General features: G+C 37.9%; 3 protein-coding genes across 10 annotated transcripts; 2 read left to right on the top strand and 1 right to left on the bottom strand.

Moving 5' to 3' along the window:
* Nucleotides 1-29,619: 29,619 nt before the first annotated feature.
* Nucleotides 29,620-99,681, bottom strand: AP3S1 (adaptor related protein complex 3 subunit sigma 1). Of its 6 annotated transcripts, XR_009563445.2 has the most exons (8): nt 99,220-99,504; nt 75,051-75,142; nt 71,599-71,710; nt 55,470-55,541; nt 39,740-39,847; nt 36,559-36,599; nt 32,017-32,064; nt 30,202-30,337 (listed from the first exon to the last, which is right to left on the bottom strand). XR_009563445.2 is itself a non-coding variant. In XM_060296137.2 (7 exons), exons 1-7 carry the CDS (start codon nt 99,286-99,288, stop codon nt 30,209-30,211), a joined length of 630 nt encoding a protein of 209 aa, XP_060152120.1. In that variant the 5' UTR covers nt 99,289-99,488; the 3' UTR covers nt 29,620-30,208. The 6 variants fall into 6 exon arrangements, 5 of the variants coding, with proteins under 5 accessions (XP_060152120.1, XP_030725702.1, XP_060152119.1 ...); XM_060296137.2 differs by lacking the exon at nt 36,559-36,599 and having other exon boundaries at nt 29,620-30,337; nt 99,220-99,488; XM_060296135.2 differs by lacking the exon at nt 32,017-32,064 and having other exon boundaries at nt 30,199-30,337; nt 99,220-99,477.
* ATG12 (autophagy related 12) lies at nt 99,578-117,981 on the top strand. Of its 2 annotated transcripts, XM_030869843.3 has the most exons (4): nt 99,578-99,959; nt 108,250-108,386; nt 116,807-116,869; nt 117,531-117,981. In XM_030869843.3, exons 1-4 carry the CDS (start codon nt 99,797-99,799, stop codon nt 117,588-117,590), a joined length of 423 nt encoding a protein of 140 aa, XP_030725703.1. In that variant the 5' UTR covers nt 99,578-99,796; the 3' UTR covers nt 117,591-117,981. The 2 variants fall into 2 exon arrangements, with proteins under 2 accessions (XP_030725703.1, XP_030725704.1); XM_030869844.2 differs by lacking the exons at nt 108,250-108,386; nt 117,531-117,981 and having other exon boundaries at nt 99,652-99,959; nt 116,807-116,868.
* A 7,165-nt stretch (nt 117,982-125,146) lies between these two features.
* CDO1 (cysteine dioxygenase type 1) lies at nt 125,147-137,582 on the top strand. Of its 2 annotated transcripts, XM_060296132.2 has the most exons (6): nt 125,147-125,374; nt 125,512-125,717; nt 128,997-129,074; nt 130,680-130,834; nt 135,812-135,981; nt 136,849-137,582. In XM_060296132.2, the coding sequence occupies exons 2-6, from the start codon at nt 125,548-125,550 to the stop codon at nt 136,876-136,878; spliced, it is 603 nt and encodes a 200-aa protein (XP_060152115.1). In that variant the 5' UTR covers nt 125,147-125,374; nt 125,512-125,547; the 3' UTR covers nt 136,879-137,582. The 2 variants fall into 2 exon arrangements, with proteins under 2 accessions (XP_060152115.1, XP_030725705.1); XM_030869845.3 differs by having other exon boundaries at nt 125,148-125,717.
* The last annotated feature ends 6,597 nt before the right edge of the window (nt 137,583-144,179 follow it).

The raw sequence follows: 144,179 nt of genomic DNA, 5'->3' as shown, positions 1-144,179 counted from the left end.
AGGGGACATTTGAACACAGACACTCACACAGGGAGAACACCATGTGTCACGAGGTAGAGATCAGGGCAACGTGTCTACAAGTCAAGGAACATCAAAGACTGTCAGCAAACTAGCAAACTCCCAATAACTGGGGGAGAGGCCTGGAACAGACCCTTCCCTGAGCACCTTCAGAGAGAGCATAACCCTGCCAACATCTTGATGTCAGAATTTGAATCTAGCCTCCAGAACTGTGAGACAATAAATTTCTGTTGTAGAGGCCACCCAGTCTGTGGTCTTTTTTTTTTTGTGTGGTACGTGGGCCTCTCACCATTGTGGCCTCTCCCCTTGTGGACCACAAGCTCCGGACGCACAGGCTCAGCGGCCACGGCTCACGGGCCCAGCCACTCCGCGGCACGTGGGATCTTCCCGGACCGGGGCACGAACCCATGTCCCCTGCATGGGCAGGTGGACTCTCAACCACTGCGCCACCAGGGAAGCCCCAGTCTGTGGTCTTTTGTTATAGCAGGCCTACCAAACTGATGTGGATGGTGAGAGGGCCTGGGAGCTCCAGGGGCGGAGCCTGGGTGGCAGAGGGAGAACATTTGAAGGCTTGCGGCAGTGCCTATTTTCCAGTGGGTACGGAAGCATTTCAGTATTTGAGCAATCAGTGTGGCTGTGCATCAGTTTACATACAAACTGATTACCAGGCCTGACTAGATGGTGGGGCGCTCACTGTCTGTCACTTCCAGTGATGTGTAAGAGGAAAGAGAACTATTTGTTCAGGAGAGTTAGAGAATGCACCTGCTTTAATAGGGGGCTGGAGAAGAAGATTGTTATTTAGGTCTATCTTAGCTGTGTGAGTACCTCAAGTTCCATTCTGTGTTGGCTACCTACTATGAGTTGCTTAGGTGGCCTAAGCATTGACAGAGGAAAGAGAAGTCTAAGATTCAGTCTCTGACCTACAATTTACAGTCTAGCTGGAAGGACAGGATTATGTCCCTCGAAAGAGAACCTTATATAAAGCAATCAAAACTAGAGTGCAATATGACACATACAAATTGTTTTTCTTATGATTACTAATAATTATTGTTATTTTAAGAACCAGCTCAGATGACTACACTAAATTAAAGATTCCCATCAGTACGAGAGCTCTTCTGTGAGATGAATGGCTATGAAATGCTCAGACTGACAGTTCACATCTTTTCCCCCTGCTCCAGCATACAAGTTGCTCCAAACATTGAGATGTGAGCATCTCTCTTAGATTGTGGGCTCCTTCTAAAAGAATTGGAACAGATCCCCATGCTTTCCACATATAATGTCAATGTTCTCCTCACAATTTTTTTAGTCTCATTCTTGATTTTAATTCATTTTACATTCGGTTTCTGTGTCCATCCTGGTTGTGAAATGTGAGGGTGGTTAATTTGTGTTTCATTAACCTGCCCTCAAGCGTATCGAGATTTCTAGTCTGCTTAGGGCATGTGGATGTGGGCCAGACACACAAATAAGAGCTGTGCACTGACCCTTTCTAGAAAAAGCCCGGGTAAAGTTCTCCGTGTGGTGAGGAAAGCAGGTCTGACTGACAGGAAGAGGGAGGGAATGGGCGAGGCTGATCAGCAACAGGTCTTCCCAGAAGTGGCAGAATTTGCCAAGGGACATCCTGGGGCCCAAGGCCTGCCATGAACACGGTGCCCTTTTTAGCCCCATTTACACCAGGAGAGAGCACAGGCTCAGCATCATCACCTTTGAATGAGAAGGTGTGTGAATGGAGATGACATGGACAAGTTCCCATCTCTCAGAGAACTATGGTTGGAGATTCTAAGGGATATAAGTCTGGCCACGCAATCCAGGAAGAAGCTCCAATACCTGTTCCGTCTCTGGGCCCAGTCTGGAGCCCACGAAGCCAACCGGCAAAATGTGTTATTTCCTCTGGCCAGAAACACAGTATCTTTAGAAATCTAAATTCACCTTGACTTTTTTCCCTTTCCTAAGTTGTTTTTGTTATTGGGCTTTGTTTTTCTTCCAGTCTGATTTTCTTCATAACTACTTCAAACTTTAAACTTGGACACCCACTCAAAAAGAAAAATGCTGTCACTGCAGATTCTGTGAGGCTGGGAGACAGGAGCTGTCGGAAGTGAACTGGGAACAGACGCATTTTGAATATCTGTTATTTAGAAACGTATCTAGGTGTTTTCTAAACATTTGAATTGAATCTCCATGAAACTCCTGTTGGATCTGTCTGGATCCTTCCATTACCATAACTGCCTCAGGGATGACACTGGTGTGGTATAAGTAACGCTTTACTTTTATCATCTCTACCCCAATTATCAACGCTTTACAAATTATAACACTGAGGCGCACACGGCTGTGTCGCTGCTATAAACAAAGGATTAAATTATGTTTCCTTTTCATTTTAGTCCTAGTCCTAGAGTTGTACTATTGGTTAAAAATTCTCCAAGAGCTCTGTCAACCTGTGACTGTCTACAGGCAAATACCTTCTCCAGGGTGGAGCCTACAGAAGAGTGTTGACTGATACTTAGGTAGGCTTTAACACTTCTAGTCAAATCTTAACATACTCCTTCTAAGAAGACAAACAGCAGACTCATGTTTAAACCCAGAATGTATCAACTTCAGTTATCTGGGTGAATTAAAGCACTAAGACACATACCTACCAAAAAGTAGAACTCCAAAATGAAGGCCAACTGAAGAGTAAAAGATTTAGAAGAATTTTAATATTTTCTCCTTTCTAGTTCATTTCTGTGTAGGTTGGTTTATTTCCTCGGAAATCTACCTAAGTAAACACTTGATTTGCTCTAGCCAGATGTTTGTGGGCTCTTGGCCTGGTATACAGAAAGCAGTGATGGGGAGAAAGCTGGGGAGGAAGATGAGGGCACAAGGGAATGGAAGTGAGACTCAGACTGGGGTGGTCGCTGCTTGTCACTGGACTCTGATGATTTCTGAAAAATGTTTCCGTTTTCTGTGTTTACTGAGGAGCGTCAGTTTCCAGGATATATGTTTTCCTCAAGAACTCCTATTACTTCACAGTGGAGCTGGGGTCTGTTGCTACACTGCTTGTGGTGCCTAGCACAGAGCCTTGTACACAGAAGACATTCCAGGACTGTGTATTTGCTAAATTTACATGAATTCCTAAACGTTGTGGGTAAATTCCATTTTTATAAGTTGAATCATACTTTAAGAATATATGGGGAACACATTTAAAGGAATACTGCATTAGATCATTTTGTAAAGTTAGTATCACCTCCTGATTTATTTGTTTCGTAAACAGAATTGTGTTTATCAGGTTTCCTTAAAACTGAGCGTGCAGATCCTCTGTTCCTCATCTGCAACATGAAGGGGTTAGACTCAGTGACTTTGAATATTTTTCTGTTTATTGAATACTTCTTCCAGTGCTAAAATTTTAAGGTTTTAGAACCTACCTCCAAATAACATTAAATTTTAGAAATTGAGAGATTTGGCTGTCTTTTCTGTTTTGGGGGATAGGGAGAAAAAAGTCAAGTGATTCTTCTCAAGTTTTGTCTTCATTTATTCACAATCAACTCCTTATTGCAATTATATTCACCTGAAATAATTATTTGTATGATCCCAGCCCTACCTCTCCTATTAGGCAGAGCTCTACTCTGGATTAAATGCATTGTTCGCTTTTAGATATGCTTTACTTCTTGGCTACAGAAGAAATGAGCTCTACTGGATTGAAGTGGGAACAGTTGAGCATTCCTCCCCCCTGTAGTGGCTGACTGTAAAAGACATGTATCTTAAAAGCAATATCACACAATTAGGATCCTTTCTTTTCTTTTTTTTTTTTTTTTGGTGGGAGTTTCCACAGGAAAAAAATTTAAAACATGCTATTTTTTTTAAGATTATATAACTAACGACATTTAAATGTACTGATGGATTATGGTAATTTAGCAAGCTCTCTCTTGGGCCAAATACCCTGTAAATTCTTACAAAATGAAAACGTATGTTGGTTCCTATCATAACTAGAATATTATCAAGTTCTTGAGGATTGGCACGTCTCTCTCCAACTCCACTTAAAAAAACATAGTGACTTTAATATTTTGATAGGAATAACACGATTATTAAGTAATTCAAGCAGTTCAGAACATCACCACAATTTTCACTAGTCAGATACAATAATCCTTAAAATGTGGTGGACAAACCCTTGTGCACTGTTGGTGAGAATGTAAATTGGTGCAGCCATGATGGAAAACAGTATGGAAGTTCCTCAAAATTTGAAAATAGAAATACCATACAATCCAACAATTCCACTCCTGGGTATTTATCCAGAGAAAATGAAAACACTAATTCAAAAAAAGGTATATGCACTCCCATGTTCATAGAAGCATTATTTGTAATAGGCAAGATATGGAAGCAACCTAAGTGTCTATCAACAGATGAATGGATAAAGAAGTGACATACATATAAACACACACACATATATATATATATATATATATATATACACACATATACATACACACAATGGAATATTACTCAACCAAAAAAAGAACAAAATTTTGCCATTTGTAACAACATGGATGGGCCTGGAAGGTATTATGCTTAGTGAAATAAGTCAGAGAGAGAAATTCAAATACTGTACGTTTTTACTTATGGGGGATCTAAAAAATAAAACAAATGAACAAATACAACAAAACAGAAATAGACTCACAGATACAGAGAATTATATATACAGCCTCATAGATACAGTGGTTTCCAGAGGGAAGAGGGGTGGGGGAGAGGGGCAAAATGGTGAGGGGGGTTAAAAGGTACAAACTACTAGGTATAAAATAGCTATTACAAGGATGTAATGTATAGCACAGGGAGTACAACCAATACTTTATAGCAACTTTTTATATGGAGTGTAATCTATAAAATATCAAATTATTGTGGTGTATACCTGAAACCAATATAATATTGTAAGTCAACTATATTTCAGTTTTTTTAAATGTGGTACACTGGTCAGAATGGCTGTCATCAAAAAGTCTACAAATAATAAATGCTGGAGAGGGTGTGGAGAAAAGGGAACCCTCCTACACTGTTGGTGGGAACGTAAATTGATACAGCCACTATGGAGAACAGTATGGAGGTTCCTTAAAAAACTAAAAATAGAGTCACCATATGATCCAGCAATCCCACTCCTGGGCATACATCTGGGGAAGATGAAAACTCTAATCTGAAAAGATACATGTACCCCAATGTTCATAGCAGCACTGTTTACAATAGCCAAGACATGGAAGCAAACGAAGTGTCCATCGACACTTAGGTTAGATGAATGGATAAAGAAGATGTGGTATATATATATAATGGAATATTACTCAGCCATAAAAAAGAATAACACAAAATAGTGCCATTTGCAGCAACATGGATGGACCTAGAGATTATCATATTAAGTGAAGCAAGTCAGACAAATATCATATGATATCACTTATTGGTGGAATCTAAAAAATGATACAGATTAACTTATTTACAAAACAGAAACAGACTCACAGACATAGAAAACAATCATAGTACCAAAGGGAAAGGAGTGGGGAGGGATAAATAAGGAGTCTGGGATTAACTACTATATATAAAATAGATACACACCACTATACACACTACTATATATAAAATAGATAAACAACAAGGACCTACTGTATAGCACAGGGAACTATATTCAATATCTTGTAATAACTGATAATGAAAAAGAATCTGAAAAAGAATACATATATATGTGTGTGTATGTACACATATACACACAAATATATGTGTGTGTATATATATATACCTGAATCACTTGCTATACACCCAAAACTAACACAACATTGTAAATCAACTTTACTTCAATTTTTTTTTTAAAAAAGGGATCCATACCCTGCAGGAAAAACAAAAATGTGGTGGACAGCATTACAGGCAACACTCTATGTACAAATACAGAGAGAAGAATTGATGGAAGAACAGATGGATATACGGATGGATGGATGGAAAGAAGAAAGGAAGGAAAGAAAATCACACTATACATGCTTTTGGATTTTTTGAATGTATTTTTAAATTTTAGAATAGCTTTAAATTTACAGAAAAGTAGCAACGGTTGTATAGAGGGTTCCCTTATACCCGGCGTCCAGTTGTCCCCACTGCTAATATCCTACATTAGAAGGATACTGTCAGTGAGGGGGAAATCTCCCGCCTACCTCTCTTTTGAGTTCTTTTGGCTGGTCTAGTAATTAAATTGACACAGGACAGATAAAACAGGAGAAAAAAACAATTTAGTTCTTACACATGGAGTTCTTGTAGAAATGGAATCCCCAAAGTGACAAAAGCAAGCTGTTTATATATCATTTTTAGACAAAGAAACAATTATTTGTGAAGGTTTAACAAAACAAAGGGGCTCATGCTTGGGGTAGCAGACTAATGGAGAAGGAACACTGTTTATACAGCTTAGCCTTGAATTCCCTAACTGGTGATAAGGAGGCTTTCTATCCTCCTGATACAGGGAGGATACCTTCACTTGGGAGATTTATTTCCTGCTTTCAGCAGGAAAGAGCAGGGTCAGAGTGGGTTTTTTAAAATATTTTTTTTCACCAGCTGCTTCTCAAGTAACTTTAGTTCAAAACAATCAATATGCCATTGAGGCATATTTTGGGGCAGCCTGCCCTGGGCCCCAACAATACATTGGTCAAAACTAATGAACTAATTTGTCAAGACTAATGAACATTATTATTAACTAAAGTCCATACTTTATTCAAATTTCCTTAGTTTTAAATTCATGTCCTTTTTCTGCCCCAGGATCTCATCTAGGATACCACATTACATTAAGTCATCGCTTCTCCTCAGGCTTCTCTGGCCTGTGACAGTTTCTCAGATTTTTCTTGTTTTTGATGAACTTGAGAGTTCTGAAGAATACAGGTCAGGATACTTTGTAGCCTGGCCCTCAATTTGGGTTTTCTGATGTTGTTCTCGTGATTAGGGTTAGGGTGCTTGGGAGGTAGACTGCAAAGGTAAAGTGCCACTCTCACCGCAACATGTCCAGGGTACATGCTATCAACATGACTCAACGCTGATGATGTTAAACTTGATTGTACACTTGTGGCAGTGTTTGTCAGATTTTTCCACTCCTGTCCTCCTTTCCATACTGTACTCTTTGGATGGAAGTCACTATAGGCAGCCCATACTTAAGGGTTAGAGGGTTATGCTGTATTGATTTCAGAGTATAGCACCTACATAAATTATTTGAAATTCTTTTTTTTTTTTTTGGCTGCACTGTACAGCATGCGGGATCTTAATTTCCCAACCAGGGATCGAACCTGGGCCCCCTGCAGTGGAAGCACGTAGTCCTAACTACTGGACCGCCAAGGAATTCCCTTGAAATTCTTTTGTACAGGAGATTTGTCTGTTCTTATTTATTTACCTACTCATTTATTTGTGTCAATATGGATTCAAAGATATTTATTTTATACTTTGGGTTATAATCCAATACTACATTATTTAGTTTGTTGCTCAAAATGTTTCAGCTTTGGCCATTGAGAGCTCTTTCGGATAGCCCGTGAGTCCCTTTGACATACATCCATTGTCTTGTTTTTTGAGCATTTCCTTGCTTTCTGGCACCACAAGATGCTCCAGGTTCATCTTGTATATTCCCTGTCCCAGCCCTAGGATCAGCCATTTCTCCAGTGAGTCCTGTTCCCCTTTACTGAAGAATGGTATTTAGAATCCAAGATCTGGGTGCTGGGTGTGCTCTTTGCCACTGGGGTTTAGCACTTCTTTCCTTTTCTCTTCTTCTAGACCCTCTCAGAGTAAAGAAATATTTCTGTGTATACTACCCAGTGTATATACATATATCTATATTTCTACATGCATCCATCTGTCTCTATATTACGACAAACATGAGTCCATACTAACGTCTCCAAGTCTAGTCCATTACCATACATTTTTAAAATATTGCAACTACGGAGAAATATAAAGCCAACCTGATTTTTTTCTCTTCTTCTACTTAACTCACTTTTCCTAGCAATTCTGCTTATCTTTGACATTCAGTAACTTTACCAGGCCCTACATTAGATTTGATCATTTTGACTGGACCCTGGCTCCATGAGTGGGACCGAAGTGTTCAGAGGACAAGACAAGGAAGCCACCTTCTCCACAACTTCTAGGCTAAGTCCCATGGTGGTGGCTCCAATCCTAGGACAAAGAGTTCTCTTTGGCTTCTCCTATTGTCCAACTAGGGAAAAAACTCTTCCAGGGCAAGCAGCTCCAAGTAAGGATTTGTAATTTACTTAGTTTAAAAAATTTATGTTTAAATTTGTACAGAGTAAAAGTCACTGTCTGTGATGTGCAGTTCCATGGATTTTGACAAATATATAGAGATGTGTATCTATCACCACAGTCATGATACAGAACAGTTCACTCACCCCGCAAGTTCCCTCCTGTGTCCCTTTATAGTCAACACTCTTCCCTTCTCCCCAATCTTTGTTAACCACTGATCTGTTCGTCATCCCTATAGTTTTGTCTTCTTCAAAATGTCATATAGCAGGCAGCCTTTTGGGTCTGGTTTATTTCACTTAGCAAAAATTCATTTGAGATTCTTCCATAGTATTATATAAAATCACATAATTTTAATATTAATATCCACGTACCATATCAGCATAGTTTATATTTTTGCTCTAGTGAATCCTTTGAATGCCTCTATTAGTTTCCTTTTGCTACATAACAGATCAGTGCCACCTTAGGAAGTTAAAACATCAGTTTATAACTCACAGTTTCCATGGGTCTGGAGTCCAGGCACAGCTTGAAGGAGTCCTCGATTCAGGGTCCCACAAGGCTGCAGTCAACATGTCAGTCTGGGTTGCTATCACATCTGAGGCTCACAATCCTCTTCTAAGCTCACCGCTGGCAGAATTCAGTTCCTTGCAGTTATAGGACTGAAGTTCTTACCCTGCCAACACTTTGACTTTAGTGCTGCGAAACTGATTTCGGATTTCTGACCTCCCAGACTGTAAGAGAATAAACTTGTGTGTTTTAATCCCTTAAGTTGTGGTAATTTGTTACAGCATTAGTGAGACATTAATACACTGCACATTAGGAGAGAAGTGTATGTCCAAGGGATATATTAAATAGAATAGGGATTCTCAAACTCTTTTGACTGCCAACTCTTGGTAAGAAATACATTTTACATTAATATCCAATATGAGCAAGGATTCACAGTTATATATATAATCCAAAGTTTTACAAAGAAATATTTATTCCCTAAAGTATTACCCTGACATTTTCTGTACTATTTTATTCCATTCCATTCTTCTTCTTCCTTTTGTTTTTTTAAATGCTGGTTGGGACCCACTAAATAGATTTCATAATCTCCTAATGAGTATCTTGGAAAACACTGTGGTGTTCAGGGAAGAGACCACCACCTAAGAAGGGTAGACTGGAACTCAACTGAGATGGGCTTTAAAGGTCAACCTCTTGACAGCATATGACAAATGCTTCTTAGTAGCTCATAGTTGGTGCCACTGCCATCAGGGACCTAAACAGACTACAGACAGTGCAAAGTTTTTCTCTGGAACTCTGAACGAATTTCCTACTTCAATGGTTCTCAACTGAGGGTGATTTTGCAGCCCAGGGGACATTGGACAGTGTCTGGAGACATTTTTGCTGTTACAGTTGGGAGAAAGGCAGCTACTGGCACCAAGTGGGTGGAGGCCAGGGGTGATACTGATAATCAGTCTTCAATGCACAGGACAGCCCTCCCAACAATGAATTATCCAGCCCCGCATGTCAATAGTGCTGAGGCTGAGAAACCAAGCTCCGGTTGCATCTTAGTCAGCTGTGTCCAAACCGGCTGTGTCAGTCTCTTTTGAAGCCCCTTCCAGGCCTATTCTCCCTTACCATGTCCTGTGGTCCAAAATTATGCCTTTCCTACCTGGCATAAAACATTCACAAACTCTTGTGAATTACGTTTATGTTTTAGTCCATTTGGGCTGCTGTAACAAATACCACAAACTGGTAGCTTATAAACAACAGTAATGTATTTCTCGCTGTTCTGGAGGCTGGGAGTCTGAATCAAAGTGCCAGTATGGTCAAGTGAGGGGTTCCTCTTCCGGGTTTCAGACTTTCCGTTGTATCCTCCCATGGCGGAAGAGGAGAGCAAGCCCTGCGGAGCCTCCTCTATAAAGGCACTGATCCCACTCCTGAAGGCTCCACCTTTATGATCTAAGTGCCTCTCAAAGGGACCATCTCCCGATAACATCACCTTGCGGGAGATGGCGCGGGGTGGGGTTAGATTTCAACATGTGAGTTTTGCGGGGGACAAATTCAGACCATAGCAGCTTGGGATAAATGACAGCTGCATTTAGAAGAGTTTATTAATGGAAAGCAGTGACTGGTGAAATGTGCACGAGATCTTCTAGGCACACAGCGGCTTGTTCCAGGCTGCTGCTCTCAGTGAATTAAACAGCCACACCTGCAAATTGTTTCAAACTTTCCAAACTACAAAGTACCTCATCTGGTCATCTTTATGCTTTATTAGATTTTACTACAGTCAGAGTTAAAGTACATTTGAAAATCATCTGAATGGGACACAATTAGCATTGTTCTACTGAAAGTTGAAAAGATAATGACTTCCACATTATAAAGCTGTTTAAGAAGTTTTTCACTCTAAACATAATTTAAGTGTCCCTAATTCTATAAGTTCCATGGTGGGGCACCAGAAAGCAGCTTAAGGGTAGAAGGAACAGTCAATAACTACCTTCTGTTGTTTCTACAAGGAACTGGTATAAAATACACCATATATTTAGGAAAGGACATCTAATTAAAGCCAATAGTGGTTAACTTTCTAAGGGAGGCCCAGGCCACATTCACAGGGCCAGCTCATTGGGATAGAGGTCAGTGGTGACACACATAGAGAAGGGAGTGGTTGTGCTTAGTGTAAACGGTGGATTGTGAAAATAATCTATTTTAGCCTTCATATTTGGGGTGGTCTTTAGGGAAAAAAATACCACATGTATTGTTAATTCTAGAACAAATGGTTCCGTGGCTGGAGTATTATTGTCTCTTCTTGTTCCATAGAAACATGAAAGCACTTATAAAAATAAACTCCAGGAAGTGGACGATACATTACAAAGAGGGATTTATACATAATAATTAGAATTCCTGCCTTCTGAAACTAAGATAGCTTTACTGTGGAAAATACTCTGATCTTAATTTCTGTGTTGCAATATGCAGCCTTCACCCAACCCCAGGGGAGGTTGGAATAGTAGCCAGGAGGTCTTAGCAAACCAAAATTCAGGAGCTTGAATAGTTAAGGAAGGTGTCCAAAAGAGAAAGTTCCAGAAGGCAGTGTTCCAAGCAGAACAGACCCTTGAAAGTGAAAAATATTCTTTACTAGCCAGCCAGGCTCCTTCTGTACTTGTAGGTATTTCCTCCACCGGAGCAAAAACATGTTTTTTTTGTGTGTGTGTGCATCTGTGTGTTTTTTGGCTGTGTTGGGTCTTTGTTGCTGCGCACGGGCTTCCTCTAGTTGCTGCGAGTGGGGGCTACTCTACGTTGCGGCGCGCAGGCTTCTCATCGCGGTGGCTTCTCTTGTGGCGGAGCATGGGCTCTAGGCGCACAGGCTTCAGTAGTTGTGTCACGCGGGCTCTAGAGCACAGGCTCAGTAGTTGTGGCGCATGGGCTTAGTTGCCATGAACCACAACTACTGAAACCCGCACGCCTTGAGACCGTGCACCGGTAACCACCATTTTCTCTGTTTTTATGAATTCAGCTTTTTTTAGATTCCATATTCAGGTGATATACCTAGTATTTGTCTTTCTCTGTCTGACCCATCACACTTAGCATAATACCTCAAGATCCATGTAGCTGCAAATGGCAGGGTTTACTTCTTTCTTGTGGCTGAATAATTGTGTGTGTATGTGTATTATTTTTTTCCACACTCTCACCAACACTTAACCTCTTGTCTTCTTGATGACAGCCATTCTAACAGATGTGAGTTGATAACTCATTGTGGTTTTCTTTAACCTCTTTTTTTAATTGAAGTATAGTTAATTTACAATGTTGTGTTAGTTTCAGATGTACAGTAAAGTGATTCAGTTTTATATATATATATCACATGATTCTTGTCTTTGTCTGACTTACTTCACTTAGTATAATAATTTCTAGGTCCATCCATGTTGCTGCAAATGGCATTATTTCATTCATTTCTATGGCCAAGTAATATTCCATTGTGTGTGTGTGTGTGTGTGTACATATGTGTATATATATATGCCACATCTTCTTAATCCATTCATCTGTCAATGGACATTTAGGTTGCTTCCACGTCTTCGCTATTATAAACAGTGCTGCTATGAACATTGGGGAGTATGTATCTTTTTGAATCAGAGTTTTCATCTCTTCTGGATATATGCCCAGGAGTGGGATTGCTGGATCATATGATAACTCTATTTTTTGTTTTTTAAGGAACCTCCATACTGTTTGTTCTCCACAGTGGCTGCATTAATTTGCATGCCCATCAACAGTGTAGGAGGGTTCCCTTGTCTCCACACCCTCTTCAGTATTTATTGTTCATAGATTTTTTGATGATAACCATTCTGGCTGGTGTAAGGTGATATTTCACTGTAGTTTTGATTTGCATTTCTCTAATAATTAGCGATATTGAGCATCTTTTCATGTGCCTGTTGGCCATCTGTATGTCTTCTTTGGAGAAATGTCTGTTTAGGTCTTCTGCCCATTTTTTGATTGAGTTGTTTGTTTTTCTGATATTAAGCTGTATGAGCTGTTTGTATATTTTGGAAATTAATCCCTTGTCAGTAGCATTGTTTGCAAATATTTTCTCCCATTCTATAGGTTGTCTTTTCATTTTATTTATGGTTTCTTTTGTGTGCAGAACTTTTAAGTTTAATTAGGTCCCACTTCTTTATTTTTGTTTTTATTTCCATTACTCTAGGAGACGGATCCAAAAATTATTGCTACAATTTATGTCAAAGAGTGTTCTGCCTATGTTTTCCTCTAGGAGTTTTATTATTTGGTCTTACATTTAGGTCTTTAATCCATTTTGAGTTTGTTTATGTATACGGTGTTAGAGAATGTTCTAATTTCATTCTTTTACATGTGGCTATCCAGTTTTCCCAGCACGACTTATTGAAGAGACTGTCTTTTCTCCAGTGTATATTCTTACCTTCTTCGTTGTAGATTAATTGACCATAAGTGCATGGGTTTATTTCTGGGTTTTCTGTCCTGTTCCACTGATCTATATGTCTCAGGTAGATTGCTTATGTCCATTTCACTTAGTTCTTCTTCTGGGGTTTTATCTTGTTCGTTTGTCTGGAACATACTCCTCCATTGCCTCATTTTGTCTAAATTTCTATTTGTATTTTTATGTACATGGCAGGTTATGTTTCTCTACCTTGGAGAAGTGTCCCTCTGTAGGAGATGTCCTATGCATCCCAGCAGTGCACTCTCCTCTTGTCACCCAAGGGTCAGGGGCCAGCTGGTCCCAGGGTAATGTCTGGCCTGCCTTTCCAGTTTCGGTCTATAGGCTGTTAATTGTTTGGCCTGAGGTGTCCCAGCACTGGAGCCTACAGGCTGTTGGATGGGGCCAGATCTTGGTGCTAGATCCAAGCAAGATGTCAGTCTCGAGGGGAGTTCATGCAGATGAACACTATTGATATATCCGCCACCAGTGCCTGTGCCCACAGGGTGGGCCACAGCCGCCCCCCTGCCTCCCCAGGAGACCCTCCAAGACCACCAGGTAGATCTGGCCCAGATTCCTATGAAATTACTGCTTTTGCCTTTGGTCCTGGTGTGAATGAGATTTTGTGCACGCGTTTTAAGAGTGAAGTCTCTATTTCCCCCAATCCTGTGGAGCTCCTGCAATCAAGCCCTGCTGGCCTTCGAAGCCAAATGCTCTGGGGGATCCTCTTCCAGAGCCCCGGACCCCCGGGCTGGGGGTGGCCTGATGTGGGGCTTAGAACTCTCACTCCTGTGGGAGATCCTCTGAAATATAATTATTCTCCAGTTTGTGGCTGTCCCACTGGGTTGCGGGGTGGGGGTTATATGGGATTTGATTATATTGTTAGTCTGCCCCTCCTACTGGTCTTGCTGTGGTTCCTTCTTTATATCTTTAGTTGTAGATCTTTTCTGGTAGGTTTCAGACTTTTTCATTGATGGTTGTTCTGCAGATTGTTGTGATTTTGGTGAGCTCATGAGAGAAGGTGAGCTTAGGGTCCTTCTACTCTGCCATCTTGGCCACTTTCTCCCTCATTGTGGTTTTGATGATTAGTGATGCTGAGCATCTTTTCATGTACCTGTTGGCTATCTGGATGTCTTCTTTGGAAAAATGTATACTTAATGTTCTTCTACTCATTTTTTAATCAGGTTTTTTTTTGTTGCTATTTAGTTGTATAAATTCTTTATATATTTTGGATATTAACCCCTTACCTGATCTGTAGTTTGAAAATATTTTCTCTTATCCTGTAGGTTGCCTTTTCATTTTGCTGATCGTTTCTTTTGCTGTGCAGAAGCTTTAAAATTTGTTGTAGTCCCACTTGTCAATTATCACTTTTGTTGTTTGTGCTTTTGGTATCAAAAACCATTGCCAAGACCAACACTGAGGAGCTTATTCCCTGTGTTTTCTTCTAGGAATTTTATAATATCAGGTCTTATGTTTAAGTCTTTAAGCCATTTTAATTTTTGTGAGTGGTTGGAAAAAGGTCCAGTTTCATTTTTCTGCATGTGCTTATCCAGTTTTGCCAGCACCATTTGTTGAAGAGACTGTCCTTTCCCCACTGGTTTTTCTTGGCTCCCCTGTCAAATATTAGTTGACTGTACATGCAGGGCTTTATTTATGGGCTCTTGATTCTGTTGCATTGGTCTATGTGTCTATTTTTATGTCAGTACCATACTGTTAATTACTATAGTTTTGTAATACAGTTTGAAATCTGGAAGTGTGATGCCTCTGCTTTTGTTCTTCTTTCTCATGATTGCTTTGGTCTTTTGTGATTCCACTCAACTTTTAGGATTTTTTTTTTCTATTTCTGTGGAAAATGTCATTAGAACTTTAATAGGGATTGAGTTGAATCTGTGAATGGCTTTGGGGTTGGGGGTTGATGTCAGCATCATGGTGGCATGAGTTGTCCCTTTTTTCTTTCCCCTTTTATTTGCAACAAATTAGTTATTCACAACCAAACAAACGTGCTTCTTCACATTACAGCAGAACACAGAGGGTGGGGTGGGGGAGGGGAGGGGAGAGTAGTGAATGCAAAACAAGGCAGACATGCAAGGGAGACAAAGAATTTGTGGAAGTCCAGACAGGCTAGCAGGAGAATCAGGCATGCCGTTGGACCAGGAGAGAGACCAGTTTGGAGGCAGAGGAGAAGGAGAATCTCAAGAAGTCAGCCCTCCTTCCCCAGGGTGACACGACATGCTCTGGGCTTTCCCAGCAGTAGCAATAGTGACTTCCCTCACAGAGGAGGTGGGGAGCAAAAGGGTGTGCGTGACTGACCACTGGGCTGCACAGGTCACAGGAGGATGGATCTGTTTCTCTCCAGCAGCATGGATTTCTGAGGAAAAACCTCTGTGACTGAGGTGGGTGGAGGGGAGGAAAGGAAAAGAGGCAGACAAGTATATCAAAGACCATTAAAGGAACAAGTGCCCTGCTGCCGGCTTCAAGATTTCAGCAGGAGGTTCAACCCCAACTTGAGGAACTTCCTACTGGGCAATGGGCACCCAGAAAGCCCCAGGGGCTAAGCCCACACTACACCCTACTCTGCTGCTAGCTTTTTCCATGCCAGTTTGTTTGTTTTAACCAGGTGCTCCCAAGTGCAACCCCAGAGCTAGTTCAAGTAAAGGGAGCCAAAAGCTTGACCAACGGCGCCACCGTGTGGAAAACAGAAGTTTCTAATTGCCCATCTGTTAAACTGAACAAAGTAAAGAAAGGTATGTGGTATTTCAAATGCAACAGCAGAGGCACATTTCATCACTAAGATAAATCATGGTAATATGGTATAACAAAAAGAACAATAATTCTCTAGCAACTGAACCCAAAGGCACAGAATACTGCAATCTAATTGATAAAAAATTCAAAACAGCTGTTATGAAGAGATTCAATGAGCTACAAGAAAACTCAGAAAGGCAATTAAATGAACTCAGGAGTAAAATGAATGAATAGAAGGAGTTATTTACCAACGAGACGGACATTTTAAAAAAGAACCAGACAAAAATTCTGGAGCTGAAAAAGTCAATGAATCTGATAAAGAATACATTAGAGAATTTAGGAAAAGATGCAGAAAGATCAAAGAGGAATTAGCGACCCACAGGATAGAAACGTAGAAATGAATCAGAAGAGTAAAGACAAACTAAGATTTTTTTAAAGTAAAGAAACCCTATGAGAACTATGAGATATGATGAGAAAAACAAATAAAAGAATAATTGGTCTACCAGAAGGAGAAGAGTGGAAGGAGGGAGCAGAGAGTGTATTTAGAGAAATAAGAGTTGAGAATGTCCAACCCCTGGGGAAGGAATTGGACATACAAGTCCAAGAAGCTAATAGAACACCCTATTATCTCAATGCAAAAATAACTTCCCAAAATACATTATAACGAAATTGTCAAAAATCAACGATAAAGATAGAATCTTAAAGGCAGCCAGGGGGAAAAAAGAAAGTAACCTACAAAGGAACTCCCACTAGGCTATCAGCATATTTCTCAGCAGAAATGCTACAGGACAGGAGAGAGTGAAATACATATTCAAAGAGCTGAAAGGTAAAAATTGCCAGCCAAGAATACTTTATCCAGGGGTTACCCTTCAGATATGAAGGAGAAATACTTTCCCAGACAAACAAAAACTGAGGGAATTCATCACCATTAGACCTGCCTTATAAGAAATGCTGAAAGGATTCTTCAAGTTGAAATGAAAAGATTCTGGGACTTCCCTGGTGGCACAGTGGTTGAGAATCTTCCTGCCAATGCAGGGGACACGGGTTCGTACCCCGGTCCGGGAAGATCCCACATGCCGCAGAGCAACTAAGCCTGTGCGCCACAACTACTGAACCTGCACTCTAGAGCCCGTGAGCCACAACTACTGAAGCCCGTGCGCCTAGAGCCCGTGCTCTGCAACAAGAGAAGCCACTGCGATGAGAAGCCCACGCACCGCAACGAAGAGTAGTCCCCACTTGCCACAACTAGAGAAAAAGCCCACGTGCAGCAACAAAGATCCAACACAGCCAAGAAAAATAAAAAAGATGCTAATTAGTGACATAAAAGTAAATCAAAGTGCACTATACTCTAGCAATGGTGAAAAATAAACAGTCAGAACATAGATGACTTTTTAACAATTTTAATTTTTCCAATCCACAAACTTCCAATTGTTTGTGTCTTCTTCAGTTTCCTTCAACAAAGTCTTGGAGTTTTCATTCTACAAATCTTTGACTTCCTTGATTAAATTTATTCCTAGGCATTTTATTGTTTTTGAAGCTATTGTAAAAGGGACAGTTTTCATTTATTTCTCAGCTCTTTAGATTTTTAGTTTATAGAAATGCACCTGATTTCTGTATGTTAATCTTACATCCTGCAACTTAACTGACTTTGTTGATTAGTCCCAACAATTTTTTCATAGAGTCTCTGTGATTTTCTATATATAAAATCATATAATCTGCAAATAATGTCAATTTTACTTCTTCCTTTCTGATTTGGATGACTTTTCTTTCTTTATCTTGCTTAATTGCTCAGCTAGGACTTCCAGTACTATACTGAACAAGAGAGGTGAGAGTGGATATACTTGTCTTGTTCCTGATCTTAGAAGAAAAGCTTTCAATTTTTCTCCATTGAGTATAATATTATAATGTTACCTGTGGATTTGTCATATAGTCTTGATTCTGCTGAAGTATGTACCTTCTATAACCAATCTGTTGAGGGTTTTTACCATGAAAAGATGTCTTTTGTCAAGTGCTTTCTCTGCATTTATTGAGATGATCATGTGATTTTAATCTTTCATTCTATTAATGTGGTGTAAGACATTTATTGAATTACGTATGTTGAACCATCCTCACATCCTAGGGGGATGAATCTTACTTGGTCATGTGTATAATCCTTTCAGTGTGTTCATGAATTCACTTTGCTAATATTCTGTTGAGAATTTTTGTATTTATATTCATCAGGAATAATGAGCTATAGTTTTCTTTTCTTGTAGTGTCCTTATCTGGCTTTGGTATCAGGGTAATGCTGTCCTCATGTAATGAGTCTGGAAGTGCTCCCTCCTCTTCAATTTTTTGGAATAGTTTGAGAATAGGTGTTAGGACTTCTTTAAATATTTGGTAGAATTCCTCCGTGAAGCCCTCCAGTACTGGAGTTTTGTTTGTTGGGAGGGTTTTTGTTTTGTTTGTTTTATTTTGTTTTGTTTTTACTAACTCAGTTTCATTACTAGTAATTGGGCCATTCAGATTTTCTATTTCTTCCTGATTCAGTCTTGAAAGGCATGTGTTTCTAGGAATTTATCTAGGCTGTCTAATTTGTTGGCATATAATTGTTCATAGTAGTCTCTTATGACCTTTTGTATTTCTGTAGTATCAGTTGTAACATCTGCTCTTGCATTTCTGATTTTAACTTACTTGTGTCTTCTCTCTCTTTTTTTTTTCTTGGTCTAGCTAAAGGTTTCTTTAGTGTAGTTAAAGGTTTGTACATTTTATCTTTTTCAAAAGCCAGCACTTAGTTTCATTGATCTTTCCTATTGTTTTTTTCTGGTGTTTATTTATTTCCACTCTGGTTTTATTATTTCCTTCCTTCTGTTAACTTTAAGATTAATTTGCTTTTTTTTCTAGTTCTTTGAGATGTAAAGTTAGGTTATTTATTTGAGATCTTTCTAATTTCTTAATGTATGCATTTCTTGCTATAAACTTCCCTCTCAGTACTGCTTTTGCAGCATCCCATAGGTTTTGGTATGTTGTGTTTCCTTTTTTGTTTGTTTCAAGATATTTTTTTATTTCCCTTTTGATTTCTCCTTTGACCCATTGGTTGTTCAGAAGTGTGTTGTTTAGTTTCCACATATTTGTAGATTTTCCAGCTTTCCTTTTGTTATTGATTTCTAATTTTATACCACTGTGGTTGGAAAAATAGTTGGTATAGTTTCAATCTTCTTAAATTTGCCAAGACTTGTTTTTGTCCTTTCACATGATTTATCTGGAGAATGTTCTGTGTGAACTTACCAGAATGTATTTTCTGCTGCTGGATGGAATGTTCTATATATGTCTGTTAGGTCCATTTGATCTAAAATATGGTTCAATTCCAACATTTCCTTGTTGATTTTCTGTCTGGATGATCTAGCCACTGCTGAAAGTGGGGTATTGACATCTATTATTGTATTTGTTGTCTCTTTCTCCCTTCAGACCTTTTAGTATTTGGTTAATATATCTAGGTGCTCCAATGTTTGGTGTGTATATTTATGACTGCTATATCTTCTTGATGTATTGACACCCTTATCATTATATAATGACCCTGTCTCTTGTTACAGTTTTTGGCTTAAAGCCTGCTTTGTCTGATATAACTATGGCTATTCTACTTCTTTTGAGTTTCTCCTTGTATCTTCTTCCATCCCTTTACTTTGAGCCTATGTGTGTCCTGAAAGCTGAAGTGAGTCTCCTGTAGGCAGCATAAAGTTGGGTCTTGTGTTTTTATCCATTCAGCTACTCTGTGTCTTTTGCTTGGTGAATTCAATTCATTTACACTTAGCGTAATCAAAGATATGTAAAGACTTACTATTGCCATCCTAATGATTTCTTTCTGGTTGTTTTGTATTTCCACTGTTTCTTTTTTCCTTCTGTTTATGCCTACATTTGTAAATTGGTGATCTACTAGCTTTATGAACATGGATGTCCAAGTCGTTCCCCACATTTGGGAAGTTTCCAGCTATTACTTCTTTAAATAAACTCTGTCCCCTTCTCTATCTCTTCTCCTTCTGAAACACTTACTATTCTAATATTTGCCCTTTGATTGAGTTCCATAGATCATTCAGGCTTTCTTTGCTCTTTTTTATTATATTTCTTTGTTCATTTCCATGTTGTTTCTAAATTCCTACCTTCTAAGTCACTAATTCTATTTTCCATCTAGTCTGCTACCCATGCTCTTTATTGTAATCTTTTCATTCACTCTCCTGCTCCAGAATTTCTGTTTGGTTGTTTTCTATGATTTCTATCTCTTTGGTCAAGATTTCATTTTGTTTGTTCATGTATTTTCCCCCTAATATCACTGAACTATCTGTGTTTTCTTGTAGTTCACTGAATTTCTTCAAACAGCTATTCTGAATTCTTTATCAGCTAGATCAGTTTTCCGTAGCTGTGAGCTCAGTTGTTGGAGAATTATTCATTTTAGGGGTGAAGTATTTTCTTGGTTTTTCAGGTTCCTTATATTTTTGTGTTGCTGTTTTTCCATCTGAAGTAGAAGACAACTCCTTAAATCTTTATTGGTTGCCTTCAGATGGGGCAGTGATCACTGGTGCTGCTATATCTGGGGTTTCCTCAACTTTTGAGGGTAGACCTGCTCAACTCTCCTGTTCCCTCTTGAGGTGGCAGAATTCTTAAGATTTTACATCTTTTCTTACTCTTATAACTCACCAGGCTGACTGTTGGAAACCTCTTATGTCTTCCAGAAGGTGGTGCTACAGCTCTAGTTTGTAGTTTCTCCCTGGTCCATTTTTCTAAGAGCACTCTGATTACTGGACCTGCTCTCTCATCTCTGTACTCTGGAGCACCCATGAGGATCCATCCACAGAATGGTGGGGGGAGGAGGGGCACGGGTAGGAGTGTAGGTTTAGCACTCCAGGTGATGGGGGTGCCCATGGACCCAGTGGTAGGATTTTCCAGTGGGATAATCCCGAAAGCTTGAGGGTGACTTCCTGCTGAAGTGCTGAAGTAGTCAGCAGGAACCTCCTTAATGCCTTTTGATATTCTTATCTGCTTCCTTCCCTTTATCCTCCTCTCCCCAGTCATGGAGGTCCCACCTCAGTACTCTGGGTGCTGCTGGAGAGAAATGGGTTTCTCTGGCTGTAACCCACAAAACTGGGCTAGCTGGGCACTCACTCACAGCTTTCCACCTCCTCCACAGGAGAGGTCACCAATACTTGACAGCTTAGCCCTATGTAGGCATTGCCCTGCATGGGGAAGGGGGCTCTGGGAGAGTCCCTTCCTCTCCACTGTGTACAACTCTTATCCTTCCTATCTTAATGGTGTACTGGTATCTCCCCTCAGGCAGGCTGGACTTGTACAAAATCCTCTTGCTCCTGGGTATCTGAATAGGCCAGTACTCTCCAAGTTTTTCCCCTACTGGAGTGAGCAGGTTGTGGGGCAGGCTCGCTGACTCCCTTAGGTCTGCAGCCCTTACCATGTCTGTTTGTCTATTTTTGGAAGCACAAGTAGGTGAAAGTCCTCCCAGGTCCCTTGGTGTAGGGTAGTAGGTCCCACAGCTCCCCACGAGGCACTTTTGTTCACGGAGAGATGTCTAATTAATTGCTAAAAAGCGGGGAGAGAAAACAGCAACATCTTACGTTGCTATGGTGCTGACGTCACTCCCTATCAATTCTTAGGTATCGATCTATTACAGAGGTAATTCTGACATAGAAATTATGTTCTCCAATTTCTGTGATCTTACATGGGTAGTAACCACACCTCTTCTTCACCTGCAATAACTGGTTACTCTTCAGTTTGATCTCTCTCTCCCTCTCCACACACTATATATATATATATATTTTAACATCTGATTTTGGAATCACACTGAGTGAGCTGTGCTAAGTCAGCAGCTGCAACACCAGCAACAGAGTCCTAATGAAACCTATCTCCCAAATAGCTGTGATTTTCACTACACGAGTCATGACAGCTATTATTTTTGGTGCTCTGAAAGACACTTATTTTGGTCAGACTTCAATAAGCTATGGAGGAATAGAGGATAAGGACTCTTTTCCTTGCCAACAAGATCTTTTGATATGAGCATCTTGAAATGAATGGAGGGCTGCTGTAGATTAAATGTGAATACAACTCTTGTTGCACCCCTGGAGGAAGCATTTCTAGGATCCAAGACCTCTGTACCATAGATCCTAGAGTTTGTGACACAAATTCCCCTGGTGGGTCACTGGGAGTGGTGTAAGTCGGGCCACTCCTACTTCTACCCCTTGGTGCCTGGACCCCTGTGGTCTACTTGTTGGGAACAGAGCACCATATAACGGTTGTCAATTTAGGCACCTAGTGCCTCAGGTACGCCTTTTTAAAAGACCATTACTCTCCCTATCAGTCCAGCAGCTTCAGTTGGGCAGCATATAACAAGGTCAGTTCATCTCATGGTTCTGCATTCATTGCAGCACTTCCTTTACTGGAAGGTAGATTCCTTGGTCCTTTGTGATGTTATGTGGGCTCCCATGTAGGTTATCAAACCCTTCGTAAATCCTTCCATAGCGATGTTGGTTGAGGTCATGCAGCCAAGAAACAAAAGCTCATATCCAGAATATGTGTCAATTCGATCAGGATTAATTCACTCCCCTTTCTAAAATCGAAGGGGCCCCAAATTAAATGCTTGCCACCAAGTGGCTGGTCTCCTCAAGGGAAGGTGCTGTATCAGGGTCTCAGCATTGGTCTCTGTTACTGGTAGTTAGGACATTTGACACAAGCAGTAGCTAAATCAGCCTTGATGAGTAGGAGTTCATGCTGCTGGGCCCACGTGTAGCCCTCAATCCCTGGATACTCCATTCCAGCTCCCATTGTATCAACACTGAGGTCAATAACAGCAGCACAATAACACTGTGCTGAGTCATTCTATTTGGCAGTATAGTGTCTCTTCAGATGATTTCTATAGGTAACACATGATTCAAAAATCTTCATATTTTCATGCTTATTCCTATATAGGTCTATCCACATGCCTCTTCCCCAAACCTTGTCCTTGATCTTCCAATCTTTCTCCTTCCAAGACTTTGGCTAACCAACCAAGTCATTAGGTATTGCCTGTGAGTCCTTGGGCCACTTTTATCTTCACATAGAGTGGATGCCCACGTATATAACCCAAAGTTCTGCCCACTGGATTTCTCCACACTATTATCTTTCCCTGGAGCTGAAGGAGAGGCAGTGGTCAACAGTGGAGAATGAAATTGGAATCAGGAGTTGTGCAGCTTACTTATGCCCTCTGGCTCCATTCTTTCCCATGTTATCACTTGCATCTTACTACAGATTGTTGCTAGTTCTGCCAAACCTTATGATTTTGTGACTCTGACAGAACCCAGCTCAGTTCTGGATGTATGATCACTTCTATGATCAGATGCTTGTCTCAACCAGGGCCCAGGAGTACCCGACGAACTGTTTTTCAAATTACGTGTAGTTTTCCACTACAGGTGGCATTGTCTGACTGCAATGGGGTTTATGTTGTAATTGTTCAACGGGGGCATGCCATAAGCAGCACATGGCATCTTTTGCCATAACTAACAGCTCTGATATCATTGGGTCTGTCAGGGAGTATGGTTCAAGGGGGAGGGACACTTACATTGCAGGCTGGACCTGCTGCAGATCCCTTTCCTGCTCTGGGTCTCACTCAAATCTAGAAGCTGTTTGTATGAATTGGTTGGAATAGTGTTCCCAGTATAAAATAGGCTGCCCCCAGAACCTGAAGACTCCCACCAACCTCTGTGTTTGCTTCTGAGTGGGGGAGCTGTGAAATACAATACTTTGTTTTTTACTTTGAAAGGGATAGGTTGGCATATCCTAGATCATCGGATCCCTAAAAACTTCACTGATGTGGCAGGGCCCTGAATCTTCACAGGGCTTACCATCCACCCATGGAGGGCATGTATCTTACCAAAGGCTTCGATGTGCTTGCAACTCCTTGTTCATCCAGTTCAAGTAACACAATGTTATCAAAATGTGGACCAATGTCATAGTATATCCAGATGACCCAGATCCTTTCTAACTATGTTATGTTCTGAGGGCGAGTTAATATTCATAGTACACTGCTGTGTATCCATAATGTAAACTTTCTGGTCCTCCCACCTAACAGGGATGGAGAAGGCGGCATTTACCAGATCAATGGCCATATACCATCTATCTGAGGCCTTGTTAATCTTCTCTAACAAAGATATCTGGTACAACACCTACAATTAGAGCTACAACTTGGTCCAGTTTGCAGTAGTCCACTGTCATCCTCCAGGATCCACCTGTAGGGAACTGGTCAATAAATGGGTATGTGATGGAGGCCACCATTTTAAAATCTTTTAGGTCTTTAAGTGTCATACTAATCTCTCTCCTCCCCAAGACGCAATATCATTATTTATTTCCTATCTTGGCTGTGAGTATGGGGGCAATTGCAAAGCTTCCACTTAAGTCTTTCTTTCTATAATAGCTCTTATACCACAGATAACTGTCCATGCCAGTTATATTCGGGTATGGGGAAAAATGACCAATAGGTGGATTTGTAGACCTGGCAGACTCACTATGAGCTATATCTGGGCCAGGACTAAATTTATTACCTAGCCCCCATATGCTCCCACTGTAATGGGGGCAGGGATCAAATGATGCTATTTGGTCCCTAGTTAACAGTGTCAGCTTGGAAACTGTGCCCCAAAATCCTCAAAACATTGGGTATTTTCCATTTCCCAGTGTATGGTTATCCAAGTAAATAAGTCCCTTTAAGGAAGTAGTTGAAAAATCATTAATAATATGCACTTGCCATGGTGTGCAGGGTCCTTCCTCCTGGAGATTTGGTCCTTCTGTCAATCTATGAGTTCTGGGTCTGAGAACTGGCTCAGGACCAGAAACTGGAACAAAAGTAATGATTTTATTGTGGTGGCTGCTCTCAACCTCCTGATCATCCATTTTTCACTTCTTTAGATTATCTAGATTGGGCAACGCCCTTACTGGCTGACCATCTACCTTGTATCTACCGAAGCTTCGTTCCATTAACCATCTCTATAGCTCACTGTGGATCAGGATCTTTGGTTGCCACTCTGACCCTGCAGTTCATTAAGATAATTAACCCACTATGCACCTCCTGGTTAAGTGCCACAACCTGGCATCTATTATTTCACGATCTCATCATCCCCACTGTTATCAGGGCACCCAGCTCTGTGGCAGCATTTCCTACTATTAAGTCCTGGCCTTCAGAAGACAGTCACTACTGAGTTCCTAAATGATGCCAGTGTCCCTATAAACAGTGACATATTCCTTACTGCTTTGGTAAATGGAGGAACTTCCAGGCTGTCTTGCCTTACACAGTATATTCACTTTAGCCCACACACTTCTCTAAGGTTTGTAATCTCTTCTTCCCCTTGTCTGCTTGGAGGTTCTGTTATACTTCACTTAGCTGGGCCAAGTGTAGTGGCTCAGCCTTTCTCCAAGCTTCCAAGAACTACCCTAGCAGTGTGTCAGCACTGTCTCCTCAGGTCCCCGCCAGTGTTAAATATTCTCTCATTGGAGAGCTTACATATAAAACACTCTCCCTCATCCAGCTTTATGCTCCTTCCCCCTTAAGCCAGAACCCTCAGGATCCAGGCCCAAATATATTCTCTTGGCTCTTCCAGGTTTATTTTGGCAAGGTTCTGCAACAACTTTGGCAGCCCTAGCACTTCCCTGGCCCAATTATGTTGTGTCTCGACCCGACTGGCTTGGTGATCACAGCAGGGGAGGCAAATCCTGAGGAGGGTGCATGTTAACCTGCAAGGCAGAAGCTTCTGCATCCTCTCCAAGCAAGGAGGAGGAAGGGACTGAGTGAGTGGTAGCTTAACGGGAAGAAGTGGGCTACTTCTATAGGTCCTTATCCAAGATTTTTGCCCTGACCTTGGCTTAGCAGACATGATGAGGCTGGAATCCAATCTTCTCTTGAACTTTGCCAATCTTACAGTTAAGGCCTGGGCCTGATCCTCAGCTTTTTCTGTCCTCCAGCTGCAAGAGATGAAAGTCTTTTTATACGTTGTTAAGAAGCCCTTCTGGTCTTCATACATAGCCTTTAATTGGTAATTAATCACCCTCAGCATTTCTCTAATGGAATGAATGCCTGTAAGAACAGCCATCCAATTCCATACTCTTCATAATTACTAGTTCTCTTATATTTCTCAAATGCCTGAGACACTGTCCCTACCAAGGCATTCCCAGTTCACCATCAGTGAAAGTTTCAACAATTACACTGCTATGGCACGCTAGTGGTGAACCATGCTCCACCTGCCACCAGTAACATGGTCTTCTGTTGCCAGCCTGCCAGTGGATGGTCTAGCTCCAAAATCTCATTTTGGAATCTGCTTCCTCAGACCATTCTTGGCTCTAACTGTTTTAGATGGGCTTCCCTGAAAACCAGACTGAGACAGTGATTTGGATGCAAGCTAATCACTGTGATATGCCATTGGGCTCAAAGCCTGAAATCTAAAGGAAGTAGGATGAGGCAGAGGGAAGAGTTAAACTGCAATGCAGTCATGACAAAGGCTTTAGCTGATCCCATGGGTAGCACTGGAGCTGGGATGGCCTTTCCGAGTTGTCCTGCCTCAGCCAAGTGGGCTGGGCTTTTATAACTTGGATGTAGGATGTCTTTGTTGAGGAGTCATGACTTCAGGCGAAGTAGCTCCCTTCAGCTGGTAGCAATTCTCAGCAACTCAGCTGAGTGCTCTTAGCCACCAACACTGCCAGCAGCTGAGGAAATGAGTGCTTCTGTCCTAAAGGATGCATGCCAGAGCATCCACTGCAGGCACCGAGGCACCTTCTCCTCTGCTTTACCCCAGAGTCCACATGAACAGCCTCGGAATTTTAAAATATCACCAATACCAGGATTACAGAAAACAATTTAATTTGGGGGGTGGGCAGGGAAGGTCTTTTAGTCTTTAGTGGTGTACAGTCAAGAGTTTTAAAGTCATGTGAAGCAGTTTCCCTTTGGCTGATTATGCCACCAACTCATCACATATTTCAATTTATCTGCTTTGCTTTTTAATTTTTAGGGGTTACTTCTTTAAAATTTAAGTTTGATTACTAATTACTTAAAATATTTACAAGATTTCAAAACAAGGTACATTCCAAAAAGTCTAGCTTCTATCCCCACACTTCTGCCGTTTCCTCCTTCTCACTATATATATAATATATATGTTGTATATATGTGTATGTATGTATGTGTGTATATATATATGGTTTATCCTTTCATTTAGAAGTACACACAACACACACACCACTCACTCTCCCTTTTTCTTAGATAACTGATAGAATACTGTGATGGTTAACTTTGTGTGTCAACTTGACTGGGGCACACGCGTGCCCAGACATTTGGTCAAACATTCTGGGTGTTTCTGTGAGGGTGTTTTTGGTTGAGAGTAACATTTAAATCAGTAAACTGAGTAAAGCAGATTGCCCACCATAATGTGGATGGGCCTCACACAGTTGAAGGCATGAATAGAATTAAAAGGCTGACCTCTGTCCAAGTATGAGAAATTCCTCCTGACTGACTGCCTTCAAGCTAGGACGTTGGCACTTTCCTGCCTTCAGACTTTGAGTTTTATAATAAATCTCTTATTTAAACAAAATCACCAACTTGATGATTTTATTTAAAAAGATTTATTATAAGGAATGCGCCCCTGTGATTATGGAAGCTTATAAGTCTCAAGGTCTGCAGGGTGAGTTGACAAGCTGGAGACCCAGAGAGCCTAAGATGGAGTCCCAGTCCAGATCTGAAGGCTGGAAAACCAGGAGAGCTGATGGTATAGTTCCAGTCTGAAGGCTGGCAGGTTTGATACACAGGATGAACCCATGTTTCAGTTCAAGACTGAAGGCAGGAAAAAGCCAACATCCCAGTTTGAAGGCAGTCAGGCAGGAGGAATTCTTTCTCACTTGGATGAGGGTCAGCCCTTTTATTCTATGCAGGCCTTCAACTGATTGGATGAGGCCCACCCATATTAAGAAGGGCAATCTGCTTTACTCAGTCTACTGAGTTAAATGTCAATCTCATTACACACACACACACACACACACACACACTACTACTACTACTACTACTACTACTACTACTACTACTACTACTACTGGTTCTGGAGAACCCTGACTAATACACACACCATCAATATACTTTTTTCCATCTTGATTTTTTTTCACTTAACATTTTATTCTAGGGATCAATTTTCAGCAATACAGAGAGTTATTTTTCATTTTGATAGCTTCATAGGACTCCATAATGTGGATGTAATCCAGCTTTTCAACCAATCTCCTTCTAATGGACATTTGGGTCATTCCAGTCTTTTGCTATTACAACTAGTGTGGTAGTTACAATAATGTATTCAACATTTCCTTACTGGTGGGCATTTAAGATATCTCCAGTTTATTATTATTTTGTTTTAAAAAGTTGATGAAATAATGACCTTTGTATATAAAGATACCCAGGAATGCTAAGAGAATAGAGAGTTCCCAAAGTGAGTCACAGCGTATGTATGATATGTGTATTTTTGATTTTTAAAAATTTTCACAGAACTTGGCATATTCTTTTTTTTTTTTAAGTTACAGTAAATTACATTCCCACGGGCAATGTATGACAGTTCTTATTCCTCACATCCTCTCCAACACTGGATACTGTCACCCCTTCTAATTTTTGCTCATATGACAAGGGAAAATAAAATCTAATTGTCCTTTAAACTTGCATTCCCTGGCTACTAGTGAGATTAAGCATCTCTACATATTTAGTGGTCACTGAGATTTCGTTTCCTATGACTTGCCTACTTCTGTCATCTGCACATGACTGGGTTTTCTTTTTCATACTAGAATATAGTAAAAGATGAAACCCTTTTGACTATTTCTTGAGGTTAGAGTATGATCCGGCCCAGAAGTTTCCCTAATTTTGGTACGTTCTAACCAAATCAAAACTTAAATCTTTCCATAATCCACCCCCACCCCCCAAAAAAAGGGAAAAGAGAAAAGTGTGGTACTGCATATATGTCCATGAGGACAGGGACTTGTTCACCTGGCACATTCAAATGACTGAAGACCAGGGACCTCCCTGCATGTTCTGCTTTGCACAACCTTCCTCTAGGACTTTTATACGTCTCTGAACTGATGGAAATCCCAATAATCACAGACTGAGTTTCCTGTTGCCTCAGTAGGATGGGGCTTAGAGTCAGATTAATTTTATTTAGAAAAAATAGTGACTTTTCTTACACCCCAGAGCTTGGAGTAAAATTCATACATGCCACACATCTAAGGAAATGTTTCAAAAAATAATATTTGGGGAGGGAGGACTAGAACTAGAAGGAAAACCTTAGTCTAACTGGAAGAAGAATCCCACTCATGGATCCCAAGATAAGATTAAATAAGAAAATGTGGGCAAATTATGAGAAACCAGAATATGAGAGTATTAGGACTTAAGAAAGTTTTGACTTTGGGATGAAACAAGTGGGGCCCCAAAGGGTTGTTCAAAAGCAACTAAGTATTTGCTATGAAATTATTTTTCATCATCTCAGCAAGAAGGGATCAGATGCAAGACTTAAACCTATGTGTATAAAACAGATTTTGCAATTTCTCAATATGGATTTTAGAAAAAGATTTGTCATCTCCCACTCCAGATCTCATCCTACACAATATACTATGAGATACACTACTCTTGACTTGTGAAATAATTGAGTTTTAGAATAATGAGGTTCTGAATATTAAAAATATAAGTATAAATTAAATAAATCAACATTAACAGCTGCTTAACAGTGATAAAATATATTTTTATTTACTTCGTTGAGTCAGAGGGTCATAAAAAAAATTATTGCTAAAGTAGATACCAGGCAAACAGAATGGTGCTTTAGAAGTCCAGTTACCTTGGAGTTTATTTAAACTAAGAGAAAAAGGTCATAATGTTTTCATGCAATACATACTTCGTTCTTTAAATAACAATTCTGACAAATAACAGAAAGAATTAAGGAATGCTGTATTTGTGATCCATACAAAACACCAACATTTTGGGTTATACATAATTTAAAGAAATGTCCCAAACACTTTTCAAAATACTGTAGTAGCCAATACATAGAGGCATGCCTTAGGTGGCCATAGGAATGCAGTTTAGAAAATAAAGAAAAAAATCACACTGTAACTACTCAAATTCTTCAAAATCACTGAACAAGAAAAGCAACAATGAACTTCCATACTGATTTTACATAACTTCTATACAGTACCTTGACTTAAATCCAAGAGCAAAAGTTAAGCCTCTCCTCCTCTATTTTTGGTAAACAACTGCATGGTAAACTTAGATGACATTTCCCCCGGATTTTACCTGGGAGTGGCCTTTTAAATTTTTTATTTAAAAGAGGGCAGGTTTGGCACTTTTATACTGATGTCACCAATGTTAATATTTCTTGGGATCTCAGGAAGATTCATATTCTTTACAGCTGATACAGCACGGGCTGGAGCTCCCGCTAAGCCAGCCTGTATACAGAAGCAAATAAAAGAAAAAGAAAATGTACAGCTCAGGTGTAGCCCATCAAAAAACACTAAAGCTGGAGGACAATGATAAAAGAGTTTCATAAAACAAGCTTAGAGACCAGATGGTAGTTTGAATTGGTATGGAATGGTTACTTTGAAATACTAATCTATAAAGAGAAAACAGTTGACACCTTAAAAAATACAGTGAATACATGCAATGATAACAATGTAAAGATTTAAATACAAATTAACCTGTGCTACGGAAACATCACACACAATATTCAAATGACAAAGCTAGATCTTCACCTATATTTTGATTTAACTGACTTATGATATAAGCATAAAGCATATTTTACATTAGCTTCCTTATTAGACATCTCTTGCAACAACTGTGATAGATTTTGGGTTTTTGCTTTTCAACTGTCATTTATTGTTAATATATGCTGTGAAATAAAAACTGAAAGTAGTAAATCATGTTCGTTTAGTTTCTTAGGGCTAAACCCTTAAAACATTTCAAAACAATGAAGTTTTTAAAAATTATTTTTTAAAATTGTAGAGGCTCTTCTAAACTTTTCTAGGAAAGTTCTAGGACATTTAAAAAAAAAAATCAGGTTTTTAAAGTGAAGCTTCAGGACTTCCCTGGTGGTCCAGTGGTTAAGACTTTGCCTTCCAATGCAGGGGGTGCGGGTTTGATCCCTGGTCGGGGAGCTAAGATCCCACATGCCTCGCAGCCAAAAAACCAAAACATAAAACAGAAGCAATATTGTAACAAATTCAATAAAGATTAAAAAAACATAATAAAGTGAAGCCTCAATCCAAAGAGAATGGTTCTGCCTAAAAATGAAACTGCAAGAAGAGGATCAATCCAACCCTTCAATGAATTAGTAAAAATATAATGATTAAAAAAATTTTGTCATATAAAGTAGATTCAACATATGTTCAGTTTACAATATACAAATTTAGAGAAAGAAGAGCATAAATGCAAAAGGTAGGATATATATAAATAAATGAATTCTAAAATTTCCAATACCATTAGTGTACAATATTTGGCTTTCATCTTAGTTGGAAAATTTATAATTTGTGGAATAATTTTGAGAGAAAATATGCTTAAAAATAAAGAAAAATGGGGCTTCCCTGGTGGCGCAGTGGTTGAGAGTCCGCCTGCCGATGCAGGGGACACGGTTCGTGCCCCAGTCCGGGAAGATCCCACATGCCGCGGAGCGGCTGGGCCCGTGAGCCATGGCCGCTGAGCCTGCGCGTCGGGAGCCTGTGCTCCGCAACGGGAGAGGCCACAACAGTTGAGAGGCCCGCGTACCGCAAAAAAAAAAGAAAGAAAGAAAGAAAGAAAAATGCATATATATCACTTTTCTCAAATAGCTATATCAACAGTCTTCATATTTTTATGTTTTAATTTATATACCAATTAGATTTCATCAATTTTTATTCAGGTTATGTAATAAAGCCAACAAACACATGTGAATTCGGTGTCATACATTATCTTGCACAAAAGCAATTAAGTAACAAAAACAAATCTTCTACTTTGCTTAGATTACATATATGAGACAGTGTCCATGTAATCAGAAAGATTAGTTTTAATGTCCCTTTTTGTAATTTAGTTTTTTTCTCTCATGTAATCCTACCTCTTTTGTTAATTAAAAAAATAATAATAATAAAGCTGTTACCTGAGAAAAATCTTGACTGATACAAAATAGGCCAGTGTAAACTATTTGCTGAATAAAGGATACAAACATTGTTAAGCAATGAAATAAAAGCCATAGATTATCAAGTTAGAATTGGAAATAATAGAAAAATCAGTAAAATAGTATTTAATAATATATAGTCCACACAGGCAATGATAAGGGTGATATGGATGAAAAACTCCATACCCAATTAAAGACTGAATAGGGTTGGAGAATTCAATTTTTATAATTTAATGGAGTGTAGTTGTTTTTGATGTGTAACTAAAAATTTGACTGACCTCTACATTTATACCTACCTGAAGCAACGCAGTTTTTGTTATACCCTACCTCTCTCCAACTGCCCCCCAAAAGATGTTGGAGATATAGATGAATATTATTTAGGGTAGCATGAATCATATTCAAAAGGATCTTTAACTTGATCTTTTCAAGTTCAGTGTTTAGCTCCCAAAATTTAGAATGGTTTAGGATCAGAGAAGACTCTAATTCAAAGAGCTTCCTTTTGCTAGGAAGTATGTTGTTTGCCAAGGGAACAAAAATTATTTTACAAACTTACAGATAACCTGGAACTAAGTATCATTTTTTCAGTAGAAGGATTTTATAATTTTTCTAATTAAAAAATCAATTTGCCACTATTGCTACTTTGGAATTTCTATACAGGGTGCTAATTATGAGTAGGCTATCAAAAAGTAATGACAAGGTATTTAACTATAAACATTTTAAAAGGCATGAATTATTAGAGGATTTTATTATTGAGAAAAAGAGAGAAAAGGTAGGGTATGTGTGTGTCCATCTGTCTGTTTTACTGGATGCTATGGTTAACATTTATAAGTAGTAAAAATACTTTTCTTAGTATTAAATGTCATTGTCAAGAAGCCTTCTTTTCCATAATACCCTGTACCATGAGCAGCTAAACTAAAGAATAAAACTTCATCCTGTTAAATGTCATTAGATTAAGTCGTTTCTTTGTGACCACAGATGGTGTTGACTGTTAGCTGCTAATGAGAATACATAAAGTCAATATAGCAATTGATTTCAATAGCATACATGTGCCAAATTCATATTATGTAAAACCAAAAGAAGTTTCTAAGTCAACAAACTACAATTTCTCTAAACATAAGCAGCAAGCCATAGACATGCAAAGGATGGTAACTACTCAGAACACGCAAATGAATCAAGAGAATCAAATTATTTCTCAAGCATGTTCAATACTTTTGTGTAGTTATGTCACAAATTTAAATGATAGTAAATTTAAAAATTGTAATGTGTACTTCAATTAAGTTTTAATTAAACTAACATTTTAAGAAATAACATTCTTTAGAATATAAAATGTAAAGAAAAATATGAGAAGGACTGTTGATCCCTATTCAAATGCTTAAATGAGCTGTCAATGTTTACATACAAAAACTCAGGGCTTAAAAAAAAAAAGACTTCATGTCACTCAGGTAGTTAACACCAGAACTGCTATAAAACACATTTCAGTTTCAGACTTCCATGAATGTGAAGTCTGAAACATTTTTATTAAAGAATAAAATGTAAAAGAGGTAATTTGCCATTAGGAAATCAGTTTGCCAACACAAAGGTATAAAGGAATTTTCATCTTAGTTAAGATTTTTTTTAGTAGGATATACTCAAAACAAGATAACTTTCATTAAACACAATTTTTTTGAACACTAAAAGTTACAGAAATTAAGTTTACCTGACTTGTTAGTGGTATGTACAATTTAAAATGTAAAAATAAGATACTTCTGACAGTACAGCATAGTTCTTATAGATTTAAGATTACACAGTTGACATAAAGGAGAAATAAAAAGAATGAAACCCTACTGGAGAAATAACTTGTTTCCATCTATGTTGTTATACTTGAGCACCACCATGGCAGGTAAACTGCAGCAACTCCACTAACAAAAACAAATACATGAATCCAAAGCAGTTAAGAGTATGAATCGGATGGAAGAATGAAGTACAGCATATAAAAGAATGGTCATGTTTTCTCTCCCATGAGATTAAATAAATTAACAGAATTAAGAGAAAGAAAACAAAATGAAGTCTGCAAGTATACCAAAATGAGGCCAAACAGAAGACTTATACAGACATACTCTCAGAAATTTCAAGCACTTGAATCACAAAGATAGTAATGGATGGATATGATTTGGTTTTGATTTTGTTTTTAAATTGCCAGACCCAAAAATAAACAAAATATGTGCAAGCGAAACTGAAAAAGCAGCATTACTAAAACATATTTCAAAGAATCTGAAGACTCCCTTTTCCTCATGCAATAAGCAATTAGCTTTCTCCAAGGGAAAAGGAAAGAACCTAGATATTTACTTCATCTAACACATAAAATTTCCTACCATCTTAAAATATTTTTTCAAGCTTGATATATAGCATAATAAGATGGTAGTTGAAATAATTTGTACATACTAAAACCTTTACCCACCCATCCTGCTGGAAGTTGCTATATGCACATTCATAATTTTGACCTAACAGCAAAGTGAAAGAACATCAACATTAATAAACACAGTATTAAATGGTTTCAGACTCAAAATCATTAACAAAATAATGGCAGGTTTTGAAAGCATGCTTTGAGCAGAATAGAAAATGTCAATATTTTAATTTCTGAATTTAAGGCAGAATAACTTTTAAACTGGGGACAGGCTTGCTCTTTGCTTTAAAGGCAGTGCTTTAATACTGCAATTATAAACAGATTAGAAATGCTGATGACGGTCCTCTAGTAAGCAAGAACTATGGCATTTTATGAAAATTTTTATCAAAATGAGAATATTTAAATTTTTTTAAACCTTTCAGTACTAGTCATTTTATGTAATCTTAAATTACAGTTTTAATTTCTAGCATAGGATTTATCTGTGTGAAATAAATATAGCAGACCGATGTCATTTATGGATTTAATATAAATAGTTTTGACCCTTACAAGTGACCTCAAGGGTCCTCATCATAATTTTGAATAAGAGAGTAACTGTGTGTCAAAGTAGAGGGGCAGAACCAACTCACAAGCTGACTTCAATATCTGTATCTTAGGGCCGCTTTTTTTTTTCTCTATTCTTTGAAAATAGATACTTGATTAAAAAAAAAAAGCAAATTACTAGTTCTAGTGATGGAAGTTATAAGACCTAAGTGATTGATGGTTCTTTGGTAGAAAAAGCAATTTAACATAAATTGAAGACTGGAACATAGAAACTGGCAGTGATTGAGATCAATGGAGTAAATGAGACCATTACGTATTTTCAATTCCCAGGATAAAGTAATACAGATCCAGGGTCCAAAAGTGGTGTCCCTAGCTTCATGATACATAGCCCACTAACTCGGGATAAGAAACTGTAAAGCTACCTGTATGTTGCTGCTTCTTAAACACATCCAGAAAGTAGTAATTTAGTGTCTAAAAAGCAATGCCAAATTCCCAGTGGCATTTTTCTAATTACTAAAGTGGTTAATCTAACTTGTTAAGTTTACACATTTTTTCCTTGCATGGCACTCAATAAAGTATTTTCATTTTGAAATTTTTAAATGGAAGTATATGAACATTTTCATTTTCTTGAAATGGTTTTGTACAAAAAAGTTGTTCATCGCCATCTCTACATGGAAATGTTTAACGAGTAATTCACACAGGTAACTTATCGTGTGAAAAATGCACAGGAACTAGCAGACAAAATTTAGTTTTGTACGGCTTGGAGTCTATTTAAAACACTTCCAATTTTTGCCAATATGCTTTGTAAAAATTTTCAGGGTTTACAATACCTTATTGAGTCTTACTATGATATGTTTGGATATCAGAAGGTTGCTACAGTTAAAATACATTTTATTTTGGTCAATATATTTAATTCCATGTTTTAGAGTATTTATTTCTATTTTAGAAGATTTCTGATCTTACTTTTTGTTGGCTACTTCTAATATTCACCTGTTGTTAAAACTGCAAAAGCAATTGTTAAGACTTTGGAACTGAAAACCATTAGGTTGGGGGAGGGGGACTATTTAACAGTCACTTCCTAAGCCTTTACAGGTTCCCACTTTGTATGCTAATCTCTAAAGGTTCAGCTTTTGGTTTTTAAATTCACAGCTTCCAAAACCCAGCATACAATTTTATGTTAGAATCCTAATTTAGAAACATGGGGGAAAAAATCTGTGAGAGTTAAATTAAGGTTCTGCCATATGATGCTAAAAATAAACTCTGATTTACATACAAAGTAAATTGTCATTTCTACAAATGTAATTTGTCAGTTAAATGACAATGTTTAAAAAAAAAAGAACAAAAAAACTTAAACTTTCCTTTTACAATGCAGGCACACAAAACAGAACAAACATGACATCAATGATATACTAGTAAAATACACTAAGTCCAATAAAAGATGAATAAACTACAAGGAGAAACTAGAATGGAAAATAGGCTACAGGGACTATATGGGTTCATTAACACAAAGAATTTTTGAGTCTGGCCTAAATAATTAATTGCCTTTGACATCATTTTGCTTTCCCTTTGTTAAAATACATTTTTCTCAAAGTCAGCAATACCTTGTCTACCTGTCCTGTCTGGGAGATTGAAAGATAAAGGTCTGTAAGAGAGAAGAATGGAAAGAGCTAGAAAGATCAGGATGTTCGGAAAAAAGAGGACTGACTTTTAAAAAGTAGTGACTAAATTCAGACCCATTTATTCATCTTGAAAATCACATGAAATACATAAAGGCTAACAAGTCTCCCCAACCCCACCCCTCTACCTCCACCCCCAGGGAGTCCTTTTACTCCTAGGCAGATTCCTGAGTGCCTCTTACACTTCCCCCAAATCCCACCAACCTCCCAGCTTAAATCCTCCTTTTCCAAGATCCCAATGTTATAGTAAACCATTTATCTATCAAAGCAGGATAGATGAAAATATATTCAGAGCATATCTTTGCTTCTCGTCTCTTTAAAGATCTGGGTGATCTTTGCTTCTACCTGTCTAGGTAATGGGAATTAAACTGGTTCACTTTTGACTGTTACCAGAAATATACTACTTTTAAGATAAAATAATAAAATCTTTGATTTCTGACAAAGTAAAGGCGACTCGATACATCCATGTTATATTTTAAAAGCTGTATCTTAATTATATCCAGGCTTCTTAAAAGATAAATGATATTCTAAACATTACTTAAATTAATTTTTAAAACATGATAAACAGGTCTTTTCATCAATCATGGTATTCTGAACTTTAAGATTTGCTTTGTAGCTTTTTGCTTACATAATACATTTTAACTAAAATTTTGTAAGAGTAAGATTAATAAAAGCTTATAGCTTGCTCTCAAATAATTTTGGATTATTCTGCAGTCATATATTTGGTAGATATAACCAGTTTAAATAACATGGAAAAGGAACCCATATGAAAACTCTTGACATTTCACTGCGTCTGGAATAAAGCTGGTAGCCTTCCAAACATACTTAAAATATATGAAAATTTCTGAAAAATTACATAAAATCAACATTATTTAAACACAATTTCTTAAGGTATGATCAGAACTATATGGCTTCACCGTGACTCAAAATCCTACTTTATGAGGAAAATATTAGCAGACATCACATATAGAGAAACACTTGATAAACATATGTTAGTTTATCAATCAGATTTAAAACATACTTTTTTTGTAAAGGAGAAAAAGAAAAACTAATTTGGTAGCAGATAACAATTGATTATACATGTTAAAAGACAATCAGTGGATGAAAAACAAATATTCACCAGTATTCAAAACCATTTTAAATAGCACGTTTAAATAGCATGTTTCTGTTAAAGGACTTTAAGTTATAATGTTCTTATAACTATTTCCACTAAAAATGTAAATTCTTTATTTTACTGTTCTTTATAGATTAAAAAAAACTGGCTCATTAACAAAGTTTTACTGGACAATCAAAAAGCAAATATCCATTTTGTAATTATTACAGGTCCTTCATGACTTCTGTCAATATTATATATAGCAAACCTAAGGAGGAAAAGGTGGGCAGGTGGGAGGAAGGGCACCACCAATGGAAAGGAGTTAAATACCTGGAAATGTGATAATTCCAGACAAGAGGTCGATATATTTTTACAGATGATTACATGGAATTCACAAATTACCACATATCCACTCATTTCAGACTAATTATTAATGGATTGTATCACTGTCTGTCTCTTGGCATTTAAAATCTATAACCATATAGTTTTGTAAAGCAAAGTTTAACAGACATAAATTTCAAGTTATCATTTTAAGACTTTAAAAACTATAGCTTAGTGTTTATGGTAAACCTTTTGCCCTATTGAACAATACACTGCAAGCCAACTCTACTAAATAATATTCTTAGCCCTTTTCCTTGTCCTAAAACAAAATTTTCTCTATTAATCTAGTTTGTTTTTCCTGTTCAAAAATCAGTATTTTAAAAATTGGCTGTAGAACACACAAAATATATACAATTACTTAAAAAGAGTCATAATTTTAAGCTCTTCCCCATTACAACCCTCTCCTTTGGGAAACCAAGGAGGATGATAACTTGAGATAAAGAGAAATTAAGGACTATTTTAATTTAAAACAGAACATTGGAAAATGTTTTTATACAAAACTTCAACTGTTTCTAATCCTCAGATTTCAGATTTATCCACCATCCTGTGTTTCATTCCATTCCAATGAGCACAGCATTTTAAGCTGATCTTTTGAAAAGCCAACAAGATAAAAATTCTTCAGAACTCACCTGTTGTAAATTAATGCTAGCATATTTTTAATATCTTTCTGCTTTTATAGTAATATTTACTTTAGGTCAACCAAATAACTGTACTAATAATTATAAATAAAATTAGTTTTCTGCATTATGACTATAAATACCAAAGGTAAGAGTATCCTCAAACATGTGTAGTATTGAATGAGATATCAAGACTATTCATCTTTCTAAATTTCTGTATAGCAATAAGAAACAACCAAAATCATGTAAACTTGAGAGGCTCAGCTACAGCACCTGTTACTGATATTCAGCCTTGTTATTGAGGGAAGAGTCATATAATTCTAAAGTAGAGTTTTACAAAAGGCAAAACTGCTGGTTGGTCCTCATTCACTCAATTTAGCAGCACGAAGTTAGCTGTATATAACTAACCAAATCTTTCTCTTCTAGAATGCAATAAAAGCCATGAATACGTGTATCATTATATGGAATGTATGATTTAGCTAACTTGTCAGTGACCTTTGGGAAGGATCCAGAATTAAAAGATTAGAGCACTGAATTTCTTTTTTCAATGTGCACTCAGGCCTACTAAGCACCCATTATAACACTACTTCCTTATGAGAATTCCATTTTCTCTCCTTTCCTTTTGCAGAAATAGTTTTATAAAACACTAAATTTATATATCTTTAGAAAACCAGTTCTAAGACTTCCTTGATAATTAATGACTAAGGTTTAATGACAAATATTGATTGCATTATTCATAATTTCTTTTTTAAGCAACAAGAATTGGGAATTTTATTCAATACCCAAAGCAATTACGACTGTGGCTAAAAGAATACACAAAACTATTTGGTGGATAGTGGTCACAGAACATTTAACATACTAAAATGTGTATATTCCACTTCTGTTTAAAATTGAATAAGCATACCAGCTGTACCTAAAGGGTGATACTGAAGGACAAACAGTGAAAGCTACAAATCATGCATAATTTATGATCATGCTTACTACCTTCATCAACTAAAGCACTTTCCATTCTTACCTCAGATTTCTCCAGTTTATTTTGTGCATCAATTTGTGTAACAATCTCATTCATGTTGGTCTCCAATACCATTCCCCCCATCACCATTTCTGCAAGAATATTGTGAACCTAAAGAAAGAAAATTCACTATAAGAATGTTTCATGATCCCAGTAATTTTTCTTTCAAATACTGCTGTTTTATGAGCTGTAAAACAAAAATAATTTGGAGTGGAGACTCATAATACACTTATGTCACTACTGTGAAGCCTTAGGCAATTATACAAACCTCTTTAAATCTTAGTTTAATGAGCTGTAAAACAGAGATAATAATAGTACCTCCTTCATAGACTGATGAAAAGATTAAGTGAGGTCAGTGACCATGGAAGTGCCCAAAACAAAGTAAATAATCAATAAACATTAGCTACCATTATAGTATCAGGATTAATGCTAAAAAAAAAAAATGACCCATAAGGGCCTTTTATACCTGATTCTTAGTCAGTAATTATTAAGTTGTTTTATGCTCAAGGTACTCAATGAGGCTATGTGGCATTCCTACAAGCTCTAGATTTAAAATGAAGTAAAAGTTTCTTTATATTACAGGTACTTTAATAATGCTTTTACCCCAAAGCCCTCTCTATATATCTAATTACTCAGATTTTTTATGATCAAATACATCTTACAATGACAAAAAACAACATTTTCCATTGGGGAGAAAAACTATAACCCAGGTGTTTTGTCATAAGGTATTTTACTGGATCAAAAATCACCAAGTCAAAGCTGGAGTGTCACAGAAGAGTATACTGTGCTATAATTTCTAAAAAGTAATGTGGCAGCATTAAGAATGGAGACTCTGAAATTAGAAAGGTATAAATACTGACTCTATCACTTATTAGTTGTATACCCTTCAGAAGTTAGTTACTTGACCTCTCTGTTATCTTATCTGTAAAAGAGAGGTAGAAATAGTATGGGTACCTCATAGAATTATCATAAGGATTAAATAAATTCAAGTGAAATACCTAATAGGTGCTTAAAAAAAAAAAACTAATAGGTATTTTAAACAAAAACTTTTAAAAATTAAATATATAATTATACTGTTTAATTTTCATTCCTTTTTAAGATTTCATGCAAATGTACTCATGATTTTTAAAATTCCTATTATTTATTGATGTTTCATTTTGGAAAGATGGACACCTCACATACCAATTTTGAAGAATTACAGAAATTACTTTTCCTTAGCAAACAAAACCAGAAGCTACAATTGTTTTAAACAATAGTGCTAAATATCATCACTTCTACTACTATCTTTTCTGTTACTAGATACCATTTATTAAAACTCTGTTTTGATGCTGCACTTACAGTATCTGATTTAATTCTCACATTAACCTTTGTTACAGCTGAGAGAATAAACCAGCTCACTCAAGACGCATAAGCTAATATGTGGCAAATCAATGACTCAAACCTAAATCTGAGTGATCTAAGTCCAATACTTTGCTTTCTTCTGTTAACAATAATAAATGAAATTGATACAGCAAATCATAATCTATGAAAATTCAATTAAAGGTCAAGAAGATAACTAGGTGATAAAATAAAATTACCTTATAATAGGTAATAGGTACTATATGCATAAAAAGTGTTCAGAAAGAAAGGCCACGGCCAGGGGACAGAGATTCATTAAAACTTCTGTTTTAGCAGTCGAAATTCCTCTTTTTTGTGTGTGTGTGTTATGCGGGCCTCTCACTGTTGTGGCCTCTCCCATTGCGGAGCACAGGCTCCGGACGCGCAGGCTCAGCGGCCCAGCCGCTCCACATGTGGGATTCTCCCAGACCGGGGCACGAACCCGTGTCCCCTGCATTGGCAGGCGGACTCTCAACCACTGCGCCACCAGGGAAGCCCCCCTCTTTTCTTTTTAAAACAAATTCTTATGCAATAGCATGACTTATATGCTGATAGAAGTGTAACAACTCCACCACCCCCGTTTTGCTCAGGCTTTCTTATGGGTTCATCCCTACATATACATTGTACTATTGCCTTTCGAAACATCTCAGAACACAAGCACTAGATTGGTGGAAACTACAGATTTCAGTAATACTGAAATATCTACCAACTTTAGAGGTAACAAAATATGAGCAGCCTACAAATGTGGGTCGTATGTAAAAAATTCTAAGAAATGTATGTAAATTTGTCCTTAAAGTAAAAATAATTCCTATGAAAGCCAGTTCAGATCCAGAAGAGACAGAAAATAGAATTGAAGGGCCTGTGAGCTAAATTCTTAAACATAATCTCACTTATTATAAAGATAATAAATGCCTAAAGAGTGTATTCTCAGTGAGGAGGTACAATACGTTATGTAGAAATTTAAGGAGAGGGCTTCCCTCGTGGCACAGTGGTTAAGAATCCGCTTGCCAATACAGGGGACACGGGTTTGAGCCCTGGTCCGGGAATATCCCACATGCCTCAGAGCAGCTAAGCCTGTGTACCACAACTACTGAGTCTGCAAGCCACAACTACTGAGCCCATATGCCACAACTACTGAAGCCTGCATGCCTAGAGCCCATGCTCCACAACAAAGAGAAGCCACCACAATGAGATGCCCGCACACTGCAACAAAGAGTAGGCCCTGCTCGCTGCAACTAGAGAAAGCCCATGCACAGCAATGAAGACCCAATGCAGCCAAAAATAAATTAAAAAAATAAATTTAAATAAATAAATAAGAAATTTAAGGAGATAAACATCGTGGGAATGAGAACTATTAATTGGAAGGCTACTCCAATACTATTCAGGTTATGGTGTCCAAAGTAAGGTATGTCACATGTGGAGGGGAAATTAAGAAGGTGAACATGTCTATTGATAGAAAAATTCATATTCCAAGAATTGAGAAGAATTTTTGGCAGACTTAATATGAGAAAGAGGATGATAAAGGTCTGCTTTTAGCTTAGCCCTAACTCATATGGTTGACATATTTCAGTATTTTGTTTTATAAATTTTACTTAAAACAGATTTTTATGGAAATAAAAGGGTAACAATATGCTTATAATACAACTCATCTACTAAACTGCTTTGATGTTCACCTAAAAGTTCAACGAGTTTTCACTCTCTCTTATGAATTATTATAGGTATTTAAGTGTTTAAAAAGTGGCAAATACCACACTAACAGTGTATTTTTGCCTTTTTCTTCTGGACATAGACTGTAACTTCTAAATTACATTTTTATTTTTTTTAAATCACAATATAAGCCATACAGAAACTTATATATAAAAATAGTCTCTACCATCCTCTGCTTCTGTTATTAGGTCCCTCTAAAGATAATCACAGTTAATTGTATCTTATATACCCTTCCAGAAAACTTGTTACGCATATACTTGTTATATGTGTGTGTGTATATATCTAATGTACACAAATGAGATCACATTGTACACATTATTCCCACAGTTCTACAAGAAAATAAAGATTGAATTGTTGGTGCTTTGTGACCACCTAGAGGGGTGGGATAGGGAGGGTGGGAGGGAGGGAGACGCAAGAGGGAAGAGATATGGGGATATATGTATATGTATAACTGATTCACTTTGTTATAAAGCAGAAACTAACACACCATTGTAAAGCAATTATACTCCAATAAAGATGTTAAATGGGGAAAAAAAAAGAATGACAAAAAAACCGACTGAATTGAAAGTTAGAGGCAAGAGAAAATGAGCATTATGAGTTAATAAAATAATAAAAGTTACTGGAGCCAGATATATGTACAAGAATAAGAATGATCAATGAAACTGCTGGTAAGAGCAAAGAAAAATACAAAACTAAAATGGTGAATCTACACTATTATCACACACCTAAAAGTGAGAAATATACAGGTTCCTCAGAAATATTGATAAGTTATTAAATGAACAAATGAGAGGGACAGAACGATATCTATAATATGGTCCCACTGAGGTATACTAAAAAAATTGCACACATACACACACTTGGATATATCCAGAAAAATTCTGGAAAGGCACGAAAATAATTAGAAAAAAAAAAAAGACTTTATTGTTTTAAGAGCAGTTTTAGGTTCACAACAAAATTAAGAGGAAGGTACAGAAACTTTCCCATACATACAGCCTGGCCTCTGACATGCACAGCTTACCCAGAGTGGTAAATATATTACAACTGATGAACCTACACTGACACATCATAACCACCCAAAGTCATAGTCTACCTCAAGAGCTCTCTTTTGGTGGTGTACATTCTATGGGTTTGGATAAATATGATATATATCTATCATTATGGTATCACACAGAGTATCCTAAATATCCTCTATGCTCCACCTATTCACTCATCCCCCTCCCTCCCCAAGCCTGACAACCACTAATCTTTTCAGTATATGCATAGTTTTACCTTTTCCAGAATGTCATATAGATGGAATCACACAGTACATAGCCTTTTCTGATTGGTTTCTTGCACTTAGTAATATGCATTTTAAGGTTCCTCAATGTCTTTTCATAGTTTGATAGTTCATTTATTTTTAGCACTGAATAAAATTCCATTGACTGAATATAACACAGCTTGTTTATCAATTTACCTACTGAAGGACATCTTGGTTGCTTTAAAGTTTTGGCAACTATGAAAAGAGTTGCTATAAACATCCATGTGCAGGCTTTTGTATAGACATAAGTTTTCAACTCTTTTGGGTAAATACCACGGAGCACGATTGCTGGATTGCATGATAAGAGTATGTTTAGTTTTTTAAGGTATCGCCAAACTGTCTTCCAAAGTGACTGTATCATTTTGCATTCACACCAGAAATGAATGAGAATTCCTGTTGCTTCACATCCTTACCAGCATTTGGCGTTGTCAGTATTCTGGATTTTGACCATTCCAATAGCTATATAATGTGCTGCAAATATTTTTTAATAGATAGTAGTTGCCTAAAGAATGGGACTGGAGGACTGAGGAAGAAAGGAGACTTAGCTTTCTTTCATAGTTTTTGTTTGTTTGTTTGTTTATTTGTTTTGAAAACTTTTAACACGAGCATATATTGCTTAAAAAAAAAAAACCTTCCTAAAGAGTAAGAGAGATCATTCAGAGGAACAATATTAAAGGTAATGGCCATGTACCTATTTAAGTTATTTAAGAGGTAGCTCAAAGGTGTTGAATATTTGTTAGTGATAAGAGAAGCATGCCACTTTTTACATGTGTTAAACAATAAGTCTTTCTATGTGTCAATGCAGAACCTGAGACTTTGGCTTAAAACTACTGTAACATATAAGATTAAGTGGTCTCTATATTATTTTATTATTATTTACAAAATATTATAATGCACATAGTTGGCATCTAATAAATATTAGATGCCAACACTTCTTTCTTCAAAATCATTTATCTCAATTATCTTAAAATTCAAAAGTTAAAAGAACACGGCATTTTTTGTACTTAGTCTAACTACCCCATCAGTAAACCATATTTATTAAATATTTATATACAGTGCTTACAGACAGCAGCATCTTAGTTGCGTAAAGCCTACATAATCACTGGAGAGTAAATGAAGATTAAATCAAACACATTTCACTGTTTTTTTTTTTTGTCACACTGCACAGCATGTGGGATCTTAGTTCCCCGACTAGGGATCGCACCCACCCTCCCTGCATTGGAAGCATGGAGTCAACCACTGGATAACCAGGGAAGTCCTACATTTCACTTTTTAACAGTTACAGGTCAACCAGGCAGAACCAAGCATCTAAAAACAAAAAAATGAAAGGAAGTCAAATTACATAGAGCCCTTTCTATGGATTGTCACTTGTTTTCAAAGCATAAAGCTGCTTTACTATAACTTATGCTAGAAATGAGGTCCTTTGCACCAAACATCTTTTAATTTGACTACGTTAATATCTTACTACAGGGGTGGTCAAGTAAAATACGGCATATACGTTCTACACAATATTTCACTTAAGAATAAAGCTGATACATATATATTGATATGGAAGGATCTAAAGAGAGATGAAGTCAATAAAGCAAGGCATAGAACATTACGTGAAATAAAAACATGCTTTATCACTCACTGAACCAAGAGAACTATGCATATCTTTGGAAACATATAGAAAGAAAGTCTGGAAGCCTACCTAGACAAACTATTAAGAGAAATTACTTCAGGGAAGTGGGGTAGTGGTGAATAGGTATAAAGAAGGGGACAAGGTAAGAAGAACTTTCATGTTTAATCATATAGCCTTCAGTACTATTTGACTTCTTTGTTTCAAGAAATTTAAGTATTATTATTGTAATTTAAAAATAATAAAATATATGAATAACACTGTAATGTTAATGGTGTGTGTCTGTGAGACAGACAAACACAGACACAGGCAGACAGACACCACACATCTTCCTAAAACAATTACTTGAGGACTGGGGTAAGAACATATTCTTCACATAACCCTGCAAAGTGTTAAGCACTCAATAAATATTTTGTAAAATGTGTTTTGCAAGGAACACCTCCCTCTTCTCCTCTTGAAAAAGAAAACTGAACAGGAGTTTTAAAAGGAGTTGAAGGGGAGGCAAAGCAGAGTTATAAGTCTACTCTAAAGACCGTAATACTGTAAGAAATGATTTTTTTTATTATTAAGAAAATAGCCGATTTTGATGAAATGACACATTATTTTAAATATGTTAGCAAATTTCCATTTATGTACCTGTGGGTCATAGTCTTACTAATTTGATAATAAAATGTTAAGACATGTATTTTCTAATAAAAATTTAAATAATGTACCTCAAGTAATCTATTAATACCTGTATTTATAATTCTAAATGGTCTAAACCTCACTTCACGTTTTGATATTTCTTCAAATGTAAGTACAACTGATCATAAAAAACATCATTACTTTACATACCACTGAAAAGGAAAAGTGCTGACAATTAAATTATGACAAGCAGCCAGCCCCGCTGCCTCAACCCCGCCAGGGTAGCGGCCAAGCAGAGGGCTGTTGGGGGCGAGGTACGCATGGGGTCTTCAGATGCCTGCCTCCACCCACCTGCTGCTGCCAGAGCAGTAGGAGGACAGAGCGACCTACTCCACTGCTCTAGGGACTTTCCTGGTGGCACAGTGGTTAAGAACCTGTCTGCCAACGCAGGGGACACGGTTTGAGCCGTGGTCTGGAAAGATCCCACATACCATGGGGCAACTAAACCTGTGCACCACAACTACTGAGCCTGCGCTCTAGAGCCCATTAACCACAACTACTGAGCCCTCGTGCCACAACTACTGAAGCCCGCGTACCTAGAGCCCATGCTCCGCAACAAGAGAAGCCACGGCAAGGAGAAGCCCGTGCACCACAACAAAGAGTAGCCCCCACTTGCTGCAACTACAGAAAGTCTGTGTGCAGCAACGAAGACCCAATGCGGGAAAAGAAAATAAATTTAAAAAATAAAATGTAACTACCAGAAAAAGTAAAAAAAAAAAAAAAATTATGGCAAGCTATAGAATTGTAAATGCATACTGATCTCAAAAATGTTAAAATGTGAAAGAAAATCAGCATTTTAGAATCAACGAAGTATAATATTTTCTTGTCATGCTTTAGCTCTATGGGTATTTATAAATAAAAGATATAATGAAAAAATTTAAGTAAGAAAATGTATGTCTTTGGGTTTTACTGGAGTCACTACCAACATTTAAAAAAAAATAGCTTCAGAAATACATCCTCTCAAAATATATTTATCAGAACTTCATTAAATCTAAAAATATATTAAATTTTTGTATAATTATTCTCCAACAGGATAGCTGACATATCAAAGTGTTATATAAATCAAAACTTTCACCTGGGGACTTCTCTGGTGGCACAGTGGTTAAGAATCCGGAGCAACTAAGCCCTTGCACCACAACTACTGAGCCTGAGCTCTAGAGCCAGCGAGCCACAACTACTGAGCCTGTGTGCTGCAACTACTGAAGCCTGTGCGCCTAGAGCCCGTGCTCCACAACTAAGAGAAGCCACTGCAGTGAGAAGCCCGCGCACCACAACGAAGAGTAGACCCCACTCGCTGCAACTAGAGAAAACCCGCATGCAGCAACGAACACAGCCAAAAAATCAAAACAAAACAAAACTTTCACTTGATAATATCATTAACCTGAAGAAAGTGTTTGCTAAGGAAATAATCAGTTCTAGGTATGTGGATAATATCTTGAGATTGATGCAGTTGAGCAGGTTCTCCTGCTAAAGAGCATAATCCCCACACAAACTTCTCTCTTCTTTAATATTATATCATGAAAGAGAAGTCTAAAGTATGACAATTTTGTAAGTAATTTTGAAAGGAATTAAGAGTATATTTTGTTAGCCATCAAAATTTTGATAAAATTTTCAAGACAAAATAGAAAGGTTAAGTATATAACATACTTTAACATACTATAATATACTACTAATAATGAGACATTTGTTAATTGCTGACCAATGGAAAGCAACAGTGGTATAGTAATTTAAAGCAACAGGTAAAGGAATTCCCTGGTGATCCAGTGGTTAGGATGCAGCGCTTCCACTGCAGGGGCACAGGTTTAATCCCCGATTGGGGAACTAAGATCCCAAAAGCCGTGCTGTGTGGCCAAACAGAAAACAAAAATAAATAGAGTAATAGGTAAGAGTAATTGTATTTTGTTGCACAATGCATTTTATACTCACACTGAATATGAATGTTTCAAATTGGAAAATTCAAAATATTCAAGTCTGAAAAACTAGAAAGCTGTTCTACTTGCTATTCTATATTTTGGGTTGATTATACAGAAATCCTTTTTAAAGGCTGCTTATCATAAGGGTCATGGATGCTCATTAAAAGACCTTAGGGGCTTCCCTGGTGGCGCAGTGGTTGAGAGTCCGCCTGCCGACGCAGGGGACACGGGTTCGTGCCCCGGTCTGGGAAGATCCCACATGCCGCAGAGCAGTTGGGCCCGTGAGCCATGGCCACTGAGCCTGTGTGTCCGGAGCCTGTGCTCCGCAACGGGAGAGGCCACAACAGTGAGAGGCCTGCATACCGCAAAAAAAAAAAAAAAAAAAAAAAAGACCTTAGAATACTCCTGGCTTCTGTGTTATTATTGACTTATATTTTAATGCTACAATTTTTTTTCATTTTAATCTCATAAGTACTTTAAGAGTCAATGTTCTTTTATCCATACCCATAAATTTACTTCTTTCTTTGCTTCTTCCCTCTTCAACTCACTCCTTATATTTCAGATTTCTTTCCGTGTAAATTGCCCTCTTTAGAATTTCATTTAGTCCAAAGGCTTGCTGGTTGCAAATTTCCTCATTATTTCTCAAATAATGTTTTTATTTCACCCATAATCTTGAAAGATGGTTTTGCTAATTTTAGAACTACAGTTGACAGTTACTTTCTTTTAACACAACATCTTCTAACTTCTGTGGTTGCTGTTGAGAAGTCACTTCCCAGCCTGACCACTGCTCTTGTGAAAGTAATACGTCTTTTATTTCTGGATGATTTTAAGAGCTCTCTCTCTGCTATTCAATTTTACTATCATTAGTCTATGTGTAGATTTCCTTTTATTTATTCTGCTTGTGATTCTTTTATCTGTGGATTGGCATCTTCCATTAATTCTGAAAAATTCTCAGCCATTAGATACTCAGATATTGAATATACCTCGTTCTTTCTCTCTTTTTCATTAGATATTTCTTGCTCTATCTTCCCTGACCTGTAAACTGTATTTCACATTTTCAGGCTTTCTTGTCCTTTTATGCTGCATTATGGACAATGTATTCTACCTTTCTATTTACTCAGATATGTTTATGTTTAAACCCATCCACTGAAAATTTTAATTTTGACATTTTTCTCTTCTAGAAATTTCATTAATTTCTTTTTCAAATCATCTAAGTTTTTAAAAAGTACTTTTATTTACTGCAATTTTTTTTATCAGGTTTGACTTTCTAACAACTTGCTCAGTAGAAGAGGGGTGCCAAGCATTTGACTAGTGCTGGCAGGTGAGGGTGAAGCCCGGCATGTCTGGCTTTGAATGGCCCAGCCAGGAGCTGGGTTATAGAAAGGAAGGATTAAGCAAATTAAGTAAATGCATCAACAATAATACAAATAATAGGAATGAGAATAATCTCTCACTGTCAGAGAAGCAAAGTGCAGATATGGAAAAGATGAAGGCTAGAATAAATTCTGTAGTGTTGCACTAGACGCTGGGGTATTAAGAAGAACTCAATGATTTTTAATATATATAAAGATATAGAAATAGGCAGGGGTGTGTGTGTGTGTGTGTGTACATACATCTATTTCCTAGCTTGGTTCTCTGAGAACCAGAAGTAATAATCACACCTCTACCAACTAGCATACATGTTGCTAGGACTGTCATTTCTATACATCATCATCCACTAAAAGGAACCTTACAGAGAGAACACTAACATGAGGGCTAAGGCAAAAAATATATAAGACGCTCTGCCCATAGAAAAGGTGGAGAAACAATGATCAACCTCATAATTACAAGCACCTCCATCCAGACTATGGCTTCTCCATACCATTTCCCACTTTAAAAAAAAAAAAATCAGGGCTCCTAGAAGGAATGACTGATAACATATCTAGAGCCAGAAATAAATAAAGTGAATCTGGAACATCTAGTTGTACCAGAACACAAAGCAGCTATCAAAGTCCATGGAGGGGGAGAGGGGTCATGTCAAAAGAACCCAGAAGACAACGTGAAGGGGTTCCCCCACTGGCCAAAGATAGGGCAATTTGAGCATCAAAAAGAATAATATCCACAGTGGATTAAAACATCAATTATGTTAAAATTCGTATGTCACAAGGGTACTAAAAAAGAAATTCAATGATCACTTCTGGTGACTGCTAGGGAACCAAATGTTATGGAAACTGGTTAATAAAGGGAAATACTCTAGAATTTATCCTGTCTTTCCTATATAAGCTGTACTTTTTTTTTTTTTTTTTTGCGGTATGCAGGCCTCTCACTGTTGTGGCCTCTCCCGTTGCGGAGCACAGGCTCCGGACGCGCAGGCTCAGCGGCCATGGCTCACGGGCCCAGCCACTCTGCAGCATGTAGGATCCTCCCAGACCGGGGCACGAACCCATGTCCCCTGCATTGGCAGGTGGACTCTCAACCACTGCGCCACCAGGGAAGCCCCAAAGCTGTACCTTTTTAAACGCATCATCTCTAACTTTTAATGGATTGTTTCATTCAATTCACACTTACTATACTGAATAATACATTTATTTTAAATAATTTTCCTTTCCCCCAAAGTTGGTTGTCTTGATCAGATTTTATTTATATTATTTCCCCCTTTTAAATCAGAGATTCTACTGTTTATAATTTTTATTAATGAAAACTATCTCTTTCCTTGCTCTTTTAATCAAATATGACTTTATTCTTATTTGTAAAATATCAAGTCTTTCTACCACTGAGATGCCTTGTTTTCCTACTAAATGCTCTGTTATTCCCTACTCTCCTTTCCCCCAGGTGGATAACAGCTTCAAAATACTTTTATAATGCATGCTAAATATTTCATATTCTCTTACCTTTTCCTTCATGTTTTCTATCTCTTAATCTTTCAATTATATGCTTTGAGATTATTTCCTGCATGCATCTTCTATCTGTAATTCAAGCCTCAACTGTGACCATTCTCTTCTTTAAACTCTATAGTTTGAAAACACATTTTTAAGCCCCAGGAAGACCTTTTCGAATTGCATCTCCTTAAGCACTTTTTACCATTTTAAAATTTCAAGTGTTCACTGATCTCCTGTGGTAGTTCTTTTTCACGGAGCATATGTTCTGATTGTTCAGCCTGTTCCTCATCTCTCTGTTGAGATGGCATTCTTTTTTCTCTGTCGGCTCACTGGTACCTAGGTGTGGTTGCTGAGATACTCTTAATGGTTAGATTTCTTCAGGTGGTGAAAGGAAAAGGAGATTCTCACTCTGTGTCCTGTGGTTTAAGGATAGGCTATCAAACTCCTTAAGAGGGACTGGGCTAGAGGAAACCTCTCCACTCTCACTCTTAATTCTTCATTCTCCTGGCCTGGAGGGTAGGAAAGACACTGAGGCCTCCAATCAGATCTCCCTTAGCCTGATCTTCTGGGGGATGGGGGGAATGCAGGGAGGAGTAGACAGAGCACTTTTATAGCTGTCCATACATGTCATACATGCTCCAAACCAAGCTCTTTATAAATCTTTAGCTCTTTCATCTTTGCCCTGGGATTTGATGCTGTGCTGCAGTAGTGGTGACAACCTGGGGCTGCCCAATTAAAGCCACAGTGTTCAGGAAATGGGCAGGTAACACAGTTGCGCAAATAAGCAGACCTTCCCAGCAAACCCACAGTGGCCATGCAGTATAAGAAATAAACCAAGTTACTCATATTTTAGGTGTTATTACCACAGCATAACTTAGCTGTAATAAAGAGTCTGACTCCATTTTTGATGCCTGCCTGCTGACAGCTTTCAAATCCCACTGTTCTCCCTTCCTCTTCTGCCCACATGTGGGCAAATTGATAAAGTCCAGGTGCTCCTTCCTTTGCACTGGCGGGAAGTTTAAATTACATAAGACCTGCCTGGCCTGCATGTGGAAACCCTCAACCCAGCCCTACCCCCTAACCACATAAAACCCCAAGATAGTCGCTGTTCCTTGTTTTCCCCCCAAAAGCTTATTATGTGAACGATAAACCTTTTCAGATCAGATCCTCTTGGTGTACATGTGGTATCTTCAGTCTCTACATCCAAATCAATTTTGGGCAGGGGGTGCTGTTCCACTACTTCAGGGTGACTACAAATATTAGCTTATGTGACTGATACACAAATTAGTACTTGAAGGTTTGTAATGAGAAACTGATAACAATCACAATAAAGGAAAAGACATTGACTTAGGGGTTGGGCAGTAGGCCACATGGAAATTATATCGGAGGCTAGAAAGTTAGTGATCCATGCTTGTAGTGGCCAAACATTTGGCAAAACTATCATGTGTGATAGTTTGAAAAGCAGATAAATTTACCCATGAAAACTCTTTTCTCTCTGACATAAAAACTGATGATTTTCCAGATACCGGCAGCTTTGTCACCATGGATTCCAGACTGACAGCATGTGGGACATGATAAACATACTGTGTAAATTAGAAATACTCTGATATTGTTACTGCAGCATAAACTAGCCCATCCTGACTGATAACAAAAGGGGTATTCTTTACAACTTCCTCCTTCCCTCTATCCAAGTGTAGTATAACAGCACACAGAGGATTGTGTACAAAACTCTGTATTTGCTCCTAGGAAGAAATGAGTTGAGCTATTTAGGAGATCTCTGACTGTTGGAAGGTCCAGGGCTGCTTGAAAGTTGAAAACAAGCCTACTTTCATAGAAGGGCTGAAAACAAGACTAGCATTGTTTTAGACAGAGAGTACAGGGACAGTAAATGTCTATTTTACTGGTCTCTAACTCTTGTTATACTGAAGCTTTTTTCTCATTGCATTGAAAAAAAATTAAAACAAGAGTTTAGGCCAGCTAATTCTGGCAGGTTTCAAAACAGTGATACACTGTTGTGTGAAATGAACAGGCTATACAGACTACATATGTGATCCTATTTTTGATTTTTTTAAAGACGTATTTGTTTCAGTACTCATCTGTACAAAAAAAGTCTAGAACTACACATACTCTAAAATGTTAACACTAGTGTTAATTAAAAAAAGGAGGCGAGGGCTTCCCTGGTGGCGCAGTGGTTGCGAGTCCACCTGCCGATGCAGGGGACACGGGTTCGTGCCCCGGTCCGGGAAGATCCCACATGCTGCGGAGCGGCTAGGCCCGTGAGCCATGGCCGTTGAGCCTGCATGTCCGGAGCCTGTGCTCCGCAACAGGAGAGGCCACAGCAGTGAGAGGCCCACATACTGCAAAAAAAAAAAAAAAAAAAAAGGAGGCAATTAGACTGAGGCGGCTCTAATACATAAGCAAAGCACAACCTCAGCCTAAAATGCCTCAAGGTTAAGAAATCAACACCTAAGAGCAACCAATCACAAACAGCCACCTTGGCTTTCCCAAATAATACAGGTGCTTAAGCAATAGCCAATCAGATAATTCCCTTGCTTTGCTTCTGCCTCTTCTCTATAAACGTCTTTCCCCTAGCTCCTGTCAGCGGAATATTCCTAACCACTTCCGGTTTGGTGCTGACCAATTTGAATCAATTTTTACTCAAATAAACTCTTAAAATTTTTAGTGTGCCTCAGTTTATCTTTTAATACTAGGCAATCTCTGAAATTGAGATAGCGGCTATTTATTCTCCTCTTATTTATATTTTCTGATTTTTCTAAAATGAACATATATTTACATAAAATAGAAGTTTTAAAAACACTGTGTATCATGTATGGAAGTTGTATATATGTAGAGCTTAATTTTCCTATTAAGGAAAACTTTTATTCTCTGCTACAAATGTGACAACTTTACTCTTGCTACAATATTTTACAATAGAATCTTCAATTTTCTCAAAAAATTGCTAGATGCAACATGTAAGCTAGTGATCTTTGAGCAGTCATTTTAAAAATAGAATTTTAAACATTTTAACCATGTATCAAAACATATTTTAGAATATTGTGAACCTTAATGCCTAAAAATAACAGGAGTCTTTGTAAGTGCAAATAGCATAAGACAGATAATAGAGAAAAGCAGTAGAAAACTAAAATAATTCTCTTAAAAATATCAAGTTTAAGTTCTATATCCAAAATGAGTCAATATATGAAATTAAATCATTTAGTAAATGAGAAATATGATCTAAAGGACGAGCTAATAGTAAATGTATTCTTTTGATGTTCACAAATAATATAATGCATTCCTTGTGCTGTATCTTGATTGTGGTACTGGTTACATAACTAAATGCACGTGCCAAAACTTAGGCAAATGTATGCTTAAAGCCACTGAATTTTCATGTGTGTAAATTACACTTCAATAAAGCTGATTTTTAAAAATCACAATTTTTTGCCAAAATTTTCAGATTATTTCCAGACAATTTAATTCAATGGCTTAACCATTCAAAACAGTCTGTTACATTATATGAACTTATAGAGAAAAAAAAAATCTATATATACTAAAAGTGGAATCTCTTCCTCGTAAATTTCCTATCCCCAATACCCAGTAATACTGGCTAGAGAATTTCAGTCATTCTTCCTTTCTCTCACCTCCTTTCAATAAGCCATCAAGTCCTATCAATTATATACTTTCTTTCATCCCTACTCTACTGCCTTAGTTCATTTCTTTCTGGACTACTGCAATAGACTTCTAATTGATTTCCTTGACTTTAATCTCCCACCTACCAATCCAACATCCTTAACACAGAAAAAAACAATTATCTTGCCCCCGCAAAAAATGAACAAACAAAGCAACGATAATGTTAATAGAAACTTGTTTTAAAAAACTAAATTGCTTCAGAACGAAGCCCAAAATCCATGTCACTAAAGGTACTTTAAGGCCTCATGATCAATATAAAATCCTCCCCTCACAAAAAGCATGTATTTTATATCTCTGTCTGTAGAGTCATCCTCTCCTTTTCTGTCTGTGAAATATCTACTAATCCCTAAAAAAATCCAGTTTAAATATAATTTCCTCCATTCCCACTGTCCTCCTCTAGATGTGAATTCCTCTAAGGCCATGGTCTGAACCTTCTTCACTAAGCACAGTGCCTGGCTCACAGTAAATATACGTATGAATTGAATAAAGGAATAAAAACAGTATTATTCACTAAATCTATTTTTACTTTGACAAATTAACATTTTTTTCTAAGATAAAAAACTCAGAAAATTTGATAATGTAGAAACTGTACCTTGTCTACATGGAAAATTAAATCCAGTTCACAGACGTTTTCAAAACACTTGTCTAATGTTTCCACAAATACCTAAAGAAAAGAAAAAAAAGGTTAAAAGCTTTTGAGAACTGAATAAGTTCATTCAAATCTATTACCTATAAGGCAGACAATTCTTAATTGTGAAGTAAAACTTCTAACTCTATTATCACATTTCTCTTTTTTAAATTAAAAACTGTATTAAGTGCAAAAGGAATAATTATAGCCTGTACATCTAAACTATTTTTCAATACATTAATAAATGAAATACAATAAACAAAATAAACTTCACTGAAAATTACTAAGACCTAAAAATTGTTAGCACCATTACTTACAAAAATACTGGAAAATACTCAAATCAGGCTCCCTATCTTCATATGAGGAAAAAAGAAAGCTTGTCATAAGTATCTATCAAGCTAGATGGGCACAGTCCAAGTCTCAACTACATCTAATATAGCCAATAATTTTTAATTAGCAAATCAGTATAAAAGATCACTAAAAATTAAACTTATGGAAAGAGCACAGACTCTGGAATCTGACTTACCTGGACTCAAACTCTGGTTCAAATACCTTGTACGACCTTGTGTGGGAAAGGGTTAACTCAGTAAGCCTGGGTTGTTCAACCCCTATACGTTCCCCAAAATGGCCTGTTTTCAGACGAGCCTTTGGCTAGTTCCTGGGAACTGAGCTCTGAGCCCTTGGAAAGTTCTGTCTGATAAGAGTATTTCTGCATGCTTGAGGCCCTGGGCCACACTGTACCAGTGTGAGCAGACAGTTTATGCTAACTGTGATTTTCAATGAACGTATTTTTTCTCTGAGGTTCTGGAGCTTAAGTAACCAAGGTCAGTCATGGAGGTGTCACAGGCCTATGTGACTGACCCCCAATAAAAATCCTGGAAACCAGGCTAGGGTGAGTTGCCTAGTTTGGAACACTTTGCACATGTCATCACATATCACTTCTGGGGGAATTAAGCACATCTTGTGTGACTCCAGTAGAAAGGGACAACACCTGGAAGCTTGCACCTGGTTTCCTCCATACTTCCCTTCATGTGCCTTTGATGGTTTTACTCTGTATACTTTCACTGTAATAAACCCTAACCATAAACATAGCAACTTCTGAGTCCTGTGATTCCTAGCAAATCACTGAGATGGTTCTTGGGGACCTCTGATACAAACTTTCAAAAATTAATCTCTTAGGGCTTCCCTGGTGGCGCAGTGGTTGAGAGTCCGCCTGCCGATGCAGGGGACACAGGTTCGTGCCCCGGTCCGGGAAGATCCCACATGCCGCGGAGCGGCTGGGCCCGTGAACCATGGCCACTGAGCCTGCGCGTCCGGAGCCTGTGCTCCACAACGGGAGAGGCCACAACAGTGAGAGGCCCGCGTAGCACAAAAAAATAAAATAAAATAAATAAATAAAATTAATCTCTTAAGTTCCACTTTGCATAGTTGTCACTATTCTATCACTATTTCTGTATCCACTACCCTTCTCAGTGAATTTTCACAGATAGAATGACCATAAGTTTATCATTCGAACTGGGGGATATTAAGAGTAAAAGAGAGCATCTATTAATTATTATATTATAATAACAGTATGCAATGTTATTGTACTATAATAATAACCTGGAACAACAGATGTAAACCAGGACTGTTCCAAGCAAACTGAAATGTATGGTCACTGTATTCATAGGTGATCCTACCGGACAGAGTAAAATCTAAACAACAGGCTTCTTGCTATAACTACTCCAATCTGAGGCCAATTTACACAGATCCACAATCCAAGGCTCCTTCCTGGCATCAATGTACATGAATAAGACAGGTGAAACAATGTATTTAACTATATGACCATGATCAACATCGTCTTAGACCAAGGGTTGGCAAACTTTCTCTGCAAAGGGCTGGAGAGTAAAGATTTTAATTTTGGGCTTTGTGGGTCATACAGTATAGCACAAAAGCAGTCACAGACAATACATAAACAAATGAGCATGGCTCTATTCCAATAAAACTTTATTTACAAAAATAGGTAGCAGGCTGAATTTGACCTGCAGGATGTAATTTGTTGATCCTTGACTTAGACTAGGAGAAATAAAAGATCAGTAGTAACCAAGAATATACAGTTTTATACATAGTTTCATTTATGACAAGGCAAGTTATTAAGATGACCAAGTGTGGGGCATACAAAGGTCATCCTCAAGTGAGTGCCTAGTTTGTTTCAATTATGTGGTAAGTAGAAAATATATATTGTTGAGTACCTATCCAAACTCCCAACTTCATCTATTTCTCCTCAAGGTCTTGGTGACATGGTCCGTGAAATGACTTTATTCATTCTATTTCTAATTCTGACTCACTTTTCTTCTTCTTATAACACATTCTTTTTATGAGGACAGAATGGGATAATGCTGCTTGAACAAAGAATAAGCATTTAACACATACTGACTTCTTGAGGAGTCCAAAAGAGAAAATTTTCCCATTGAGAAAGATGAATTTATTTTTGACACAGTATCTCTAACATGGAAGTGGTCTGAATACATTTATAAACTCATAGTTAAATAAGTTACAGGAAACAAAACCATTTAAGTTCTGTCCTTCAGTAAATTTTTACTGAAGTATAACATATGTACAGAAAAGTACACAACACTGTTCGTAGGAATGTAAATTGGCGCAGCCACTGTGTAAAACAGTATGGAGGTTTCTCAAAAAACTAAAAACAGAACTACCATATCATCCAGCAATTCCACTCCTGGGTATACAGCTGAAGAAAAAAAAAAAACACTAACTTGAAAAGATGCATGTACCCCAATTTTCATAGCAGCATTATTTACAGCTGCCAAGATATGGAAGCAACCTCAGTGTCCATCAACAGATGAATGGATAAAGGCGTGGTACACACACACACACAGAGGAATACTACTCAACCATGAAAAAGAATGAAATTTTGCCAGTTCCAACAACATGGAGGGTATTATGCATAGAGAAATAAGTCAGAGAGAAAGACAAATACTGTCTGTTGTCACCTTCATGTGGAATCTAAAAAATAAAATAAACGAATGACTATAACAAAACAGAAACAGACTCACAGATATAGATAAACTAGTGGTTACCAGTGGGAAGAGGGGAGGGGGAGGGGAAAGATAGGAGTAGGGGATTAAGAGGTACAAACAACTATGTATAAAATTAATAAGCTACAAGGATATATTATACAGCACGGGGAATATAGCCAATATTTTATAATAGCCAATATTTTATAATAACTTTAAATGGAGTATAGTCTATAAAAATTGTGAATCACTATGTTGTACACCTGAAACCAATGTAATATTGTAAGCCAAGTGTACCTCAATAATAAAAAAAAGTACACAAATCATAACAATGTACAACCTGATGAATTTTCACAAAGTAAGTATACCTGTGTAACCAGCACTTAATATTCAGGTGTTAGACTATTACCAGCACTCTAGAAGCCCGCTCATACTCCATTAGGCAACTATCAACATCAAGGGTAACTACCCTGCTTTCTAACATTAAAGATATATTTTGTCTATTTCTGAACTACTATTGACCCTTGAACAATCTGGGCTTGAGCTGTGTGGGTCCAATGCTGCGCACATGCTTAGAAACAAGTTTTTTTCAATAAATATAGTACTATACTACCCATGGTTGGCTGAATCCAGAGATGCGGAACCCACAGATACAGAAGGCCAGCTGTAAGGGACTTAAGCATCCACGGATTCTGGTCATAGCAGGTCCTGTAACCAATTCCCAGCAGATACCAACTACCATACCAAGGGACAACCATGTATTTAAATGGAATCATACAGTATGGAACCATATGAGTGGCTTCTTCTATTCATTGATTTGTTTGTGAGATTTATTTATTTTGTTACATAATATTAGTATAACAGTTCATTCATTCTTGTTGTTATACAGTGTGCTATTGCAGAAATATACCACAATGTATTTATCTATTCCCCGGTTGACAGAAATTCGGGTCCGGCATGGGGCCATTACAATTAGTACTGATACTTATTCTTATATAAGTCTTTTAGTGAACATACATACACATATCTACTGAATGTATACCTAGAGTAGAATCACTGGGCCATGGAGCAGATAGGTTTTCAAAGTGATTTTCAATAGATTTTCAAAGCAATTATAAAACTTTACAATCCAGGGACTTCCTTGGCAGTCCAGCGGTTAAGACTCCACGCTTCCAATGCAGGGGGTGCGGGTTTGATCCCTCTCAGGGAACTAAGATCCTGCAAGCCGTGTGGCACAGCCATTAAAAAAAAAAAAAAATTTACAATCCAAATCATAGTATATGGGAGTTCCCATAGTGCCACATCCTTGTCAGCCCTGTATGTTGTCAATCTTTTAATTTTAGTTATTCTTATGGGTGTGTGGTGGTCTGTCATTGTGATATTCATTTGTATTTCCCTGAAGCCTAAAGAGATGGACCACCATTTCATATTTACCATTTTGATATCCTTTTTCATGATGTCTATTCAAGACTTCTGCTCATTTTTCTGTTCAAGACTTCTGCTCATTACCTGTCTTTTTCTTATTGATGTATAGAAATTCTTTACATAGCTAGATACAGTCCTGTCATACACACATATTACAGATGTCTTTTCCTACTCTGACTTGCCTTTTCATTCTCCTAATAATGTTCTCAGAAGAACAGAAGCTTTAAATTTCAATATAGTCCAACTTATCAGCTTTTTTCCTTTATGGTTAATCTTTTTTTTGGTCTAATTTAAGAAATTTTTGCCTATAGCAAGGTCAGGAAGATATTCTCCCAGAAGAAAACAAAAGCTTCATGGTTTCATTTTTCATGTTTGGACCAAATCTATCTGGAATTAATTTTCGTATGTGGTGCGAGGTGGTCTTTCTTAATTTAAAATTATTACTAAACTTACTATTCAGAATAAAGTTTCCGGTATGGCTTTATTTTTTCATGTTTACTTTTTCCAGATCCACTGGTTTGATTACCCATATTCTGTAGCCATTCTTTCTTAACCATCAGAAGATGACTATCTTGGTGAAAATGCTGTCTGAATAGTTTCCCTTCACTTATGTATTACTTATGAAGGATCAGTGGAACCCACTGAACATAGACTATATCTGACAAAGAGAGAAAAAAATTTCTTGGTAGCATTGAATGTGCCACTGGTGAACTATAGTGTGCAAAAAATATGAGCTGTCTATAGAGGCAGTATAGCAAAGCAGTGAGGAAACCACAAAGACCTGACTTCAAATTCCTCCTTAGCTACTACCTAGCTATGTGAGCCTAACCGTCACTTAACTCCTCCAAATATCAGAACTATAAAATAGTTATACAACTATCTACCTTTCTGGATTATCTTAAAGATTTAGTTAAATAATTTAGATAAAGTGCTGAACACTGCCCAAAACACATCAACTAAACAAAAGCCAGTACTATTTACCTGGCTGTTCAAAACATATGATTACAAAATTAAAACAGAAAGAGAAAATTCTAATTCTACTAATAAACACTGATATAAAAGCAAGGTAACTACATACTGTGGTGTCCAAGTTTTTGGGATTTGCTTACTAACTTAGAAAGAAAAAAGGTTGTCAATATTTAAAACAGAACAATACCAAGTATGAAAAATGTAAATACTTTAAAAAAAAAAAAGTGCCCTGCAGCAAAATATCATTACAACTATATGTTCTTAACTTAGGGAAAGAATTCTTAAGATTTAAGGCATTCAAATGCTAAGTTTGGATGAAAACTTAAAAACCCACTTCAAAAAACTCTCCATTAATTTTCTTTTGAGTTAGCAAGAATTACTTAACGTAATTAGAATCTAGAGCCCCAAGGTAGATATACACTGCTGATTCGTTACATGGACAAGGTCAATACAAAACTAATAATCTACAAACTGAAGTTAAGAAATTAAGAAAAACAAATTAATGGGCCTTGGGGGTTCTAGCCAGGACAACCAAAAAATAATAAAACTGCTGTTGCATTATATTTCACACAGAGAAAGATAAAAAGACTAAAAAACTAGAAGTAACATGGTACATGGCACCCTCTTGTGTTTTATTTTTAAATGATAAAAGTTTAAAGTCAATTTCAATATAACTGTTATCTACTAAGTAGCTACTCATTAATCTCTGGCCTTGGGAATTCAAAGGCTGGTGGAAGAAAAATTACTTTCAATTTATTAAAAATAATATTTTAAGTTTTCCTTCATTTTAATAATTACATAGTTTTCCAAAAGTAAATATAAAAGATAGAGATATTCAGAAAAATGCCATATCCACATATAAACAGAGTCTCCCTTCCCTGTGCCCTTCTATCAACAAAACTTCCTTGTGTTTCCTTTATCTTTAATTACAAATTTATATGCCTGGATCACAAAGGGTAACAGGAATCTATTCCAAAGCAGCTTAGTACTTAAGAGTACTTAGTACTCTACTAAAATTCCAGCTTCGCCTCTGACTATGAAATCTAGGGCAAGTTATTTAATTCTAAGCCTCATTTGGGTATAATAATAGTGCCTATGCCATAGAGTTGTTTTAGTGATTAAATAATAAATATAAATGGCTTAGAACAGTAGTATCTCACCAAAAAAAGTACTCAATATATTTTAGCTAGTATTATGATACTATACACAGATGCAAAAATAAAAATGTGCACTAGATAAAATAAATGCCACAAAAATATCCTTAAGCAATATCACTTATTTGGCAGACTCTCCTTTAGAGTTTCTAGGGGAAAAAAATATATTTTTTTCTGGGTTTGGGGAATTCTGTTAAATTTCAGGAGGAATTGCTCTTACTGTTTCTCATCTATAATATTAAATAAAATACATAAATGTTAAACTGACATGTTATAAGACAGGAAAAGTCTTAAGCCCAAGAATAGAAGGCATAAATTTAGGAATATGCCAAGAGATCTAAAAAAATTGTTTTTCAGTCAGCAGCAAGATGTTCTAGAGAGATACTGGCTTAGCTTAAGTAAGGAATCAAAAAATACGACTAAAAATGTACCAAGAAAGCTAGGGAACACAGACTGAACTTAAAATCAGATTAATTAGCTTTGAAGAACAACTATGAATACAGCACTGTTGCATATAATATTCAGAATCTTTAATGTGTAAGTAGCACTCGGGCTAGCCTATGACTGGATTCTGAACTGGATTTCCACTAAACCTGACCTAGACACTAATATGCCAATGAGGACGGATATTTTTCTAACAGTAAAAATAGAGACATTTATTGTGCATTTATTATGTACCAGTTAATTTAAACATTAAACTCTTGACTTCAATATGAAAAAATTAAGAGTTGATGAAAGGACTATCTGTCTTCTATATTGATGTCATAATGATTCTTTAAGAGTTCTTAAAGAACTCAATGATTCATATTGTGTGATTTATTTCTTTCTATTTTTTTAAAAATTTAAAAGCTAACAATGATAATAGCACTTATTGAGTATACACTATTATGGCACTGTTATTGTTCCAAGTGCTTTAAATAGATTATTTTGTTTAATCCTTCACAGTAATCCCATAAGGCAGGTACTTTTTATCAACCATCTGCAGAAGAGTAAGTTAAAGTACAAAGTTAACTAACTACTAGCAGTTAGGTAGGAGAGTCCTCACTAAAATCCAGAAAGTCTCATGGCAGAACCCACACTCTTATTCACTAGAGATACTCCCTCCAACAACAACAAAAATCATCTTTTATTTTTAATGTAGTAAGAGGTGATTATTCAGAAAATTTAGAAAATACATAAAAGTGTAAAGCAAAAATTTTAACTGTCCATACTTTTATCACCCAAATTAACAACAGTATTGTGCAAAGACTTCTTGTACTATAGGAAATTTAATTACATTGTAGTCTCTCCATTAAAGTGACTTAATATGATTTGTATGTTGGATTTAGACATCTAAGGAAGAAGTAGGGTTTTGAATTTATAAGGCTAATATATCAAATATTAATTTAGAAAATGAAAGTAGCCTCTGCATTATTTCTTTTGGTGCACAGAAGCTACTCCAAGAACATTTAAAAAACTCATATTGACATCAATTGTTAGAACTCCATTTAAACTTCCAAGCAAAAGTTGATTTTTTTAATGGTATTTGGCCTTGAAAGATATTCTCTTGTGTATAATTGAATACGGTACAATTGGTATCTTGAACAGACTTAAAACAAAATAAAATGAATAAAAATCTTAGCTTTTCCTTACAGAATAGCAACTAATAAGTATAGAAATCATGATGGGAAAATCACTATTTGGCAAACACCACAATAATTCTTTCAGGCAGGAATCATCAACAGATGCTAAAAGTAATGACCAAATTATGATTAGAAAAAGGATATTTATATACTCAAAATTATTCCCCATAAGATACTTCTAAGCACAAAGGGAAAATGGAAGTTTAAGTAGGTAAACCTGGCAGGCACCTCATTAACCAAGGAATCAGAATAAATACCACAAGTAATAGGGTAAAATGATATCATGTATCTCCTGAATATGATGCACTGAGAAGGACATAACATCACTTGTGATATTCGAAAATACATAATCCAAATTTAATCACTAAGAAACATCAAATCCAAACTGAGGAATACTCTACAAAATAGCTGGCTACGGGCTTCCCTGGTGGCGCAGTGGTTGAGAGTCCGCCTGCCAATGCAAGGGACACGGGTTCGTGCCCCGGTCCGGGAGGATCCCACATGCCGCGGAGCGGCTGGGCCCGTGAGCCATGGCCGCTGAGCCTGCACGTCCGGAGCCTGTGCTCCACAACGGGAGAGGCCGCAGCAGTGAGAGGCCCGCGTACCGCAAAAAAATAATAATAATAATAATTGTCTAATACTCTTCAAAGGATCAAGGTAAGAAAGACATGAATGGAAGACAGATGAAGAACTATAACCGAGTAAAGGAAACTTAGGAGATAAGAAAACTAACACTCTATGTAACCTGAATTGAACTCTAAACAAGAAAAATTACATTAATGGGACAACTGGCAAATTTTAAATAAGATCTACAGATTAGATAATAGTATTCTATCAATGTAAATTTTCTGATTTTAATTACCTACTTGAGGTTATGGAAGACGTTAAATTTGAGGAATCTGGATGAATATACAGTATGCAAAAATTCTTTGCATTATATTTGCCACTTTTCTAAGTCTGAAATAATTTCAATGTGAAAAGTTTTTTTTTAATTTTTAAAGAAAAAAATTTTTGAAAAACCAAGCTCAAAAGGAACTCTTCTCCTCTATATCCAATTGCTCCCTGAAACCTACTATTCTACACTGAGAAATAAGGAATTCACTGTAAACCAAAGAAAAATACCAACATAACCTGAGTTTTTCACTCTCTCAAACCTACTTTGAAGGGGAAAAAAATAAATTTTAAGTTACTTCTAGCTCCAAAATTCTGACTTTAAGTACTTGAGTTCAAAAATACTTTCTTCACCACTATAAAGTAAGTAATAACAATGTGTCTGCTATCTTCTAGGCCCTGTGCTGACTGCTTTATATACATTAGCTCCAATTCTTATAACAATGCTGGCAAGGTAGGTATGAATATCAACATTTACAGACAAGAAAATTGAGGATGAATAAGACTAAGTAATTTGCTCAAAGATATAGAACTGTTAGATGACATAGCCAATATTTAAACCCATACCACCTAACTTCAAACACAATAATGCCTCCCAAGAGGACTGCTGAGAGGTCAAAAGAACATGTAAATTAGAATGGTAAGTATCATCAAATTGTTACCTGGGTTTATCATTAAGAAGCAGCAATGTAAATAACTGAAAAGTGAATTATTACATTTCCAATGACTGTAAATCAGACTTTTCAACAATGAAAATAAGATAGGAAAAGGATTTTAAGAATGCTGAATCAGGCTTCCCTGGTGGCGCCGTGGTTAAGAAGCCACCTGCCAATGCAGGGGACATGGGTTCGAGCCCTGGTCCAGGAAGATCCCACATGCTGCAGAGCAACTAAGCCCGTGCGCCACAACTACTGAGCCTGCGCTCTAGAGCCAGCGAGCCACAACTACTGAGCCCGTGTGCCACAACTACTGAAGCCTGCGTGCCTAGAGCTCGTGCTCTGCAACAAGAGAAGCCACAGCAATGAGAAGACCATGCACCGCAACGAAGAGTAGCCCCTGCTAGCCGCAACTAGAGAAAGCCCACACGCAGCAATGAAGACCCAATACAACCAAAAATAAATAAATAAAATAAATTAATTAAAAAAAAAGAATGCTGAATCACTCTAACAGTGTCCAATTCATGTTGTTTATAGAACTATTTTTTGGTTTCTTACATATGTAAGAAACAAATATTATTAAAAACAGAAGTTTTTAATACTCTGGTAACACAGTATGGTGTAGTAAACACCATAGAATTTTCCTAAAATGATCCTGGGCATTCACTCTGGATTGCCTGGAAAATAAACAAATTGAGCCAGGGCTCTCTCTTTCTCCAGCAGGAGGAACTGCACCAGAACTCATCTCTCCATGGGACCAGGGGTTTATCCCACTCAATCCTCCAATAGGTGAGCTGCAACTTCCCACAGTTCTCAAGAGCTGGTCAGGGAGTTTTCCCAGGCAACTCTTAAAGACACGTGGCACCTAAACGTGTATAGCTCAAAGCTTAAGTAATGTATATGCCACCCCACTGACAAGTATGCTTTCAATGAGCCTACTCTTGTAATAAAAGAAAACAATGATGTGGAGTGGGAGGGGTGAGGCCTCTATTGGCAAATTATTCTATGTTTAGTAGTATCTAAATCAGCGCAGCTTCCTATGAGATAGTGGGAAGATCAGGGGATCTTTCTTAAGTATTCTCGGCTTACAAGTTTCCTCAATTAAGCCTATTCTTATCACATAATTCTATCACAATGCAGAATTCCTTCAAAGCCATCAAAGAACATATAGGATAAATAGATTCACAAATTCTTGTAAAAATGAAAAAGAAAAATAAAAGGACTTCTTTACCCAATTCAGTTTGTGTACTAATGAAATTATACGCCTTCCTTATAAAATACATGCTTTAATGATAATGTTAGCTAAAAACCACTGACTACTTCAGGTCAGTCATTTAGCGACAGGCTTCACATACACCATCTTTTTTTAATGCTTTCACATGTTCTATAAGTTGGTATTGTTATTATTACCTCCACTTTGCAGATGAACAAAATCAGGGTCAAAGAGGTTAAATAACTTGCCCAAAGTTATATAGCCAGTACAGAGAAGGGCCTGAATGGTTTTAACCACTACTACTTTGCTTTAATTCACTGATATTTCTAACAACTCATGAGGTCTATAGGCAGCATACTGAAACAGGCATACTTTACAGGTGAAAAATGCAAGGTCTATTAACATTAAATGACTTGCTCAGTATCATACTAAATTAACACTAATAGCAATAAGTGAAATAACTTCACAAAACTCAGTCTAACGCTCAGTACTGTAGTACTGACAAATGCTATATACATAACAGTTCTAATTTATATACATATTCTAACACCATGGTCAAAACATATCTTTCTAAACCTAAAGATAAGTTTAGTTGTTAGTCCTCAATTTTTTCCTAACTATAACTGAACAAGGCTGATGCTGATATAATTGCTACATGTGATACAGAAAACTGCTACAAAATTTGGAATTATCTAGTGAACTTTTATGCCTCCATATCAGCGTGGCAACTAACTTAATTGAGGGCAATATGACTGCTTATAAATAACTCAAACAACCAACATTAATATTTAATTAACTTCTATTCTCACTCTGTAAATATTTTAACACTTCCAATGACAACATGCTATAACAGAAAGGACTTCAAAAAAGGCTAGCTATCAACTCTGAAACTAGCTTATATTGTAATCAATATCACATTAAAATAGTACACACCAGAAACAAAAAAAGATCACCTTTTTTTTCCCAACTAACAAAGAATTAAAAGAAAACAAAACAGAAGCTGATTATTCAACCTGGTGACATACTAGTATAATTCCCACATGGAATTTACTAAGAATTCCTTCTCTCAGATTTTATATAAGGTAAAAAGTCAAATCTGGGATAATACATACATACCTTAGAAACACAAAATCTTTGCATAAAAATATAAGCTTCTAATGATCATTTGAATTATATCATTTTTATTGTTCAAAAAACAAAAATGATAAAATTCAAAAATAAAAAAAATTCAAAAAAAGTTTTTAAAAAGTTTTAATTCTGGATGATACGAATATAGGTATTTATTGTTTTATCCTTTGTGTTTTTCTGTATTTTAAACAGTTCTAGAAATGTAAATAAAAGTAAAATACAAACATTCAAAAAAAAAAAATGAAACTGTGTTTAGTTATCACATGTTGATGTTTACTAAGTTTTCTTGACCCATTCCCTAAAGAAAATACAAAACCAAGAGGCTTTGGTCTAAACTCTCTTGATTTATAATTTTCCACTTTTATTATATTTCTCAAAACTAGAGGATGGACAAAGCAAGAAAACCAGTTCTAAGTAAACTCTGAATAGCTGTTTCATGAAACAGAAGCAGAAACAATAAGCTACTCCCTTCCATCTTTGTTCACTCAACCAATGTTTTTAAAGTGCCTGACTTATGCATGCTCAGCACTCCCTCTTAAGTATTTAATGATCTGTAATAACCACCAGGGAAAGACAGCAACTATAGAACTTCCAACATGTTCAAGGTAGTGACAGAATTCATCCTTGTAAGGTAAATTACAGAAAGTTTCTTTTTTTGTGACATGATAGATCAACATGTAGTAACTCAATGGGATCTTCTTATAAAAACTGTTCAAGCCTACGTTAGAAACGGGACAATAAGAAAATCCTCCTGAAATTCTTTTTTCTGTATCTTATTTAATATCAAGACAAATTACCAACATTTCAAATAATAATGGCTAAAAACTTTTGCAAAACACAAGACATAGTTTCCATTTTCCACAAATACATGATAGAATTTACTTCAGATATGATGTAGGATATTTGTTTTTCGACAACTCCCCATATAATTCCCTTCTAAGATATAACAACCGTGCTATCATAACCATTAAGACCAGCAACAGCATCAAAATAATAATCGATGAGGGGAGAACAATCTAGGTAGAAAGATCAGCAAGTACAAAGGCTCTGAGGTAAAAGCATGCTGGTATATCTGAGGAACAAGGAGGCCAGTGTCGATGGAGCACAGGGGAAAAGAGTAGAAAATGAAGTAAGATAAGTAGTAGGGTTCGGCAAGGGGAGTCAGATCATGTGAGGCCTCATGGGTCATTTATAAGGAATTTGGCTTTTACTCTTAGTGAGACGGGAAACCATTGAAGAACTCAAAATGGAAAAGTATAAAATGTAACATATTTGAATAGTATCACTCCGGCTGTTTTACTGAGAAAAGACAAAAAGGAAAGGACAGTGGAAGCAGGAAGACCAGTCAGAAAACTACTGACATAGTCCAGGCAAGAGCTGATGGTGGCATGGACCCATGTGGAGGCAGTGCAGAGAGCAGTAAGTGGATTCTGCATAATCAACAGGATTTGCCAAAGAAGAAGACATAAGGGAGATCAAGAAACTAAAATGAAGCAACTAAAATAGTAGGATGCAAACCAGGTATCCTAGAAGCCAAGTGAAGATATTTCATGAAGAAGAGAGTAATAAACAATCTTAATCAAATAAAGGAGGACTGATGAGAACCTTTGGATTCAGCAACAGTAAAGCTGAAAAACCTGATTAGAATGTGTTCAGGAAAGAATGGGAGAAGAAAAATTTGAGACATTGCATACAGAAAGTGTTTTGCTATAAAGAGAGGGAAAGAAATGAGGCAGTGGCTGGAGAAGGAAGTAGGGACAGAATTTTTTTTTTTAAGATGGAAGAACATATTAACATATTATAGACTAGTGGGAATGATCTAGAAGAGAGGAAAAAATGATACTGAAGAGAGAAAAATGCTAGAGCAATGAGGAAGAAGTAAACTAGTATATAAGTGGGTGAGTTGGCCTTAGCTAAGAGCAAAGTTCATTCATCTCTTATAGAAGAGAGTACAAGGACACAGATAACAGAGTCTGTAGAAGTTCCCTTCTGATTGCCTAGTGAACTTGGAAGCTACATGTTAGAAGTGCTACAGTTTGAGAGGGGAGGAGAATGTATCAGCAGTTGTCTAGGAGTGTGGGAGAGTGAAATGACCAGGGAAATATAATGTGATTACTGGGTAGCATTAAGGAATCACTGAGGTCAGAGATCATGAATTTAAAGTGAGGCCAGCATGTATGGTTATCTTTTTTTTCTCTACGTATGTTCAGATGTGTGGATTCAGGCAAAGAGCTGAGTATATACAAGCCTATGATTATCATGATTGACCATGGAGTTTAAGCTGGGCAAGGAGAGTAAGACATCAGGAGGATCAGGGACAGTGAGAAGATAGATTTAAAAGACAGAAGGTCCCAAAGACACACTGAAAAGATATAAGGAACACAGGAAGAAAATACAGGATTCTGGATATAAACATGTCTATTTTTCTAAAGCTGCCATTTATCTATTAATAAACATTGAACAGTTCAAAAATGTACAACTATACCTAGAAAACTGTCAATAAAAATTTTTATCCTCAAAAAAAAAAAACCAACAAAAAAAGGGACTGAAGGTCCCAATGGGCTCAAAGAACTGTTGGAGTAACAGTAATTGTGATAAGAAAAGATAAGAGATGGTAGCAGAGAGTGGAAACTGTGAAATTAAGATGATGGAGAGACTTAAGTCTGGATAAAGACATGGTCTAGAAATGAACAGTGAAGTGGGGTAATGGGCAAAATTCATTGGAGAAGAATTCCAGTTTGACGATAACAGTGTACTGAATGACTATCCACATGAACGTTGAAATAACCAAGAATTATAACACAAGTAGTACTGGAGTGAATGTCAGTGAACTAAGAACTGAAATCTGTTAGGAGACAATTCTCCATAGGTGTTCCATTCCTGCACACCATGTGAACAGAGGTACTGACTGCCTTTATTGTGGATTATCTTTTCAAGCAAGCTCGTATAGCCAACAGCCCTGGAAAATAGATAGTGTTTCCCTCCAAAGCAAAGGGTAAGTTTATCTATACTTTGCTTGGAAGACATTCTCTTCCTCCAGGACATGGGCAGATATGCTTCGTGTCCGTTATAAAAGATTCCGGTTCACTAAGCTTGGGCTTCCTCTCCTATATCTCAATCTACTGTGTGTGCAGGTCTTACCTGCACCTTATCAAGTCACACTTTAGGAACTGGGACTTGAGTAACCAGTGTAAGCAAATGCTGTCACTTTGACTACTGCTTTGGCTGTCAGAAATAAAGTCCTTTGTTTCTGGCCCCGAAATCTCCCATCTTCTGTCAGCATCCATGAAACTGTGGTAGTTAAACTTGTTAGCTTGCAGGTAGAGTAAAATCTCAGACCACTGAAAGTTTTTGACAAAATCTCCAATGAATAGGGAGTGGGAATGAGAGATTACTGCAACCGGATTGGTAGAAGTAGGTATAGTTTGAGAACATGAGATAAAGTCTGGAGATGTTTTAGAAGATAAAAAGGTCTTGAAAATGTAATGAGAAGCAAAGAGAACACCCTCCAGACTCAATGGCATAAAGAAAGCGAAAGAGAAGACTGCTACTGCTTGCGAGGGTGGCAGGTAGTTTCATCAGGGAAGCCAGATTTAACCTACAGCAAAAAAGGTGAAGATAATATTAACAGAAGAGGTTGAAGATAAGGAGAAATTTGCTGATGACTGACCTTGAGTTCCAGGGCCATTATGAAAGATTTTCAGGAGATAGAAAGGGGTGGGTTTGGGGGTTAGATCTGGATACATATGGTAAAAGACCTATGAGTGTTGGGGTTTTTGTGTGACTTACATGAACAGGAAAAAAGGGCATGAGGAAATTAGCTGCAGTTAGTCTTAATTAGATTAAATGACTCTGTGCTACATCCCTCATCCCTCTTTTATCCACCCAACATCTACTATGGAACACTTATTTCTTACCAAACAAAACATCATTTTAGAAAATTTAGAACACAGAAGTTTTAAAAAATTGAAATGCCAAAATTGTTGTTTAATACAGTAAGAGGCAAGTGTTAACTTACTTGAATTAGATCTAAAATGCCAAGTTCACTTTCTGAAGAATCCACACAGAAGACAAAATATAATGTTGCATAATGTCTATAAATCAGTTTGTTGTCAGATCCTCCAATTAATCTAAATGACAAAACAAAACAATTGGAATGTTATAGCTATAAAATAAAAAACATTTTCATTAGTTCAAGAAAACTGACAATTTGTTTAAAACCTTCTACAAAAAGAAAGGTAACATTTAATGACACAGCATTCAAGTGAACTAGATGGTTGTTTTCTTCAGAGAAGTCAAGTAAAAGATGCCGATGCTTAATATTAGTTCATTCATTCATTCAATTATTTACTGAGTACTTACTATGTGCCAGGTACTGAAAGTGGGTAAGGAGCAATAAACAAACAAAGAAAATATTATCAGAGTGGAAGGGACTACTTAGAGAATCAAAAGAGGATGATGCCACATTGATGGGTTTGCTACTTCCTATTGGGTGTTAAAAGAGTTGACGTTTAGGCTGAGATCTAATGATAAGGAACGTGCCATGAAAAAATTTAGAGAAGAGCATTTCAGGCAAAGGTAAACTAATAAAAAGGCAATTTCATCAAGAACGAAATATCTGTGTTCAAGAAAGAAAAAGAAGGCCTGCGATCAATGAAAGATTAGTAAGCAATTAGGTCAGAGAAGTAGGCAGAAATGAGATCATAGGGCATTTTTAAAAGCTTACTAGATTTAACTCCATAGGTCACAGTAAGTTACACAGCTTAACACTGATTATCAACTAGGAAAAAAAAAATGACATTTCTTCTTAAGTTTTGGACATATTTACCATCAAGATCTTCTCCAAAAACACATTTTGTTTTTGAATATAAATGCAAGAAAATTGAGCTAAGAGATACTCAATCCTTTTGCCAAATATTTTTATTTATGTTGACTGGAATTTCAGCATTTTAAAAATAATAATTCAGGGATCATTACAAACACCTTTTATTTTTCTAAATACAGTTTAACTGTTCCATAGTTACGTTTACAACAATTCATTCACCTTCTCAAAAGACCCTTTAACACTAATGAAACATAAAAAAATCAAGGCTAAGTGTAATCAGAGCTAACTGAACATTCAAACAAGACAAAGGAAAATAACACCTATTTCTTTTTTTTTTTTGGCTGTGCTGGGCAGCATGCGGGATCTTAGTTCCGGATCAGGGATCAAATCCATGCCCCCGGCCGTGGAAGCATGGAGTCTTAACCACTGGACTGCCAGGGAAGTCCCTATTTGTCACTCAATAAAAGTAATACTAAATTCACAAGTTTTGTAGAAACAACTTCTCTACACACACACTCATTATTTTTTATTACTTTATATCCTCTAATACCAAAAGTGAAAATGATCTTTGACAAGAATTAAAAACTCCTACTATCTAGAAAAGGTATGCAATTTAAAAATATGTACAAGCACTTTAAAGATTCTCTGAGTTGTATTTATAGACTATCGTTGCAACTGTTCCTTAAAAGGGACAAAAGCAGCAATAGCAGACTTTACTTCATCCTGAATCTGCAATTTAGTGATTATCTTAAATTTTTGTTTGGATCTGCTTTAAAAGAAGACCAAATTTTTGAAAACTGTAAGTTTCAAAATGGCAATTAGGGCTTCCCTGGTGGCACAGTGGTTGAGAGTCCGCCTGCTGATGCAGGGACACGGGTTCGTGCCCCGGTCCGGGAAGATCCCACATGCCGCGGAGCGACTAGGCCCGTGAGCCATGGCTGCTGAGCCTGCGTGTCCGGAGCCTGTGCTCCACAACAGGAGAGGCCACAGCAGTGAGAGGCCCGCATACCGCAAAAAAAAAAAAAGGCAATTAAAGTTATTAAAAGAAAACAAAATATTAATATGAGTACACGTTTTGTTATAATTTCATCTTTATACTATAGTACAAAACTGATACAAATTCTTGTATAGAATGCAATACACGACATAAAAGCTACAGAATTTTAGAAATCCTTAGTCCAAATATCTTATTTAACATAAGAAGAGAAAACTGAGGTACACAGAATTTAAGTGACCTAACCAAGAAAACCAGCTTGTTAGTAACAAAACTAGGACTAAACCAGATGTGTAGCCTCACCTCTGATGCAATACTTGCTTTCTACTTTTTGTAAGGTTGGAAAAGAATAATTACAAACTCAAGTCATACTTCCTAGTTCAAACAGTGCCCTGGTTAGACCAATCAATTTCTTGCACTGTGCTGGGTGATTAATTTCCTGTGAGGTTAGAAGATTAAGGAGCTGAGATAAAGGAAAATGATGGTAATGGCAAACACAACTCAACTACAATTTAAGAGAGATAAGTAAAGTACAATTAAAATACAAAAACAGAAAGCAAGTACATCTGTCTCAACTATTAAATTGGAGGCCTCGAGTTAACAGCAAAATTTACAAATCATAGGTGTGTATTTGCAAATTTAAGAGCAGTATGACATAACCTTTCAAGAAATGCAAGTAAACTTTCTACATGATAAAAAGTAATTTATAGTCAGGTAAGAATGAATTCTGTATTATGAAAACTGTTTTCCATAATATGCATCATACACCTTAAAAATACAGAAAAGTGTAGGTTTCTCAGACTAATCTCTGATTATTCATAATGAGGTTCAGCTAAAGTTTAGTTTTTGAATTGTCACTGAGGAAATATCTTGTTAAGAAATTAAACATATAAACACGGGAAGGAATGTTTATGAAACTATATGAGAACAAATTAGTTTCATGAAACCCATTAATTTAAAACTATTTACAATAGTTGGCAAACTAATCATAAGCAATTTTTATTTACTCATTTTAAAAATAGAAAAGTCTTAGCTGAATTCGAATCTGTCTATCTAGACACACACATATATTTGAAAAGCAGACGTCAGAATTGATCATAATATAAAATAAAGGGTGCTATCTAAATTCTTAGGAAAACAGGTCCATTCACCCTAAGGAGTACTCTGTAGCCATTAAAAAGAATGAGTTTACTTTAGATGGGTTTATATGCAGAGTTTTTCAAAGTATAAGTGCAAACAAGCAACACGAAAACCAGCATACATGTGTGATCCCATAAGTAAAAATTTTTAAGGTTATACTTTTATATGTTAGTGCAAAATTAATTTTCTAGAAGGATACACAAGAAACTGGGAAGAAGGACTAAAGCTGGAGGAGGAAGACTTGGTCTACAATTTATACTTCCATGTAATGTTTGAATTTTTGCCATATGAATGTATTACCTTTATATAAAATGCCTTTATAAATTTTTAAAAGAAAAAGATTAAATATCTTCAAAAAATTATTTAAGTTAGATTTATAGTTAACATAAATGGTAGTTAATTCCCCCAATCCAATTAATCAAATTAGGAAATTTTAAGATAAAACGATTAAACAGTATATATTTTATTCATATAGTCAAAGATTAGAAATGTCCATGAAATGCTTACTTACAATCCTCCTTCTAGGAAATTACAAACATTTTCATCTCTCTTAGATACCAAATGGAATGTCTCCCTGATGATTTGCTGTTGTGTATCTTCACTCTGAGAAAGAATAATTCATATATGTTAGGATCTAATTTCTAGGTTTAACAGCATTATAAGAATTAAAAAAATAAAAGGTAGTAGTATCTGTCTGGGAAATTCATCTAAGAGCGCAGTCCTTGGAGAACTAACCTATCATACCTTAAAAGAAACAAAACCCAACATTTTTAAATTAAAAACAAAAAATCAGCACTTTATAGTTTACCACTTCACTAAAACTTATTTCTCAGCTTCAGAAACCAACAAGAAAAATATCAGACACATGAATTATAGACACTAGTAAAAGGGACACTAGATATTAACTAGTCAAAGCCTGTTGTTTTACAAATGAGTAAACTGAAATAAAGAGATGAAGTTATAAATAATTTACGTAGCTAATCTATATTTTAATGGAAGAAAGTACAGAAGTTTGGAGCTTCCAATTAAGTAAGTTTAACTAAATGCAAATTGAAGTAAGAGTCTATCCATCTTACTCATTTTTATATAAGCACTGCCTAAAACCAAGAATTGATTCACTAATATTTATTAAATTCACCAAGCAATTCATATCCCAGTAAAAAAGAGTCAGCTTCTCAAACACTGCAATAGAAAACTGGGCAAAATCATGAACAAGAATTTCACAGGAAAGAAAATATGATGGTCCATAAACAAATAAAAAGATGGTAAACCTCATTAGTAATGAAGTGAAACACAAGTTAAAGTAACAATGAGATAACTCCACATGTACCATATTAGCAAAAATGTAAAATTATGACACTACCAAATGTTGACAAAGATGTGGAGTCAAAGCAACTCATCCTACCAGTGGGAAGGTAAGTGGTATAACCACTTGGGCAAAAAGTTTTACAATCCAGCACTCACTCCTAGGTACAATGATAACCCACGTGAAACCATTGTTTTTGAAGGTCAAAAACAATAGAAAAATTGGCCAACTACGTATATATAATAAATTCTTAACCTGTATACCAAGAAGCACAAAGAAGAATGTTCATAAAAGCACCATAACAACAACAAAAAGCTGAAAACAACCCAAATGTCCACCAACGACATATAAATTATGGTACGCTTTTTTTTAAATTAATTAATTAATTTTTGGCTGCACTGGGTCTTCATTGCTGCATGCAGGCTTTCTCTAGTTGTGGCGAGTGTTGCGGTGCGTGGGCTTCTCGTTGCGGTGGCTTCTCTTGTTATGGAGCATGGGCTCTAGGCATGCGGGCTTCCGTAGTTGTGGCTCATGGGCTCTAGAGCGCAGGCTCAGTAGTTGTGGTGCACGGGCTTAGTTGCTCCACGATATGTGGGATCTTCCCAGACCAGGGCTCGAACCCATGTCCCCTGCATTAGCAGGCGGATTCTTAACCACCGTGCCAACAGGGAAGTCCCTGTGGTATGCTTATAAAATCGAATCCTATAAGCAGTAAAAATTAAATCAGTATATTATACCCATCAATATGAATGATTCTCAAAAGTTTAATGTGGAAGAAGAGTTACCACAGCTCAAGTTGCCATTAAAAAAATACCATAGACTGATGGTTTAACTAACAGAAATTTATTTTCTCACAATTCTGGAGGCTAAAGGTTCAAGACTGAGGTGCCAGCATAGTTGGGTTCTGGTGAGTGATCTCTTCTTGGCTGGAAGACAACCACCTTCTCACTGTGTCCTTACATGTCCTTATGGGGAAAAACAGCAAGAACAGGTTCTCTGGTATCTCTTCTGGTAAGGGCACTAATCACATCATGAGGTCCCCACCCTCATAATCTCATCTAAACCTAACTATCTCCCAAAGTTCCAATCCCAAACACCATCAAATTGAGGGTTAGGGCTTCAACATGTGGATTTGGGGGGTACACAATTCACTCTACAGCAGGAGAAAAAAGTAAGTACCAGAATGATATGTAATCATTCCATTAGTATAAAATTCAAAAACAGGCAAAACTAAATATTACGTAGTGACAGAAATTTGGGGGTGATAAAAATAAAACTATAAAGAAAATCATGGAAATGATTAACAAATTTCAAAGGATTAGTTTCAAAGGAAGAAACAAAACTGTCAGTCACAGATGAAAAGATTTTCCACATAGAAAATCTAACATAATTTACACAGAAGTGTTGTAATTAGTAAAAGGTTTTAATAAGAACACAAAGAAGGACATTATATAAAATTCTACTGCCATTCTAACCTTCTGCAAGTATGAGTTGTAAAATATAATTTTAAAAAGATACCATCAAAAACCATGCAGTGCCTAGGAATAAAGGAAACAACAATAAAAAAAATGCAAGAGAAAAATGTAAAACTTTACTGAAATAATTAAAGAATACTTAGTAAATAAAAAAATGTACAATGCTTATAGATTGAATGATTCAATATTATAAAGATACTCAATCTCCCCAAAATGCTCCAAAGACTTAAGGCAATTCTAATCAAAATCCCAACAAGGGTGTAGGGGGAGAACTTGAAAACTGGATTATGACTCCAAATATGACTCCTCTCATGACTTACATATGAAATCAGAGGACTAGAATAACAAGACACTCTCAAGTGGAATATAAGAGGACCTGCTGACCAGATTAAGAATTATTGTAAAGCCACAGTAATTAAGGCAAGATATTGGTGCAGAAATAGGGAAATTGACTGATGGAACCTGAAACACACCCACATATAAATATAGTTATTTAATTTAAAACAGAATACTCACTGCAGATTAGCAAGGATGGAAGGGCATTTCCATAAATGGTGCCAGGATGAAAATTTTTTTGTTCTAATACAATGAACTTCTAGCTCTCACATACTCAAAAATCAATCCCAGATTGATTAAAAATAAATGTCAATGGTGAAGCTACAAAAATTAAAAAATATAATACAGAAGAATATCTTTATAACATTGTAATAGTGTTGGACTTTCAAATAAGACACAAATAACGATAACCATAAAGGAAAAGGTTGGCAAATTTGATCACATCAAAACTAAGCACTTTTTTTTAACTTTTTAAATTTATTTATTTATTTTATTTTTGGCTGCGTTGGGTATTTGTTGCCGCGTGTGGATTTTTCTCTGGTTGTGGCAAGTGTGGGCTACTCTTTGTTGCGGTGCATGGGCTTCTCACTGCGGTGGCTTCTCTTGTTGTGGAGCACGGGCTCTAGGCGTGCAGGCTTCAGTTGCTCCACTGCATGTGGGATCTTCCCGGACCAGGGCTCAAACCCGTGTCCCCTGCATTGGCAGGAGGATTCTTAACCACTGTGCCACCAGAGAAGCCCAGTAAGCACTTTTAATGCTCAAATGACACCAGAAAAAAGAATTAAGAGAGCTACAAACATGACAAACATATCTGCAATACATAAAAACTGACAAAGGAATAGTTGCTAGCATACGTAAAGAACACTTAAATGCCAGTAAGAAAAAGATAAACATCCCAATAGAAAAATGACTTGGCAAAATATAAGACCTGGAATACATCAAACTAAAAAGTTCCTGTATAGCAAAGAGAACCATCAACAAATAGGTAACCTGCTGAATGGAAGAAAATATCTGCAAATTGTATACCTGATAAGAGGTTAATATCCAAAATATATAAAGAACTTATACAACTCAGTAGCAAAAATACAGAAGCACTCCAATTTAAAAAATTAGGACAGAAAATCTAAATAGAGATTTTTCCAAGGAAGACATACAGATGGCCAAAAGGTACATGAAAAGATGCTCACACCACTAATCATCAGGGAAATGCAAATTAAAACCACAATGAAGTATCACTTCACACCTATTAGAATGGTTATTATAAAGATGCTAAAAATAATGAGTATTGGCGAGGAGGTGGACAAAATGGAACCCTTGTGTATGTTGGTGGGAATGTAAATTGGTGCAGCTGCTATGAAAACCAGTATGGACGTTCCTCAAAAAATTAAAAACAGAACTACCACATGACCCAGCAATTCCACTTCCAAGTTTTTATCTGAGGAAAATGAAAATACTAACTTGAAAAGATAAAAACACTCTCATGTTCATTAGGACATTATACACAATAGCCAATATATGGGAACAACCTAAGTGTCCAATGGTGTCCATGGATGGGTAAAGAAAATAAAATGTGATGTATATAAAGGCAAACCTTGGAGATACTGAAGGTTTGGTTCTAGACCACAATAAAGCAAATATAATAAAGGGAGTCACATGAATATTTTGGTTTCCCAGTGAGTATATGTTATGTTTAAGCTATACAGTAGTCTACTAAGTGTGCAACAGCATTATGTCTAAAAAAAATGTACATACCTTAATTTAAAAATACTTTATTGTTAAAAAATGCTAACTATCATCTGAGCTTTCCATGAATCATAATCTTTTTGCTGGTGGAGGGTCTTGCCTCAGTGGCTGCTGACTTCTCAGGACGGTGGCTGCTAAAGGTTGGGGTGACTGTGCCAATTTCTTAGAATATGACCACAGTAAAGTCTGCCTCGTTGATGGACTCTTCCTTTCATAAAGAAGGAATCATGCAATGCTGCTTGATAGCATTTTACCCACAGGAGAACTTCTTTCAAAATTGGAGTCAGTCCTCTCAAACCCTGCAAATACTTTATCAACTAAGTTTATGAATTACTCTAAGTCCTTTGTTGTCATAACAACAATCTTTACAGAATCCTCACCAGGAGTAGATTCTATCTCAAGAAATCACTTCTTTGCTCATCCTTAAGAAGCAACTCCTCATCCACTCAAGTTTTTTATCATGAGACTGCAGCAATTCAGTCACATCTTCAGGCTCTGCTTCTAATTCTAGTTCTCTTGCTATTTCCACCACAGCTACAATTACTTCCTCCACTGAAGCCTTGAATCCCTCCCCTGCAAGTCATCCATGAAGGCTGGAATCAACTTCTTCCAAACTCCCGTGAATGTTGATATTATGATCTCTTCTCATGAATCATAACGTTCTTACTGGCATCTAGAATGGTGAGTCCTTCCCAGGTTTTCAACCGACTTTGCTCAGATCCATCAGAGGAATCACCATCTATGGCAGCTATAGCCTTACAAAATGTATTTCTTAAAGAAGAAGAGTTGAAAGTCAAAATGACTCCTTGATCTGTGGGCTGCAGAATGGACACTGTATTAGCAAGCATGAAAATAACATGAATCTCACTGTACATCTCCATCACAGCTCTTGGGTAACCAGCTGCACTGTCAATGAGCAGTAATATTTTGAAAGGAATCTTTTTTTTCCTGGACTGTAGGTCTTAACAGTGGGCTTAAAATAAATTCAGTAGACCATGTTGTAAATAGATATGCTGTCATCTGGCTTTGTTGTTCCATTTATAAAACACAAGGAGAGTAGCACAATTTTAGCATAACATTAGCATAATTCTTAAGGGCCCTAGGATTTTTGGAATGGTAAATGAGCACTGGCTTCAACAAAGTCACCAGCTACATTGGCCCCCAACAAAAGTGTCAGCCTATCCTTTGAATCGTTGAAGCCAGGCGCGTCCTAGATGGCATCTTCTTCCAACAGAAGGCTCTTTTGTCTACACTGAAAATCTGTTGTTTAGTACAGTCACCTTCGTTCATTATCTTAGTTAGATCTTCGGGACAACTCAGTGTAGTTTCTACATCAGCATCTGATGCTTCAACTTGCACTTTCATGTTATGGAGATGGCTTCTTTCCTTAAACCTCTGCTAGCTTCAAACTTTTCTTCTGCAGCATCCTCACCTCTCTCAGCCTTCATATAGAGTTGAAGAGTTAGTGCCTTGCTCTGGACTAGGCTTTGGTTTAAGGGAACGTTATGGCTGGTTTGACCTTTTATTCAGACCACTAAACTTTCTTCACATCAGCAATAAGGCTGTTTCACTTTCTTATCATCCGTGTGTTCACTGCAGTAGCACTTTTAATTTCCTTCAAGAACTTTTCCTTTGCATTCACAGCTTGGCTAACCAGTGCAAGAGGCTAAGCTTTCAGCCTACCTTAGCTTTCAACATGCCTTCCTCACTAAGCTTAATCATATCTTGCTTTTGATTTAAAGTGAAAGACATGCAACTCCTCCTTTCACTTGAACTTAGAGACCACTGTCAGATTATTAACTTGTCTAATTTCAATATTGCTGTGTCTCAGGGAACAGGGAGGCCCAAGAAGTGGGAGAGAGGTAGGGGATTGGCTAGTGAGTGGAGCAGTCAGAACACACACATTTGGTTCGCTCTCATGTGTGTGTGGTTCGCGGCATTCCAAAACAATTACAACAGTAACATCAATGATCACTATCACAGATCACTGTCACAAAGATAATAATAATGAAAACTTTTGAAATATTATGAGAATTACCAAAATATGACATAGAGGCACAAGTGAGCAAATGCTGTTAGAAAAAATGGCGTCAATAGACTTGGCTTGAGGCAGGGCTGCCACAAATCTTCAATCTGTAAAAAATACAGTATCTGTAAAGTGCAATAAAGCAAAGTGCAATAAAATGAGGTATGCCTGCAAATTTGTGTTGTTTTTAAGTCACTGAGTTTGTGGTCATTTGTTAGAGCAGCAGTATAAGTGAATACCAGGCCATACTGAAAACAGGGGGGTTAAGAAAATGTCAACAAGCCAGATGTTGAAATCCCTAGTCCTTTTCTTCAATCAGTTTCCAGAATTCCTACAGTTAGGCCTTCGTCAGCCTCCAGGCTAAAGCCTGGAACAAACTTCTCCAGGAACTGTACCTAGATCTAAAGTTAATGACATTGGAGGTTCCAACTTCGGCAGAAACTGTTATCTGTTCACCAAACTCTACTTCCCAAGCACACAATTCAAGAATATTTTCCACTCTCCCTTGAATTTAAGGGAGCCATACAACTCAGTTTTGGACAATGTGATGTGGTAGGCAGTTGCAGTGGTATACCAGAGCTGGCACAATTGAAAACAACAGTGCGTTATCTCTTCCCATTTCTGCATTCAGTCACATGATGTCACTACATCATGCTGGTAGCATGAAACTGACCATAATGGAGTACTTACATCATGTAGCCAATACTACAAAATAGAGTTCTTTCCTCCCAGGTGAGCCAGTTGTTAAAAATACACTGTCCATGTACCTACTGGTCATCTGTATGTCTTCTTTAAATGCAAATCAAAACTATAGTGAAGTACCACCTCACACCAGTCAGAATGGCCATCACTAAAAAGTCTACAAATAACAAATGCTAGAGAGGGTGTGGAGAAAGAGGAACCCTCCTATAGTGTTGGTGCCAATGTATTGATAAGCTGGTGCAGCCACTATGGAGAACAGTACGGAGGTTCCTCAGTAAACTAAAAATAGAATTACCATATGATCCAACAATCCCACTCCTGGACATATACCTGGACAAAACTGTAAGTCAAACAGATAAATGCACCTGTATGTTTATAGCAGCACTATTCACAATAGCCCAAACATGGAGACAACCTAAATGTCCATGGACAGATGAATGGATAAAGAAGATGTGGTACATATACACAATGGAAAAATACTCAGCCATAAAAAGAACAAAATAATGCCATATGCAGCAACATGGATGCAACAAGAGATTATCATACTAAGTGAAGTCAGAAAGAGAAAGACAAATGATATGATATCACCATATGATATCACTTATATGTAGAATCTAAAGTATGGCACAAATGAACCTATCTACAAATCAGAAACAGTTTCACAGACATAGAGAACAGACCTGTGGTTGCCAAGGGGGAGGTGGGTGGGGGAGGGAAGTACTGGGAGTTTGGGATTAGTAGATATAAACTACTATATATAGAATGGATAAACAAGCTCCTACTGTATAACACAGGGAACTATATTCAATATCCTGTGATAAACCATAATGGAAAAGAATGTAAGAAAAAGAATGTCTACATGTGTTTAACTGTGTCACTTCACTGTACAGCAGAGACTGGCACAAAATTGTAAATCAACTATACTTCAAAAAAAACTTCTTTTAATTTTAAAAATATAAATTTTTTTTTAAAAAAAATAGACCATCTAGGGGCTTCCCTGATGGCGCAGTGGTCAAGAATCCTCCTGCCAATGCAGGGGACACATGTTCAAGCCCTGGTCCGGGAAGATCCCACATGCTGCGGAGCAACTAAGCCCGTGTGCCACAACTACTGAGCCTGTGCTCTAGAGCCCGTGAGCCACAACTACTGAGTCCACATGCCACAACTACTGAAGTCCGTGTGCCTAGAGCCTGTGCTCTGCAACAAGAGAAGCCACCGCAACGAGAAGCCTGCGCACCGCAACAGAGTAGCCCCTGCTCACTGCAACTAAAGAAAGCCCGCATGCAGCAATGAAGACCCAATGCAGCCAAAAATAAATAAATAAAATAAATTAAAGAAAACAATGTACCATCTAAGCCTCACTCATAAAAATTCCTGCACAATCTTCCATGTTAACTAGATGCAGAAGTTCCATTAACATCATCTCAAGTATGACAAATAAATGCCCACAAAGAAGGTTCTGGCTGATCAGAAACACCAATACTATACTTTATGTGAGTGAGAAATATTCTTTTATTGTGTTAAGGTACTAAGACTGGGGGGATTGTTGTTACAGCAATTGTTACCCTAGCTAAACTGCCTAGCCACACTGTCTCAAGTAAAGCTCATACAGATAACTTCTACTCATGGATTCAGCGTTTCCAATTAGTTTTCAGTATCCTATCTTTACACAGAAGTCAACCAAAGATTAGTGGACATTGGAAGACAGCTCGAACATAAAAGCTAAGGACAAAAGTAGGGGAGAAAAGCAACTGAGAGGAAACAAACCAAGTAGGAAGAAGAAAAATTTTAAGTATATATCATTAATACCAGAGAGATAAGAAAAGATAATCCAACTAGGAAACAGGAACAGCATAACACAAAACAGTAACATTCAGAAAATTTTTTAAAAGAGTTCACGTAAATTAAAAATATACAGAGAAATTTTAAAATTTGAGGGAAAGGATGGAAAATAAAGTGAGAAAATCATTCAAAAAATAGGACCAAAGGGCGGAAAGACAGAAAATAGAAGAGAAAGGATAACAAAAGTAGGACAACAGTCCAGAGGAATGCTGAATAAAAGGAGATTCAAAAAGAGAAGAGAGCAAACTGAGAAATTTTTCAAGGAAAGAAAACAAGAACTTCCAGAATTAAAGAGCCCATCAAGGATCCAGCACAACTAATGAAAACAGACTCAGAGCAAGGGTCTATGAAACTTTAGAAATTGCTGACAAACAGGACTCTACATATTTTCTGGACAGTAAAAACAGATCATACACAAAGAACAGGTAATCAGAATTGCATCAGGCTTTTCGATAACAATACTGGAAACTAAAAGGTAATAGAGCAATGCCACCAAAATTCTGAGGAAAAGTTATTTCCAACCAAGAATTCTACAGGCAGTCAATGTAAAGTTATACTGTTTTCAGACATGCAAGATCTCAAAAAAAATCTACCTCCCATGACCTTTCTCAAGAAGTTAATGGAGGATAACTCCTGTAAGCTACACCATGGTAAGGTAATAAACCAAAAAAATCAAGCAACAAGGGATCCAACACAGGAATAGGCAAAAGGAATACCTAAGATAACAAAGATCCTAATATGACTGCCATAAAACAGGTCCAGATTGGACCTAGTCAAAGGATTCCAGGAGGGATTTCTTCAGGAACATGAAACTGATAGACGATGTATATGACTGAGACAACTGGCAAAGACATGAATTAGTGATAAGTAAATAAAACTTGATCAAAGGAAAAGGCGACTGTATCCGCAAGGAAAATGAAATGTCAGGAAAGGAAAAACTAAGCACAGTTTACAACATGGTTCAGCTGAGGATGTTTACACAAGAAATTAATGTAAACACCAAATACTGATCTAATCAAAATTATGAAGTAACTATGAAAGGACTGGTAGGATACAGATGCTGGGCGGGAGGGGTGGAAAAGGAGTTAAATAATCATTTTCAATAGCAGAAGTCAACAGATCACGCCCACAAGTGAAAAATCAGGCAACAAAACAAGCGTGTTATTTAGAGACATGTAATAATCATTGAGTTATCAAATAAAAGTACGTACCTGTGGGAAGGCAGAAATGAGACCATGTTGTTTTTTCATTATAAACCTTATAGAACTATTATATTCTTTAACCTATGCTAATGTATAACTTTGATAAGCAAGCTAAAAATAAAAAAGGGAGGGAGGAGAGTATGGATTCTGCAACCAGACTATCGGGATTTATTCCTGACTATGGTCTATATTAACTGGGTGACTTTGAGCAAGTTACTTAACCTCTCTGTGCCGGAGTTTTCCTCATTTGTAGCAAGAATAACAGTATCTACCTCACAGAGTTGTTGTGAAGATTGAGTTAATATATATAAAGCTCTTAAAAACAACAGCTGGCACATAATAGGCATGGATTAACACTGACTTACTTTAGAAAATCTACCTCCAGGCCTTGTTAGAATTCTAATGATAGTGTAAAGGTCTTAGAGGAGTTTTATTTTAAGGAAAGTTATCTTTTTGCATTATATTATTGTTTATAAACAAATAACAGGTTAAATATGCTAAACCTTAATTATGTTTCACTATTTTAACAGTGAAAAGAATTTCTCATATGAACTTCAAGACTGCTACCTGGAATCATCTTTCTTAAAATACCAAGCAATACTCAACTAAGAAAATCAATACTGGTAAGAAGTCTTGAAATTTTAATCAAATAACCAGTCTAAGTTAAGATTAAACAAATCAAGTCTCTGCTTACATAACACAACGTCCCTTTCTTTAAAAATCAATTTAATTTAACAGCTTTCATAAAGAAGCCTGGAGCTTGCCTCAGGCTGATCAGATTTCCTAACACTATGTTTCATAACAAAGGTAAACATACATTTCAGTCCGTCACAACTCCAGGATTACATCAGTCTAAAGACAACTAGAGTTACATAAAGGCAACAACTTTTATCATTTTAAACTTCTTAATGCATACTGAAAATTAAATTTTAAAAATTCAGTATCCCACTAAACCTTGTCTTTTCCTATGTTTCTTCCTTGTTCCTACACATATATCATAAAAGGCAACTTTAAAACCCAAACTTTCCTCTAATCAAACAGTAAATATGTCATTATCCTCTTCCCTCCCTCCCAAACACGAAGAATTTTTTTCTAAAATGCATTCATTCGGGCTTCCCTGGTGGCGTAGTGGTTAAGAATCCACCTGCCAATGCAGGGGACATAAGTTCAAGCCCTGGTCCGGGAAGATCCCACATGCCGCGGAGCAACTAAGCCCGTGAGCCACAACTACTGAAGCCTGCGTGCCTAGAGCCTGTGCTCCGCAACAAAAGAAGCCACCACAATGAGAAGCCCGTGCACCGCAATGAAGAGTAGCCCCCGCTCGCCGCAACTAGAGAAAGCCCGCAAGCAGCAACGAAGACCCAATACAGCCAATAAAAGAAAAAAAAATGCATTTTTCACTCCACTGAATGTTGGAATATCAAGAATTACCAAGATGAAAGAGAAAGTTTCTTTTCCCAAAGAGCTTAAAGCAAGAAATAAAATGAATATAGCTACTTAATATTTTTATTTCATGTTCTATATCTTGCCTTTTTTATATTTCAAAAAAGAAATAGATGTCTTTATAATAAAAGGGGGCAATCCCTGACATAAGAACAGCACAAATAATATACTATAAGAAGGGGAACAAATGATTTTCAGCAGCAAGATTATTTTCAAAGAAAAGTGACAGATATCTAGGAACGGCCTTAAAGAACAGATAGAATTCAGAAATGCAGAGAAGAGGGAATGTGAAGTTACATGATATTGGAGGCAGAAGGAAAAGTTTGGGCCAAAGCATGGAATCAAGAAAGTGAGCAGCATATATGAGGAATAATAATTAGTTAATTTTGCAAAAGGAAGAGGACTGTCTTTTTCCTAAAAGGAAGAGGAGTTTGAAAACTAAGCCTCAGAGCACTCCAACATTTAGGAATCATGAAGAAGAGAAGGCCCCAGCAAAGAAAATTCAGTGGGTTTTTTTTTGCCAGACCTCTCCCAAGTAGGAAGTCTGGCTGAAGACTTGATATATGTGAGTAGGCTTCACTTTAGCCTGAGTGTATAAAGAACAAACAGTCATCATGGGGCTACCCTTAAATCCCAAACAACAAGCAGGGAAGAGGGCACCTGCAACAAATTATATTAACACGTGCCCAGATATTTCATTAAATTTCTTTGAACTCTCTGGCATTTTCCCCCACAATGTATAAAACTCTGTTAAAAATACTTAGCACAAGAAAGAAAGCACTCAATAAATGACAGCTATTATTAATACTCTAAAATTAACATCTACCATACTAAAATGTTTCCCACTTTCAGTGGCAAAAACCTTATTATTTAATTTAAATAACGAACAGCTGAGAAGGTGATAGACTGAGAGTTTGAAATATTTAAAGAGAGAGCCTGAACGGTGGTGGAAGCTGAAAGGTCTGAAAACTCAAAAACAAAGTAAAATTTGGGGAGGAAAGTTGGAGTAAGGTATCTAGACAATTCAATGGGAAAAGAATAGTCTTTTCCACAAATGGTGCTAGGAAAACTGAATAGCCACATACATAAAAATAACATTAATCCCTAGCTCACACCCTGCACAAAACTTACTCAAAAAGGATCACAGACCTAAGTGTAAGAAAACTACAAAACTCTTGGAAGGAATTATAGGTACTAACCTATATGACCTTGGATTCGACAAATCTTTCTTAGATGTGCAAAAAAACACAGGCAAAGGAAAAATACATAAATTGGACGACATCAAAATTAAAAACCTTTGCACTGCAAATGATATCAGCAGGAAAGTGAAAACAACAAAACAGGAAGAAATATTTACAAATCATACATCTGTAAGGTACTTGCATCCAGAGTATATGAAGAACTCTTACAAACTCGATAACAAAAAGACATATAACCCAACTTAAAAATGAGCTAAGGATTTGAAAAGACTTCTCCAAAGATATGCAAACAGTCAATAAGCACATGAAAAGATGCTCACTGTCAGTGTCATTAGGAAAATACAAACCAAAATCACAATGAGATACCATTTGACATTCACCAGGATGGCTAGAATCAAAAAGACATATAATAAAATAACAAGAGTTAATTAGGGACTTCCCTGGTGGTGCAGTGGTGAAGACTCCGTGCTCCCAATGCAGGGGACCTGGGTTCAATCCTTGGTCAGGGAACTAGATCCCACATGCATGCTGCAACTAAGGAGCCCGTGAGCTGCAACTAAGGAGCTGGCAAGCCACAACTAAGGAGCCGGTAAACTGCAACTAAGGAGTCCACCTGCTGCAATAAAGACCTGGCACAACCAAATAAATAAACAAATATTTTTTTAAAAAAAGAGTTAATGAGGATATGGAGAAATTAGAACCTTCATACATTGCTGATGGGAATGTAAAATGGAATAGACAGTCTGGAGAACAGTCTGGTAGTTCTTTAAACAATTAATAAACAAAGTTACTGTATGACCTAGCAATTCCATTCCTAGATACACACCCAAAAGATGTGAAAATATATGTTCACAGAAAAATTTGTACATGAATGTTCACAGCAGCACTATTCATAGTAGCCAAAAATTAGAAACAATTCAAACATCCATCAACTGATAAAGGGAAAAACAAATGTGGTATATCTATACAATGGAATATTACTTGGCCATAAAGAAGAATGCAGTACTGATATGTGCTGTGACATGAGGGAATCTTGAAAGCATCATGCTGAGTGAAAAGCAGCCAACCACAAAAGACTACATATTTCATGATTTCATTTATATGAAATGTCTAGAATAGGCAAATCTAAAGACACAGAAAATAGATCAGTGGTTGCCAGGGGCTGGGGGGAGTACAGATTGGGGAGTGACTATTAATGGGTATGAGATTTCATTTGGTTTGATGAAAATGTTCTAAACTTAGATTATGGTGATAGTTGCACAACCATGATTACCAAAAACAAAATCATTGAATTGTACACTTTCAATGGGTGAATTTTATAGTATGTGAATTATAAATTATATCTTAAAGTTTTTTAAAAATGTTAGGTGATTCTTTAAAATAAAAAAAAAAAAGCTGGGCAAGTTTTTTAGCTTTCTCCTTAAAACATCTCTCAATGAAACTCTTCTCTGGAAGAATCTTGAAGGACTTTGTATTTTGTAATAAGAAGGAAGTTCATTCCAAAACAAGGTCTACAATTCATTTTGAGGAAATAGAGTATCTGAGAACAATCTCTGGAATGTTCTACAGTCCCTAAGTTATATAATTTTCCAACTAAGGATAGGAATTAGAAAGAAGTAGTAATAATAAAAGTAATAATAATAAAAGTAGTAATCAAAGTTATTATTTATTTAGGTAAAGTATTGAGTATTATGCGTCAGGTTTTATAAGTATTTTCTTATTCAATCTTCATTTAAAAAAACATTTTTCAAAATAAAAGTCCACAGTAGAAGTCTAGTTAAATAAATTATGATACACTATACAACAAACTATTATGTGGTCATTAAAAAATTATTTTCTGGATATAACACCAAAAGCACAGGAGAAAAAAAAAAAGGTAAGTTGGACCTCACCAAAATTAAAACCTTTTGTGCATCAAAGGACACTATCCTTTGAAAACAGATACCATTCCTTGGGTGAAAAAGCAAACCACTGATTGGGAGAAAATATTTGCAAATCATATATCTGATAAGGGATTGATATCCAGAATGTATAAAGAACAGCTCAACAACAAAAAATCAAACAGCCAGATTATAAAGTGGGCAAAGTACTTAAACAGACATTTCTCCAAAGAAGCTATACAAATGATCAGTAAACACATGAGAAGATGCTCAATGTTACTAGTCAGTAGAGAAATGTATCCTATGACCCGTGTTCATAGCAGCATTATTCACAAGAGCCAGAAAGTGGAAGCAACCCAAGGATCCACTAACAGATAAATGGATAAACAATGTGTGGCACATACATATATGCAATGGAATATTATTCAGCCTTAAAAAGGAATGAAATTTTGACACATTCAACAACATAGTTAAACTTTTGACACATTCGACAACATAGTTAAACTTTTGAAGACATCATACTAAGTGAAATAAGCCAGTCATAAAAGGACAAACATTGTATAATTCCTCTTTCATGAGATTCCTAGAGTAGTCAAATTCATTGAGACAGAAAGGAGAATGGTGGTTACCAGTGGCTGGGAGAAGGGGAGAATGGGGAGTTAAGTGTTTAACAGTGTACAAAGTTTCAAGTGGGGAAGATGAAAAAGTTCTGAAGATGGAGGGTTAGTGATGGTTACACAACACTGAGAATTTACTTAATGCCACAGAGCCATATATACTACCTAAAATGGTAAATTTCACATTACATATATTTTAGCACCATAAAAATATTATTTTGTAACAATCACACTAAGATATATTGATGACAGGAAATGGAAGAATATATGTGTGGTGGGATACACTAGCAATCTTCCCCACTTAATTAGACAGCACATAGTAATCAAAACAATTCAGTGGGTCTGACACACAGATAAAGAGCCCTCTCCTTCTGGGTAACAAAGGGAACAGCTTTGATTTGATTTGACAGTTACTGATTCTTGAATTACAAGGCTCGAAGCAAGGCAGGACAGATGTAGATGCTTCGCACAATATTAGAGGTGCTTTAGTGGCTTCACATAAACTTTGCTCATCTATAATCAAGGCTGTGAGGTGTCTGGGAAAAATAAATACTTTTTTTCTTGAGTTGTATTACTTCACAGGTTACTTAGGAAACGAAACCAGCTTGACCACTGGTCTCATCAGTATAGAGGTTACACAAAATTGAGCACTCACTTTTACCTTCATTCACTGGGTTAGCTCTCCTACCTCTCCAAACCAGGTAGAGAAGAAAATAATTGAGCAGAGTCTCATTACTGAGCATCACTGACTCTCCTGCAGAGGCCAGAGGCATTGTTCAATTGTGCAAAATACAAGTAGGATTCAAGGAGAAATACCACTTCTTGTGGAGAGCATGTTAGGGATGATGTCATCAGACTGAAAGATTCGAAGAGACTGTGTGATTTGGCATATGGGCATGATCTGTCCCTGTCTTTCTCTCTGACTTCATCTCTTGCCACTCCTGCCTGTGATCACTCAACTTGCCTTCTTGTTATTCCTCAACACAAATTTCAGACCCATGTGAGGGATCCTGAACCTCTTTCTGCCTGAAACATTCTTTTCTCAGCTGTTCTCAAACACTCCCTCACTTCATTCAGTTCTCTTCTCAAATGTCAGGTTTTTAAAGAGGCTTTCCTTGATGATTTTATTTAAGATAGCCTCTCCTCCATCATTCTCTAGCCCCCTACATTGTTTCATTTTTTTTATAGACTAATCACAGTTGTTACATAATTTGTTTATTGCCTATTTCCTATCACTAGAATGTAAACTCATAGGGCAGGAAGGACATCAGTCTTACTCATTACAATATTAGCAGTGCTTAGAACAGGGGCATACAAACAACAAATAGATATCTGTTGAAGGAATATGGGCAGAGGAAGAGAGCATAGAGAGTGCAATGGACAGGTCAGATAGTATCCAAAAAGGCCACTCCTACTTTCAAAGGACTAAGTCCATATGTGCCTCCCCTTGGAGACTTAAGAACTTAACACCTGATGGCTAGTATACCGGCCTTTACTCCTCCTACACTGCAGTATTCTTGAGCGTTGCTTGATCCTTCAGTAAATAAAGTTGTTTATCCATATTGCAGTTCAAAGGATTTGGTAAGAGGAAGGCTCATAGGGCTGAATGTGTAATTTATCCTAATTTGAGAGTTTTACACAACAAGAAACTGGAAGGGGACTGGCTCCTCGAGGTGGTCTACAACTCAGGATCACCTCGGCTTAGCAGCAGCAGTGAAGAAATCCATACCCCAAAAAGCATAAGGACAACTCCAAGTGTTAAAGGATGAATTCTTTGACTTTATAACAAAAATTAGCAAATATTGCCCTTTGGGATCAAAAAAGGGAAGGGCCCTGATACACTCAGGTTACTTACAGAAGTTAAACTATGTGGGGAAAAAAAAAAGATATACACAGAGAAAAAAATACATGCGAATTATTAAAGTGCAATTAACATACACTATTGTATTTTTAAACATTTAACAATAGAACAGCCAGACATTAACCAGGTATTTGGTTATCTTAAAGCCACAAATGTTCCATAAATCCAACAACAGCTTCAATGCATTCTTCGTGTTAGTAATGTCTAAAAGGTATATACTCTTCATCGGAATATTCTGGAAGAAAAAATTTAAGAAAAAATAAACAAGAAATACACTATCAATAGTTATCAATGGGTGGTGAAATCAAGGATGTCCCTAGTGATCTTTTTTTTTCTTTGGCCACGCCATGTGGCATGCAGGATCTTAGTTCTCCAACCAGGGATCGAACCTGTGCCCCCTGCATTGGCAGCGCGGAGTCTTAACCACTGCACTGCCAGAGAAGTCCCCCAGTTAACTTAATACTTAAATATTTTCCATGTAATCACAATAAAGAAACTTATTTAAAAATTAAAACAATAAATAATTGAACAATCAACTTTACCAAAGAAACATAATACAGCCACGTTATACAAGACCTTTCTCAGTCCTGAAAGGCAGAGGAATGAACTATAACACTGTCCTATTTATAACCTTTTCCCCCAAACCAAAAAAAAATCACTGTAATCGTGAACATTTTATTTCTTCCTTTCAATACAATTTTCAACAGGTTTATTAAACTTAATTTTTTAAAGCAAGTTTTCAAGCATACTACCCAGAAAAATTGTGATTATATTTGAATTTTTCAATGATCCATTGGTGTAAGGAATACCTTGAACTAAGTAAGATCTTTTGTGGCACATGTTCAGAACCACGTATTATCAAGAACCATTCCTGAGAGTAACATCCTCAGAAGCAATCTAAAATTACAGAGGAAAAAACTACCTATTCAAAAGAAATAACGTGAGCTAATGAAGAGAGAATAGTGGACACTTCTTTGCCTACCCACATCCACTCTTCTCTTCCACCTTTCCAACAGAATACCAATTTTCTTCACGTTTCCACCCTCCTCAGCTGCAAGGGTGGATGGATCCCCATTCGTATAAGCTGTTACTGGTCTTGGGTAGAACTAATCAGGCTGAAGGGAAACACACAGTCCAGGATTACAGGAACAGATCACTCTCTCCTTGTGCATTTTATTGATTACAACTGATTTCAAGGAGGAAATCAGCCTTTGGACATCAATTTTTGTGAAGAGGAGGGCAGAGAAAGAGAAAGAAACTGGATCTATGATGAAGTCATTGATTTGCTGAATCAAATAATTTTGTAGTTTGTCTACTAGTCTGCACTTCCTATTCTGTATCCTAACAAAGTTCTTTTTAAGCAAATTTGAGTCAGGTTACATAAAACCCAACTTACTAGCCAAAAGCATCCTAACGCATATGGAAGGAAATCAAATCATTTTGAATTATCTTGTTAACAAAAGTCAAATACTATATGTTAATATGTGTTAATACCTTAATTAATACTTAGAACTGTTGACAACTACGTCTCCATCACAAAAATAAGTTTAAGTATCCCACCTGTCACGTTGTCTTAATAGCTGCCAAAAAAGACATCAGTAAACACCAATGCACCTTTCTTAAAGATTTTTTAAAAAGAAAAAAAGTTATACATACTTACACTTTATATTTTTTATGTAAATACATTCAAAAAAAAAAAAGGAAAGAACAATCTGAGAGTTCCTTCTAGGGCTTGCATTTGGTTGACAACTTAATAATCAGACATAGTTTATAAGAATATTGAGACAACTCGTGTATGTAAGAGTTTGAAAACTTTCTTGTTGCACTTTGTGTGTATGCTTATACATACACAATTTTTTATATGTGTAGACACAACTAAGACAATATTAAAAAAACACTTTTACTTTATTACAGATATTCACCAAAGGATATGCCATGGTGCATTAATAACATGAGAATCATAACCCAAGAGCTTTTTTTTTCCTTGCTTGATGGCTATGTAAAAATATATCTGGTGGGGCTTCCCTGGTGGCGCAGTGGTTGAGAGTCCGCCTGCCGATGCAGGGGATGCGGGTTTGTGCCCAGGTCCGGGAGGATCCCACATGCCGCGGAGCAGCTGCGCCTGTGAGCCTTGGCCGCTGAGCCTGCGCGTGTGGAGCCTGTTTTCCGCAACGGGAGGGGCCACAGCAGTGAGAGGCCCTCGTACCGCCAAAATATATATATATATATATATCTGGCTTATGAAATATAAATCTCATTAGTCATTTATAGTAATACACAAATATTGCCAAGCAAATATAAAAACACTAAAGTTTACTGTTGCCAAGTTGCTATGGCTAAATATCAATTAAAGAAACAAACCAAGAAAAATATTTGAACTTCTGCAGTCATAGCTCAAGGATACAGAAGGTAGAAACAAAAGTGGATGCATTCTGATGTAAACTGATACAGCCACTATGGAGCACAGTATGGAGGTTCCTTAAAAAACTAAAAATAGAACTACCATATGACCCAGCAATCCCACTACTGGGCATATACCCTGAGAAAACCATAATTCAAAAAGAATCATGTACCACAATGTTCATTGCCTCTCTATTTACAATAGCCAGGACATGGAAGCAACCTAATTGTCCATCAACCGATGAATGGATAAAGAAGATGTGGCACATACATACAATGGAATATTACTCAGCCATAAAAAGAAACGAAATTGAGTTATTTGTAGCGAGGTGGATGGACCTAGAGTCTGCCATACAGAGCGAAGTAAGTCAGAAAGAGAAAAACAAATACCATATGCTAACACATATATATGGAATCTAAGAAAAAAAAAAGGTCATGAAGAACCTAGGGGCAAGATGGGAATAAAGACGCAGACCTACTAGAGAATGGACTTGAAGATATGGGGAGGGGGAAGGGTAAGCTGGGACAAAGTGAGAGAGTGGCATGGACATATATACACTACCAAATATAAAATAGATAGCTAGTAGGAAGCAGCCGCATAGCACACAGAAATCAGCTTGGTGCTTTGTGACCACCTAGAGGGGTGGGATAGGGAGGGTGGGAGGGAGGGAGATGCAAGAGGGAAGAGATATGGGGATATATGTGTATGTATAACTGATTCACTTTGTTGTAAAGCAGAAACTAACATACCATTGTAAAGCAATTATACTCCAATAAAGATGTTAAAAAAAAAAAAAAAGTGGATGCATTCTGAGGTCACCCTTGAAATCTTAACGTCTGACTCTAGCAGAATGAATCAAAAACTTCAGTTTAGAAAAACTGGTGTGACTTCGTATGTCCCTCACATAACAGCAGGTTGGAGGCACAATCAAACCTAAAAATCTATTACAGCAGGAACTGGAAATATGGACTATTAAAGGGTAAAGATGAACATATAAATTGTTGTATCATGAGGGAGGATAAATAAGAAATGGAAATCCAATGCAGTAAGGGAAACTGGTTCGCAAATGGTTAAACAGTTTTCAAACTCCTCAGTGTCAAATCAATATTGTTGGACTCAAACCTCAGCATCCTATCAGAGTACAGAACTGGTACCCCAGCCACACACCTAGATATCCCTTAATAAATTAAACTAAAAACTGTCAATATTATTGGATATCTACTTCTTAAAGACTTCTTTCAACTAAAAACAAACAGTTGCAGTTACAGCTATTTCATCATTACTTCTGTCCTAAAGGCATGGATTCTTAAAACTTCTAGTTAATAAAGGACTGAATTTTAAGAGTTGGAAGGGGAACTTCTTGGTGGCACAGTTGCTAAGAATCCACCTGCCAATGCAGGGGACATGGGTTCGAGCCCTGGTCTGGGAGGATCCCACATGCCGCGGAGCAACTGAGCCCATGGACCACAACTACCGAGCCTGCGCTCTAGAGCCCGCGAGCCACAACTACTGAGCCTACACGCTGCAACTACTGAGCTCACACGTTGCAACTACTGAAGCCTGCGCGCCTAGAGCCCACACTCCTCAACAAGAGAAACCACCGCAATGAGAAGCCCGCACACAGCAACAAAGAGTAGCCCAAGCTCACCGCAACTAGAGAAAACCAGCGTGCAGCAATGAAGACAAACGCAGCCAAAAAAAAAGAGTTGGAAGGAACCTTAGGAAATCATTTCTAATCCACACTCCATCTCAAGCTAGGAAACTCTGATGGATGCATTTAGCAAAAATGTATGGAGTTCTTTATATTCAAGGCTGAATGTTGATTGCTGGGGGTAACACAAGTATATCTAAAACCTGATACCTTCCTTTAAGGAATCTATAGGATGCTCCAAGGAATTTTGGGATGTGAAATAGAATATTATACTATAATAAAGATAAAAATAAAATCCTAAGAACCAAGAGAAGTCTTTAGGCAAGATAAAAGGATTCAGTGGATGCTTAAGTGATGTTTGAGTTAAGCATGGAATCTAGACATTTGGCAGTGGAAGGGAAGGACATTCCAGGCAGTGAGAATAGAATAAACTCTGATGCCCTGTACATGCAGACTTCATTTCCAACTCCTCTTTCCTTACGTAGTCTGCTTTTGCCAGGCCAGTCATCTTGGCACCTATTCTTCCAATAAGACAGGTTCTTCAAACAGGCATTCCCTCCTCAGGGCCTTTGCATCTGCTGCTCCCTCTGCCTGGAAAGAACTTCCCCCAGATACCTGTAAGGCTGGCTTTCTCACCTCCTTCAAGTCTTTGCTCAAATATCATCTTCTCAGTGAAAACTTACCTGACTATCCTATTTTAAAGTGTCATCCTTGCATTCCCTATCACCCTTCCCTGCTCTATTTTTCCCACAGCACTTATTATTATCCGGCATGGTATATATTCTACTATTAGCTTTGTCTATGCCCCTGCTGAAAGAGCAGAAGTTATCTCTTTGTTCACCTCCAAATTTTAAAACACTGCCTGCACATGGTAGGCATGACATCAATATTTGCTGACAAACAAATGGAATAAAGAGTGAATAAATGAATTGACTGAATGAAAAAGATTTCTGCCCTCAAACAGGTTATGATTTATCAGAGAAAGCAAATATATAAATAAATAAATAATCTTAAATTATTCCTGAATGACAAAAATAAATACACAGTTAGCAAAACTCAATTTATAAAAGACCAGTAACAGTTCCTAGCATCCCCACTTCCACACGTCCAGCAACCACTAGATTCTTCTTTTTTACATCTCTTAGCTCCCTGCCCCCCCCAAAACACTGTCATGTAGCAATGACCATAAATGACACCAGAGCTGCCACTGCTGCAACAACTGTCTCTTCCCACATTAACCTTCACTGCTACCTACTGAGTAAGGTAAAAGATATTTCTGTTGCCATCGTTGGACAAGAGAAAGATGTATTCCTGGATTTCCAAATTCAATACATTTTTCTGTACGTGGTTAAATTCTACACTACAGAAGTAGTTACACTGATATTAAAGATTAGCCATGAAACCTTCTACTTTGATTAGTGCTTAGTTATTAAGTGGAGATATGGAAAAACACATTTTAAAATTGTTTCACCATTGGAACACACTGTTTCTACACTGCAAATGGATGGCACAGGCAAAATGGCTAAAAGAAAGATTCCTTCAATAAAGGCTAGCACAGTACTATATTTTAGGCAAATGGGTAGCAATGTAAAGTCAAGGGGATTTTTTCCACTCAGAAGAATCAACTAGAATTTTATCCTGGATGAAAGAATGATGTAGAATTCTTAGAGCATTAGTATTTAAATTATGCTACACTAAAACCAAACAGGAGTAGTAGAAAATATTCTTTATCGCCAGCAAAAGCAAAACTACTTAAGGAAATGAGGAATGAGCTCAAGATTTCTCACTTCAGCTAACACCTCCACAGACTGCATTATCATTTTAGGCAGTGACATTTCACATTTAATTTTTAACGGCAGGAATTATTTCCATCTGGGATTTATCTGCATAAAAGTGTTAGCCTTGGCACACTTTCAGTATTTAGCTGAAAGCTCATTTTTTGGCTCTAAGCAAAATTCCCAATACTACGCAATAGGTATTATCTCTACATTAATCCCACCACTGAGAGCCTAATATTGTGTTCTACATAGTGGTGAATTTTGCCCTCAGATAAGCACATCTGTCTGTAACCCTCCCTCAAACACTGATAAATTACTTACCTTCACTACCTTAAAATCTTCTGCATTTTTCAACAATATTTACACTTCTAAAAGAGTTTAACAGATATTACTATTCTTCGTAAGGAGAAAGAAAAACTATAAATTAGGACAAACTCCCTTACGTAGAAAAATGCCAAACCAGCCGCTGAAATGGTAACTTTCAGGTATAGCATCACAGTTCTAACTGGTCAAACTACAATCCTCGCCAGTTATTGCAGGAGTAGATAAATTGCAGCCACTGGGGGAAAAGCCACATAAAAACGTTAGGTCCTCACTTATCTTTTTCGTTAAAAAGGAGACACCTGAAAGTCACAGGGGCAGTAGATCCCGTAAGGCAACCTACTGGAGAGACTGTACTGAGCGTGCATGTCTCCAAACGCAGAAAACCAAAGTTCCTGCGTGACGACAGGATGGCAGCGAAAAACAGTAGCCCATCCGTCCACAGGAGAAGAGAAAGAAGTCCACCAGGAAAGGCTGGGAGTCACGGAGGTGGAGCTGCGAGACCTACCGGCTCCGCGCCGTCTCCCTCGGCTGCTAACAGAAGCCGCGGGCTGCAGATCGGCGAGAGAGCCGGGTGGGCTCGCGGGCGCAGGGGGGCTGCGGCTGACCGACTGGCTTCGGCCCCGCACCGGGAAGTCTCCAGGGCCTCGCCCGCGCAGCCGGGAAGCCACCCAGCCCACAGACAGGCGGAGGAGCCACCTGGGCAGAGCCACGTCGGAGGAAGGGAGCGCGGCGGGAGGTGGGCACCCGGCACACCCACCGGGAGGCTGACAGCCCGGAGCGCGAGACGGCCGGGGCGCGAGAAGGGCCGCGGCGCGCTTGAGGGGGTCGTCCTGAGGGCGCCGCCGGCCGCCAACGACTCCCCCTAGCCCGAATCGGCTGCAGCGGGGTACTCACGTAGGGCTGGTAGAACTTGGAGAGCCGCGGCTTCCCGTGGTTGTTAAAGATGAGGATCGCCTTGATCATGGCTGAGCCGGGCCGACCGGGTGGGAGCTGGGGGCCAGGGCGGGGGCGGGCGCGCGAGCCTCGCCTCGGGATCTCGCTGGCGATCCTTCCCCACCCGCCCCCTCCCGCACACGCGCGCGCGCGCGCGCCCCCCGGAGGGGCGGGGCAGGGCTTGGATAGGGCGGGGCCTGGGCGGGGTCGGCGCGGAGGGAAGCGGAAACAGCTCCAGGCCGGCGCTCGAAGCGTAGGGGCGCTTGCGCTCCCGGAGGCTCACGGGGACGTTGCCTACCGACCTTTTCCGGAAACTTGCTGTTGGGGGGGGGGCGGAGAAACAGTAGTTGATCTATCAGCGGTCAGGGGACTGCAACAGGTTCGACGCAGAGGACCAACCTGCAATTCCGACTCTCAGTGGTGGTTTGGGTTCTCCCCGCCCCTACTCCGGCACCTCCCTAGCGCCGCTCTCCGGCGCAAAGCCCGCCCACTGTATGCGCTGAGCCACCACTTCCGCCCTCACCTCCCTCCAAGCAAGATGGCTGAGGAACCGGAGTCTTCGCTGCAGCTTCCTCCCTCAATTGCTGCTGAAGGTGAAGGACCCACGGAGGTCTCCCCAGAAACAGCCACTCCGGAGCCCCCTTCTTCCGCTGCAGTCTCTCCGGGAACAGAAGAACCTGCCGGTGACACCAAGAAGAAAAGTAATTTTCAGAGCAGTTTCACTCTGGGCAGAGACGGGAGGTTGAGGTTGTCTTCGAATAGGGATGGCGGCTAATAAAGAAACAAAATTTAGAGGAGGGCCGGTTCCAGACGAGGTTTTTGACCAGTCAGGAGAGAGGAAGTATACTTTTCGGCTTTTAAGACGTTTGAGTTAAGTGCCTCGAAAGAAAGCTATCTCTGGACGCACCTTCGCGGCGTGGTACCCAGTTTTTGAATGTCACGGCATTTATTACGCTGTACTCTTATCTTCCTTTGAAATGACCAGACTGAGAGCTCTTTGAAGGTGGGAACTCTGTGGGATCTGGATAGTTCCAAGTACTTAACGCGGGATCTAATTATTTGAATAATGATTTTAGCTGATAAGGATGGTCTATGGCAAATCTGAATTAGCATCCACACCTTCCGATTAGGTCTCTGTTTTTTATACCAAATGAGTGTGAATTCACACCTTGGACCAAAAAACTGGGGTTTTACCCAGTATGAAGACTGCTAAGGGAAAACTAAAGGCAGAGGCATCGCCTTTTTTAAAAAAAAACAAAAACACCGTTTTGGAATCTTTGTAAATGAATCATTTCGTTGCTTGAACTGGACCCTTTATTGCTTGAGAATTAGTCCTCAACCCTTTATTTCTTGAGAATTAATTCGCCATTGTAAAATACAGTAATTCCTAAGTGGAGCACTCTATGTAGAGTTGCCTATGAGAAAATCAGGAATTCGTTTTCTCATGTTGTGCTCAGTGATATCATGCCCTTTCATCCATCTTCACTTTCTGCTGCTGTGGAGGATAATTGTCTCTCCCAGCACTGTCCCCCTTTTAAGTCAGACTGCCTCTACACTTGGGGGAAATCTTTTCTGTCATTTCCACATTATTCACCAATAGATAAACAAAAAACTATAATCATTTCTGTAGGTAACTACTAGACTCGTTCTTCAGATGAATCCCATGAGTTTTAGAGATTTTTTTAATTTCTTATTGGAGTATAATTGGTTAACAATGTTGTGTTAGTTTCTGCTGTACAGCGAAGTGAATCAGTACTGTTCCCTTTTTTCCCTTTCAATTTACTGTAAGCAGAAACAGACTTTCAAAGAGTTTGTCTTAATATCTAGCAGTCTTAGTCAACAATTAACTACGTACTTGAGCCTGAAGATTGCTGTGTAATACTGTGGCTAAAAAATAAGGCCCACATTCCCAGATATGGCCTGAGGTTATATGGCATGTTTTCTTGAGTCTGCACAATTTATGATTTTTAACTATCATTTAAAAATCGAATTTTCACCTTCTGGCTCCTGTGAGCATTTGAGTTAGCCTCTGTGATAGAAAACTTACTTTCTAGCTATTTAATGTGTACCCTGAAGTTGTCATCCTTTTTTGAGGACCTTTTCTCATAGAAAAAGCTTAACTATTTCATATGCTCCACCTTTGGTTTAATCTACATATTACTGAAGCTGACCAAGCTTGTTAGTTATGGCGGCACTTTAGGATCACCTGAGGGAGCTTTTAAACATAGCAGTGCCGAGGCCCTATTTCCAGAAGATTCTGATTTAGTTGATGTAGACATCTGTTTTCTTATACATGTTCCCCCAGTTGAGTCTCCTGTGTAGCTAGAGTGGAGAACTACAAACCACCTTTAGAATTAAAAAAATTAATAATAAAGTACAGCTATAATCATAATAAATATTTTTCCTTCTCTAGCTTCTTGCTGTCGCTCTCTTCTTCAGTAGTACAACTCACTATTTTCTTCTTCACTTTCTTGCAATGCCCAGTTGCAGTTGACTGATTGATAGCCCCAGGGGATTGAAGGAACAGGGACAGGGAGGTATGGAAGGTGAGTTAACCAAAATCTCCTTAGCTATCTCCCAGTTCATCTCTTTTGCTTAGATAACTGAGGGTAGGATTACTAAATGGAAGAAGGGAGATAAACTTTAGTAGGAAGATAAACTGTGCATTATGTGTTCTAGATGGCTTCATTCCAGGGGTAAACTTCAGTAAATTGATCTCAGTAACCTCATTGGGACCCAATTTTTAATACCAAGGAATGGGACAGGAAGGTTGTAATAGAATAGAGTTGACTTTAGGGGGCAGCAGAACACCTCTGCTTTCGATGTTTCCTTTGATTGTGGATGTCTTTTTTTAAAATTTTTTTAAATTGAAGTATAGTTAATTTACAATGTTGTGTTAGTTTCAAGTGTACGGCAAAGTGATTCAGTTATACATATATGTATATTTTCTTAATCAGATTCTTTTCCATTTTACGTTATTACAAGATAGTGAGTATAGTTCTCTGTGCTATAAGCAGGTCCTTGTCGTTTACCTATTTTATATATAGTAGTGTGTATATATAAATACCAAACTCCTAATCTATCCCCGCATCCCCCCCATAAGTTTGTTTTCTGTTTGTGACTCTATTTCTGTTTTGTAAATGAGTTCACATGTACCATTTTTTAGATTCCGCATATAAGTAATATCATATGGTAATTGTTTTTCTCTGACTTCACTTAATATGATGATCTCTAGGTCCATCCATGTTGCTGCCAGTGGCATTATTTCATTCTTTTTATGGCTGAATGATATTCCACATCCTCTTTACCCATTCATCTGTTGATGGACACTTAGGTTTCTTCCACGCCTTGGCTGTTGTAAATAGTACTGCTATGAACATTAGGGTGCATATATCTTTTCGATCATGGTTTTCTCCAGATATATGGCCAGGAGTGGGATTGCAGGGTTTTATGGTAACTCTATTTTTAGTTTTTAGTTTTTTAAGGAACCTCCATACTGTTCTCCATAGTGGCTGCAATTTACATTCCCACCAACAGTGTAGGAGGCTTCCTTTTTCTCCACACCCTCTCCAGCGTTTATTATTTGTAGACTTTTAAATGATGGCCATTCTGACTGGTGTGAGGTGATATTTCGTTGTAGTTTTGATTTGCATTTCTCTAATAATTAACAATATTCAGCATCTTTCCTGTGTCTTTTGGCTGTCTATATCTTCTTTGGAGAAATGTCTGTTTAGGACTTCTGCCCATTTTTTGTTTGGGTTGTTTGTTTTTTGATATTAAGCTGTAAGAGCTCTTTGTATATTTTGGAAATTAATCCCTTGTCTGTTGCATCATTTGCAAATATTTTCTCCCAGTCTTTTCATTTTGTTTATGGTTTCTTTCACTGTGCCAAAGCTTTTAACTTTCATTAGGTACCATTTGTTTACATTTACTTTTATTTCCATAACTCTAGGACACTAATCCAAAAAATATATATATATATATATTGCTGCAATTTATTTTCAAGAGTGTTCTGCCTGTGTTTTCGTCTAGGAATTTTATAGTATCCGGTCTTACATTTAGGTCTTTAATATATTTTGAGTTTATTTTTGTGTATGGTGTTAGTGCATGTTCTAATTTCATTCTTTTACATGTAGCTGTCCAGTTTTCCCAGCACCACCTACTGAAGACACTGTCTTTTCTCCATTGTATATTCTTGTCCCCTTTGTAGTAGATTGCTTGACCATAAGTGCGTTGGGTTTATTTCTGGGCTCTCTATCCTGTTCCATTGATCTATGTATCTGTTTTTGTGCCAGTACTGTACTGTTTTGATGACTGTAGCTTCACAGTATAGTCTGAAGGCAGGGAGTGTGATTCCTCCAGCTCTGTTCTTCTTTCTCAAGATTGTTTTGGCTATTCAAGGTCTTTTATGTTTCCATATAAAATTTAAAAATATTTGTTTTAATTCTGTGAAAAATGCCATTGGAAATTTTATAGAGATTGCGTTGAATCTGTAGATTGCCTTGGGTAGCATAGTCATTTTAACAACACTGATTATTCCAATCCAAGAACACAGTATATCTTTCTATCTGTGTTGTCTTCAATTTCTTTCATCAGTGTCTTACAGTTTTTGGAATACACGTCTTTTGCCTCCTTAGGTATGTTTATTCCTAGGTAATTTATTCTTTTTCATGCAATGGTAAATGAGATTATTTCCTTGATTTCTCTTTCTGATATTTTGTTGTTAGTGTGTAGAAATGCAACAGATGGGACTTCCCTGGTGGTCCAGTGGTTAAGACTCTGCACTCCCAGTGCAGGAGCACAAGTTTGATCCCTGGCCAGGGAACTAAGATCCCATATCCCTCACAGTGCAGCCTAAAAAAAAAAAAAAAAGGAAATGCAACAGATTACTGTACATTAATTTTGTGTTGAACAACTTAACCAAATTCATTGAAGAGTTCTAGTAGTTTTGTATCACATTGATTGATTTGCAGATATTGAAAACTCCTTACATCCCTGGGATAAATCCCACTTGATCATGATGTGTGATCCTTTTCATGTATTGTAGGGATCAGTTTGCTAGTATTTTGTTGAGGACTTTTGCATCTATGTTCATTGGTGATACTGGCCTACAATTTTCTTTTTTTGTGATGTCTTTTTCTGGTTTTGGTATCAGGGTGATGATGGCCTCATAGAATGAGTTAGAAAGTGTTCCTTCCTCTGAAATTTTTTGGAATAGTTTCAGAAGGATACATGTTAATTATTCTCTAAGTATTTGGTAGAATTCACCTGTGAAGCCATCTGGTCCTGGACTTCTGTTTATTGACAGTTTTTAAATTACTGATTCAATTTTAGTATTGGTGATTGGTCTGTTCATATTTTCTATTCCTTCCTGGTTCAGTCTTGGAAGATTGTAGCTTTCTAAGAATTTATCCATTTCTTCTAGGTTGTCCATTTTATTGGCATATAGTCGCTCAGAGTAGTCTCTTATGATCCTTTGTATTTCTGTGGTGTCTGTTGTAACTTGTACTTTTTCATTTCTGATTTTATTAATTTGGGCCCTCTCCCTTTTTTTCTTGATGAGTCTGACTAAAGGTTTATCAATTTTGTTTATCTTTTCAAAGAACCAGGTTTTAGTTTCTTTGATCTTTTCTGTTGTTTTCTTCGTCTCTGTTTCATTTATTTCTGCTCTAATCTTTATGATTTCTTTCGTCCTACTAACTTTGGGTTTTGTTTGTTCTTTCTCTAGTTGCTTTAGATGTAAGGTTAAGTTGTCTGAGATTTTTCTTCTTTCCTGAGGTAAGCTTGTATCACTATGAACTTTCCTTTTAGAACTGCTTTTGCTGTGTTCCACAGGTTTTAGATCATTGTGTGTTTGGTTTCATTTGTCTCTGGGTATTTTTAATTACCTCTTTGATTTCTTCAGTGAGCCATTGGTTGTTTAGTAGCATATTGTTTAGCTTCCACGTGTTTGTGTTTTTTGCAGTTTTTTTCTAGTAGTTGATTTCTAGCCTGGTAATGTTGTGGTCGGAGAAGATGCTTGATATGAATTCAGTTTTCTTAAATTTACCAAGGCTAGCTTTGTGTTGCAGCATGTGATCTATCCTAGAGAATGTTCCATGTGTACTTGAAAAGAATGTGTATTCTGCTGCTTTCGGTTGGAATGCTCTATAACTATCAGTTAAGACTGTCTAACCTAATGTGTTGTTTAAGGCCTGTATTTCCTTATTGATTTTCTGTCTGGATAATCTGTCCATTGATGTAAGTGGGGTGTTAAAGTCCCCCACTATTGTTGTGTTACTGTCAGTTACTCGTTTTATGTTTGTTAACATTTGCCTTATATATTGAGGTGCTCCTGTGTTGGGTGCATATATATTTACAATTGTTATATCTTCTTCGATTGATCCTTTCATTATTATATAGTGTCCTTCTTTGTCTCTTGTAACAGTCTTTATTTAAAAGTCTATTTTGTCTGATATAAATATTGCAACTGCAGCTTTCTTTAGAGTTCCATTTATGTGGAATACCTTTTTTCCATCTCCACACTTTCTGTCTGTATGTGTGTCTAGGTCCGAAATGTGTCTCTGGTAGGCAGCAAGGTAGGTAGGTCTTGTTTTTGTATCCATTCAGCCAGTCTGTCTTTGGTTGGAGCATTTAGTCTGTTTTCACTTAAGGTAATTATCGATATGTATGTTCCTATTGCCATTTTGTTAATTATTTTGGATTTATCTTTGTAGGTCTTTTTTTCCCCCTTTTATTCTCTTCTCTTATGATTTGACGACTGTCTTTAGTATTATGTTTGGATTCATTTTTCTTTTTTGTGTATCTATTATAGATTTTTGTTTTGCAGTTAACATGAGGTTTTTGTATGAGGAGCCTATATCTGTACGTGCTTGTTTTAAGTTGCTGATCTCTTAATTTCAAATGCACTTTAGATACCCTGCATTTGTACTCTTCTCCTATCATGATTACTGTTTTGATACTATATTTTACATCTAATTGTTTTGTGTATCCTTTAACTGACTATTATGGATATAGATGATTTTACGAATTTTGTTTTTAACTTCCCTACTAACTTTGTGCATGGCTGATTTCCTGCCTTTATTATATGTTTGCCTTTACCAGTGAGCTTTTCCATATCATAATTTTCTCATTTCTAGTTGTGGCCTTTTATTTTCCACCTACAGAAGTTCTTTTAGCATTTGTTATAAAGCTGGTTTGGTGGTGCTGAGTTCTTCTAGCTTTTGCTTGTCTGTAAAGCTTTTGATTTCTCCATCAAATCTGAACAAGAGCCTTGGTGGGTAGAGTGTTCTTGGTTGTAAGTTTTTCTCTTTCATCACTTTAAGTATATCATGCCACTCCCTTCTGACATGAAGAGTTTCTGCTGAAAAATCAGCTGATAGCCTAATGGGAGTTCCCTTGTATATTGCTTTTGATATTTTCTCTTTACCTTTAATTTTTGTCATTTTGATTACAATGTGTCATGATGTATTTCTCTGTGGGTCAATCCTGTATGAGACTCTGCACTTCCTGGACTTGGGTGACTGCTTCCCTAGGTTAGGGAAATTTTCAGCTATTATCTCTTCAAGTATTTTCTCAGGCCCGATCTCTCTCTCTTCTCCTTCTGGGATATAATGTGAATATTACCACATTTGATGTTGTCCCAGAAGTCTCTTAAACTGTCCTCATTTCTTTTCATTCTATTTTCTTTATTCTGTTTGATGGCAGTGATTTTCAGTATTTTGTCAGAACTAATACATTCTTCTGCCTCATTTAGTTTAATGTTGATTCCTTCTAGTGCACTTTTCTCTTCAATTATTGTATTCTTCAATTCCATTTGGTTGTTCTTTATATTTTCTAATTCTTTTTGATGAAGTAACTTCAGGAGATAGATTCATAGTCTTTCTGTTTGCATCTTTGTATTTTGAATTATTGAAACCTCTGATTTCTCAGAAACCTTTTTGGCCCCTAGTTTTTCTATTTTCTTTTTAATAATTTTTATTGTTTTCCTTTATTTAAAAGTTTATTGTAGAAAACTTGGTGGTTACAAAAAGCACAAGTAAAATCAAGTGATTATCACCTATAATATCCCTACTGGGAAATATCATTTTGGTGCATATTCCACATTTATGTGAATATGTGCCTGTGATGGTTTTAATGAAATTGAAATCTTATGCTGCTTTATATTTAGTATTTTTTGATAATTTTTTCATACTATTAAATATGCTTTTATAGTATCTTTAATGGTAGCTAAATTATCTTAAGGTTTAATAAGCGAGTTATGATCTGGTACTGTTCTAAACACTTTTATGTATTCACTTAATCTTCATAATAGTCTTATCAGGTTGCTGCTATTATCCTCATTTTACAAGTGAATAAACTGTGGTACAGAGAGATTAAAGAGCTTATCTATATATATGTGTACATACCTAGCAAGTGGCAGAGCCAGGATTTTGAACCCAGGGAGTTCAGAGTGTGTGCTTTATATCTTTACTACAATATATGCATCCTACCATAGAGTATAATATCCTTTACTTAACCAATCTCCGCTAAACATCTTTGTTGGAAATTTAGGTTTACCTTTTTTTTTCCAATAAAAATAAATGTTTTGATGAAGGTGAAATTCTTCTAAGTGAATCTCTTCATATCTTCCATTTGTCATCCCAGGCATACCTCCAGTGTCATAAATACATAAACTGTATGTTGATTGAAAGTTTAACTTTTCTGAAGTATTTTATATCACATTCTCTTTAGATGTTTCAGTGTACTTGTTAGTATAGTTTACCATTGAACAACATGGGTTTGAACTAAGCAGGTCTACTTACACATGGACTGTTATCAATAAATACGTACTAGAATACTACATAATCCGTTGTAGGTTGAATCCGCAATATAGAACTGTGGATCCAGAGGGCTGAGTGTAAAGTTATAGGTGGATTTTCGACTGTGTGGACATTGATGCCCCTAATTCCTGTTTTGATTGTGTCAACTGTATTTTTTTTTCCTTTACAGTTGACATCCTGCTAAAGGCTGTGGGAGACACTCCTATAATGAAAACAAAGAAATGGGCTGTAGAGCGAACCCGAACCATCCAAGGACTCATTGACTTCATCAAAAAGTTCCTTAAACTGGTGGCTTCAGAACAGTTGGTAAGAAAACAATGGTGATCATTTCCCTACAAAAATTCACAAAACATTTGTCTCTCAGTATTCAAGGGGGATTTCAGGAGCATCCTTTACAGATGCTCAGGTTCCTTATATAAAATGGCATATTTGCGTATTATCTGTACACATTCTCCCTTATACTTTAAATCATTTCTAGATCATTTATGATACCTAACACAATGTAAATGCTACATAAATAGTTGCTGGTACACGGCAAATTAAAGTTTTGCTTTTTGGAACTTTCTGGAATTTTTTTCTCCAAATATTTTCCATCACATTTGGATGAATCCGAGGGAGGATGCAGAACCCATAGATATGGAGGGGGTACTGTAGTTCCTAGGCAACAATGAATAACTGTTGTATGTAGAAATATATATGGAACCACATATGTTACTTCAGTAATGTCCTTTTATTTCTTTTGTTAGTGGAATTTCCGTGCTTTATTGAAGGATTCTCTGGAGAACCCTGAAAAGAAATGAATTTTAGATTTGCTTTTAAATGTGGACTGACTTTTTTTTTTTAACCTACCGTATTGGTTGTTTTCCTCAAAAAGTCACTGAATGCCCATGCAGAAAGATCTATCATAGAATATCGGTATAGAAAGTTTTGGGGTTTTCTTTGTTTTGGTATTAATGTTGCTTCCTTCCCATTCTCAAGGTAATCAGTATACCTTTGCCATGTGCTGTGGAAGAACTAAGAGGTATACAGTTGACCCTTGAACAACATGAGTTTGAACTGTAGCAGTCCACTTATCCGTGGATTTTTTTTAGTAAATACATACTATACTACTACACAACCTGCAGTTGGTTGAATCTGCCTTGTATACACAGATTTTTGACTGTGCAGTGTGGGCGCCCCAACCCCCTCGTTTTTAAGGTTCAGGTGTACTTATTTCATATTATGATACGTGTTAAGCATTTCATGTTGAGTTGTTAGGATTAAAATTTTAAATGCCACAGGTTTTTAATTTGGTTTTTTTTTCTTTTTTTTTTTTTCTTGCGGTACATGGGCCTCTCACTGTTGTGGCCTCTCCTGTTGCGGAGCACAGGCTCCGGACGCGCAGGTTCAGTGGCCATGGCTCACAGGCCCAGCCGCTCCGCAGCATGTGGGATCCTCCTGGACCAGGGCACGAACCCGTGTCCCCTGCATTGGCAGGCGGACTCTCAACCACTGCGCCACCAGGGAAGCCCCTTAATTTGGTATTTGGCCACAGAAATTGAAATGTCTACATGTATTTGACATTTTGTCACATGTTATGTTAATATATAGAACGCCTTTATCTTCAGACCACAATCTTGGTCATTGTTAACTCAGGTAATGTATATGTGGATAGATAATTGAAGAATCACTAAGTATTTTTTAAATACAGTTATGTGTAAGGATTGGGTGATTATTTATGAAAGTGAGGTGTGTTGGAATTTATTATTTATGAAAGTGAGGTGTGTTGGAATTTATTTCTTTTTGTCAATGAAGAGGTGGAAACAACTCTGATCTAAGATTTTGGTTGTAAGTGGCTTTCACAAAAGTGTCATGTCATGGGTACAAAAGTAAGTGCAAGATAGGTTAATCACTAGAAGTTATTTGAGGTAAGGATAGCATAGAACCAGGGATTCCTCCAAAGGAAGTTGTAAGGGAAAAGTGATGGGGATTTTTGAGTTTTACAGGTGAACATCTCTGTTTGTGATCACTCGGAATGAGAAAAGATCTGTTTTATAAGAGTGCTATATAGAATTTAATTAAATTTCAGAGATGGGCAAGGATATTATAGTGTCATCCACTTGCATATGGTAGCTAAAACCTGAGGAGCAGAGGACCTTGCCTAGCGTCCAAGTCTAAATGGAAAAGTTAGGGTAATGAGGACATACACTTAAGAGAAATGAGCAGAGGTTATCTCTACTGTCTACCATGAAGAGTTGGAGAGGTAGGTAACCAGAGGAGTACCAAGTAATTAAGGCATTACTTTTAGAAATTTGTGGATAGAAGAAAAGGTGAAAGAATGCTGTGTTCTATGTTAATGTTAGAGTTTTGACATTTTGTATTGCTTGTATTCAGTAATCTGAAAGGACTTGGTTGATGTCAATATATATTAGGTTGAACCATGTAAAACTGCCATCAATCAATCATTTTAACCAAAAAAAACTTAGCAATTTCACATGGTCCAACTTTAAAGCTTTGTAGCAAATCTGATTATCTCTTCCCATTTAAGCAATAGGAAACATAAACAAAAGTAGTCTTTTTGTCACTTTTCCTGATTAAACTAGAACTCACATCTTCTGGCTTCATAGAGCTGTACCCTGCCTTATTTTCACAAAATGAATGTCAAAAGAAAAAGTAATGCTGGGGATTCTAGGAAGATAGCAGTGGTGTCAGAAGGCATGAATTCCCACAAAAATGTAGTCAACTAGAAAGCAAAACCAAAACCCCATCATCAGTATAGTTATAACAGAACTTAGATGACAAGTATCCTGAAACCTAAGATTCAAGTTGGTGGGAATACCCACCAATGACCACAGGATCTGCGTCGTGTTAGCAAATGTGCTGAAAAAAAAAAACAGTAGGATTGGCATCTGATAGCACTGAGAAAGGGAGAACCTGGAAGTAGCTAACAGGTATTCACTGGAAAGTACAGTGGGCCAATTTAAGAATAGTAGCTGAAATTGAGAGTGTTTGATTCTCTCCAATAGCAGGCGATTACAATATATCTGCATAAGGAGGACTTAAGGGACTGGAGCAGTCTAGCCCCTGAGAACTCTCAAAACAGACTCAGGCTCCCTTCCAAGACAAGATCCCACACTGAAGAGGAACTTCTGGAAGTGAAACACATTTAAGCAGGGAAAGGAAGGAAAAAGAAGGACCAGGTCAAAATGGAGAGGAACAACCTGGAAAGCTCAGAAAGCAGACCTCCGGCACTTCCCTGGTGGCGCAGTGGTTAAGAATCCGCCTGCCAGTGCAGGGGACATGGCTTTGAGCCCTGGTCCGGAAAGATCCCACATGCCACAGAGCAACTAAGCCCATGCACCACAACTACTGAGCCTGTGCTCTAGAGCTTGTGAGCCACAACTACTGAGGCCACGCACCACAACTACTGAAGCCCGCATGCCTAGAGCCTGTACTCCGCAACTAGAGAAAGCCCACGTGCAGCAACGAAGACCCAGTGCAGCCATAAATAAATAAAATGTTAATTGTTAAAAAAAAGAAAGAGGGGCTTCCTTGGTGGCGCAGTGGTTGAGAGTCCCCCTGCCGATGCAGGGGACGCAGGTTTGTGCCCCAGTCTGGGAAGATCCCACATGCCGCGGAGCGGCTGGGCCCATGAACCATGGCCGCTGAGCCTGCGTGTCCAGAGCCTGTGTTCCGTAACACGAGAGGCCACAACAGTGAGAGGCCCATCTACTGCAAAAAAAATAATAATAATAAAAATAAAAAAAGAAATAAAAATAAAATAAAAATAATAATAAAAATAAAGAAAGCAATAATAAAAATAAGAAAAATAAAGAAATAAAAATAAAGAATAATAAAAATAAAGAATAATATTGTTCAACACTATACAAAAAACAACAGTAGAGGGAGCACTGTGGAGTTAGCAAAACTACACTAACTCATTTCATTCTAAAAGTTGAGGAAAACTGATTTCATATACAAGTAAGCAACAGAGAAGTATCAAGGTTAAATCCTGCACAGTGTTATAAGGAAGCAAAATAAACAGAGTAACATCCCTAAAGACAATGAAAGCATGCCAGAGAAAAATGTGCTTACATGCAGGTCAGTAACTGATTTATTATGTCAAAACAAGTGTCAAAAGAAAGATGATACAAGGCACGAAAGAACAACATAAATCAGCAATAGTAAAACTCGAAGTGACAGAGCTCAGGAAAAGAATTACAGGTTAAATTTCAGAAATGGAGACTAAACTAGATGGAATATAAGAGCAAATAAACAACAGGTAATGGCTGAAGAAAAATAGAAGGAAAAAAGAAGAATTTTCAAAATCAAAAAGATATACCTAGGAATAAAGATACCTAAGGAGGTAAAAGACCTATACTCTGAAAACTATAAGAAACCAATGAAATAAATTGAAGACAACACAAACAGAAAGATATACTGTGTTCTTGGATTGGAATAATCAGTGTTGTTAAAATGACTATGCTACCCAAGGCAATCTACAGATTCAATGCAATCTCTGTAAAATTTCCAATGGCATTTTTCACAGAACTAAAACAAATATTTTTAAATTTTATATGGAAACGTAAAAGACCTTGAGAAAGAAGAACAGAGCTGGAGGAATCACAATCCCTGCCTTCAGACTATACTGTGAAGCTACAGTCATCAAAACAGTATGGTATTGCACAAAAACAGATACATAGATCAATGAAACAGCATAGAAAGCCCAGAAATAAACCCACGCACTTATGTCAAGCAGTCTACTACAAAGGGGACAAGAATATACAATGGAGAAAAGACAGTGTCTTCAGTAGGTGGTGCTGGGAAAACTGGACAGCTACATGTAAAAGAATGAAATTAGAACATTCACTAACACCATACACAAAAATAAACTTAAAATATATTAAAGACCTAAATGTAAGACCGGATACTATAAAATTCCTAGAGGAAAACATAGGCAGAACACTCTTTGACATAAATTGCAGCAATATTTTTTTGGGTCAGTCTTCTAGAATAAAGGAAATAAAAGCAAAAACAAACAAATGGGACCTAATTAAACTTAAAAGCTTTTGCATAGCAAAGGAAACCATCCACAAAACAAAAATACAACCTACTGAATGGGAGAATATATTTGCAAATGGTATGACCAATAAGGGATTAATATCCAACATATATAAACAGCTCATACAACTCAACATCAAAAAAACAGACAACCCAATTGTAAGGTGGGCAGAAGAACTGAAAAGACATTTTTCCAAAGAGGAAGTGCAGATGGCCAACAGGCATATGAAAAGATCCTCAACATCAGTAATCATCAGGGAAATGCAAATCAGAACCACAGTGAGATATCACCTCACACCTGTCAGAATGGCTGTCATCAAAAAGAACACAAATAACAAATGTTGGCAAGGATGTGGAGAAAAGGGAACCCTTGTATACTGTTGGTAGGAATGTAAATTGGTGCAGCCACTGTGGAAAACAATATGGACGTTTCTCAAAAAACTAAAGATCGAACTACCTTATGACCCAGCAATTCCACTCCTGGGTATACATCTGAAGAAAACAAAAAAACTTGTTTGAAAAGATACATGCACCCCTGTGTTCATAGCAGCATTATTTACAGCTGCCAAGATATGGAAGCAACCTAAGTATCTATCAACAGATAAATGCATAGAAGATGTGTACGTACACACACACACACACATACACACACACACACACACAAATGGAATATTACTCAGCCATAAAAAAGAGAAATTTTGCCGTTTGCAGCAACATAGATGGACTTGGAGGGCATTATGCTAAGTGAAATGAGTTAGAGAAAGACAAATACTGTGTGATATAACTTTACACGGAATCTAAAAAATACAACAAACTAGTGAATATAACAGAAAAGAAGCAGACTCACAGATATAGGGAACAAACTAGTGGTTTCCAGTTTGGAGGTAGGGGGACAATATGGGGGTGGAGGAGTGGGATATACAGACTGAAGGATGCAAGATAGGCTGAAGGATGTGTTGTACAACGTGGGGAACATAGCCAATATTTAGTAATAACTGTAAATGGAAAGTGACCTTTAAAAATTGTATAAAAATTTTTTTAACTTAAAAAAAATGTTAAACAGCATCTGGTTGCTCAGGCTCGGGGATGGGACGGGAGGTAGAATGAAATGTAAAAAGAATTTGAGAAAATGACAAATACTGAGTATAAACAAAGGAGAGTAAACATAGAAATAGGAGTCCCTGAAGAAGAAAACCAAAGCAAAGGAACAAAACAAATACTTAAAATTATAATTCAAGGGAAATTTCTTCTAAAAAGATTTGAAACTACGTATTAAAAAAATGTACCAAGATCCTGAGAATACCAACCCAGTGTAATAATCACCGAGACACATTCTGGTAAGATTACTGGATGTGAAATAAAAAGAAAAATCCTTTGGACATCTAGGGGAAAAAGGACATGGCTTAGGAAATTAGGTTACCGTCAAAGTTGAGCAGCAAAGATACAAAGAAAGTGTGAGATAAGGATTTTATATACTACAAAACTGACATTTAATCAGGGCACAAAACTGTTAGCAGTGTGCAAGAACTCAAGAGAATGCTGTTCCCATGAACCCTCCCTACAAAATCTCAAGTTTATAACAACCAAAATAACTAAAGAGACATCTATATAAAGACTGGTGATTTAAAAAGAAATCATTATTCTTTAAAATTTTATCCTCCTAAGCTCTAGCATTTAGCTGAAGATTGTATTTTGAAATTTTTACCTCCATGGAACTTCCATTTAAACTACCTTAATTACTTTTTTTAAATTAAAGTCACTTTCAGTTGCTAACTCCTGTTACAGAATTCCATTAGGTTCTTATAGTTCTCTACTGTATCTGCTGTACTGTCCCCTCAACACTCACATCTTATTTTTGTTTCTTTTGCCTGCAGAGTCCTAATTATTACTCTCTGCACCTAGTTAAGTCCTAATTTGTTCCTCATTTTTTTTTTCCAGAAAGCCTCTCCTGACCAAAAGGCTAGGCTAAACTAATGCCCCATCTTTGTGCTACAGACCTTGTCAGATGCATTTTCCCTATCTATATTCTTATCTATTCAGGTATGTTTGCTTATTGAGGGGAGAGATCATATTAATCTTCATAATTCCACACCTTGTGCGTTTCCTAGCACATAATAGACACTCAGGGATTGTTTGCTGAAATAAACTAAATTGTTGTCCAGAGCCCTTTTCCTAATTTAAAATGTTCCAAAGAGTAAAATCTATGTTCACTCATAGTTAAACTGTCAGGAGCTAAACACAAATTATTATATCCTTATCACAGGAAATTCACATTAAAATGCACACTGATTTCAGTTGTTTCTGAAATTATGTTAGAACCTTACTCAGCCTTAATAATGAGTTGATATTTAAGCATGAACTTTTTTTTTTTTTGCGGTACGTGGGCCTCTCACTGTTGTGGCCTCTCCTGTTGCGGAGCACAGACTCCGGACACGCATGCCCAGGGCCATGGCTCACGGGCCCAGCCGCTCTGTGGCATGTGGAATCCTCCCGGACCGGGGCACAAACCCGTGTCCCCTGCATCGGCAGGCGGACTGTCAACCACTGCGCCACCAGGGAAGCGCCACCAGCATGAACTATTTTTAAATAATTTAATAAGTCTAACTAATGTCTATTGAGTACGTATATCAAGCACTTACACTTGATGTGTACTGTCTCGTTTTATTTTTCCCAGCAGCTTCTAGAAGTATAGGTCCTGTTATTTTCTATATTTACAAACAAGGACACAGTTTGAGAAAAGTTATTTGTATTTATAGCCGAAATTCAAACCTAGATCTCAGTAGAGCCCCTACTCTTAATTACTGCACTGTATTGCCTGAAGGAGAAATATAAGTGATATTTATTCTTGTTCTAGCTGATGTCCCAAATAGTATCTATCACCTAACTATTCTGATAGATATTTTTAAGGTCTATGTGAAGCCCAGGAAATTTGTCTTAAAATTTGATTGTAGACAAGGAAAATTGAATATGTTAACCTGCAAGTAATGTTTTGTTTTCTAAAAAGAAAACTATCAGAAGTCACTTGGACACTGATCTTTTGTTTCAGTATCTTCAGGAATTTTTTAGGTACTAAAAATGTTTCAGTAGAAACAGACTAAACTGAAACATTGAACAATGAATTCTTTAATAAACAAGGTTGTAAGGACATTAGGTTTCAATTATGCTACATTTTTGCTACTTCATTTGGCTGCAAGTGACTTTACAGAGGTCTCACCCAGCCTGAGTTTTCAGAGGTGGTAATGGTCAAAAACCTCCAACCGTGCATGTCATTTACTCAAGAAAAATGCACCAACTATCTCAATTATTAGATGTTTTTATTTGAGGCTGTGTGTGTAAAATTTTGTTAGGAGAAATTCTGTCTTTAATTATGAATAAATGAGAAGATATTTTTACTAATGTAATTTCTTGGATAAACCTTCAAAAGCTGTTTGTAAAAACAAAAGTTTCTTAGTTATAAAAAGCTGGGAACAAAAATTCTGTTATTCCTCCAGAGGAAAGACATGCTCTTCATAAAGATCTCACTAATTGACTAATTTATGAGAATTAGAAAGAAGGGGTTTAGGGAAGCTTTCTTCAGTTCTGAAGACAAATAATTTGAAATAGCTGGCTGATTGGCACCCAGAAAAATGCAGATTAATCTGGATACCATTAAAACTGAATCACCATAATTTTCTTCTTTCTTGCAGTTTATTTATGTGAATCAGTCCTTTGCCCCCTCCCCAGACCAGGAAGTTGGAACCCTCTATGAGGTAAAACATTACTGCTTTATTTTCTTCATGGAATATGCTCATCTGTGTATAGTATGATCATTAACTCACATCATTTAAAGAGATGATAAGCCATTCTTAATTGTCTATCAAGAAAAGAGATTACTTTCTTGTTCTCTGTTATATCTCTAACACCTTGAACTTAGTTGGATCTCAATAGATTATACAGTGATTGAAGAATTAAATGATGAATAACACAAACAGAAGATGACTATGAAATATGACCAGAAAGTAAGATCTCCTTTTTTACCTACATGTAGTATCTTCTACATTGTTTTTATAATCAGTAATCCAGATCTCCCTCGAAGAAATTGAAAAGGAGACTATGTAGGAATGACTTTATTCAGCATCCTTACAGCACAATTACTAGAAAATAGTACATACATTATATTCGGATGTAGAGAAGGGACAAGGTTAAAATGTCTGCTTATCTATGCTGAAGGTGCTTAAAGGACAAGTTTTATTAAACATTTATGATTACTAATATGTGTCCAATAGTAGCTTGCATCTGTTGAAAGAACTAGCCTTATAGATACATGTACATGTATGAGGATGTTTATGATCAGTATAACATTTTTTTTCTTAGTTTCATCTAAGAATAACAAAAATTGAGTTTAATTTATTGCCGTTTTTCTTTTTGTAGTGTTTTGGCAGTGATGGTAAACTGGTCCTGCATTACTGCAAATCTCAGGCATGGGGATGAGCTACAGAGGAAAAGATATTGATAACTTAAAATGAATCTTCACAAAGCAAACAGCTCTGAAAAGTTTTGATCTTGTGGCAAGAGACTTGTGGATGTGATCTCTTCAGCATGCATCTACTGTGACCCATGTCTATACATTTAAAATATCCACAGAGTAGATGGACTCACAAAAATGTGATTTGTATTAAAACACAAATCAGCATAAAAGATTGACATTAGGGTTTACCCATTACTACAACTATTGCTCCAGAGCTGCCTCCAAAGTGTTGAAAAGGAGACTAAGATTATATAAAGCTGCTTTTGTACCACTTCTCAAAATGACTGAAACTGTTTACTTGAAAAATTAGCACTCTGCTGATTCCCCCCCCACCATAAAAGTCAGTTTACTAAAGGATTCTTTTGGGGCTTATTCAGGGGAGTGCAATTTGTTTGAGGTATGTGTTTTGCCTTTTCTCATTTACATTTCTATCTACAGTGTTACCTTGTGAAACAAAGTTGCATTGACCTTCTGGCTTTATTACCTTGCATAGTCCAGTAGAGGGCAACCCAGCTGACAGAAAGAGTTAGGCAGTTTGGTTTTACCTCTTTGCCAGAAGACAATAGCTATTCCTGCTAATCTCTAGCAAACATCTAGCCAAGAGAGCACACATGTTGACACACTGGAAGATTGCTTTAGAGAAAATTCGGGGTTTCGGTTTAACTTTTATTGGGAAACAAGGAATTTTACAAATTTTGGACAAATGAGTCATCTGACTCTTTTCAATCTTATCTTTTAATGATTCTTGAGTCCCAGTGGTTATAACTGTGGTATGAAACTCTCTCTTATTTTTAGTGTCAAAAGCACTCAATGAGTAAACAAGGCAGCATCTTTCAGTTTTTTATAATGTATTTTCCAGCTTGAAAATGCTCAAAGAATAATTGGAAAATAGCTAGATTTTATGTGTATTTCATGCCATGACTAAAAGTACCATTTTTTACTGATGCTATTAAACTGATAATTGCTTTAAATAAAATTCAGCCTTTTTTCTTCATTCTGTATTGTATTTGTAATGCAGCATTTTTTAAAAAAATTCCAATAAATTGAATGGAATGTTCAAACAGGATCTAAGGTGTATACAAGAATTCTAAGTGTTTATTTTCAAAGGTGATGAGAATGGTATGATTTTGTCAAAGGACTTTGAACTACGTTTATGTCCTTTAAGTCCCAGAATGTACTTTATGGTTAATGATCTGCCATACATTATCATTAAGGGATGCTAAGGAACAATTCAGTTTAAGGTGATGAAATCACTGTTCAGTTCTCATTTTCTGCCCGAGAACAAATTCCTAAGTCCCCTTATAATGATGTCCCTGTTTAACAAATTAATGCAGCTAGTATTAACACTGAAATAATACAGGTTGAATTGTGTAAAGGCTAAGTAAGAAATTAGTATGTATGTTGAAAGCTGGAAAGATGTTATTTGCAGATCAAATAAGTTGAATATGGAAAGGATCTGTTCTCTAGTTTTGTGCTCTTTTCAGTTTACTGAAGGATATGAATATATTTATATGCATATATATTTAACAGATGGGAAAAATGTGTTTAACCTATGTGTATCTTATGTTTGCTGCTAAGGTTTCAAATGATAGACTATTACCTTAATAGTCAAAACTACTTGAGTTTGAATTTGTGTCATCAACTTAATTATTCTTTTCTGATCTAAATAATTTACTAACTTACTCAATCTGAGGTTAGCTAAATATGTATACTTTGTTTTTTTCACTCACAACCTTTAAGAATATGTAGGGCTTTACACTTTTTAAAACCGTAGTTACATTATTCTGTGCTGACTATACAACATTTACTCATAAGCCTGGATCCTATAAGTTATTTGGTTATTAGAACTTAGAACACAATTCACAAAATATTTTTGCAGATGTCTGGTTTAAATGAGCTTGGGGGGGGACTAAACCCTCAGGTTATATTTTAAGTTTTCCATATTTATGAATGAGAAAATCAACATCAGTAATGCCACGCCTTATCTTACTGTGCAAAGATGACCCATTCTACATACAGTGTATATAATGTTAGAATAGTGTGCTTTGCGTCTTTGAAGCTGCCTGTGCTGAGGCCTTCACAGTGAGTTCCCCATATTTAGGGTGTAAGGTAAGCTAAGAATGTTTATCTGGAATCAAAATAAGATTGAATACTTCCTGGAATCTATGATTTCTGTAGAAGTTTTAACCCTGAAGGGACCTTTAATATCATCTACTCTGATAAGATTAGAAAACTCAAAGAGAAGTGCAGACCATGCTTTTAAATTATATAGCATTAGTCAACCAGTTTAGTTGTGTGTAACCCAAAGCGGGAAAGTACAGTGTTCAGAGGTATGATAATGAAAATCACCTTTTGTGCAGCTTCTGCTTCATTTTCCAAGGATTGTAATATACTTAGTAAGCTTCTGGACTAAGGGAATTCAGCTACAGACCACATAATGGAAGGAAAGTATTCAGAAAACAGTCCAGCAGGTTTACTTTTACAAATACTATTTTCCTTCAAAATTGTCCAACCCACACTGGATTATTCGCTGTTTCCTGAACGTGCATTGTTTGTTTGTTTTTCTGTTTCCTACACCTCCCCACTGCAAATCCTACCTCTCTGCCTAATTCATTTTTTAACTTTCTTAAAGCTTATCTGAATCTCTCAAGGAGGAGATACTCTCTCCCTCATAAGAACACAGCAAACCACCACTATTACAGCAGTTACTGCGCTTACTCCCTTACAAGCATGTCCAACACCCTTTCATCATTGTCATATCCCTGAAAATAGGATGTTTGGGGGTTTTTTATTTGGTACCCACACCCATAATAGTACATTTCCTTATGCACGTATAATCAGGAATTCATTATATATTGAGTGGGATGTGGTTTGCAGAATGATTTAAAGCAGCAATAAAGGAAATTTGCATGTTTTTAATTTTTGTATGGCAGAAGATGAAAATGTTTGCAACATATGACAGGGTTTTGATGTCCAATAATTGAAGAGCTCATTTCAGTTGATAAGAAAAAAGAACGTCTGAAAAATGGGCACAATACGTTAAAATGTAATTCCAAAAAATAAAAATATAGGTGGCTAATAAAGCATGAAAAGTGCTAATCATTAGTTATAAAAAGTACAGGTAGGGCTTCCCTGGTGGCTCAGTGGTTGAGAGTCCGCCTGCCGATGCAGGGGACACGGGTTCGTGACCCGGTCCGGGAAGATCCCACATGCCGCGGAGTGGCTAGGCCGGTGAGCCATGGCCGCTGAGCCTGCGCGTCCGGAGCCTGTGCTCCGCAACGGGAGAGGCCATAACAGTGAGAGGCCCGCATACCGCAAAAAAAAAAAAAAGTACAGGTAAAAACTACGAAATGCTGAGTATCACCTTTCATAGTATCAATAGTTAAAACAATTATCAGTATTGGCAACATTGTGGGGAAATAAGTCCTGTCATATTCTTGGTGAATGGAATGTGAATTGGTACTACAATTTTAGGGGACATTTTGGCAATCTCTTTCAAAAGCCTTGAAACTATAAATTTCCATTTGTTTATTCACATAGAGTGCCTACTATGTCCTCAGCATTGGAATAAGATATAAGATTCCTGTTCTGGAACTTTCATTCTGATTGGAAGGTAGATTGTCAGGTACGAATTTAAATAATTCTTGAAACTTTAAGTTGATTTTTTGAAATAATAGAAAGTAAAAAGATAAAATTTGATACCAAATATTAGATTTACCTGTCTTTTTTTTTTTTGGCCGCGCTGCACGGCTTGTAGAATCTTAGTTCCCTGACCAGTGATTGAACCCAAGCTCTCGGCAGTGAGAGCATGGAGTCCTAGCCACTGAACCTCCAGGGAATTTCCTGTATTTTCTTATATGATATGGATGAAGGAAGGATAAAACATGTATGTATATTGAGTGTGATTAGAATCTTGAGTTAGAGGAATCCTTATAAATCATAGTTCCTTCTATGTTCTCATATGGAGCAGATATACCTGAAACTTATTGGTTACTTAGTGATAGCCATAAGGAAAGCCCTATCCATTTTGAGGTGGATTTATTCTTTATAGAACTCTCTTCCCTCTGCCTTCCTCCTAAAACTATTTCTTCCCAGTTCTATTATATATCTAGATCTATGAGGCATATCTTTTCCCCCTTTCCCACCTCAGTTCTCCCAAGTCTTCTACTATCTTAATCATGGCAAATCCATTCCTTCCAGTTGCTCAACTAATTATTAATCCCTCTCTAACCCACTTCCAGTCTATCAGCAAATCCTGACATCTTTACCAAAACATGTTCAGAATCCAGCCATTTTTCATCTATTCTCCCACTCTAGCCAAGCCACCATTATCTTTCACTTGAACTGTAATAGCCAGCTAATTGGCTTCCCTTTATCTGCTCCCTGGCCAAAATCCCCAAGTGGCTTCCCATATCAGAGTAAAAGTTGAAGACTTTCATTGTCCTATGTGATCTGAAGTCCCCATTTCTACAGCTTACCACCCACCTCCGTGTTCATCTGTGTTATTATCCAAACACTAGACTTGATCCCATCCCAGGGCTTTTGTACTTACCATTTCCTCCATCTGGAAACTTCCCCCAGACAATTGCATTTCTCACTAACATCCTTCAGTCCCTGTTCAACTATCACATGACACCTCCTCACCACCTTCTACCTTCTTTCTCCTGCTTTATTTTTCTCCATCGTGTATTGTATACGGTACTATGTGTCCATTTCTCCATATATACTGTATTTGTTGGGGTAGCTACCCCCAGCCCCTTTAGAACATATGCCCTCTGAGGGCAGAGACTTAAGTTTTGTAAGCAGTGCCAGGCATATAGTACATGCTTGTGAAAATGTGTCAGATGGATGGATAGACCAATATTACTGAACCTCTAATAATTCTAACTCCTTTCTCTGGATATCTATCACATGTCAACATCTGTCTTAAAATGTGATGATCATTGACATGGGCAATGCAGAGTGCGGTAGAACTACCACCTCTGAATCTAGGTATCCTACTTATGTTAATAGAGCCTGTAATGTCAGTCACTTTGGGGGGAGGGAGGGACAGTAGTTAAGTTACAATGTGCAATTCTGTGGGGAAGAATATGGGTTTTCTTTACAGAGAAACCAGAAAGAAAGACAAACAAAAAAAAACCTTGAGAGAAACAAGTCTAGTCTGCTGGATTTGAACGCACAGCCCCAGGGATCCTTAAAACTAGCAGTTGAATTACTCTAGCCAATTACCAGTATGTTTTTGCTGGAGTCACCATTCATGCATATGCAAGGCACTGTGTACTAGGTGTAGAGAAAGGAATACAAAAATGAAATGTAAAAGGAGCCTGTCCCAAACATCTCACTGTCAAGATAATCCACCTAAGTAACTACAATACCTGCTGCAAAGTGGTAAGTGCCATAAGAAAGATACTGATTATTGCCTTAGTTGTTCAAGAGGAGATATAACTTATTTGAGAGGAAAGCATTTGAGCTAAGACCTTAAGGTAGGATCTGGACATATTGAAATGTCTTTCTAGTGTCTAGGCAGAAGGAAAAGCTTAAAGCAGAAGAATGGATTTGGTAACCACAAGGAATAGTGACTAATATAATCTGGCTGGAAGACATTTGGTAAAGAAGAAAAGTAAAGATAAAAGATGAAAAAGGAAATGAGCCAAAACATGGAGAATTTTAAATGCCAGGTTGACAAACCTAGTATGTAGGAAATAAGAGTTATTGAAAGTTTCTGACCAGGAAACATAACCAGTCTGAACTTAAGTATAATTAGTGGATGTGAGTAAAGGATCTGTACTGGGAAGGGCCAGCATAGTAATCCACCCAAAATTAGAATAGAGGCTTGAGTGGAGTGGCAATAAGAATAGAAAGGTGGAAAAACATAAAAGATATTCTGGAGGTTTAAAAAGTTAGCTATTGGTTGAAAGAGCTTGAGAATGAAGCAGGAAAGAGTAGGCAGTGGTGGATAAGGTTCTTGAGCTCGGATAGCCTCATTGTGGAAATTGAACCTCCAGGAAATGAAAAGCATGTTTGAAAGGAGTTTTAAATGTGGTATATTTCATTTGAGGTGCTAAAAGGTATTAGAGATTACTCTCAGCATGTGAGATTAGAGAGATGTGGGAGACATCCACATAGAAAGGGTCAATGAAATTGTGTTGGGGGCGTTAGAGAGGCAATGAATATGAATGTGTAAATATGGCTATATTAGTAAAGATCCTTGAGGTCTCTGAATGTCAGAAGGAGCCAGAGAAAGTAGAAAATGAACGGTCTGAAAAATTTAGAGAAGTGTAATCCACTATGAAATGCAGAAAAGTTTGTGTTCGATTTTTGTTGTTCATTCCCAATATTTGTGGATTAAAATAGCTGAAATGAAGTAATTAAGAGACTCAATAGAAAACACTGACAAGAATAAAGAAATTATGAGTAAATGATGAAAAGGGTACGAGTTACTCTGTCCCATAATTCTTTAATTAACCACCTCTACATCACAAAAGGTAGGCCTCTGGAGTGCTTTGTACCTGTAGTAGCCCTTTTGGAACAATGTTAGAATAGTTTTAGTGTAATCAGTTTAATCAGGGACGTTTAAGAATGCAGATGGCACTAGTAAACTTAAATATATACAGTATATACACATATACATACATATGTATATACATAAAAATACCTTGGAGCAAAGTCTGGCAGAAACAGACCAGTCTTCCAGAAGTCTAGACCTTTAATAACCCTGAATCCATCTATAGTGAGAAAGAAGGAATCTCTACTGGCATTTCTTCTGTCCTTCACTTTTTCCTTATTTTCATTCATACTTAACTTGTGTTAATCTCAAAGCTGCTACGTGCTACGCACAACATAGAAATGCATTTTCTTGTGTGTATTACCGGTAGGCTACTCTAGGCACAAGCCTAGAATTGAAGGATTTAAATAATCTGATTAGAACACTTTAAATTACTGTATTAGGAATCAAAAAAAATCAGCATTTCTTTGACCCATTACTTGACACATCAGGTCTTTGCCCTGGATATATTATCAATATTTAAAGGAAATGTTTGATTTTAAAAATCAAAGAGGGATACCCGGCCTTCTATTGTTTCACCAGTGTTGCTCTAGACCCCAGCCTCCCTTGTCAAGCTGTAGTTTAAGCACAGCACATTTAAATTTTTTTAAAAGAAGACTTTGACTTATTTTCACCTAGCCTTGGAGCATATTATCGATGGTTTCAATCGACAGAACAGAAGCTCTCCACCTTGGGAGTGGACTACATACTCAGCCTTTGTAAACTGTTCAAAATCAATCCCTCGGCTCCATTTGGAAGGAAGCGTCCGTGTCCTTCCTCAGCGTACTGCGCCCCTTCTCCAGACCCCTTCTGTCGACGTCCTAGCGTCGCAAACTAAGGCAGCACAGAGGAGCCTCAGGGAGCGGGGGAGGGGGGAAGAGGGGTTGGGATGGGCGGCCGAAAGACGGTATGTTACGGTGGGGGAGAGATTGCGCGCAGCCCACCGCGAGCACCGGGACCCGGGAGAGAAGGGTTCCGCTAGGGCCGAGGTGCCGAAGGAGCCGGGGCCGTGTGCGTGGGCCTTTCCCGCACGCTCTCGCCGCCTCCGCCACCCTTCTCAGGTCGCTCCCCGCTTCTCCCCACCCTCCGAGGGACGTTGGTACATTCCCGGTGACTCCGAGAGCTTAAAAAGGGCCCGGGGAGGCTGAACCTAGCAGGTTTGGTCCAGATTTGTGTGCGCGGCCCGTACTCTGATCCGCCACGGTGGGTATCTTGGCGGGGGTTTCTTTACGCTGTGGCACTCGTGCATTTGGGGGCTTCGTGGCTGTGTGTAACTGTCTGGCTAGCAGCTAGGAACTCTCACCCCCGGCTCCTCGGCTCACTCAGCTCCTCCGTCGCAGCCCAGCAGCGAGACGCGCGCCGCCAGTCCGCAAGGGATGGAGCGGACCGAGGTGCTAAAGCCACGCACCCTGGCCGATCTGATCCGCATCCTGCACCAGCTCTTCGCCGGCGAGGAGGTCAATGTGGAGGAGGTGCAGGCCGTCTTGGAAGCCTACGAGAGCAGCCCCGCCGAGTGGGCAGTGTACGCCAAGTTCGACCAGTACAGGTGAGCGTGCTTTCGCCCTGATCGCCGAGACTCTCCGGCGCCGACCCTTGAGTCCGAGCGGGCGCCGGCGCGGGCTTGTGGGGAGCGGGTCTTGACTCCCGGAGAGCGCGGGCCGCCCGGCGCCCGCAGCGCCTACTCTCCCAGTGCTCCCGGCCGTCTCCCGCACCCCAGCGCCGCGCCTCCTTGCCCGCGAACACCGGGGCGGGCGTTCGGTGCTTTGGGCCGAAGGCGTGTCCCACTGGCAGGAGACTGCGTCAGGCTCCCAGAGGGGAGGCCACCGAGCGGTGCAAGTTTTCTGTTCCTTTTCTTGTTGATCAATCCCTCGGCTTCCGAACGGCCACTCCTTCTGCCACCCGCACCCCCCCGCCCCGCAAGCGGAGCCGTCGCTAGCCTAGAACACGGAGGAGATGCGGGGAGACCCCGGTGGCTGGATACCCTCAGACTCTGGCTGTCTGGACTAACCGGGGTGTTCTCAGGAGAGCACTCCAACAGCGGTCCGGAGAAAAGGGTGACGGTGGAGGACGCAGTTAAACGACACCAATTCTCCATCACTTCTCCCTCGGTCGCTTGCAAGCAGGCGTCTGCCAGCAAGCATTTTTGTTAATACAAAATAACGACTTGGGGTTGTCAGCTGCTGTTTTTCAGTTTATGACGCCCCCTCTCCCAAACCAGTTGGACTCCCCGGGCTGGGGGTTTATTTAAACCCACTGTCAGGTTCTCGAAATAAACGAGTGCTTTTCTTTCAGCCCCCAAGCAATATGCTTTTCCTTATCCTTAGATCTGAGGGTCTGGAATGTAAATTGGAGACCCCTGCTCCTCAGAGGTGCTTGAGTGAGATGCCTTGGCTTGGAGATTAAATAAAAAATGAAACAGCCTACCAATCCTCTGGAGAGAGAAGTAAAATTTAATCACCCTGAAGAATGAGGGTTTCTTTTCCGAAGGGTAACCAGCGCTTCAGTCTTAATGGTTGGTTGTGATGAGGTCAGGGAAAGGAGCATAGTTGAAAGAGAAGAATAAGAAAAGATGAAGCTTTCCTTTGAAGCCTGAAGCCGTTTCAGTTAGTCACTTTACGTCAGCATATACAGTGTGTTTGGTAAAGTTTTGTCGCCAAGGGCTGTTTCAGTTGTACTTTAGGAACTGAAATAGAAAAGTGAATACTTAGGATCCTATTTTCCACTTGCAAGTGGTTCTAGGAAATTCCTTTGGTTCCTATCCTTCTGTGGCTGCCCATAAAGCTACCAGAGTAATTTTGCCATTAGCTCCAAGTAATTGAGGGCTTGTTATGGGCTCTAGTACCCTTACAATCACTTGACACATGTATTAACTGCTAACCTCACAACAGCTCTGAGATAGGTACCATTCTTATCCCTGTTTTACAGGTGAGAAATAGTAGGCAATGAAAAGGTTGGATTACCTGCACAAGGTCATACTAATGTTCCTTAGCGGCTCCAGGATTCAAATTAGCATTATTCTAGAGCCCACACTCTAAACCACTGCTAAACCCCCTGTAGACACAAGGTGGCCATAATAGTTTTCTCCTGCCTAGATTTATTACTGACCAAGTGAAATTAATTAAGCAGGGTATGCTGTATGGACTTTTAATCTATAGAACAAGGGCATTTCCAGGGGCCTTGAATTTATCTTGATTGACAAGCTCTAAACCACTTGAAACCTTGGGATTGACCTGTTCCACGGGTTTCTGAAGCACAGCTCAGTAAAATAATGGGTGCATTCCTAGGCGGGCAGTTGGAGTAGGGAGGGAGGGAGATGGGAGAGCAGAAATCAATGTGGTAGTATTTTGCGCATGTAATAAGTGTCCTAGTACTGTGAAGGAATCTGATCTCTGACCTTGGGAAGGCCAGTGCAGAAGAATCAAGACAAAATATGTTCCACTGGGGGCCAAGCAGTAAATTGTCTGGAAGAAGCCCCAGAGAAGCAAGACCCTAGGGCTGGAGGAGGGAAAAGTAGGATCCCTGGTACAGGAACCATTTACTGTGAATTAAAGGCTGTGTGCACAGCTGCCTGCTAGGTCCTTGAAAGGGCTCCAAAGTAAGGATAACTGATATCTAAAAAGCACTTACTAATCAACTCTCTCAGTGACCCTACTCTGCCAGCACCTGGCCTCCAGCATAGGGGAGCAAGGGGCATGTGGGACATAAGTGAACAGATGACCATGTGAGCAAACAAAAGGGATAAAGATTCCTTTCCTTAAAAATTAGTCTATCGTAGAGATCAAACGTCTGGATACCAAGGGGGAAAGGGCCGGGAGGCAGGGGGGATGAACTGGGAGATTGGGATTGACATATATACACTACCATGTATAAAATAGATAACTAATGAGAACCTACTGTATAACACAGGGAACTCTACTCAATGCTCTGTGGTGACCTAAATGGGAAGGAAATCCAAAAAGAGGGGATATATGTATACGTATAGCTGATCCACTTTGCTGTACAGTAGAAACTAACACAGCATTGTAAAGCAACTATGCTCCAATAAAAAGTTTAAAAAAAATTAGTCTAAATGTATAATTATCGAACTTTGTTAATTAGATGTCAAGAGTACCTGTGGGACCAATAGAAACTTTAAAGTTGATTTTTTGGAGGGGGTGGGGGATGGTGTGGATGTGGTTGTTTTGGTTTGGGATTTCTGGGGGCTAATTACTAATTTCTCCTCATTGTAAAAGGTTTAGAGTGTTATTTTACTTCCCAAGTGTAGTCGCTTTTGTTCTGGTACTTAGGTCAACGCCCGCTCTATCTGTGGAGGACGTTTCATCATGATGCTTTTGAACGTGGATGTCGCTTGTGTCTGGACTCTAGTAAAACTAAGGAGAATTCTAGAACAGCTATTTAATGGAACCTTGTTTCTCAAATTCTGGTTTAGCTACAGGGAGGGGGAAAAAAGACAATAGCCAACATTCTTGCCTAGAGCAGTAGTGCCCTTTGAAAATGCTTTCTGTGAGAAATTTTTATTCTTTTTATCAGTTTGAGGCTGTCACATGGAGACTCAAGGAATTTAATTTTTTTCTCTTACCTTTTTCGTGCCATTAATTAGAACTGAGCAGCTATAAACACAGTGATTCAAAATACAAAAATGTCTAAATGAACTGTGAAAAAATACTTGCTTTCATTTGTGCTCGATTTCTAATTAGACAACCACATTTAAAGTTGCTTCTAGGTAAAAATATTAGCATTTGTAAATGAATGATACTATATGACACACTTATTTTTCCATTTGTCTCATCGACCAAATTCAAACTTCTGAAAACATTCTTTTCAGATATACCCGAAATCTTGTGGATCAAGGAAATGGAAAATTTAATCTCATGATTCTATGTTGGGGCGAAGGACATGGCAGGTAATACAACTATTCATTCAGATATTTATTCAGTGTTTATTCCAGCATGTGAAAAGTACAGTGCCAGGCTGGCCACGTGCCTTGTGAGCACTAACAAATCGCATGTTGTAATTATTTGTTCACAATGTCCCCTAATCCCAGCAAAAATTCTCATGGGAATTAGCGTGAGGGGTTTAGCATATACCATGTATTATGACAGACCTTCCCCCAAAATGAGTAGTAAATCAAAGGAGGTGGAGGTAAGTAACCAGCTTAATTATTCTCTCTGTGTTCTGTGGAGTTAAACTTTCTATGAAGTTGTGCTAAAACTTGACCTTTGTGGTGCTTTGAAGTGTGTAAACAATTGTCGGACCAAAGACCAAAGCATCCAGATTTGGAGCTAGAAAAGCAAATCACAAATTCAGAAAATTTCTTTCTACTTCAAGCTAATTGTTTATTTTCTGTATACAGAAGATAAGACAACTTAGACTAATACCAATTCTTGAAACTTGGTCCCTTAATTTTTCCTTAGTTTATACATTTGCAAGTCTTACTACCAGTCAAGTATTGTTACCTCTTTAAGCAGATCCTTCTCAGTCTCTTGAGAATGGTAAAAAAAAAAAAAAAAAAAAAAAAAGCCAATAATCCAGACCCATTTTTGGTGGGAAAAAGTAAACATGAATTTACAAGATTTTGGAAAGTTAGGTCTATAGAGTGCATTTACTTACTCATATAGAATGAGGTTGTTTTCATTCTCTCAATATTTCTTGAAAGCAGATTATATGTCAGGAGTAGAACAAGGCTCTGTGAATTAGAAAACAAGTTCTCATGATACATATACGGGGTAACAGAATTCAACATATGAAATACATGCTATAGCATATAGCATGTTGTAATTGCAGGTTCATATTTTTTAATCAACCCTATAGCTAGTACTACGTAATAAACTTAAATACTATTTAAGATTATAGGAATAAATTCTTTCCTCAGATCCAATTTGCTTTTTTTCTCCCATCAATATTGGGAGGTAATCACAGATAGGATACTCTAAATGTATAAAATATTAACATTTCATATGCTTTATAGTATAATTTTCGGCTGCTAACACACATGTGCATACCTTTTGTCCCCCAGAGGAAGGAGAAAAAAGAAAAAGCCTGGGGAAAAAACACTGTTATGTGATCTTCTCAATGTGATGCAGTTACAGATAAAGGATTTTTATCCACTCTAAAATTTCTGTAATGTAGTTTTTAAGTCAAGTTCTAGCCCAGCTTAATTGAGTTATTAAAAGCTATATTTTGGAGAAGATAAATGATTACTGGTTTTGTGTTTCTGTTATCAAAGGAGTATTACAACAAGGTTTAAAAAGATGAATTGTTCTTCTGTAAGGGTATGGGTCAAAACTGTACCCCTTATATGCATTGATATGGAAGACATAGTATTTTATTACTTTGCCCTGAACAATGTTGAATTATAAATTGACGACATTTAAAACTCCAGCTGAAATGGATATTGGCCTGGGAGACGTCCTATTGACAGTTGGCAGCTGTAAGCTCTGGACAGATTGTTACAAGTGTGGGTTCTGGACCATCTACTGAGTTTAGTTGTCATTTTGTGTATATATAGCAGTATCCACGATCACACTGACTCCCACTGCTTTCTGAAGATGCTGCAGGGAAATCTAAAGGAGACATTATTTGCCTGGCCTGACAAAAAATCCAATGAGATGATCAAGAAGTCTGAAAGAATCTTGAGGGAAAACCAGTGTGCCTACATCAACGGTAACATCCAATTTTTCTAACAACAAGTGGGAAAAACCTTGAACTCCCACTTGAAATATTGCTTGCTTATATGTGTGCAATAGAACCTGGATCGTGGAGTCATGATTTCATCTGCTTAGGAAGTGATCTAAAAGCAGTGGGTTTTGTCTTTTTAAAGCTTTGCGTGTGGATTGGAATCACTTATTAAAAACATATGCATGCAGGTTAGTGTCCACCGAAGAGTCATTTACCTACCAAGTCTTAGGACAGTTAGAATCGAACATGAATTTACATAAGTAGAGTCTTTTAATAAAGGCGTGAGGCCAAGTTGGAAGTGTTAGTCTTTCATTAGAAAATGTAAAGAAATGTTCCGGAACTGATTAAGAATGCTAGCTAGTCCCTGTTTTACTAAAGTGCATACAGCTTACTTTAAAAAGAGTATTCTCAAGAGAAACTTTTTGAAGCACATTATTTAGCAATGATTGCTAGATCTCTTACAAAGAATTCATTCTTTCTTCTAAATGTGGTGTGGGAGAGCCAAATGCTCTTCAGTAGAGGCAGTGATTAACATCTGTGTTCCTAAAGGACTTAGTAACTTTCCAAAAAGCTCCTTAAAGCTTCCATGAGATAACTTTTTTTATAATTAATTAATTTATTTTTGGCTGCGTTGGGTCTTCGTTGCTATGTGCGAGCTTTCTCTAGTTGCGGCGAGTGGGCTTCTCATTGTGGTGGCTTCTCTTGTTGTGGAGCACGGGCTCTAGGCACATGGGCTCAGTAGTTGGTGGTGCACGGGCTTAGTTGCTCTGAGGCACGTGGGATCTTCCCCTACCAGGGATCAAATCCGTGTCCCCTGCATTGGTAGGCGGATTCTTAACCACTGTACCACCAGGAAAGTCCTGAGATAACTTTTTATATTATTCCCATTTACAGATGAAATTGCCAACACATAGGAAGATTAAATAACCTGTCCAAGGTCACTCAGGATTTGAACCCAAAGAATTTGATGCCAAAGCCCACAGTCTTAGTTGGGATGCTATCCCACTTATATAAAATAAAATATTACAGAGGTTTTTCTGGCAAAGCAGGTTCTTTCTTCTCAGATCTTAACGTTCAGTATTGGCCTTGATACTTGGCCTAAATTTGTTCAGTTAGTTTAAGAATGCAAGTCAGTTACAGAAGTCAGATTGTATAGGAAGTTTTTCCCCCATTCACATAACAAAGGAGTTAGTTTCTCAGATGGTAGGAGACTCTTATTTGAGGGTTGCTGTATATAGCAGGCACACCAGATTTCTAAGAACAAGATTGCTGGTACTGCTCACAAGCCAAAAGCCTTTCAGAGTAATAACTTTCAGCTAGAGTCATAGAGTCATTATAAAGCTACATTAGATCTTGGAGAACACCTAAGATTTTTTTTTTAAGGGTCTTCAATGTAAAAGTCTATAGGAGCCAAGCAGGTAAAGTGAGTGAGTGATGCAGGCCAGAACTGGGCTGTGGGAACTGGTGTGCAAATGCCCTGTCTAAAGGGACAACGTGGTCACCCAGCTCCAGTGAGATCGTCCTGACTTCTTTTTCCATAGAGGTGGGAAATTCTGATTGTTACGGGAAATTTTGCCAATCAGTAAAATACTCGATAGGACAGGCGAAATATTTCTGTAGATGCATTACTCAAAAGCCACCAACTTGTAACCTTTGATGTTTTACAGATGCAGGAGGAGGGCTAGATGTGGTTAGTGATTAGGGGGGAAAGGTGTTTCAAGTACAAGAGAGAACATGGGTGAAGGCACAACCCATGTTCAAAGAACGTTGTTCATTCAAACGTTGCAAAGAATGAAGACTATGCAAGAACGGTCTAGCCAGAGGGGAAGATGAATGGGCTTGGATAGGAGTAGTAGGAGAGTAAAGTAAGATCAGGGCCTTAGCCTCCAAGACTAGCTTAAAGTAAAAACTTTCTTTGGCCAGCAGAATTTTGTTCGGGAATATCTTGATTAATCCAGTAGCAATATGCGTCATAGGGTGGAAGAAAGGGAGAGTGGGGCAAGGAGATCAAATTACTTATTGTAATAGGCAGAAGGTGAACATTGCCTCAACCAAGCTGGCATCCCTAAGTATCACCAAGAAAAGTCCGATATTACTGTGACAGAGAGTAGTACATCATTGGCATAAAGGAAAAGGAGGCAAAGACATAATAATAATGCTGGGATTACTAACATTTAGGGATCAGACGTGAGCTTTGGGGACTTCTAAAGGATGGGTGACTTGTTTTTGTGGAATCTTTGCTTGCATTGGGTGGTCTATTGGAGGTGCAATTGGAGGAAAAAAAATTATTTGTATAAAGGGCAGTCAGTTCTTCAGAATGTTTAGCTTTTGTTCAAAAGCAAGCCAGTGTATTATAAAAGCAGTAGGCTATAGAATCAAAGAGTTTGCAGATCTGAGCATTAGGCCCCATTTTTTGTTTTTGTTTTTGTTTTTTTTGCGGTACACGGGCCTCTCACTGTTGTGGCCTCTCCCGTTGCGGAGCACAGGCTCCGGACGCGCAGGCTCATCAGCCATGGCTCACGGGCCCAGCCGCTCCGCAGCATGTGGGATCTTCCCAGACCGGGGCACGAACCCGTGTCCCCTGCATCGGCAGGCGGACTCTCAACCACTGCGCCACCAGGGAAGCCCAGGCCCCATTTTTTTAAATGACGAAGACAGAAGATCCAAGAAGTTCTGAGTTGTTCAATGGTAGTCAGTCTAGCTGGGAATAGAACCAAAGTCGTCTGCTTCTGGGCTTTGCTCTTCTTTGTCGTGCAAGCTCATGGAGCTAGATCGTAAAGCATAAGGCCAAATTAGGTGCCTATACTAACTACACTAATACACTGAATTCCTTCCTTGATTAATCTTCCAACTCTCTCCTTACTATATAAATTTCTTATCAACATAGTTATAAAAATCAAGTATTTTGTTTATTTTGATCTTCTTGAAGGCGTCTCCCCCAGGCCTTTTGACTTCCTTCAGTGTGGATTGGTTGGCTAGGGCTCATCCTGTGGTCCCCTCACATCATCCAGGCTTTCCCTTTATTCTCTCCTGGTGCTTATTCCCTTGTTTCCTGGTCTCGTCTGCTTTGTCTTAGGTTCGTGGCCTTGTTTTGGTGGAACATATCCTCCAACGGCCCTATGAGAAAGGGTTCATGGAAAGTAAATTTCTGAGACCTCTGATATCTAAAAATCTCTATATACAAACCTTGCAACTTGATAGATAATTTAGCTGGATATGAAATCATGACGTGGCAGTCATTTTCTCTCAGAACTATGAAGGTAATCTTTTGTCTTTCAGTTTCCATTCTTCTTGTTCAAAGCCTGGTATCATTCTGATTTTTGAATCTTACTATGTATGAATCCTATTTTTTCTCTCTAGAAACTTTTGGGGACTTCTCTTTGGGTGTCTTTTCTCTGTCCCCAGTATCACAGTGATGCAGTTTGTTTCATGACACTCATTGTGGTGGAAGCTCAGTAGGTTCTTACAATCTAGAAATTCATGTCCTTCAATTCAAGAAACTATTCTCAAGTTGTTTCTTTGATTTTGTTGTTGTTGTTCTGTTTCTGAAACTACTGTTGATCAGATATTAAACCTCCTGAACTAGCCCTCTAGTTTTATGGGGTTTTGGGGTTTTTTTTTAATCTTTCCTATGTTCTATCTTTGGCCCTTTGTTCTTTGAGTCTTTGTCAGCTTTTTCTTCCAACCCCTCTATTCAGATTTTTATTTCTGCTATCATCTTTATATTTCTAAAACCTCTTTTTATTCTCTAGTCCTTTTTATATAGTATTTTCCTCATCTCTTTTTTTTTTTTTTTCTTTTTTTTTGGCCATGCTGTGTGGCTTGCAGGGATCTTAGTTCCCTGACCAGGGATTGAACCCATGCCATAGCAGTAAAAGCTCCAAATCCTAACCACTGGCCTGCTAGGGAATTCCCTTCCTCTTAGCTCTGTGAAGATATTAATGATAAGTTTTTGGTTTTGTTTTTTTAAGGCTTCTCTTGAGTAGTGTCTATTTCATGTTGCCTTTTTTTCAGGTTGCTCTGGCCTCTTTTATACTAGAGGCTCTGCTCACATGTGTGATGGCCTTGACTATGTGCTAATATTTAAAAACCAGAGACAAAAAAGTTAATTGGTAGCTTTCAAACATGGATGGTGTTTGTTAACTGGACTTCGCTCTAGGATCGTCTGGTAAATCTTTTCCTTGAGGAACAATCAGTGGTGATATCCTCAGGACTTTTTTCTTGAGCTGATCAGATTCTCAGAGAAGCTGCTTCCCATCTCCTGCCTGGAGAAGAAATTCCTGTCTGGCAGCATTCTGGCAGCCATGTGATGAAGAAAGTGGAGATCTTACCACTCAGTGTGTAAATTTTCACTTAAGTCACCTGTTTTTCACCAGGTATCCACCAGTCCTGAGTTTATCTGTTGTACTCTTTCTAGAGAATAGATCTCTGATTTCTACCAGGGATGGAGGGAAGGTGAGGTGGTGAAAAAGCTTTGTGACGAAACTTAAATAGGCTTCAACCAGTTCTTGTATTTATAGCCCATGTTCACCTTCATTTCAGAAAGTACATGTGCTGCCAGTTCCTGAGCTGTTTGTTAGTTTCAGGATATAAATCAGGTTATTTCTTGGCCATCTCCAAGGGTGGCTGAGGATTTAGCTTTCTCTCCTCTGCAAAGCCATCCGTCTACTTCTAAGCTTTCAAATTTTTAAAGATTTTTTTTTTAACTTTAATAAAAAAATTTTTTCTTTTACCTTTGTATGTTGATGTCTTTTTTATTCTTTTACTGCAGTTGTAGGTAAGTTTTTAGGAGAAAGCAGAATGCGTGTCATTTACTATTTTTAACTGGAAGTTCAATTCTAACTAACTTTTAATAATTCATATGTATCAGTTGATTTAGGATCTTGGGCAATTGACCAGATTTTTACCTACAGCTAGCATCTAAGCTCCTTCATCTACCCATCCCTCTTCAATATTGTTTAGATTCCATTGGCTTACATCGAGTAGAGAATATTAGCCATACAGAACCTGCCGTGAGCCTTCACTTGTACAGTCCGCCTTTTGATACGTGCCATGCCTTTGATCAAAGAACAGGACATAAAAACAAAGTCACCATGACATTCCATAGCAAATTTGGAATCAGGACTCCATTTGTAAGTATAATTTCTCTCTCCTGTGTTTAAATGCTTTGTGGGTTGGCAGCATTACACTGATGCGTTGCTTTTTTGTTCTAGGTATTATTTAAATATCTTAAGTTTTAAGTATTTTTAAGTATTCTTGAGATAAGTCTTAACTTGGAGAAAAGGCCCATTATATTCTATTATTTTCTTTAACTTTGGAGACTGTATTTTCAATTTATAAAATAATACTTAAATTAGATGCAAAGAATTGCTTATTCAAAATTTCAAACTGTATGCTTATTCCTAAAGAAAATATTTTCTCTTCATTTATTAGGGAAATAGAGTGAGAACTATATTGATAAAACTGCTACTACTATGACTTAATGTTCATAGTTCCAGTTTGCTGAGATAACACAAATAACTTACATAGTTAACCTTTGCAAAGTTGAGACCCTATTCTGATAATAATAAATAAAGAAACTTGCCTGTTTTGATTGCCAAGTTGCTTTGTCTTTGAGTAGTGATGGCAACCAACAATAATATGGTGTGGCGATCTTCTATCACTGAAATAAATTGGCCATTTGGGGGAATGGTCTTTAGTTAGTCATGGGAATGCCCAGAAATACACAATGCATGAAAACAAAGACTGAACATCCTTATCAGTCTTATGAAAGTACAGCCTTTGAAAGAAGCTAGGGCAGAATTTTCTCAAGTGATTGCTCTGCTTATTTCCTGCATTACGAGCCCCAAGAGATACTCTTATCGCAGGAAGGAAACAACAGGGCTCCATTGCCGTGCAGTGGATTTTCCTATACTGCCAGAAAAGCAGGACTACTTAGAACAAGCAGAAATGCCTCATGTAAAGATTCTTACACAGCTTTCTTTTTTTCTTTCTTACAGACAACTTCAGGATCACTGGAGAACAACTAAGGAGCCCCAGACCCTCTGAGGTTTTACTTTAAGGTCCGGTGAAAGTTTTGCCTTGGACAGGAAGCCCTCCTTCCATTTGCTGTCCAGTAATATACTTTACAAGGCCAATACTTAGATCTACTATAAGGCAGATGCTAATTATAAGGCATTAAGTAAGCAAATAGTGCCCTGAGCTACTGTAGAAGAAAAAAATCCCACTAAAGATAAAAAGGCTTGTGATTTTAAAGGCCAAATCAAGTGCTCCACTCATTTTACCCTCTAAACCCATTGGAACTATACTGGGAATGTGGATGAAGGTTTTTATAGTTTTTGGAAACACTGGTCTCTGAACTATAATTAGCAATAAATAAAAACGACATGAAACCACTCACCTTGTTACTTGGAGGACTAAATGTAGATGTCTTCATTATACTTTGTATGTTCTTAATATTTGAAGAGAAGTTTTTGAATCTGTGCATTTTATTTTTTCAATCTTATTTTACAAATTCCTGTTCTATAAATAATAGGGTATTGTAGATAGAGAAACTTAAGGCACTTTGCCATTTGGTAATGAAATGAAGGGCAGAAGATTTAGAAAAATACAGGTACCCAAACCCACAACAAACCAAAATTCTAAACTCATGTCTAATGTGTCCAGTGGTCAAAGACTTTGTACTGCTGCCAGAATTGCCAAATAATTTTAATAAAAGTGGATTTGAACATAATTTGAAGTTGTCTTTCTCTTTCACATGAGAATTTCATATAATTCACGGCTTCTTAGGTTCATGCAGACTACCAAAAGCACTGCAAAAGATGCTTTTATGATGTAAGAATATAAGAAGGCCAAAAACTGCATTCAAAAGGAGCTTACTGGGCTTCCCTGGTGGTGCAGTGGTTGAGAGTCCGCCTGCCAATGCAGGGGACACGGGTTCGTGCCCCAGTCCGGGAAGATCCCACATGCCGCAGAGCAGCTGGGCCTGTGAGCCATGGCTGCTGAGCCTGCACTTCCAGAGCCTGTGCTCTGCAACGGGAGAGGCCACAACAGTGAGAGGCCCGCGTACCGCAAAAAAAAAAAAAAAAGGAGCTTACCTTTTGGGGCTTTTATATGTGTTCACTAACTGGCCAGAGATACCAACCCGAGGGTCTCTGGCCCTAGGGCAGCTCATAGACAATCAATTTAGCCTGAAAATCGTGTGTGAGGTCTGTATGTGTTTAAATATGAATTGGATTCCAACAGTTAAAAACCAGAGATTTCACAGAAGAAGGAATGGACTTTGAAGTATCTGGCAAGACTGAACCTGCATTGCGTTTTCACTGCTATCACTTAATGGGGCTGGGATCTGCCCCTTGGACGGGGCCACCTCCCTGATCTGCTGCAATCCCCAGCTTGCCTGTTTCCCTTATTCATGTTACCTACAAAGCCCACATGTGCATTTGAGTTTGCTGCCCCCACTTTAGGCAATTTTCTTAGGAATATCTGTCGTAATCTTGGAATTTATTATCTCTGGGAACTTAATTAGAAAGTAAAGTCCTTTGAAGATGGTTCTGGTTAGGCCATTGATTGTGGTGTTTATACCATGTCATAGAATTATTTACATCATTATACCTGTGCTTCCTCTCACCTTTGAGAAGGATGTGAACATTTACTGAGTGCTTACAATATACTAGGCATTGTTACAAGTTGCTTAGATGTACTAACAAACTGAATTCCAGAAAACTTCCTTGTGAATTAGGTACTGTACTGGTTTTCTACGGCTGCTGTAACACTACCACAAACTTATTTTCCTACAGCTCTATTGGTCAGAAGTCAGAAGCTTCATGGTGCCATGTGCAAGGCTCATGTCAGAGGCTTATCTTTTGGTGTGGATTCATTAACCATATACTTGGACAAACTGGTTGATGAATGAAGGCCTGTTACCTGTGTTTCATGGGAAGGGACAGCATTACATTTAGTAATGTGCTTAGTCTTTTTTTTTTTTCCCTGACTGCAACCACTTAGAAATCTCAAATGCTAAAGAACTCTCCAGAAAGGCCCACACACAACAAATTTGCATACAATTTCAGAAAAGATTCCTGGACCCCGTGAAGGCCTTTAGGCCCCAATTAAAGAGCTCTGCCATGTGTGAGGCTTTCCCAAGGCTCGTGGCAAATGGTGGCTATTTCACTTCATTTTCTGAGCAAGGAAGGTGTTAGCAAGCTGGGCTACTAGCTAACCTTTTAAAAGTTACAGTGAGGTTTCTAGGAATCAGCAGACGCTGGTGCAACCTCGTCTGAGACATATCTACACATTTCACAAGGTCAGTTCTCTCTAAAGACATTGCAGACTTTCACAACTTTACCTAGTTGATAGATGTTTTCTTGAAAAGTGTATGTGGGATACTGAAATAAGCCAGACACGGAAGGACAAATAATATATGATTCCACTTATACAAGATATGCAGAAAAGGCCAATTCGTAGAGAAAAAAAGGCAGCCTAGAGGTTACTAGATGCTAAGGGGTAGGGGGAAATGGGAGTTACGGTTTAACAGATCCAGAGTTTCTGTTGGGGTTGAAGAAAATGATTTGGGTATAGATAGTGATGGTGGGTACACAGCATCGTGAATGTGTCTGATATGACTGAATTGGGCATTTATGAATAATTAAAATAGTAAACATGTATTTTCCCACAATAAGTTATTTCTTTAAAGAAAGTGTATGTGCGAGAAAAGTGTGTGTGTGTGTGTGTGTGTGTGTGTGCTGGAATAGATAAGACTTCCTATCATAGAGAATACAAACGATATGAAAGGCATTGTGGTGAAAAGTATCTTTTTCATCCAATCCCCAGGCTCTCAGTTTTCCTCTCTCCATGTAACCTAACCTATATTACCACTCTCTTGTGTTTCCTCATTTACTTTTCCTCATTGTTTACACAGGGTAGCATTCTAAAGTCCATATGGTGCACTTATAAGATCTTTCCATATCCGAATACAGTTAACTCATTCTTTTGTACTGACGGCTGGCTGCGTGGTATTACACTGTATGAATGTATCATAGTTTAGTCCACCAGTCCTCTATTGATGGACTTTGACGTGATTTCCAACCTTCAACAGTTACAAACAATTCTGCAATGAATAACCATGTATGTGATGTCATTTCACAAATATCAGTTGACATGTCTTTATTACAAAACGACCAAGATAACTCAGCCCCCAAAAATGAGGTAATAGTGGAAGGTCATGGCAAGCTGCCCTGGCTGGAGAGGACCACTTGAGTGCAGAAGCTGTCACCTGATGTCATCACTTCAATTCAGCCACTTCCACCTATTCATTGGTCAAATGTGTTCTCCTGAAGCCTCCAACTGTCAGAAGCTTGACACTCACAGAGATTACTTATCACAAATAGGAAAGCCCTGTGTTCGTGAGACAACCAATGATCAATTTAGGATTCTGCCCATGCTCCATACGAAAGCTGATGCGTTTCTGACATTTGGTTTTTGTTTGCTTTTGTCACTGACCTTTTTGAATGATTGAGGATGTGATGGCTTTATGTGCTATTTGAAAACATGCCTCAGGTTGCTTAATGAGGGGCATTTTGTTTATTTCTTAAGTAATTCACAAAGAGATGTAAAGAATCTCAGAGACTGAGATCTGCTGAATGTGATTTTGAGCACTGACTTAAGCCTAAGGCAGTAGTCTGAGGGATATACTTATACAAGGAGACGGTCATCTGCTTGACATATTTAAATCTGTATATCATATGATGCAGTGGCATGTATATTTACCTAAAAGTGCAACCAGAAAAATTCCTTGCACATGAAGGGGAGAAATATAGAGCTAGAAAGTAATCTAATGCAATTGAACATTGATTAGCCTTCCATGCCAAGAGCCCTCCTGGACATGTCATAAGAAAAAAAGTGTCGTTACAGCAATAGATCACTATGACGCACCTTTCAGTGAATGAAAGTATGATTATAATGAGTCTATGCAGGATTCATCTAACTGATAAATATAATGCTAGCATGGAATCACGAAGATGAAACATACTTGAGTGAGCATATTGTCAAACAAATCTTTTGATACGTGAGGAAAATGAGGCAGGTGAGGTTAGGGTTAACCGCTGTCCCAGAGCAGCATCGTGCCGGGCCGGGTTCACACAGCCCCGTGGGAGCTGATATTGAGGAATCTCACAAGCTGATTGGTAGATTAAAATTGGCCATAATGGGAATAGTTACATTGTGGCAATCTGTCAATACTACAAATCAAAGTATGTAATTCTCTACCTCAAGAGAGTCTGCTAAATATTTGACGGCATATACCACTATATCTAAGGCTATTCAGCCAATTCAAAATAAAGACAAGGTTTGCCTGGACTGTTAAAATATCCTTTCACTGTTATTGGATTTTTGCATATATAGAAAAATGTTATTGTCACTTCAGAGAAATCCTTTAAAGTGAGACAGGGATATTATTTCTCCCCTCCCCATTTCAGAGATGGGGACATGTAGGCAGATGTAGATAAAATAGTTTACCCAAGGACACACTGCTAGGCAACGGGAAAACCAAAATAGATGTTGGTTCTGCCCGGGACACGTTGGACCTTTGGCAGAAGAGAAAAACAACTAAGCAGGGACAGAAAGTTAACAACGCAATGGTGATTCTGTGGCTTTCCTGTCTGAAATCTGTCAACTGGTTCCTGACTTCATAGTTAAAAAATAAATACTCAGGAGGTACTCAGGCTGAACGGGACAGTAAAGAGTTGTATTTTCCCCAGGTGGATCCAGTTAATTATTCTGTCAGCAAAGGTTGGGAGCGAGCTGTGCTTTATTCCTACTTATTTGAAAGAGCACAGGTTATAATCTTTGGGACTATGTTCATAGTTATACCCCATGGCACCAGACCAGTATTCGAGGTTGTTTTGACTAGGACTCACTCAATTGCAAGTGACAACATGTGACCCAACTGACTTGAACAAAATGAGCTCATGTAACTGTCAAGTCCAGGGAGTCCTCAGGCAAGGGAGTCAAAAGCTTCAAACAGCTTTTCAGGACTCTTACCTTGCTCTCCGCACTCCTGACTCTGAAGTCTACCCTTGTGGTGTAAGGTGATTCCCAGTATCTCCAGGCTTACAATGTCCATTTCAATTTTGGCAGAATAAGGGTACAATCTTTCCATAGACGTTTATGGATTTAGCTATGTGGGCTCTGATTTGCCTCATATTCCCATCCCTGACCAAGTCGCTATGGACAGCAGGATATGAGCTCAGCCCTGGCCTGAGTCATCTGTTTGTCTCTGGAGTCAGGGATGGAACCGGTTCCACCAAATGAAATGGATTAGTGTGGGGGGCAAGGTCACCAAGGGAAATCAGAATTCTGTTATGAGAAGAAAGGGGAAAGGGGAGACTAGAGGCTAGGCAGATAAAATCAACAGGTGTTTACTACTTGGGAGGTCAACAGATAGTTGTAGAGTTAATGAATGAAGGAATGAATGAAAGATCATAGCAACCATCACATTTTCACCCATGATAACACTAATTTAAACGATTCAACTCTAGCTGTTTTTCTTTCACTTACTAATGAAACTTGTATCATACCCCATCACTCCAAAGACAGGAATTTACAGATAGATTTATGAGTGAAACCATAAGGAACCAAGGAAACCTCCAATAAGGAAATATCCTTCATCAGTTCTGACCCATGAATAACATTTTTCCACCAGAAGTACAGCTTTATGTTATAGGAGGCAAGTGGGTGTTTTTCATTGTCCCAGAATATAGCTAAATCCTAAAGTTAAAAACAAAAGGTGTCAAAACTGTCATATTCTAAAGTGACCAGAAAGTCACTAAGAGGTAGGATCAGGCATTTCTCTTCAGGGCTTATTAGGAGTTGGTAGACCATGCTCTCCCAGCAGCAACACTACCCCATCACTCCTACCCGGCCTGTATAAAATCAGACTGAGGAGTTGGGGTCTGGGCATTGCTGTTGTGAGTTACTCAAATCCTTCTCTTTTTTTTTTTTGGTGGTACGTGGGCCTCTCACTGTTGTGGCCTCTCCTGTTGAGGAGCACAGGCTCCAGACGCTCAGGCTCAGCGGCCATGGCTCACGGGCCCAGCCGCTCTGCGGCATGTGGGATCTTCCCGGACCGGGGCACGAACCCGCGTCCCGTTCATTGGCAGGCGGACTCCCAACCACTGCGCCACCAGGGAAGCCCTCAAATCCTTCTCTTAATGTTCATTCCTAAATCTATATGACTGCATAAGTCTGTTAGAACTGCATTCCAGCTCCTGCTGAGACCATACCTCATATATCTCCTGCCCGTCTCCTGCTCTAACTGCCCCCTTCCCCTCCCAAGCTGAGCCAGATTTTCCATTCAGATCTTAGGCTTCCCTGCGCTCTGGCCAAATAACACTTTCCTACCTCACTGACTTTGTTTTCCTGTCTCCTGCCTAAAATGAGGTCTGTCCCAGTACCCTCCCTTCTGAGGGTAACAGCAACTCTTCCTTCTCTCAGGCCCAGCTCAAATACCAATTCTTTCAGAAGTACCCCAGTGAGAGGGAATCTCTCCATCTTTGGGCTTCCATAGAATTTCATTTTCACTTTCTTGTAGCTGTGAAATCAAGTTCACATTTTATGGCAAGTCAAGAAAAATTTTAACAGAAAGAATTTTCTCTGCCCTTTGGCCTCCTCTTTCCCCGCTACTGTGCATTGTGTATCTGCATTATGTATCAGCCAAACCTCCCCCGTCGGCAGAAATGCCTGCTCAACTATAAAGAGCAACATTCTCCTAACATCAACAAGACAACTGAAAAGATAACATTTCTTCTTGATCTTATAAGAGGCCACGATGAGGCTTAGATCTGGATTGTGTAAACTCGATAATACAACATTTAAAGTACAGCCCTCTGTCTCAAAAAACTTATCTAACTGTGCCTTCACTTTTCTTTTTTAATAAATTTATTTATTTTATTTACTTACTTTTGGCTGTGTTGGGTCTTCATTGCTGCATGTGGGCTTTCTCTAGTGGTGAGCGGGGGCTACTCCTCCTTGAGGTGCGCGTGCTTCTCATTGCTGTGGCTTCTTTTGTTGCGAAGCACAGGCCCTGGAGTGCATGGGCTTCAGTAGGTGTGGCACGCGGGCTCAGTAGTTGTGGCTCACGGCCTCTGGAAAGCAGGCTCAGTAGTTGTGACTCACGGGCTTAGTTGCTCCGCGGCATGTGGGATCTTCCCGGACCAGGGCTCAAACCCGTGTCCCCTGCATTGGCAGGCGGATTCTTAACCACTGTGCCACCAGGGAAGTCCCTATGCCTTCACTTCTAAAGGGTGGAACAGTTCTCTGAGCTTTCTGAGAT

Source organism: Globicephala melas, chromosome 3 (genome assembly GCF_963455315.2).
Source record: "Globicephala melas chromosome 3, mGloMel1.2, whole genome shotgun sequence".
In the NCBI taxonomy this organism is placed as follows: Eukaryota; Metazoa; Chordata; class Mammalia; order Artiodactyla; family Delphinidae; genus Globicephala; species Globicephala melas.
This window is presented reverse-complemented; position numbering and strand designations above follow the sequence as displayed.

Excerpts from the sequence above, each read along its gene's own strand:
- CDO1 (XM_060296132.2), top strand. The coding sequence starts at position 125,548 with ATGGAGCGGACCGAGGTGCTAAAGCCACGCACCCTGGCCGATCTGATC. Across the intron at positions 125,718-128,996 it reads GCCAAGTTCGACCAGTACAG|ATATACCCGAAATCTTGTGG; the intron begins GTGAGCGTGCTT and ends CATTCTTTTCAG. Across the intron at positions 130,835-135,811 it reads CCAGTGTGCCTACATCAACG|ATTCCATTGGCTTACATCGA; the intron begins GTAACATCCAAT and ends AATATTGTTTAG.
- AP3S1 (XM_060296137.2), bottom strand. The coding sequence starts at position 99,288 with ATGATCAAGGCGATCCTCATCTTTAACAACCACGGGAAGCCGCGGCTC. Across the intron at positions 75,143-99,219 it reads CCAAGTTCTACCAGCCCTAC|AGTGAAGATACACAACAGCA; the intron begins GTGAGTACCCCG and ends ATTCTTTCTCAG. Across the intron at positions 32,065-39,739 it reads ATAAACTGGAGAAATCTGAG|CAAATAGTTTACACTGGCCT; the intron begins GTAAGAATGGAA and ends TCCTTTATTCAG.
- ATG12 (XM_030869843.3), top strand. The coding sequence starts at position 99,797 with ATGGCTGAGGAACCGGAGTCTTCGCTGCAGCTTCCTCCCTCAATTGCT. Across the intron at positions 99,960-108,249 it reads CGGTGACACCAAGAAGAAAA|TTGACATCCTGCTAAAGGCT; the intron begins GTAATTTTCAGA and ends TTTCCTTTACAG. Across the intron at positions 108,387-116,806 it reads TGGTGGCTTCAGAACAGTTG|TTTATTTATGTGAATCAGTC; the intron begins GTAAGAAAACAA and ends TCTTTCTTGCAG.